The sequence below is a fragment of the Haematobia irritans genome, chromosome 5 (genome assembly GCF_050003625.1).
Source record: "Haematobia irritans isolate KBUSLIRL chromosome 5, ASM5000362v1, whole genome shotgun sequence".
Lineage (NCBI taxonomy): Eukaryota > Metazoa > Arthropoda > Insecta > Diptera > Muscidae > Haematobia > Haematobia irritans.
The window spans coordinates 1-109686 of NC_134401.1; the positions used below are offsets into that span (position 1 = coordinate 1).

At 34.6% G+C, this 109686-nt stretch overlaps 5 protein-coding genes and 2 long non-coding RNA genes across 17 annotated transcripts; 4 read left to right on the forward strand and 3 right to left on the reverse strand.

Annotated features, from left to right (window-relative positions):
- Positions 1-39514: 39514 nt before the first annotated feature.
- On the reverse strand, positions 39515-55117 carry Acsl (Acyl-CoA synthetase long-chain). 4 transcript variants are annotated; one of them, XM_075310991.1, is made up of 13 exons: positions 54988-55117; positions 45336-45488; positions 45228-45257; positions 43732-43867; positions 43001-43646; positions 42314-42473; positions 41120-41294; positions 40930-41069; positions 40704-40876; positions 40535-40644; positions 40321-40474; positions 39989-40264; positions 39515-39936 (listed from the first exon to the last, which is right to left on the reverse strand). In XM_075310991.1, the coding sequence occupies exons 3-13, from the start codon at positions 45248-45250 to the stop codon at positions 39782-39784; spliced, it is 2148 nt and encodes a 715-aa protein (XP_075167106.1). In that variant the 5' UTR covers positions 45251-45257; positions 45336-45488; positions 54988-55117; the 3' UTR covers positions 39515-39781. The 4 variants fall into 4 exon arrangements, with proteins under 4 accessions (XP_075167106.1, XP_075167104.1, XP_075167105.1 ...); XM_075310989.1 differs by having other exon boundaries at positions 45228-45488; positions 54898-55051; XM_075310990.1 differs by lacking the exon at positions 54988-55117 and adding an exon at positions 54784-54806 and having other exon boundaries at positions 45228-45488.
- Positions 49488-54606, forward strand: LOC142239218 (uncharacterized). Of its 2 annotated transcripts, XM_075310988.1 has the most exons (3): positions 49489-49616; positions 51326-51924; positions 52483-54606. In XM_075310988.1, exons 2-3 carry the CDS (start codon positions 51474-51476, stop codon positions 54330-54332), a joined length of 2301 nt encoding a protein of 766 aa, XP_075167103.1. In that variant the 5' UTR covers positions 49489-49616; positions 51326-51473; the 3' UTR covers positions 54333-54606. The 2 variants fall into 2 exon arrangements, with proteins under 2 accessions (XP_075167102.1, XP_075167103.1); XM_075310987.1 differs by having other exon boundaries at positions 49488-49616; positions 51326-54606.
- A 1876-nt stretch (positions 55118-56993) lies between the features above and the next one.
- Positions 56994-85472, reverse strand: LOC142241501 (uncharacterized). Of its 4 annotated transcripts, none has more exons than XM_075313277.1 (11): positions 85328-85472; positions 85118-85273; positions 82353-82436; positions 81947-82294; positions 69700-69846; positions 68754-68993; positions 65325-68699; positions 65115-65264; positions 62746-64146; positions 60818-62685; positions 56994-57836 (listed from the first exon to the last, which is right to left on the reverse strand). In XM_075313277.1, the coding sequence occupies exons 1-11, from the start codon at positions 85374-85376 to the stop codon at positions 57615-57617; spliced, it is 8040 nt and encodes a 2679-aa protein (XP_075169392.1). In that variant the 5' UTR covers positions 85377-85472; the 3' UTR covers positions 56994-57614. The 4 variants fall into 4 exon arrangements, with proteins under 4 accessions (XP_075169392.1, XP_075169391.1, XP_075169393.1 ...); XM_075313276.1 differs by having other exon boundaries at positions 69700-69894; XM_075313278.1 differs by lacking the exon at positions 69700-69846.
- A 133-nt stretch (positions 85473-85605) lies between these two features.
- Positions 85606-86248, forward strand: LOC142241574 (uncharacterized). Its single transcript, XR_012723701.1, has 2 exons — positions 85606-85824; positions 85962-86248. It is a non-coding gene; the product is annotated as an uncharacterized LOC142241574 (long non-coding RNA).
- A 1277-nt stretch (positions 86249-87525) lies between these two features.
- Positions 87526-96318, forward strand: LOC142241808 (SAM50-like protein CG7639). 3 transcript variants are annotated; one of them, XM_075313634.1, is made up of 8 exons: positions 87526-87547; positions 94491-94564; positions 94631-94752; positions 94808-95128; positions 95184-95295; positions 95353-95784; positions 95888-96014; positions 96094-96318. In XM_075313634.1, the coding sequence occupies exons 2-8, from the start codon at positions 94502-94504 to the stop codon at positions 96243-96245; spliced, it is 1329 nt and encodes a 442-aa protein (XP_075169749.1). In that variant the 5' UTR covers positions 87526-87547; positions 94491-94501; the 3' UTR covers positions 96246-96318. The 3 variants fall into 3 exon arrangements, with proteins under 3 accessions (XP_075169749.1, XP_075169747.1, XP_075169748.1); XM_075313632.1 differs by lacking the exon at positions 87526-87547 and adding an exon at positions 87555-87651; XM_075313633.1 differs by lacking the exon at positions 87526-87547 and adding an exon at positions 87569-87651 and having other exon boundaries at positions 94475-94564.
- On the reverse strand, positions 91891-98926 carry pcs (SH3 domain-binding protein parcas). 2 transcript variants are annotated; one of them, XM_075313631.1, is made up of 5 exons: positions 98300-98926; positions 94370-94432; positions 94129-94306; positions 92549-93426; positions 92265-92448 (listed from the first exon to the last, which is right to left on the reverse strand). In XM_075313631.1, exons 1-5 carry the CDS (start codon positions 98345-98347, stop codon positions 92398-92400), a joined length of 1218 nt encoding a protein of 405 aa, XP_075169746.1. In that variant the 5' UTR covers positions 98348-98926; the 3' UTR covers positions 92265-92397. The 2 variants fall into 2 exon arrangements, with proteins under 2 accessions (XP_075169745.1, XP_075169746.1); XM_075313630.1 differs by having other exon boundaries at positions 91891-93426; positions 98300-98925.
- Positions 98927-99104: 178 nt separating this feature from the next.
- Positions 99105-99556, forward strand: LOC142241551 (uncharacterized). Its single transcript, XR_012723685.1, has 2 exons — positions 99105-99285; positions 99343-99556. It is a non-coding gene; the product is annotated as an uncharacterized LOC142241551 (long non-coding RNA).
- The last annotated feature ends 10130 nt before the right edge of the window (positions 99557-109686 follow it).

Genomic DNA, 109686 nt, shown 5'->3' on the forward strand with positions numbered 1-109686 from the left:
ACAATATATATAAGAAAAAAACCCGACGGCGATCACAAAAAAACACCTGTAAAAAATTACATTTTTTTGTCATATGATTATGATTGATGGCAACACTTTTTGCATAAAACAACAAATAACACGAACAAAGAAGAAGAAATAAAGCAAGAATGTGTAATAAATATGCGGCAAATTACAATAAAATCGATTAATATATGCCGATAATAGTGTCTTTTTTGCATGCAAATTTGGCGACACAAAATGTCATCTGATTTTTTCCAAAATCTAATAGCGTTCATCTTTGTCCAACAAAGACTACTCTAAGCCAAATTTCATGAAAATCGGATAAAAATTGCGACCTCTGTCGTATGAACAAAAATGCAAATAGATAACAACGACATACGGACAGAGATATGATCAGACGGACGGACGGACAGCCAGGGCTAGATCGACTCAACGGATGATTCTGAATCGATCCATATATTAAACTTGGACTCGAGGACAACTAGTTGTGCTATTCACCATCTCACACAAATCAATTTTATTATACCCTGAACACGTATGAATTTATTACATTATTATCGGCATTGACGATGTACAAACTCGAAATTTTTTCTCACAAATGCCGCTAAAACCCTCAAAACACGTCAAATCGGGTCAACATTCCCCCCGATCTTGTCGCAATATACAATATATATAAGAAAAAACCCGACGGCGATCACAAAAAAACACCTGTAAAAAATTACATTTTTTTGTCATATGATTATGATTGATGGCAACACTTTTTGCATAAAACAACAAATAACACGAACAAAGAAGAAGAAATAAAGCAAGAATGTGTAATAAATATGCGGCAAATTACAATAAAATCGATTAATATATGCCGATAATAGTGTCTTTTTTGCATGCAAATTTGGCGACACAAAATGTCATCTGATTTTTTCCAAAATCTAATAGCGTTCATCTTTGTCCAACAAAGACTACTCTAAGCCAAATTTCATGAAAATCGGATAAAAATTGCGACCTCTGTCGTATGAACAAAAATGCAAATAGATAACAACGACATACGGACAGAGATATGATCAGACGGACGGACGGACAGCCAGGGCTAGATCGACTCAACGGATGATTCTGAATCGATCCATATATTAAACTTGGACTCGAGGACAACTAGTTGTGCTATTCACCATCTCACACAAATCAATTTTATTATACCCTGAACACGTATGAATTTATTACATTATTATCGGCATTGACGATGTACAAACTCGAAATTTTTTCTCACAAATGCCGCTAAAACCCTCAAAACACGTCAAATCGGGTCAACATTCCCCCCGATCTTGTCGCAATATACAATATATATAAGAAAAAACCCGACGGCGATCACAAAAAAACACCTGTAAAAAATTACATTTTTTGTCATATGATTATGATTGATGGCAACACTTTTTGCATAAAACAACAAATAACACGAACAAAGAAGAAGAAATAAAGCAAGAATGTGTAATAAATATGCGGCAAATTACAATAAAATCGATTAATATATGCCGATAATAGTGTCTTTTTTGCATGCAAATTTGGCGACACAAAATGTCATCTGATTTTTTCCAAAATCTAATAGCGTTCATCTTTGTCCAACAAAGACTACTCTAAGCCAAATTTCATGAAAATCGGATAAAAATTGCGACCTCTGTCGTATGAACAAAATGCAAATAGATAACAACGACATACGGACAGAGATATGATCAGACGGACGGACGGACAGCCAGGGCTAGATCGACTCAACGGATGATTCTGAATCGATCCATATATTAAACTTGGACTCGAGGACAACTAGTTGTGCTATTCACCATCTCACACAAATCAATTTTATTATACCCTGAACACGTATGAATTTATTACATTATTATCGGCATTGACGATGTACAAACTCGAAATTTTTTCTCACAAATGCCGCTAAAACCCTCAAAACACGTCAAATCGGGTCAACATTCCCCCCGATCTTGTCGCAATATACAATATATATAAGAAAAAACCCGACGGCGATCACAAAAAAACACCTGTAAAAAATTACATTTTTTTGTCATATGATTATGATTGATGGCAACACTTTTTGCATAAAACAACAAATAACACGAACAAAGAAGAAGAAATAAAGCAAGAATGTGTAATAAATATGCGGCAAATTACAATAAAATCGATTAATATATGCCGATAATAGTGTCTTTTTTGCATGCAAATTTGGCGACACAAAATGTCATCTGATTTTTTCCAAAATCTAATAGCGTTCATCTTTGTCCAACAAAGACTACTCTAAGCCAAATTTCATGAAAATCGGATAAAAATTGCGACCTCTGTCGTATGAACAAAAATGCAAATAGATAACAACGACATACGGACAGAGATATGATCAGACGGACGGACGGACAGCCAGGGCTAGATCGACTCAACGGATGATTCTGAATCGATCCATATATTAAACTTGGACTCGAGGACAACTAGTTGTGCTATTCACCATCTCACACAAATCAATTTTATTATACCCTGAACACGTATGAATTTATTACATTATTATCGGCATTGACGATGTACAAACTCGAAATTTTTTCTCACAAATGCCGCTAAAACCCTCAAAACACGTCAAATCGGGTCAACATTCCCCCCGATCTTGTCGCAATATACAATATATATAAGAAAAAACCCGACGGCGATCACAAAAAAACACCTGTAAAAAATTACATTTTTTTGTCATATGATTATGATTGATGGCAACACTTTTTGCATAAAACAACAAATAACACGAACAAAGAAGAAGAAATAAAGCAAGAATGTGTAATAAATATGCGGCAAATTACAATAAAATCGATTAATATATGCCGATAATAGTGTCTTTTTTGCATGCAAATTTGGCGACACAAAATGTCATCTGATTTTTTCCAAAATCTAATAGCGTTCATCTTTGTCCAACAAAGACTACTCTAAGCCAAATTTCATGAAAATCGGATAAAAATTGCGACCTCTGTCGTATGAACAAAAATGCAAATAGATAACAACGACATACGGACAGAGATATGATCAGACGGACGGACGGACAGCCAGGGCTAGATCGACTCAACGGATGATTCTGAATCGATCCATATATTAAACTTGGACTCGAGGACAACTAGTTGTGCTATTCACCATCTCACACAAATCAATTTTATTATACCCTGAACACGTATGAATTTATTACATTATTATCGGCATTGACGATGTACAAACTCGAAATTTTTTCTCACAAATGCCGCTAAAACCCTCAAAACACGTCAAATCGGGTCAACATTCCCCCCGATCTTGTCGCAATATACAATATATATAAGAAAAAACCCGACGGCGATCACAAAAAAACACCTGTAAAAAATTACATTTTTTTGTCATATGATTATGATTGATGGCAACACTTTTTGCATAAAACAACAAATAACACGAACAAAGAAGAAGAAATAAAGCAAGAATGTGTAATAAATATGCGGCAAATTACAATAAAATCGATTAATATATGCCGATAATAGTGTCTTTTTTGCATGCAAATTTGGCGACACAAAATGTCATCTGATTTTTCCAAAATCTAATAGCGTTCATCTTTGTCCAACAAAGACTACTCTAAGCCAAATTTCATGAAAATCGGATAAAAATTGCGACCTCTGTCGTATGAACAAAAATGCAAATAGATAACAACGACATACGGACAGAGATATGATCAGACGGACGGACGGACAGCCAGGGCTAGATCGACTCAACGGATGATTCTGAATCGATCCATATATTAAACTTGGACTCGAGGACAACTAGTTGTGCTATTCACCATCTCACACAAATCAATTTTATTATACCCTGAACACGTATGAATTTATTACATTATTATCGGCATTGACGATGTACAAACTCGAAATTTTTTCTCACAAATGCCGCTAAAACCCTCAAAACACGTCAAATCGGGTCAACATTCCCCCCGATCTTGTCGCAATATACAATATATATAAGAAAAAACCCGACGGCGATCACAAAAAAACACCTGTAAAAAATTACATTTTTTTGTCATATGATTATGATTGATGGCAACACTTTTTGCATAAAACAACAAATAACACGAACAAAGAAGAAGAAATAAAGCAAGAATGTGTAATAAATATGCGGCAAATTACAATAAAATCGATTAATATATGCCGATAATAGTGTCTTTTTGCATGCAAATTTGGCGACACAAAATGTCATCTGATTTTTTCCAAAATCTAATAGCGTTCATCTTTGTCCAACAAAGACTACTCTAAGCCAAATTTCATGAAAATCGGATAAAAATTGCGACCTCTGTCGTATGAACAAAAATGCAAATAGATAACAACGACATACGGACAGAGATATGATCAGACGGACGGACGGACAGCCAGGGCTAGATCGACTCAACGGATGATTCTGAATCGATCCATATATTAAACTTGGACTCGAGGACAACTAGTTGTGCTATTCACCATCTCACACAAATCAATTTTATTATACCCTGAACACGTATGAATTTATTACATTATTATCGGCATTGACGATGTACAAACTCGAAATTTTTTCTCACAAATGCCGCTAAAACCCTCAAAACACGTCAAATCGGGTCAACATTCCCCCCGATCTTGTCGCAATATACAATATATATAAGAAAAAACCCGACGGCGATCACAAAAAAACACCTGTAAAAAATTACATTTTTTTGTCATATGATTATGATTGATGGCAACACTTTTTGCATAAAACAACAAATAACACGAACAAAGAAGAAGAAATAAAGCAAGAATGTGTAATAAATATGCGGCAAATTACAATAAAATCGATTAATATATGCCGATAATAGTGTCTTTTTTGCATGCAAATTTGGCGACACAAAATGTCATCTGATTTTTTCCAAAATCTAATAGCGTTCATCTTTGTCCAACAAAGACTACTCTAAGCCAAATTTCATGAAAATCGGATAAAAATTGCGACCTCTGTCGTATGAACAAAAATGCAAATAGATAACAACGACATACGGACAGAGATATGATCAGACGGACGGACGGACAGCCAGGGCTAGATCGACTCAACGGATGATTCTGAATCGATCCATATATTAAACTTGGACTCGAGGACAACTAGTTGTGCTATTCACCATCTCACACAAATCAATTTTATTATACCCTGAACACGTATGAATTTATTACATTATTATCGGCATTGACGATGTACAAACTCGAAATTTTTTCTCACAAATGCCGCTAAAACCCTCAAAACACGTCAAATCGGGTCAACATTCCCCCCGATCTTGTCGCAATATACAATATATATAAGAAAAAACCCGACGGCGATCACAAAAAAACACCTGTAAAAAATTACATTTTTTTGTCATATGATTATGATTGATGGCAACACTTTTTGCATAAAACAACAAATAACACGAACAAAGAAGAAGAAATAAAGCAAGAATGTGTAATAAATATGCGGCAAATTACAATAAAATCGATTAATATATGCCGATAATAGTGTCTTTTTTGCATGCAAATTTGGCGACACAAAATGTCATCTGATTTTTTCCAAAATCTAATAGCGTTCATCTTTGTCCAACAAAGACTACTCTAAGCCAAATTTCATGAAAATCGGATAAAAATTGCGACCTCTGTCGTATGAACAAAATGCAAATAGATAACAACGACATACGGACAGAGATATGATCAGACGGACGGACGGACAGCCAGGGCTAGATCGACTCAACGGATGATTCTGAATCGATCCATATATTAAACTTGGACTCGAGGACAACTAGTTGTGCTATTCACCATCTCACACAAATCAATTTTATTATACCCTGAACACGTATGAATTTATTACATTATTATCGGCATTGACGATGTACAAACTCGAAATTTTTTCTCACAAATGCCGCTAAAACCCTCAAAACACGTCAAATCGGGTCAACATTCCCCCCGATCTTGTCGCAATATACAATATATATAAGAAAAAACCCGACGGCGATCACAAAAAAACACCTGTAAAAAATTACATTTTTTGTCATATGATTATGATTGATGGCAACACTTTTTGCATAAAACAACAAATAACACGAACAAAGAAGAAGAAATAAAGCAAGAATGTGTAATAAATATGCGGCAAATTACAATAAAATCGATTAATATATGCCGATAATAGTGTCTTTTTTGCATGCAAATTTGGCGACACAAAATGTCATCTGATTTTTTCCAAAATCTAATAGCGTTCATCTTTGTCCAACAAAGACTACTCTAAGCCAAATTTCATGAAAATCGGATAAAAATTGCGACCTCTGTCGTATGAACAAAAATGCAAATAGATAACAACGACATACGGACAGAGATATGATCAGACGGACGGACGGACAGCCAGGGCTAGATCGACTCAACGGATGATTCTGAATCGATCCATATATTAAACTTGGACTCGAGGACAACTAGTTGTGCTATTCACCATCTCACACAAATCAATTTTATTATACCCTGAACACGTATGAATTTATTACATTATTATCGGCATTGACGATGTACAAACTCGAAATTTTTTCTCACAAATGCCGCTAAAACCCTCAAAACACGTCAAATCGGGTCAACATTCCCCCCGATCTTGTCGCAATATACAATATATATAAGAAAAAACCCGACGGCGATCACAAAAAAACACCTGTAAAAAATTACATTTTTTTGTCATATGATTATGATTGATGGCAACACTTTTGCATAAAACAACAAATAACACGAACAAAGAAGAAGAAATAAAGCAAGAATGTGTAATAAATATGCGGCAAATTACAATAAAATCGATTAATATATGCCGATAATAGTGTCTTTTTTGCATGCAAATTTGGCGACACAAAATGTCATCTGATTTTTTCCAAAATCTAATAGCGTTCATCTTTGTCCAACAAAGACTACTCTAAGCCAAATTTCATGAAAATCGGATAAAAATTGCGACCTCTGTCGTATGAACAAAAATGCAAATAGATAACAACGACATACGGACAGAGATATGATCAGACGGACGGACGGACAGCCAGGGCTAGATCGACTCAACGGATGATTCTGAATCGATCCATATATTAAACTTGGACTCGAGGACAACTAGTTGTGCTATTCACCATCTCACACAAATCAATTTTATTATACCCTGAACACGTATGAATTTATTACATTATTATCGGCATTGACGATGTACAAACTCGAAATTTTTTCTCACAAATGCCGCTAAAACCCTCAAAACACGTCAAATCGGGTCAACATTCCCCCCGATCTTGTCGCAATATACAATATATATAAGAAAAAACCCGACGGCGATCACAAAAAAACACCTGTAAAAAATTACATTTTTTTGTCATATGATTATGATTGATGGCAACACTTTTTGCATAAAACAACAAATAACACGAACAAAGAAGAAGAAATAAAGCAAGAATGTGTAATAAATATGCGGCAAATTACAATAAAATCGATTAATATATGCCGATAATAGTGTCTTTTTTGCATGCAAATTTGGCGACACAAAATGTCATCTGATTTTTTCCAAAATCTAATAGCGTTCATCTTTGTCCAACAAAGACTACTCTAAGCCAAATTTCATGAAAATCGGATAAAAATTGCGACCTCTGTCGTATGAACAAAAATGCAAATAGATAACAACGACATACGGACAGAGATATGATCAGACGGACGGACGGACAGCCAGGGCTAGATCGACTCAACGGATGATTCTGAATCGATCCATATATTAAACTTGGACTCGAGGACAACTAGTTGTGCTATTCACCATCTCACACAAATCAATTTTATTATACCCTGAACACGTATGAATTTATTACATTATTATCGGCATTGACGATGTACAAACTCGAAATTTTTTCTCACAAATGCCGCTAAAACCCTCAAAACACGTCAAATCGGGTCAACATTCCCCCCGATCTTGTCGCAATATACAATATATATAAGAAAAAACCCGACGGCGATCACAAAAAAACACCTGTAAAAAATTACATTTTTTTGTCATATGATTATGATTGATGGCAACACTTTTTGCATAAAACAACAAATAACACGAACAAAGAAGAAGAAATAAAGCAAGAATGTGTAATAAATATGCGGCAAATTACAATAAAATCGATTAATATATGCCGATAATAGTGTCTTTTTTGCATGCAAATTTGGCGACACAAAATGTCATCTGATTTTTTCCAAAATCTAATAGCGTTCATCTTTGTCCAACAAAGACTACTCTAAGCCAAATTTCATGAAAATCGGATAAAAATTGCGACCTCTGTCGTATGAACAAAAATGCAAATAGATAACAACGACATACGGACAGAGATATGATCAGACGGACGGACGGACAGCCAGGGCTAGATCGACTCAACGGATGATTCTGAATCGATCCATATATTAAACTTGGACTCGAGGACAACTAGTTGTGCTATTCACCATCTCACACAAATCAATTTTATTATACCCTGAACACGTATGAATTTATTACATTATTATCGGCATTGACGATGTACAAACTCGAAATTTTTTCTCACAAATGCCGCTAAAACCCTCAAAACACGTCAAATCGGGTCAACATTCCCCCCGATCTTGTCGCAATATACAATATATATAAGAAAAAACCCGACGGCGATCACAAAAAAACACCTGTAAAAAATTACATTTTTTTGTCATATGATTATGATTGATGGCAACACTTTTTGCATAAAACAACAAATAACACGAACAAAGAAGAAGAAATAAAGCAAGAATGTGTAATAAATATGCGGCAAATTACAATAAAATCGATTAATATATGCCGATAATAGTGTCTTTTTTGCATGCAAATTTGGCGACACAAAATGTCATCTGATTTTTTCCAAAATCTAATAGCGTTCATCTTTGTCCAACAAAGACTACTCTAAGCCAAATTTCATGAAAATCGGATAAAAATTGCGACCTCTGTCGTATGAACAAAAATGCAAATAGATAACAACGACATACGGACAGAGATATGATCAGACGGACGGACGGACAGCCAGGGCTAGATCGACTCAACGGATGATTCTGAATCGATCCATATATTAAACTTGGACTCGAGGACAACTAGTTGTGCTATTCACCATCTCACACAAATCAATTTTATTATACCCTGAACACGTATGAATTTATTACATTATTATCGGCATTGACGATGTACAAACTCGAAATTTTTTCTCACAAATGCCGCTAAAACCCTCAAAACACGTCAAATCGGGTCAACATTCCCCCCGATCTTGTCGCAATATACAATATATATAAGAAAAAACCCGACGGCGATCACAAAAAAACACCTGTAAAAAATTACATTTTTTTGTCATATGATTATGATTGATGGCAACACTTTTTGCATAAAACAACAAATAACACGAACAAAGAAGAAGAAATAAAGCAAGAATGTGTAATAAATATGCGGCAAATTACAATAAAATCGATTAATATATGCCGATAATAGTGTCTTTTTTGCATGCAAATTTGGCGACACAAAATGTCATCTGATTTTTTCCAAAATCTAATAGCGTTCATCTTTGTCCAACAAAGACTACTCTAAGCCAAATTTCATGAAAATCGGATAAAAATTGCGACCTCTGTCGTATGAACAAAAATGCAAATAGATAACAACGACATACGGACAGAGATATGATCAGACGGACGGACGGACAGCCAGGGCTAGATCGACTCAACGGATGATTCTGAATCGATCCATATATTAAACTTGGACTCGAGGACAACTAGTTGTGCTATTCACCATCTCACACAAATCAATTTTATTATACCCTGAACACGTATGAATTTATTACATTATTATCGGCATTGACGATGTACAAACTCGAAATTTTTTCTCACAAATGCCGCTAAAACCCTCAAAACACGTCAAATCGGGTCAACATTCCCCCCGATCTTGTCGCAATATACAATATATATAAGAAAAAACCCGACGGCGATCACAAAAAAACACCTGTAAAAAATTACATTTTTTTGTCATATGATTATGATTGATGGCAACACTTTTTGCATAAAACAACAAATAACACGAACAAAGAAGAAGAAATAAAGCAAGAATGTGTAATAAATATGCGGCAAATTACAATAAAATCGATTAATATATGCCGATAATAGTGTCTTTTTTGCATGCAAATTTGGCGACACAAAATGTCATCTGATTTTTTCCAAAATCTAATAGCGTTCATCTTTGTCCAACAAAGACTACTCTAAGCCAAATTTCATGAAAATCGGATAAAAATTGCGACCTCTGTCGTATGAACAAAAATGCAAATAGATAACAACGACATACGGACAGAGATATGATCAGACGGACGGACGGACAGCCAGGGCTAGATCGACTCAACGGATGATTCTGAATCGATCCATATATTAAACTTGGACTCGAGGACAACTAGTTGTGCTATTCACCATCTCACACAAATCAATTTTATTATACCCTGAACACGTATGAATTTATTACATTATTATCGGCATTGACGATGTACAAACTCGAAATTTTTTCTCACAAATGCCGCTAAAACCCTCAAAACACGTCAAATCGGGTCAACATTCCCCCCGATCTTGTCGCAATATACAATATATATAAGAAAAAACCCGACGGCGATCACAAAAAAACACCTGTAAAAAATTACATTTTTTTGTCATATGATTATGATTGATGGCAACACTTTTTGCATAAAACAACAAATAACACGAACAAAGAAGAAGAAATAAAGCAAGAATGTGTAATAAATATGCGGCAAATTACAATAAAATCGATTAATATATGCCGATAATAGTGTCTTTTTTGCATGCAAATTTGGCGACACAAAATGTCATCTGATTTTTTCCAAAATCTAATAGCGTTCATCTTTGTCCAACAAAGACTACTCTAAGCCAAATTTCATGAAAATCGGATAAAAATTGCGACCTCTGTCGTATGAACAAAAATGCAAATAGATAACAACGACATACGGACAGAGATATGATCAGACGGACGGACGGACAGCCAGGGCTAGATCGACTCAACGGATGATTCTGAATCGATCCATATATTAAACTTGGACTCGAGGACAACTAGTTGTGCTATTCACCATCTCACACAAATCAATTTTATTATACCCTGAACACGTATGAATTTATTACATTATTATCGGCATTGACGATGTACAAACTCGAAATTTTTTCTCACAAATGCCGCTAAAACCCTCAAAACACGTCAAATCGGGTCAACATTCCCCCCGATCTTGTCGCAATATACAATATATATAAGAAAAAACCCGACGGCGATCACAAAAAAACACCTGTAAAAAATTACATTTTTTTGTCATATGATTATGATTGATGGCAACACTTTTTGCATAAAACAACAAATAACACGAACAAAGAAGAAGAAATAAAGCAAGAATGTGTAATAAATATGCGGCAAATTACAATAAAATCGATTAATATATGCCGATAATAGTGTCTTTTTTGCATGCAAATTTGGCGACACAAAATGTCATCTGATTTTTTCCAAAATCTAATAGCGTTCATCTTTGTCCAACAAAGACTACTCTAAGCCAAATTTCATGAAAATCGGATAAAAATTGCGACCTCTGTCGTATGAACAAAAATGCAAATAGATAACAACGACATACGGACAGAGATATGATCAGACGGACGGACGGACAGCCAGGGCTAGATCGACTCAACGGATGATTCTGAATCGATCCATATATTAAACTTGGACTCGAGGACAACTAGTTGTGCTATTCACCATCTCACACAAATCAATTTTATTATACCCTGAACACGTATGAATTTATTACATTATTATCGGCATTGACGATGTACAAACTCGAAATTTTTTCTCACAAATGCCGCTAAAACCCTCAAAACACGTCAAATCGGGTCAACATTCCCCCCGATCTTGTCGCAATATACAATATATATAAGAAAAAACCCGACGGCGATCACAAAAAAACACCTGTAAAAAATTACATTTTTTTGTCATATGATTATGATTGATGGCAACACTTTTTGCATAAAACAACAAATAACACGAACAAAGAAGAAGAAATAAAGCAAGAATGTGTAATAAATATGCGGCAAATTACAATAAAATCGATTAATATATGCCGATAATAGTGTCTTTTTTGCATGCAAATTTGGCGACACAAAATGTCATCTGATTTTTTCCAAAATCTAATAGCGTTCATCTTTGTCCAACAAAGACTACTCTAAGCCAAATTTCATGAAAATCGGATAAAAATTGCGACCTCTGTCGTATGAACAAAAATGCAAATAGATAACAACGACATACGGACAGAGATATGATCAGACGGACGGACGGACAGCCAGGGCTAGATCGACTCAACGGATGATTCTGAATCGATCCATATATTAAACTTGGACTCGAGGACAACTAGTTGTGCTATTCACCATCTCACACAAATCAATTTTATTATACCCTGAACACGTATGAATTTATTACATTATTATCGGCATTGACGATGTACAAACTCGAAATTTTTTCTCACAAATGCCGCTAAAACCCTCAAAACACGTCAAATCGGGTCAACATTCCCCCCGATCTTGTCGCAATATACAATATATATAAGAAAAAACCCGACGGCGATCACAAAAAAACACCTGTAAAAAATTACATTTTTTTGTCATATGATTATGATTGATGGCAACACTTTTTGCATAAAACAACAAATAACACGAACAAAGAAGAAGAAATAAAGCAAGAATGTGTAATAAATATGCGGCAAATTACAATAAAATCGATTAATATATGCCGATAATAGTGTCTTTTTTGCATGCAAATTTGGCGACACAAAATGTCATCTGATTTTTTCCAAAATCTAATAGCGTTCATCTTTGTCCAACAAAGACTACTCTAAGCCAAATTTCATGAAAATCGGATAAAAATTGCGACCTCTGTCGTATGAACAAAAATGCAAATAGATAACAACGACATACGGACAGAGATATGATCAGACGGACGGACGGACAGCCAGGGCTAGATCGACTCAACGGATGATTCTGAATCGATCCATATATTAAACTTGGACTCGAGGACAACTAGTTGTGCTATTCACCATCTCACACAAATCAATTTTATTATACCCTGAACACGTATGAATTTATTACATTATTATCGGCATTGACGATGTACAAACTCGAAATTTTTTCTCACAAATGCCGCTAAAACCCTCAAAACACGTCAAATCGGGTCAACATTCCCCCCGATCTTGTCGCAATATACAATATATATAAGAAAAAACCCGACGGCGATCACAAAAAAACACCTGTAAAAAATTACATTTTTTTGTCATATGATTATGATTGATGGCAACACTTTTTGCATAAAACAACAAATAACACGAACAAAGAAGAAGAAATAAAGCAAGAATGTGTAATAAATATGCGGCAAATTACAATAAAATCGATTAATATATGCCGATAATAGTGTCTTTTTTGCATGCAAATTTGGCGACACAAAATGTCATCTGATTTTTTCCAAAATCTAATAGCGTTCATCTTTGTCCAACAAAGACTACTCTAAGCCAAATTTCATGAAAATCGGATAAAAATTGCGACCTCTGTCGTATGAACAAAAATGCAAATAGATAACAACGACATACGGACAGAGATATGATCAGACGGACGGACGGACAGCCAGGGCTAGATCGACTCAACGGATGATTCTGAATCGATCCATATATTAAACTTGGACTCGAGGACAACTAGTTGTGCTATTCACCATCTCACACAAATCAATTTTATTATACCCTGAACACGTATGAATTTATTACATTATTATCGGCATTGACGATGTACAAACTCGAAATTTTTTCTCACAAATGCCGCTAAAACCCTCAAAACACGTCAAATCGGGTCAACATTCCCCCCGATCTTGTCGCAATATACAATATATATAAGAAAAAACCCGACGGCGATCACAAAAAAACACCTGTAAAAAATTACATTTTTTTGTCATATGATTATGATTGATGGCAACACTTTTTGCATAAAACAACAAATAACACGAACAAAGAAGAAGAAATAAAGCAAGAATGTGTAATAAATATGCGGCAAATTACAATAAAATCGATTAATATATGCCGATAATAGTGTCTTTTTTGCATGCAAATTTGGCGACACAAAATGTCATCTGATTTTTTCCAAAATCTAATAGCGTTCATCTTTGTCCAACAAAGACTACTCTAAGCCAAATTTCATGAAAATCGGATAAAAATTGCGACCTCTGTCGTATGAACAAAAATGCAAATAGATAACAACGACATACGGACAGAGATATGATCAGACGGACGGACGGACAGCCAGGGCTAGATCGACTCAACGGATGATTCTGAATCGATCCATATATTAAACTTGGACTCGAGGACAACTAGTTGTGCTATTCACCATCTCACACAAATCAATTTTATTATACCCTGAACACGTATGAATTTATTACATTATTATCGGCATTGACGATGTACAAACTCGAAATTTTTTCTCACAAATGCCGCTAAAACCCTCAAAACACGTCAAATCGGGTCAACATTCCCCCCGATCTTGTCGCAATATACAATATATATAAGAAAAAACCCGACGGCGATCACAAAAAAACACCTGTAAAAAATTACATTTTTTTGTCATATGATTATGATTGATGGCAACACTTTTTGCATAAAACAACAAATAACACGAACAAAGAAGAAGAAATAAAGCAAGAATGTGTAATAAATATGCGGCAAATTACAATAAAATCGATTAATATATGCCGATAATAGTGTCTTTTTTGCATGCAAATTTGGCGACACAAAATGTCATCTGATTTTTTCCAAAATCTAATAGCGTTCATCTTTGTCCAACAAAGACTACTCTAAGCCAAATTTCATGAAAATCGGATAAAAATTGCGACCTCTGTCGTATGAACAAAAATGCAAATAGATAACAACGACATACGGACAGAGATATGATCAGACGGACGGACGGACAGCCAGGGCTAGATCGACTCAACGGATGATTCTGAATCGATCCATATATTAAACTTGGACTCGAGGACAACTAGTTGTGCTATTCACCATCTCACACAAATCAATTTTATTATACCCTGAACACGTATGAATTTATTACATTATTATCGGCATTGACGATGTACAAACTCGAAATTTTTTCTCACAAATGCCGCTAAAACCCTCAAAACACGTCAAATCGGGTCAACATTCCCCCCGATCTTGTCGCAATATACAATATATATAAGAAAAAACCCGACGGCGATCACAAAAAAACACCTGTAAAAAATTACATTTTTTTGTCATATGATTATGATTGATGGCAACACTTTTTGCATAAAACAACAAATAACACGAACAAAGAAGAAGAAATAAAGCAAGAATGTGTAATAAATATGCGGCAAATTACAATAAAATCGATTAATATATGCCGATAATAGTGTCTTTTTTGCATGCAAATTTGGCGACACAAAATGTCATCTGATTTTTTCCAAAATCTAATAGCGTTCATCTTTGTCCAACAAAGACTACTCTAAGCCAAATTTCATGAAAATCGGATAAAAATTGCGACCTCTGTCGTATGAACAAAAATGCAAATAGATAACAACGACATACGGACAGAGATATGATCAGACGGACGGACGGACAGCCAGGGCTAGATCGACTCAACGGATGATTCTGAATCGATCCATATATTAAACTTGGACTCGAGGACAACTAGTTGTGCTATTCACCATCTCACACAAATCAATTTTATTATACCCTGAACACGTATGAATTTATTACATTATTATCGGCATTGACGATGTACAAACTCGAAATTTTTTCTCACAAATGCCGCTAAAACCCTCAAAACACGTCAAATCGGGTCAACATTCCCCCCGATCTTGTCGCAATATACAATATATATAAGAAAAAACCCGACGGCGATCACAAAAAAACACCTGTAAAAAATTACATTTTTTTGTCATATGATTATGATTGATGGCAACACTTTTTGCATAAAACAACAAATAACACGAACAAAGAAGAAGAAATAAAGCAAGAATGTGTAATAAATATGCGGCAAATTACAATAAAATCGATTAATATATGCCGATAATAGTGTCTTTTTTGCATGCAAATTTGGCGACACAAAATGTCATCTGATTTTTTCCAAAATCTAATAGCGTTCATCTTTGTCCAACAAAGACTACTCTAAGCCAAATTTCATGAAAATCGGATAAAAATTGCGACCTCTGTCGTATGAACAAAAATGCAAATAGATAACAACGACATACGGACAGAGATATGATCAGACGGACGGACGGACAGCCAGGGCTAGATCGACTCAACGGATGATTCTGAATCGATCCATATATTAAACTTGGACTCGAGGACAACTAGTTGTGCTATTCACCATCTCACACAAATCAATTTTATTATACCCTGAACACGTATGAATTTATTACATTATTATCGGCATTGACGATGTACAAACTCGAAATTTTTTCTCACAAATGCCGCTAAAACCCTCAAAACACGTCAAATCGGGTCAACATTCCCCCCGATCTTGTCGCAATATACAATATATATAAGAAAAAACCCGACGGCGATCACAAAAAAACACCTGTAAAAAATTACATTTTTTTGTCATATGATTATGATTGATGGCAACACTTTTTGCATAAAACAACAAATAACACGAACAAAGAAGAAGAAATAAAGCAAGAATGTGTAATAAATATGCGGCAAATTACAATAAAATCGATTAATATATGCCGATAATAGTGTCTTTTTTGCATGCAAATTTGGCGACACAAAATGTCATCTGATTTTTTCCAAAATCTAATAGCGTTCATCTTTGTCCAACAAAGACTACTCTAAGCCAAATTTCATGAAAATCGGATAAAAATTGCGACCTCTGTCGTATGAACAAAAATGCAAATAGATAACAACGACATACGGACAGAGATATGATCAGACGGACGGACGGACAGCCAGGGCTAGATCGACTCAACGGATGATTCTGAATCGATCCATATATTAAACTTGGACTCGAGGACAACTAGTTGTGCTATTCACCATCTCACACAAATCAATTTTATTATACCCTGAACACGTATGAATTTATTACATTATTATCGGCATTGACGATGTACAAACTCGAAATTTTTTCTCACAAATGCCGCTAAAACCCTCAAAACACGTCAAATCGGGTCAACATTCCCCCCGATCTTGTCGCAATATACAATATATATAAGAAAAAACCCGACGGCGATCACAAAAAAACACCTGTAAAAAATTACATTTTTTTGTCATATGATTATGATTGATGGCAACACTTTTTGCATAAAACAACAAATAACACGAACAAAGAAGAAGAAATAAAGCAAGAATGTGTAATAAATATGCGGCAAATTACAATAAAATCGATTAATATATGCCGATAATAGTGTCTTTTTTGCATGCAAATTTGGCGACACAAAATGTCATCTGATTTTTTCCAAAATCTAATAGCGTTCATCTTTGTCCAACAAAGACTACTCTAAGCCAAATTTCATGAAAATCGGATAAAAATTGCGACCTCTGTCGTATGAACAAAAATGCAAATAGATAACAACGACATACGGACAGAGATATGATCAGACGGACGGACGGACAGCCAGGGCTAGATCGACTCAACGGATGATTCTGAATCGATCCATATATTAAACTTGGACTCGAGGACAACTAGTTGTGCTATTCACCATCTCACACAAATCAATTTTATTATACCCTGAACACGTATGAATTTATTACATTATTATCGGCATTGACGATGTACAAACTCGAAATTTTTTCTCACAAATGCCGCTAAAACCCTCAAAACACGTCAAATCGGGTCAACATTCCCCCCGATCTTGTCGCAATATACAATATATATAAGAAAAAACCCGACGGCGATCACAAAAAAACACCTGTAAAAAATTACATTTTTTTGTCATATGATTATGATTGATGGCAACACTTTTTGCATAAAACAACAAATAACACGAACAAAGAAGAAGAAATAAAGCAAGAATGTGTAATAAATATGCGGCAAATTACAATAAAATCGATTAATATATGCCGATAATAGTGTCTTTTTTGCATGCAAATTTGGCGACACAAAATGTCATCTGATTTTTTCCAAAATCTAATAGCGTTCATCTTTGTCCAACAAAGACTACTCTAAGCCAAATTTCATGAAAATCGGATAAAAATTGCGACCTCTGTCGTATGAACAAAAATGCAAATAGATAACAACGACATACGGACAGAGATATGATCAGACGGACGGACGGACAGCCAGGGCTAGATCGACTCAACGGATGATTCTGAATCGATCCATATATTAAACTTGGACTCGAGGACAACTAGTTGTGCTATTCACCATCTCACACAAATCAATTTTATTATACCCTGAACACGTATGAATTTATTACATTATTATCGGCATTGACGATGTACAAACTCGAAATTTTTTCTCACAAATGCCGCTAAAACCCTCAAAACACGTCAAATCGGGTCAACATTCCCCCCGATCTTGTCGCAATATACAATATATATAAGAAAAAACCCGACGGCGATCACAAAAAAACACCTGTAAAAAATTACATTTTTTTGTCATATGATTATGATTGATGGCAACACTTTTTGCATAAAACAACAAATAACACGAACAAAGAAGAAGAAATAAAGCAAGAATGTGTAATAAATATGCGGCAAATTACAATAAAATCGATTAATATATGCCGATAATAGTGTCTTTTTTGCATGCAAATTTGGCGACACAAAATGTCATCTGATTTTTTCCAAAATCTAATAGCGTTCATCTTTGTCCAACAAAGACTACTCTAAGCCAAATTTCATGAAAATCGGATAAAAATTGCGACCTCTGTCGTATGAACAAAAATGCAAATAGATAACAACGACATACGGACAGAGATATGATCAGACGGACGGACGGACAGCCAGGGCTAGATCGACTCAACGGATGATTCTGAATCGATCCATATATTAAACTTGGACTCGAGGACAACTAGTTGTGCTATTCACCATCTCACACAAATCAATTTTATTATACCCTGAACACGTATGAATTTATTACATTATTATCGGCATTGACGATGTACAAACTCGAAATTTTTTCTCACAAATGCCGCTAAAACCCTCAAAACACGTCAAATCGGGTCAACATTCCCCCCGATCTTGTCGCAATATACAATATATATAAGAAAAAACCCGACGGCGATCACAAAAAAACACCTGTAAAAAATTACATTTTTTTGTCATATGATTATGATTGATGGCAACACTTTTTGCATAAAACAACAAATAACACGAACAAAGAAGAAGAAATAAAGCAAGAATGTGTAATAAATATGCGGCAAATTACAATAAAATCGATTAATATATGCCGATAATAGTGTCTTTTTTGCATGCAAATTTGGCGACACAAAATGTCATCTGATTTTTTCCAAAATCTAATAGCGTTCATCTTTGTCCAACAAAGACTACTCTAAGCCAAATTTCATGAAAATCGGATAAAAATTGCGACCTCTGTCGTATGAACAAAAATGCAAATAGATAACAACGACATACGGACAGAGATATGATCAGACGGACGGACGGACAGCCAGGGCTAGATCGACTCAACGGATGATTCTGAATCGATCCATATATTAAACTTGGACTCGAGGACAACTAGTTGTGCTATTCACCATCTCACACAAATCAATTTTATTATACCCTGAACACGTATGAATTTATTACATTATTATCGGCATTGACGATGTACAAACTCGAAATTTTTTCTCACAAATGCCGCTAAAACCCTCAAAACACGTCAAATCGGGTCAACATTCCCCCCGATCTTGTCGCAATATACAATATATATAAGAAAAAACCCGACGGCGATCACAAAAAAACACCTGTAAAAAATTACATTTTTTTGTCATATGATTATGATTGATGGCAACACTTTTTGCATAAAACAACAAATAACACGAACAAAGAAGAAGAAATAAAGCAAGAATGTGTAATAAATATGCGGCAAATTACAATAAAATCGATTAATATATGCCGATAATAGTGTCTTTTTTGCATGCAAATTTGGCGACACAAAATGTCATCTGATTTTTTCCAAAATCTAATAGCGTTCATCTTTGTCCAACAAAGACTACTCTAAGCCAAATTTCATGAAAATCGGATAAAAATTGCGACCTCTGTCGTATGAACAAAAATGCAAATAGATAACAACGACATACGGACAGAGATATGATCAGACGGACGGACGGACAGCCAGGGCTAGATCGACTCAACGGATGATTCTGAATCGATCCATATATTAAACTTGGACTCGAGGACAACTAGTTGTGCTATTCACCATCTCACACAAATCAATTTTATTATACCCTGAACACGTATGAATTTATTACATTATTATCGGCATTGACGATGTACAAACTCGAAATTTTTTCTCACAAATGCCGCTAAAACCCTCAAAACACGTCAAATCGGGTCAACATTCCCCCCGATCTTGTCGCAATATACAATATATATAAGAAAAAACCCGACGGCGATCACAAAAAAACACCTGTAAAAAATTACATTTTTTTGTCATATGATTATGATTGATGGCAACACTTTTTGCATAAAACAACAAATAACACGAACAAAGAAGAAGAAATAAAGCAAGAATGTGTAATAAATATGCGGCAAATTACAATAAAATCGATTAATATATGCCGATAATAGTGTCTTTTTTGCATGCAAATTTGGCGACACAAAATGTCATCTGATTTTTTCCAAAATCTAATAGCGTTCATCTTTGTCCAACAAAGACTACTCTAAGCCAAATTTCATGAAAATCGGATAAAAATTGCGACCTCTGTCGTATGAACAAAAATGCAAATAGATAACAACGACATACGGACAGAGATATGATCAGACGGACGGACGGACAGCCAGGGCTAGATCGACTCAACGGATGATTCTGAATCGATCCATATATTAAACTTGGACTCGAGGACAACTAGTTGTGCTATTCACCATCTCACACAAATCAATTTTATTATACCCTGAACACGTATGAATTTATTACATTATTATCGGCATTGACGATGTACAAACTCGAAATTTTTTCTCACAAATGCCGCTAAAACCCTCAAAACACGTCAAATCGAGTCAACATTCCCCCCGATCTTGTCGCAATATACAATATATATAAGAAAAAACCCGACGGCGATCACAAAAAAACACCTGTAAAAAATTACATTTTTTTGTCATATGATTATGATTGATGGCAACACTTTTTGCATAAAACAACAAATAACACGAACAAAGAAGAAGAAATAAAGCAAGAATGTGTAATAAATATGCGGCAAATTACAATAAAATCGATTAATATATGCCGATAATAGTGTCTTTTTTGCATGCAAATTTGGCGACACAAAATGTCATCTGATTTTTTCCAAAATCTAATAGCGTTCATCTTTGTCCAACAAAGACTACTCTAAGCCAAATTTCATGAAAATCGGATAAAAATTGCGACCTCTGTCGTATGAACAAAAATGCAAATAGATAACAACGACATACGGACAGAGATATGATCAGACGGACGGACGGACAGCCAGGGCTAGATCGACTCAACGGATGATTCTGAATCGATCCATATATTAAACTTGGACTCGAGGACAACTAGTTGTGCTATTCACCATCTCACACAAATCAATTTTATTATACCCTGAACACGTATGAATTTATTACATTATTATCGGCATTGACGATGTACAAACTCGAAATTTTTTCTCACAAATGCCGCTAAAACCCTCAAAACACGTCAAATCGGGTCAACATTCCCCCCGATCTTGTCGCAATATACAATATATATAAGAAAAAACCCGACGGCGATCACAAAAAAACACCTGTAAAAAATTACATTTTTTTGTCATATGATTATGATTGATGGCAACACTTTTTGCATAAAACAACAAATAACACGAACAAAGAAGAAGAAATAAAGCAAGAATGTGTAATAAATATGCGGCAAATTACAATAAAATCGATTAATATATGCCGATAATAGTGTCTTTTTTGCATGCAAATTTGGCGACACAAAATGTCATCTGATTTTTTCCAAAATCTAATAGCGTTCATCTTTGTCCAACAAAGACTACTCTAAGCCAAATTTCATGAAAATCGGATAAAAATTGCGACCTCTGTCGTATGAACAAAAATGCAAATAGATAACAACGACATACGGACAGAGATATGATCAGACGGACGGACGGACAGCCAGGGCTAGATCGACTCAACGGATGATTCTGAATCGATCCATATATTAAACTTGGACTCGAGGACAACTAGTTGTGCTATTCACCATCTCACACAAATCAATTTTATTATACCCTGAACACGTATGAATTTATTACATTATTATCGGCATTGACGATGTACAAACTCGAAATTTTTTCTCACAAATGCCGCTAAAACCCTCAAAACACGTCAAATCGGGTCAACATTCCCCCCGATCTTGTCGCAATATACAATATATATAAGAAAAAACCCGACGGCGATCACAAAAAAACACCTGTAAAAAATTACATTTTTTTGTCATATGATTATGATTGATGGCAACACTTTTTGCATAAAACAACAAATAACACGAACAAAGAAGAAGAAATAAAGCAAGAATGTGTAATAAATATGCGGCAAATTACAATAAAATCGATTAATATATGCCGATAATAGTGTCTTTTTTGCATGCAAATTTGGCGACACAAAATGTCATCTGATTTTTTCCAAAATCTAATAGCGTTCATCTTTGTCCAACAAAGACTACTCTAAGCCAAATTTCATGAAAATCGGATAAAAATTGCGACCTCTGTCGTATGAACAAAAATGCAAATAGATAACAACGACATACGGACAGAGATATGATCAGACGGACGGACGGACAGCCAGGGCTAGATCGACTCAACGGATGATTCTGAATCGATCCATATATTAAACTTGGACTCGAGGACAACTAGTTGTGCTATTCACCATCTCACACAAATCAATTTTATTATACCCTGAACACGTATGAATTTATTACATTATTATCGGCATTGACGATGTACAAACTCGAAATTTTTTCTCACAAATGCCGCTAAAACCCTCAAAACACGTCAAATCGGGTCAACATTCCCCCCGATCTTGTCGCAATATACAATATATATAAGAAAAAACCCGACGGCGATCACAAAAAAACACCTGTAAAAAATTACATTTTTTTGTCATATGATTATGATTGATGGCAACACTTTTTGCATAAAACAACAAATAACACGAACAAAGAAGAAGAAATAAAGCAAGAATGTGTAATAAATATGCGGCAAATTACAATAAAATCGATTAATATATGCCGATAATAGTGTCTTTTTTGCATGCAAATTTGGCGACACAAAATGTCATCTGATTTTTTCCAAAATCTAATAGCGTTCATCTTTGTCCAACAAAGACTACTCTAAGCCAAATTTCATGAAAATCGGATAAAAATTGCGACCTCTGTCGTATGAACAAAAATGCAAATAGATAACAACGACATACGGACAGAGATATGATCAGACGGACGGACGGACAGCCAGGGCTAGATCGACTCAACGGATGATTCTGAATCGATCCATATATTAAACTTGGACTCGAGGACAACTAGTTGTGCTATTCACCATCTCACACAAATCAATTTTATTATACCCTGAACACGTATGAATTTATTACATTATTATCGGCATTGACGATGTACAAACTCGAAATTTTTTCTCACAAATGCCGCTAAAACCCTCAAAACACGTCAAATCGGGTCAACATTCCCCCCGATCTTGTCGCAATATACAATATATATAAGAAAAAACCCGACGGCGATCACAAAAAAACACCTGTAAAAAATTACATTTTTTTGTCATATGATTATGATTGATGGCAACACTTTTTGCATAAAACAACAAATAACACGAACAAAGAAGAAGAAATAAAGCAAGAATGTGTAATAAATATGCGGCAAATTACAATAAAATCGATTAATATATGCCGATAATAGTGTCTTTTTTGCATGCAAATTTGGCGACACAAAATGTCATCTGATTTTTTCCAAAATCTAATAGCGTTCATCTTTGTCCAACAAAGACTACTCTAAGCCAAATTTCATGAAAATCGGATAAAAATTGCGACCTCTGTCGTATGAACAAAAATGCAAATAGATAACAACGACATACGGACAGAGATATGATCAGACGGACGGACGGACAGCCAGGGCTAGATCGACTCAACGGATGATTCTGAATCGATCCATATATTAAACTTGGACTCGAGGACAACTAGTTGTGCTATTCACCATCTCACACAAATCAATTTTATTATACCCTGAACACGTATGAATTTATTACATTATTATCGGCATTGACGATGTACAAACTCGAAATTTTTTCTCACAAATGCCGCTAAAACCCTCAAAACACGTCAAATCGGGTCAACATTCCCCCCGATCTTGTCGCAATATACAATATATATAAGAAAAAACCCGACGGCGATCACAAAAAAACACCTGTAAAAAATTACATTTTTTTGTCATATGATTATGATTGATGGCAACACTTTTTGCATAAAACAACAAATAACACGAACAAAGAAGAAGAAATAAAGCAAGAATGTGTAATAAATATGCGGCAAATTACAATAAAATCGATTAATATATGCCGATAATAGTGTCTTTTTTGCATGCAAATTTGGCGACACAAAATGTCATCTGATTTTTTCCAAAATCTAATAGCGTTCATCTTTGTCCAACAAAGACTACTCTAAGCCAAATTTCATGAAAATCGGATAAAAATTGCGACCTCTGTCGTATGAACAAAAATGCAAATAGATAACAACGACATACGGACAGAGATATGATCAGACGGACGGACGGACAGCCAGGGCTAGATCGACTCAACGGATGATTCTGAATCGATCCATATATTAAACTTGGACTCGAGGACAACTAGTTGTGCTATTCACCATCTCACACAAATCAATTTTATTATACCCTGAACACGTATGAATTTATTACATTATTATCGGCATTGACGATGTACAAACTCGAAATTTTTTCTCACAAATGCCGCTAAAACCCTCAAAACACGTCAAATCGGGTCAACATTCCCCCCGATCTTGTCGCAATATACAATATATATAAGAAAAAACCCGACGGCGATCACAAAAAAACACCTGTAAAAAATTACATTTTTTTGTCATATGATTATGATTGATGGCAACACTTTTTGCATAAAACAACAAATAACACGAACAAAGAAGAAGAAATAAAGCAAGAATGTGTAATAAATATGCGGCAAATTACAATAAAATCGATTAATATATGCCGATAATAGTGTCTTTTTTGCATGCAAATTTGGCGACACAAAATGTCATCTGATTTTTTCCAAAATCTAATAGCGTTCATCTTTGTCCAACAAAGACTACTCTAAGCCAAATTTCATGAAAATCGGATAAAAATTGCGACCTCTGTCGTATGAACAAAAATGCAAATAGATAACAACGACATACGGACAGAGATATGATCAGACGGACGGACGGACAGCCAGGGCTAGATCGACTCAACGGATGATTCTGAATCGATCCATATATTAAACTTGGACTCGAGGACAACTAGTTGTGCTATTCACCATCTCACACAAATCAATTTTATTATACCCTGAACACGTATGAATTTATTACATTATTATCGGCATTGACGATGTACAAACTCGAAATTTTTTCTCACAAATGCCGCTAAAACCCTCAAAACACGTCAAATCGGGTCAACATTCCCCCCGATCTTGTCGCAATATACAATATATATAAGAAAAAACCCGACGGCGATCACAAAAAAACACCTGTAAAAAATTACATTTTTTTGTCATATGATTATGATTGATGGCAACACTTTTTGCATAAAACAACAAATAACACGAACAAAGAAGAAGAAATAAAGCAAGAATGTGTAATAAATATGCGGCAAATTACAATAAAATCGATTAATATATGCCGATAATAGTGTCTTTTTTGCATGCAAATTTGGCGACACAAAATGTCATCTGATTTTTTCCAAAATCTAATAGCGTTCATCTTTGTCCAACAAAGACTACTCTAAGCCAAATTTCATGAAAATCGGATAAAAATTGCGACCTCTGTCGTATGAACAAAAATGCAAATAGATAACAACGACATACGGACAGAGATATGATCAGACGGACGGACGGACAGCCAGGGCTAGATCGACTCAACGGATGATTCTGAATCGATCCATATATTAAACTTGGACTCGAGGACAACTAGTTGTGCTATTCACCATCTCACACAAATCAATTTTATTATACCCTGAACACGTATGAATTTATTACATTATTATCGGCATTGACGATGTACAAACTCGAAATTTTTTCTCACAAATGCCGCTAAAACCCTCAAAACACGTCAAATCGGGTCAACATTCCCCCCGATCTTGTCGCAATATACAATATATATAAGAAAAAACCCGACGGCGATCACAAAAAAACACCTGTAAAAAATTACATTTTTTTGTCATATGATTATGATTGATGGCAACACTTTTTGCATAAAACAACAAATAACACGAACAAAGAAGAAGAAATAAAGCAAGAATGTGTAATAAATATGCGGCAAATTACAATAAAATCGATTAATATATGCCGATAATAGTGTCTTTTTTGCATGCAAATTTGGCGACACAAAATGTCATCTGATTTTTTCCAAAATCTAATAGCGTTCATCTTTGTCCAACAAAGACTACTCTAAGCCAAATTTCATGAAAATCGGATAAAAATTGCGACCTCTGTCGTATGAACAAAAATGCAAATAGATAACAACGACATACGGACAGAGATATGATCAGACGGACGGACGGACAGCCAGGGCTAGATCGACTCAACGGATGATTCTGAATCGATCCATATATTAAACTTGGACTCGAGGACAACTAGTTGTGCTATTCACCATCTCACACAAATCAATTTTATTATACCCTGAACACGTATGAATTTATTACATTATTATCGGCATTGACGATGTACAAACTCGAAATTTTTTCTCACAAATGCCGCTAAAACCCTCAAAACACGTCAAATCGGGTCAACATTCCCCCCGATCTTGTCGCAATATACAATATATATAAGAAAAAACCCGACGGCGATCACAAAAAAACACCTGTAAAAAATTACATTTTTTTGTCATATGATTATGATTGATGGCAACACTTTTTGCATAAAACAACAAATAACACGAACAAAGAAGAAGAAATAAAGCAAGAATGTGTAATAAATATGCGGCAAATTACAATAAAATCGATTAATATATGCCGATAATAGTGTCTTTTTTGCATGCAAATTTGGCGACACAAAATGTCATCTGATTTTTTCCAAAATCTAATAGCGTTCATCTTTGTCCAACAAAGACTACTCTAAGCCAAATTTCATGAAAATCGGATAAAAATTGCGACCTCTGTCGTATGAACAAAAATGCAAATAGATAACAACGACATACGGACAGAGATATGATCAGACGGACGGACGGACAGCCAGGGCTAGATCGACTCAACGGATGATTCTGAATCGATCCATATATTAAACTTGGACTCGAGGACAACTAGTTGTGCTATTCACCATCTCACACAAATCAATTTTATTATACCCTGAACACGTATGAATTTATTACATTATTATCGGCATTGACGATGTACAAACTCGAAATTTTTTCTCACAAATGCCGCTAAAACCCTCAAAACACGTCAAATCGGGTCAACATTCCCCCCGATCTTGTCGCAATATACAATATATATAAGAAAAAACCCGACGGCGATCACAAAAAAACACCTGTAAAAAATTACATTTTTTTGTCATATGATTATGATTGATGGCAACACTTTTTGCATAAAACAACAAATAACACGAACAAAGAAGAAGAAATAAAGCAAGAATGTGTAATAAATATGCGGCAAATTACAATAAAATCGATTAATATATGCCGATAATAGTGTCTTTTTTGCATGCAAATTTGGCGACACAAAATGTCATCTGATTTTTTCCAAAATCTAATAGCGTTCATCTTTGTCCAACAAAGACTACTCTAAGCCAAATTTCATGAAAATCGGATAAAAATTGCGACCTCTGTCGTATGAACAAAAATGCAAATAGATAACAACGACATACGGACAGAGATATGATCAGACGGACGGACGGACAGCCAGGGCTAGATCGACTCAACGGATGATTCTGAATCGATCCATATATTAAACTTGGACTCGAGGACAACTAGTTGTGCTATTCACCATCTCACACAAATCAATTTTATTATACCCTGAACACGTATGAATTTATTACATTATTATCGGCATTGACGATGTACAAACTCGAAATTTTTTCTCACAAATGCCGCTAAAACCCTCAAAACACGTCAAATCGGGTCAACATTCCCCCCGATCTTGTCGCAATATACAATATATATAAGAAAAAACCCGACGGCGATCACAAAAAAACACCTGTAAAAAATTACATTTTTTTGTCATATGATTATGATTGATGGCAACACTTTTTGCATAAAACAACAAATAACACGAACAAAGAAGAAGAAATAAAGCAAGAATGTGTAATAAATATGCGGCAAATTACAATAAAATCGATTAATATATGCCGATAATAGTGTCTTTTTTGCATGCAAATTTGGCGACACAAAATGTCATCTGATTTTTTCCAAAATCTAATAGCGTTCATCTTTGTCCAACAAAGACTACTCTAAGCCAAATTTCATGAAAATCGGATAAAAATTGCGACCTCTGTCGTATGAACAAAAATGCAAATAGATAACAACGACATACGGACAGAGATATGATCAGACGGACGGACGGACAGCCAGGGCTAGATCGACTCAACGGATGATTCTGAATCGATCCATATATTAAACTTGGACTCGAGGACAACTAGTTGTGCTATTCACCATCTCACACAAATCAATTTTATTATACCCTGAACACGTATGAATTTATTACATTATTATCGGCATTGACGATGTACAAACTCGAAATTTTTTCTCACAAATGCCGCTAAAACCCTCAAAACACGTCAAATCGGGTCAACATTCCCCCCGATCTTGTCGCAATATACAATATATATAAGAAAAAACCCGACGGCGATCACAAAAAAACACCTGTAAAAAATTACATTTTTTTGTCATATGATTATGATTGATGGCAACACTTTTTGCATAAAACAACAAATAACACGAACAAAGAAGAAGAAATAAAGCAAGAATGTGTAATAAATATGCGGCAAATTACAATAAAATCGATTAATATATGCCGATAATAGTGTCTTTTTTGCATGCAAATTTGGCGACACAAAATGTCATCTGATTTTTTCCAAAATCTAATAGCGTTCATCTTTGTCCAACAAAGACTACTCTAAGCCAAATTTCATGAAAATCGGATAAAAATTGCGACCTCTGTCGTATGAACAAAAATGCAAATAGATAACAACGACATACGGACAGAGATATGATCAGACGGACGGACGGACAGCCAGGGCTAGATCGACTCAACGGATGATTCTGAATCGATCCATATATTAAACTTGGACTCGAGGACAACTAGTTGTGCTATTCACCATCTCACACAAATCAATTTTATTATACCCTGAACACGTATGAATTTATTACATTATTATCGGCATTGACGATGTACAAACTCGAAATTTTTTCTCACAAATGCCGCTAAAACCCTCAAAACACGTCAAATCGGGTCAACATTCCCCCCGATCTTGTCGCAATATACAATATATATAAGAAAAAACCCGACGGCGATCACAAAAAAACACCTGTAAAAAATTACATTTTTTTGTCATATGATTATGATTGATGGCAACACTTTTTGCATAAAACAACAAATAACACGAACAAAGAAGAAGAAATAAAGCAAGAATGTGTAATAAATATGCGGCAAATTACAATAAAATCGATTAATATATGCCGATAATAGTGTCTTTTTTGCATGCAAATTTGGCGACACAAAATGTCATCTGATTTTTTCCAAAATCTAATAGCGTTCATCTTTGTCCAACAAAGACTACTCTAAGCCAAATTTCATGAAAATCGGATAAAAATTGCGACCTCTGTCGTATGAACAAAAATGCAAATAGATAACAACGACATACGGACAGAGATATGATCAGACGGACGGACGGACAGCCAGGGCTAGATCGACTCAACGGATGATTCTGAATCGATCCATATATTAAACTTGGACTCGAGGACAACTAGTTGTGCTATTCACCATCTCACACAAATCAATTTTATTATACCCTGAACACGTATGAATTTATTACATTATTATCGGCATTGACGATGTACAAACTCGAAATTTTTTCTCACAAATGCCGCTAAAACCCTCAAAACACGTCAAATCGGGTCAACATTCCCCCCGATCTTGTCGCAATATACAATATATATAAGAAAAAACCCGACGGCGATCACAAAAAAACACCTGTAAAAAATTACATTTTTTTGTCATATGATTATGATTGATGGCAACACTTTTTGCATAAAACAACAAATAACACGAACAAAGAAGAAGAAATAAAGCAAGAATGTGTAATAAATATGCGGCAAATTACAATAAAATCGATTAATATATGCCGATAATAGTGTCTTTTTTGCATGCAAATTTGGCGACACAAAATGTCATCTGATTTTTTCCAAAATCTAATAGCGTTCATCTTTGTCCAACAAAGACTACTCTAAGCCAAATTTCATGAAAATCGGATAAAAATTGCGACCTCTGTCGTATGAACAAAAATGCAAATAGATAACAACGACATACGGACAGAGATATGATCAGACGGACGGACGGACAGCCAGGGCTAGATCGACTCAACGGATGATTCTGAATCGATCCATATATTAAACTTGGACTCGAGGACAACTAGTTGTGCTATTCACCATCTCACACAAATCAATTTTATTATACCCTGAACACGTATGAATTTATTACATTATTATCGGCATTGACGATGTACAAACTCGAAATTTTTTCTCACAAATGCCGCTAAAACCCTCAAAACACGTCAAATCGAGTCAACATTCCCCCCGATCTTGTCGCAATATACAATATATATAAGAAAAAACCCGACGGCGATCACAAAAAAACACCTGTAAAAAATTACATTTTTTTGTCATATGATTATGATTGATGGCAACACTTTTTGCATAAAACAACAAATAACACGAACAAAGAAGAAGAAATAAAGCAAGAATGTGTAATAAATATGCGGCAAATTACAATAAAATCGATTAATATATGCCGATAATAGTGTCTTTTTTGCATGCAAATTTGGCGACACAAAATGTCATCTGATTTTTTCCAAAATCTAATAGCGTTCATCTTTGTCCAACAAAGACTACTCTAAGCCAAATTTCATGAAAATCGGATAAAAATTGCGACCTCTGTCGTATGAACAAAAATGCAAATAGATAACAACGACATACGGACAGAGATATGATCAGACGGACGGACGGACAGCCAGGGCTAGATCGACTCAACGGATGATTCTGAATCGATCCATATATTAAACTTGGACTCGAGGACAACTAGTTGTGCTATTCACCATCTCACACAAATCAATTTTATTATACCCTGAACACGTATGAATTTATTACATTATTATCGGCATTGACGATGTACAAACTCGAAATTTTTTCTCACAAATGCCGCTAAAACCCTCAAAACACGTCAAATCGGGTCAACATTCCCCCCGATCTTGTCGCAATATACAATATATATAAGAAAAAACCCGACGGCGATCACAAAAAAACACCTGTAAAAAATTACATTTTTTTGTCATATGATTATGATTGATGGCAACACTTTTTGCATAAAACAACAAATAACACGAACAAAGAAGAAGAAATAAAGCAAGAATGTGTAATAAATATGCGGCAAATTACAATAAAATCGATTAATATATGCCGATAATAGTGTCTTTTTTGCATGCAAATTTGGCGACACAAAATGTCATCTGATTTTTTCCAAAATCTAATAGCGTTCATCTTTGTCCAACAAAGACTACTCTAAGCCAAATTTCATGAAAATCGGATAAAAATTGCGACCTCTGTCGTATGAACAAAAATGCAAATAGATAACAACGACATACGGACAGAGATATGATCAGACGGACGGACGGACAGCCAGGGCTAGATCGACTCAACGGATGATTCTGAATCGATCCATATATTAAACTTGGACTCGAGGACAACTAGTTGTGCTATTCACCATCTCACACAAATCAATTTTATTATACCCTGAACACGTATGAATTTATTACATTATTATCGGCATTGACGATGTACAAACTCGAAATTTTTTCTCACAAATGCCGCTAAAACCCTCAAAACACGTCAAATCGGGTCAACATTCCCCCCGATCTTGTCGCAATATACAATATATATAAGAAAAAACCCGACGGCGATCACAAAAAAACACCTGTAAAAAATTACATTTTTTTGTCATATGATTATGATTGATGGCAACACTTTTTGCATAAAACAACAAATAACACGAACAAAGAAGAAGAAATAAAGCAAGAATGTGTAATAAATATGCGGCAAATTACAATAAAATCGATTAATATATGCCGATAATAGTGTCTTTTTTGCATGCAAATTTGGCGACACAAAATGTCATCTGATTTTTTCCAAAATCTAATAGCGTTCATCTTTGTCCAACAAAGACTACTCTAAGCCAAATTTCATGAAAATCGGATAAAAATTGCGACCTCTGTCGTATGAACAAAAATGCAAATAGATAACAACGACATACGGACAGAGATATGATCAGACGGACGGACGGACAGCCAGGGCTAGATCGACTCAACGGATGATTCTGAATCGATCCATATATTAAACTTGGACTCGAGGACAACTAGTTGTGCTATTCACCATCTCACACAAATCAATTTTATTATACCCTGAACACGTATGAATTTATTACATTATTATCGGCATTGACGATGTACAAACTCGAAATTTTTTCTCACAAATGCCGCTAAAACCCTCAAAACACGTCAAATCGGGTCAACATTCCCCCCGATCTTGTCGCAATATACAATATATATAAGAAAAAACCCGACGGCGATCACAAAAAAACACCTGTAAAAAATTACATTTTTTTGTCATATGATTATGATTGATGGCAACACTTTTTGCATAAAACAACAAATAACACGAACAAAGAAGAAGAAATAAAGCAAGAATGTGTAATAAATATGCGGCAAATTACAATAAAATCGATTAATATATGCCGATAATAGTGTCTTTTTTGCATGCAAATTTGGCGACACAAAATGTCATCTGATTTTTTCCAAAATCTAATAGCGTTCATCTTTGTCCAACAAAGACTACTCTAAGCCAAATTTCATGAAAATCGGATAAAAATTGCGACCTCTGTCGTATGAACAAAAATGCAAATAGATAACAACGACATACGGACAGAGATATGATCAGACGGACGGACGGACAGCCAGGGCTAGATCGACTCAACGGATGATTCTGAATCGATCCATATATTAAACTTGGACTCGAGGACAACTAGTTGTGCTATTCACCATCTCACACAAATCAATTTTATTATACCCTGAACACGTATGAATTTATTACATTATTATCGGCATTGACGATGTACAAACTCGAAATTTTTTCTCACAAATGCCGCTAAAACCCTCAAAACACGTCAAATCGGGTCAACATTCCCCCCGATCTTGTCGCAATATACAATATATATAAGAAAAAACCCGACGGCGATCACAAAAAAACACCTGTAAAAAATTACATTTTTTTGTCATATGATTATGATTGATGGCAACACTTTTTGCATAAAACAACAAATAACACGAACAAAGAAGAAGAAATAAAGCAAGAATGTGTAATAAATATGCGGCAAATTACAATAAAATCGATTAATATATGCCGATAATAGTGTCTTTTTTGCATGCAAATTTGGCGACACAAAATGTCATCTGATTTTTTCCAAAATCTAATAGCGTTCATCTTTGTCCAACAAAGACTACTCTAAGCCAAATTTCATGAAAATCGGATAAAAATTGCGACCTCTGTCGTATGAACAAAAATGCAAATAGATAACAACGACATACGGACAGAGATATGATCAGACGGACGGACGGACAGCCAGGGCTAGATCGACTCAACGGATGATTCTGAATCGATCCATATATTAAACTTGGACTCGAGGACAACTAGTTGTGCTATTCACCATCTCACACAAATCAATTTTATTATACCCTGAACACGTATGAATTTATTACATTATTATCGGCATTGACGATGTACAAACTCGAAATTTTTTCTCACAAATGCCGCTAAAACCCTCAAAACACGTCAAATCGGGTCAACATTCCCCCCGATCTTGTCGCAATATACAATATATATAAGAAAAAACCCGACGGCGATTGTTGAGATAGTGCTATGACGCTGCAACTTTTATCAAAAAGGGAATGAAATTGCCAAAATTGTCGTAGACCTTTTATTGTTTTCAATTGCAAAAATAGTGGAATGTGTTCAGGTCGTCGTAGGTATTTAGCTGTGTAAAAAGGCAAAGAAAAGGAGGTAAAAAAGAAGCATTTTGCAGTGACGGGCCGGACGGCCCGTCACTGCAAAATGCTTCTTTTTTACCTCCTTTTCTTTGTCGGGGATCCCCGGTCGGGGATCCCCGGCCCCAACCTCATCTCTCTCTACTTACTCCTCTCTCCTCCCACTCCTCTCTCTCCTCCCACTCCTCTCTCTCCTCCCACTCCTCTCTCTCCTCCTCTACTCTTCTATATTTGCCCTTTCTAACACTTTTTACTGTTTCCTTGCTACTTTTTTGTTGTTTGCTACTATTTTGCCTACATTCTGGTCTATTGTCTATTTTTCTTGGAATCCTATTTACCACTTTAACGACACCTCTCGCTTCGACCAACCAAGCACAACTTCAACAGAACTGTGCCAGCTAACACACCTAATATGCCATTCCTCACACTACACTATCACCCACTTTGGGACAGCAATTTCAACAGAATTTGCAATTTCCCACTCTAAAGCCTAACTACTAAACTCTAACCACTTGAAACAGCGATTTCGACAGAACTCGCTTATTCCCAAACCAGATTAAGCCCATAGAACTTACCGCATCACCAGAATCACCAATCGACAGAATGGCAGACTGCAAGCGAGTCAAACTCTATGCACTACTCCCTTTGGAATAGCACTTCAACAGAACACTATTACCAATGGGTGTATGTTGCAACGTTTTCAAATCGTATATATACAAAACTTTTAAGAAAAAAACATGCGAGAATTATTGTCGTCGAAAGTAACATCAGCAAGTTGCGCTTTTTATCCTTAACCAATTATCGCAAACACATTTAGGAAAGACTTGAAATCAACACATGGTTAAAATATTTTTCTGCACCTGCTTTTAATTCAAATGATTTTCTTATATTTAGTACTGTCTACATACTTTTAGGCTTTTCAAAATAAATGTGAAAGCTTTTTTTAGAGTATTGTGAAAGAAGCTTTGCCTAATATAGACAACTTTAACATGGCTTCACAAAGCTGTACGAGAGGCTAGTGGTTCAAAGCATTGTGAAAGCAGCTTTGCCGAATATATACAACTTTAACATAACTATACAGAGGTGTTCGGTAGGCTAGTGGTTAGAACATCAAACGCAGGAGACCGGGAACGCGGGTTCTAATCTTGGTTACTTTTTCGCATTTTCGCAATCCTAATTTTATACAAATTTTGGTTTTTTTAAAAGATTGGAAATTTAAGTTATGATATGAAGTCATCATTATATTTTAACAACTTAAATATGCGCTATTTTTTCATCGATCACAGTTCACCGGGAACGTGGGTTCGATTCTTGTTCACTCTTTTGCATTTGCAAACCCAATTTATTTAAATTTAGTTTTTTTTTAAGTATAGGATTATCTCAATGACAAGGGACCTACTTTTTATAGCCGTGTCCGAACGGCCTTGCACATTGCTGTGAAACCACTTAGAGAAGCTTTAAAACACTCAGAAATGTCACCAGAATTACCGAGAGGAGATAATCCACCGCTGAAAAACTTTTTGGCGCTCGGTCAAAACTGGGGTTGAACCCCCGACCCTATGTATGAAAGGCGAGCATGCTAACCATTGCACAACGGTACCACCCACCTTACCTCAATTTTTTATTGTCTTACACAGATTTCCGCAGTTCATTTTTTCGTCCATTCCCTCCTTCACCGCAAGTATATATTAAAAACACTCTTCCAACTCAAGTTATTGTTTTTCTCTTTGTTTAGCATTTAAAGGGAAAAAGTTTTTAACTAGCTGATCAAATTTAATAAGATATATTTCATTCGCAGGCAAACGACATATCTCCTTTGCAATATGCGATAATGGATTTGATATCACAATCCGATGTTGAACAAATCATTTTTGCAGTGTATTAATTTCAATAACGATCCCTGTATTAACTCTTTGCAATGTAGGTTATTCCACAATATGCCACCGGTTAGGTTCTGCCACAATTTCCCTTTAAGCTCAGTTATAAAAAGGAAAGGTTGGATTTTCAATATATTTGAAGACAAATTTCTTAACGTCAGTATTGTATTAGGTTGTCATAGCAAAATTGACATGCATTGTGAGATAAAAACTTTCAATAATCAATTCCAAAACAAGTACTTGTATTAAATAATATTATTTCAGTCAACATTAATAATATAGAAAAGTTAAAGAGTAGAACATAATTTTAGTTTTCATATGTAAGCAGTATGAATATCACTATTAAATGTAAACATAAGGGATAGTACTAAGTTTGCGTTTAGCCGCTGAACCCAAAAATAAAACTGCAAATGAAGAATTAAAGTATAACTTTTCCGTAAGAAAAACTTGTATAATATGAAAGGGAATGCGTTAATGGAACAAGTTAATATGTTTATGTCCTTCAAAATTAATTATAAAAGAAAAGGAAAAACACGGTTTTGACACTATAATGCGAATAAAATATATATGTAGTATATGTTAACTATCCTCGTGATCAATTTTAATAATTCCCGAAAGCTACTGCCCAATTATTGGGGTGTTATAATACATTCAATTCTTGTGTCCACCACACAACATCAATGCGTTTCACAAGCCAGCTCGAGTTAGTCGTCGTAATTACCACAGCAAACAACAGGCGTAGCTTAACCACAAAGTTGGCTTTAAACACTACAAACTGCCACAAGAACAAACACTTGTTTCTGATTTTTCACATCCTAATGAGCATTTAGTCGGTTTTTGGATCAACTACTCCTGTTTCCAATCATTAGACATATTAGTAACATCAGCCGTTTAATCTATGCTGTTCGTTTACATCAAAGTGGGAAGAAAAAACTATTTTTATAGATGGTAGATAAGAAATTGGGATTCTTTGCTAGAGATTTCTTCCCAATGAAAACTTGTAAGAGGTAGAATATCATACGAAATGTGACTTGAAACGAAAAAAAATACATATACAACATATTACGAGAGTTATTTTATTTTGTAGTAATTTACTGGTTTGGGCTCGCGTTTTTTTTTTTTTCTTCCTAATTGGGCTACTAGAGTAAAACAAAGGTATGTTGCTAGTGTCTTTCAGTGGGAATCCGTTTCAACATTTGCTGAACACGAACTTAATACCCACCTTAAAAATAAATTTCGTTTTTTTTTTAACAGTCTTAACAGTATGGGATGGTGTTGCGAATCATTCGTTTCAATGAACCCATAGTTTTTTTTTTTTTTGAAGATAAAAAAATCATATATTCCTTTTTATTATTATTGAACATACAACACTATTTGTTATTTAAAGCTTAAACTTTTATAGCGGTTCCATAATCTTCCGTTATGCTAAAACGCTTCTTTCAAACTAGTGATTTTAATTATAAAATTCACAGGGGAATTACCCATTTTTGTCCAAGATTTAGTCTTTCTGATGCAAGAAATAATTCCCTTTCCATGAGCTTGTTATGTTTTATAAATAAAATGCAATTGTGTTTTAAATATATATTTGCGTGTTTATTTTAATTCTGCTCTTCTATAAACAAAAATGGGAAAGTCATCGAATAGTTCAGCACTAACATTAAACTTAGATTTACTGATCTTTCGGTTTATAAATAAAATGCAATTGTTATTTGAATATATTTATAGACTTGCATATGTTTATTATTACTGGCTTTAAGTCTCCCTTTTATAAACAAAAAAGAGAAATCCATCAAATAGTTCAGCACTAACCTTAAACTTAGATTTACTATATTAAATACACTTAATGTAATAACAAATTATAACTACAAACTAGCATCCAAAGCATGTTCATGAATAAAAATTTACAAGGATTCCTTAAAATCAAAGTTTTAGCCGATACTAAATAAATTAGTAAATTTTTAAATAAGCTTTTGAAACTCCAAGATGTTGAATATATAACATCAAATAATAAATTATTTAACAAAAAATAAATACTAAAAATTTTCAGCAATTACGAAATTGGAAAGTTTTAAAATTTCCGAAAATAAATATAGTTCCGAGCTAAGATTCTGCAAAAGAACTCGCATAATTTGTTTAAATGTAATTTTCTCGACGAAAAAGTTACACGGTTAATAAATAGCTCCATACGGATGTTACACTTTCTTAATTAAATTAAAAAAGACATCGAAATAAACAATAACTATACCATTGGGTACATTGCAAATTTCAACTTAGTGCCAAGATCTATGTCAGTAAAGATAAATTTTGTGAAATAAGTGCTAATTTCACTGAAGGTAACACCATAAACTTGAAGTAACCAAATACCATGGAGAATAAAGACTATTTTTCTTTTAGGACACCAGGAATATTTGTGTTTAATGTTTACTATGTGCTATACAATAACCATAAATATTTTAATAGTTCATTACATTTTGGTCAGATACGAGTACTTATTATAAAAACATGAATTCAATAAGAATGGAATAACCCATATGTGTTTATAGTAATAAGTTCATGGTAAATTTGGATCGTAGCATGATCCCTTCTAACCATACATAGTAGTCTCTTGGCTATCTATACAGACACTCTCTGCACTGTTCCGTAAGAATTTAATTATCACTGTATAAGCTGTAGGTAAACTTGTCCTCAGAGCTTATATTTGTTTAAAAATTACCCAAGTTGTGGCTCACGCTGTCGCAAATTGAAAGATTTTATTCGCTTAAATTCAAGACTTATTCCATAATTATTAAATCAATAATAACTGTTAGCATACGATCTGCATATTGAAGATGAAATGTACAAATCGTATCAAATTATTTGATTTGCGAAATCGTAAACGAAAATGTGGGGGATTAACATGTATCCATTGCGTAAAAATGTATTTCAAACCTGTGATTTTTGTTTTTTATAGTAGGGTAGCTACAATTTTTAACAAAGGAGTTTATATATTTTTGGGTTTAATAATAAATAATTTGTGTTCCTTATAATTGTGTATTAAGTTTTCGGAGACATGAAGGACATGATATCAAGACTCTTGAAGTATTTTTTTTAATTTTGTATGTCATAGACTCTAGTATATATTTTCAGTGTGTGAGCTTCGTCTAGTTTTTTAGCCAGTTTCATGAGGCATACATACGATTAATATCATGCTGATATTTATCTTGAATGTCTTTGCGTTTGAGCTTGAAAGCGGCGGTCACCAGTCCCATATCAGGCGACCAAACTTCTTTGCATAAAGTTATAGCGGCGGGTACTTCATACTTTTGCAGTTTACCTGTAATTAAATTGTTAAAAGATATTAAAAACGCACGTACACTCACACTTACATTTTCTAGCATGTTCTGCAATTTCCTTAATAACTGCCTTTTCTATTACAGGGTTAGAACACAACTCTTCGAACGATTTTCCTTCTAATCCATGACGTATAGACAGTTCTTCCAAGTGTTTTTGATTTGGTACAACTAATGCGACTGTAAATTGCTTGGTTGGATCTCCATATACGCATATATTTTCTACCAATGGACACGTTTTCAACTCCGATTCCACTTTACCTAATGAAACATATTCTCCGGCTTGCAATTTAACTAAGTCTTTCTTACGATCTGAAAACGTTTGTTTAACACAATGTAAACAGGGTAAGAGCAAAAAAAAAACAAACCTATAATCTTAAGTACACCATCTGGATGTATTTCTCCGATGTCTCCTGTTTTGAACCAACGCTTTCCGTCCTCGTCAAAGAAGTCATCGGATGTTTTGTTGGGAAGTTTATAATATCCCATCGATACACATTCGCCACCAACGAGAACCTCACCCTATATAGGAAAAATGTAACTTGGTTCATATTATGCAACATTTAACAGGAATGCACTTACTTGAGGATACGGTTTATTCGTCACCCTGTAGCCTCCTTCTTCCCAATTGACTAAACGTATTTCGCATACTGTCAGGGGGGCACCAACACGTCCATATTGTATATCACGGTCTAATTGTAATAAATATATTTATTTTATATTGAATGACATTTTTATTCATTTGTCTTACAATCCATAACAGTTGCCCCAGACGTGGTCTCCGTTAGACCATAACCTTGAATTAAATCAACGCACAAGCATGTTTTTATTTGTTCATGTGTATCTGGCGAAAGAGGTGCGCCGCCGGACATCATAATACGAACCCGACCTCCCATTAATTTTGCAACTTTTTTAAACACCAATCTACAATAAATGTTTTATGTTAAATTAATTTTATTACTTAAAAAATAATTTACCTATCCACCAGTGGCGTTTGATACCCTTTTTTAGTCCATTTAACTTTGTATTGATACAGGAATTGGAACAATGCTTTTTTGAAAGCGGAGCCGGAATTTACTTTATCATTAATACCTTTTGAGATGCGATCTAGAATGAGCTAAACAATAATATTAATAAAGAAATAGCCATTTAAGACAATAAACTTACTGGCACAGTTGTCATGCATGTGGGTTTCAACACAGTTGCGTCTCCCTTAGAACCTCTCATGATTTTACTACTGGTATCTATTAATGTCAGTGGTGTGGAATAGCCGATTGGTACCCCAGTCATTAAGCAAACGCTCTCTGCAACCAATTCGAAAACGTGGGCCAGGGGAAGAAAACTAATAAAAAAGAATTAAATCACTATTTATGCCAAAAACGAATACTTCGATATGTACAACTACTGCGACATTGCTGCCGGCCTTTCAAATTCCATAAAAATTTGGAAAACAAAATTAAAATTTACATTTTGGATGACGGCCTTCGATATCCATCGAGATCTTACTTCTGAAGTGTAAATCTTGAACCAATATAAGTAACTAAGTCTTCGCCCATATTAACTTTATTTACAATCTTCATTTAAGAACAATAAGCAAATTCAATAATTATTTACTAAATAAAAGAGTTTGTTGAATACCAATGTAAACAACAACAAAATTACAGTATATGCATATATTAATTAATCAAATGTTACCCATATTAACTGATACTTGAAAACAATCCAATAAAAAGGAAGACAACCAGATTAAATAATGTCTCATTGAAATATTAAAATTGAAGAAATTTAACATATTAGCAATTGTTAAGAACTGAATCTAGCGCATTCCAAACATCACATATTGTGTGTTCTAGTTTTAGTAATAAGCATTAATTTTGTTTTTGAAGAGGCTCTAAAAGATCGAGTATTTATTTTAGAATATGAAGTGTACAAAGGAAATGTTGACTTCGGAAGAAGTAAGTCTCCATATCCATCGAAGTCGTTCTTCTGGGCGGACATTGAACCAGAATACATTGGAAGTAGCATTAGAGCTAAATAAATAGGAAGGCAATTATATTGAATTATGCATCATTGAAATAATAAAACTAAAGTAATGTAACATATTCGCTAGTTTTAAGAACCAAATCTAAAGCGTGAAAGTCTTAAATTATATAATCCTATCGATATTATCGAAAATTTCGAAGAATATCATAATAAACCAGAATAAATGCTATATGTTCGCATTTGCTAGGAACATATTCTAGTGTATACGAGCCAGCTACGTCTTCTTTTCTAAGATTTCTTCAAATATTTTCATTATTTTGTGAAGAAGTTATCGAAAACTTCTATATTTATCTAAAACGAGTTGTTTAAATTACATACCCAATCAAAACATCATCGGGATATATCGGTACAACATCACAAAATCCTTTCATTGTAGCAATACAGTTTTTGTGTGAAAGTAACACCCCTTTTGGCGTTCCGGTTGAGCCAGAAGTATACATTATAATCGCTATATCATTGCCGTTAGGAGCAACACCCTCTGAAATGGAAGTGGGAAAAACAAATGATTAATAAAACGATCTATTTGCTACAAAAATATTTTCTGCTCATATGAAATTATATTTTTTCGGCACAATCAGAGATAAAGTAGGAATATAATGGTTGATTAAATATCGTCGTTTTCAGGCAACAATATTTTCTTTAAAGTTATTAGTTCAAAATTTTTATTATATCGCTCCCTTTCTCTTTGTATAGATGACGAATTGAGTGATCATTAAACAATTTAGTAATTTAAATTGAAACAAAATAAAATATTAATAGAAGTGCCGAAAAATAGATATTTGGGCATATCTAAGTTACAATTTCTTTATGTATTTATAAACGGCTGGGAGTCAAATATACTACAGTTAAATAAATTTTGTTTGTATTTTTAAATTTTTAAATTTTTTTAATATAATAATTTTCCATAATTAAGGTATTTTGTTATGCTATATAATACGTTTTTCGGCCTTAGGGATTTTGAATTTGTGTATAAACAAATAAATAAAAACACTCCGGTAAACTTACCAAATTTGCTATCTTGACCCATTCGTGTAACATGTGAAAAGGGAATAATCTTGACACCTTCTTTAAAACCTGTGATGTCTGTTTTATGCAATTGGTCCTCCATATATATAATTGTGTTAACTTGAGGACATTTATCCAGTAGCAGTTTAAATTTTGGAAGCAAATCGTGCGATGTAATTACAGTTGTCACTTCAGTTTCACTTATGCAGTGGGCCACACCTTCATCTCCCAGTGTTGCGTAAACAGTAACAATCGACATAGACTGCTTGAAACAACCGTGGGCTGCTATCATCCATTCTGCGCGTGTCTCAGCAAATATAACAATATTCTTCCGAGGCTCTTGACCACATTCGCGCAATCCACGTCCAAACGCTGCTGCCATGCGCTCAGTTTCAATAAAATTTTTCCATTTATAATCCCCCATATTATATTTTTTAAAAATACGCCCATTAGGTTGCACCTCGTCCTCCTCGCTTAAAATTTGCCGTGTGCCCAGACAACGTTTTGACGAATGTGTTTTAGCAACGTAATTAAAAACCTTTTCGAGAGTATCTATGTTATCCTGCAACATTTTAATATGGACATCTCTAGGTGGTTCAATAGTCCTATAAGTTAAGGTTGATTCATCGTTGGATACTATTTTTGCCTTAAAAAAAAAACATTTATTTAAAAGTGAATAGAGAATAGTTCTTTCATATATTGAAGTAAATAATTTTAGTAGTTGTGCTTACCTTGACGCGTTTTGCTTCCTGCCTGCGTTTCCATGGTCTTTGTAACACCAAGTACACCGGTAATGTGATGATATCGCACACAAACGCAATAGCTTTTATTGCTCCAATCGCGCTCTGTATCCAGAAACTTTCCATTCTAAAAAAAATAGAAAAGTTAAAATTAATATAGTTCGAATTTTAAACTTTTTTGCAATTTAAAGTATTAAGGACAGTTAAGAAAGTTCAAGATGCAACAATCTTCTGAAGTGAATTTTCATATAAGTGGTGTCATTTTTTTATTCAAGAAAAATGTAATTTTTTTTTTTGATATAAATAATCTGATATTTCATTCATAATAATGTCATTCAAATGAACACCACAATAACGCGTAAGGAAGTATATCCTTTGCATGAAAAGTTTCGTAACCAAATTGCAAAATGGCTGTACTGTGCCCGTAAATATCACAATGAATTCTCTCTTCGTAAAATTAAGGTCCAATGACTCTGCTTGGGCGTAAAACCCATAGAACCGTCAAACGTTGAGGATTGAGAAGCCTCTTGCGGTTTTCGAGCAACAGATGCGGTAATTTTGCTTTTTTACGTGGGCATTGTCAGTCAATATGATTTACATGCTTCAACAAGAGTGCGTTGTTGAAGCATGTATTTTCCCATATTCAGTAAAGGCATACTTTCTACTAGCTAAATGTCAAAAAAAAAATAACATTTCTAAAACCCTTTAGGTTAGGTTAGGTGGAAGCCCGATGTATCATGCTCACTTAGAATATTCAGTCCATTGTGATACCACATTTGTGAACTTCTCTCTTATGACTGAGTGCTGCCCGATTCCATGCTAAGCTCGATGACAAAGGACCTCCTTTTTATAGCCGAATCCGAACGGCGTTCCACATTGCAGTGAAACCACTTAGAGAAGCTTTGAAACCCTCAGAAATGTCACCAGCATTACAGAGGTGGGATAATCCACCGCTGAAAAACATTTTGGCGTTCGGTCGAAGCAGGAATCGAACCCTCTACCCTGTGTATGCAAGGCGGGCATGTTAACCTAAAACCCTTTAGCATAAAAGAAATGTACCATGGTTTCTATACATAATTAGTCTGTAATAGTATTAAAGACTATATGAAAATGATTTTTTGTTGTTCTGAAGCTGTGTGAATTACAATGATCATTAATAGAACAATCAACATTAATAACGCAAGCACAAACGTTTGGAACCGTACAAGACATGTTCACGTATTGGGATTTATGTCCTTAACATTTCAAAATTTTTAACGGGCTTTTGGAACAGATGTAAAAATATAACTTAATAAATTGTTACACAATCTGGGGATTTTCCACATTAATAAATTTAACAATTAATACTGGATCAGATCGTGACAAAAAAACATGCTAAATATACAATTTATAAACATATAACGTTTTAACGGATAATATTTTATACAATTTATTGGCAAAGCATGCTTACAGTCTTGCTAAATAAATACGATGATATATATACTCACTGCGCATCGTCTTCGATAAACATGTTTTCGCTGTAACGTTTCCAAACAAATTTAATGTGTTTTATTACTAACTCGATTCACCGGTTTTGTAAAGTGTATTTTTAGTACTTTACTGTTACCCTTGCGCCAAGCCTAGATCCGTCAAAATTGAAAAACGCTGATTTCCTTAAAGATGGTTAATGAATTGTGGGATTTATTTGATGAGTGACATATGGCAGAATATCCTTTTACAGATGAATTGTGATCCAACTAATTTATTTTCTAGAAATGGAAATAAAAACAATTCATACATATGGTTAAAAATGATTTCCAAAAAGGGATATATTGACAACAGTGATAAAGTTGCAAATACAAATAAAAAAAAAAACAATTTCCTTAATATCCGCTTTAAAGATACCCTATCAGCAAAACAGCTAATCGCATACAAAAATTTCACCTCCGCTTATATGCGCTAATCGGATACTGAGAAAAACTTGAAAAGTGACATAATACATAATTCAGAAATGAGCCACATATTTTATTTTTACATTTACCCGAAACAAATAATGCATACATATAGTTATATTTATGGAAAAAGAGGCAATAACTGTAATGCTTTACCAATAAACAGAACATGCTAATGGAAAATACAACGCTAACCATTGCACCACGGTGGCACCAAATTAACCCAATCGTTGTTTTTTTTTTTTAATATAAACTCAGTGATATCTCTTAATATTTGCTGAAAAGTTTAAATTATCATTCAAAATTAAAAAAAAAAGAGTTGCAGCTCAAGATTGTATAATAAATAAATTTGACCGCCGGTACGTTATCGTAAAAAATTAACTTGATGTTCTATGTGTCTTTCATAATTGATATCCATTTTAACAACCCAGTTTATCGTAGCTATTCCTTTATTTATTTATTTATTAAACATATAGTAAATGTAAGAACAATAGAGAATAATCTAGCACTAGTTACTTAGACTATCAGCCAAAATTTTATTAACAATTGCAGACTGGAAGTTTATAGTATTATTTATATTTATATTACAATATCAAACTATCGAGTTCGCATGAACATTGTCTATTAAACTTTTGGTTTAAGTTTTTCGATTGAAGCTGCGTCATATAAATGCAAACGTACTTTGTACCTTGAACGAGTAAATCATTTGTTTTTAATCTTTGACCATTCATAAGATCAGATGTGAATGCATTTGCAGTATATGCATTATATATGTGTATAAAAGTACAAAGGTGATATAAAATAAATATAGTATATACTTTAAATGAACATTATTTATGTAACAAGTGTGTAAAACAAAATCAAAATACCGTTGTTTTGATATTGTGTTAATATATTACAAATGCATCCACAAATAGGATACTAAATAAAATCTTAATCGTAGCTAATTTTATTATGATATCAAAATCGTTTCGTCAAAAATAAAAAATGAGAATAATCAAATTTTCTTCGACACTTATTACCAGTTAATATAAGCGAGGTCGACGACGACAGGAAGAGTTCTTTTCTAGGACAAAGCAAAATGTAATATGGGGTTAATGCCATCTGGCAAGATAAGTCTCAATATGCACTTCGTATAAGTACATGGCTCAATATTCCTAAAAAAAACTTTAATCGACAACACTGGGACTGCTATTCTCATAACTTAATATAAACCAAATTAAAAAAAGAGTAGAAAGTATTCTAACTAAAAAGCTACGAAGCACGTATATGTAACATCTTTACAAAATATGTACCAACGCAGATACGGTTAGATGTTGTGCAACCATTGACATGTCCGCATGTGCACGTATCTATCGATTTAAATTCTGAATGGAACAAACAAAAAATAATGGGTGATTTGTAAGAGGTATAGGAAATTTTTCAAAGCGTATGCACATAATTCAGAAATGTTAATGAAATTATTTATTTGAATCCTTAGTACGGTCCAATTATTCAATGTTTGAGCAATATTTGTTCCAAAAGATGACCGCGACTGCGCCCGAAAGGGTACATCCGCTTAGTCCAATTTTGGTGTACTCTTTTCAACATTTCGGCCGGCATCTCACGAATAAATACGTCAATATTTTCATCCAATGCGTCAATTGAAGCGAGCTTGTCTACATAGATATGAGCTTTACCATAGCACATCAAAAATAGTCTAAAGGCGTTAACTCACGATGTAGGCCAATTGACCAGTCCAAACCATGAAATAAAATGTTCACCGAACTCGCCTCTCAATCACTCCATTGTTACGCGTGCTGTGTGTCAAATGACACCGTCTTTTTGAAACCACATGTCAACCAAGTCAAGCAGCATTGCATTTTGTAAAATATCTGTACAATCAACTGACTTCATTATATTGCTTAGGCCAATCGATTTGATTTTTAGCGAACTTTAATCCTTTTTAATATTCATTTTGGATAACAACTACGGACTCTAAAGCCATTTCCTACGTGTGTGTGTGTTTTTTTTTTTATTAGATACAAAATTTTCCGTAGGACAATTCCAAATATTTTCTACAATTTAGGGTTTTTGTTTGGCTTGAGTTCATGAACTAATTAAAATTAATATAATTAATATACCATCGGTGATCATATTCACGGAGATATTATATTTTGCAATGTTATAGACTTCCTCTTAATAAACTCTAACAGAAAAATAATTAATCAATAACGTTATACTATTTACTTATACTCTACAAATGGAATTTGTGTGGTTTACAATGATATACAGTATGTCAAGAAAGTCTTTTGACATTGCCAAATATTTCAAATTCTAGAAATAATTGAAATATTAAATATTTTATTAAATTTTTAATTCTGTGTACGTATGTATACTTTGCAAAATACATAATAAAATATTTTTTTAAAATTTCATTATATTTAATTTTGGAACAAAACATAATTTTTATCCCATTGTCAAAACACTTTCTTGACAAACTGTATTTATCAGAAACTTTTTGATTTGGTCCAAATGTTTCCGTAGGGCAATATCGAATAATATGTTCCTAAAGGGTGGTAATCTGATCGGTTTCTACACCGAAAAGCAGCTTACTTTCACAAATACTTTTTCGAATCAAATAATTTTAGGAGACCAAATGGAAATAAATCCTCTCATCCATGATTTGACGAAACTTCATGCCAGAAAGTTATGGAGTTCATCATTAAAATTTTGTTAATCAGTAATTGATAACGTTTAAGTTAAACACTATGAAAAAAACTAGACAAATGATTAGGAAAAAATGGGAATTGGGTCCATTATCATGGTATACGACCCATACATGTTCCTGTATAATGGTAGTAACAAAGTATTTGCAGCCGCATATAACTGTGTTACTGAACACGAAATTAAATATTTCGTCAAAAGCCAGAATACTAAAAAAACACTTTTCGTCACATTTCAAGCGACCTTCATTCTCAATGATATCAACCGTATTAGGAAATAAAAGAATACACTTGGAAAGTTTTTACAGCGAGTGACTTATACGAATTCAAATAAGGATTTGTGCAGATTAGACTGATATACGTCCCATATTGATTCCCGCATGATGTGAATAAAACCAGCATCCGGGTGCCACCACATATAAATTATATAAGTGAACCCAAATTAAATGTATACCTCAAAACACTTGAAGTATCCAAATCCATATTATGAAAAAAGTTATCATCGAATTTGACACGTTTTGCGTTTTGTTTCTGAAATGAAAAACTATACCAGAATTTCCAAAATACCTCGGGAATTTTTTAGAGCAATTAACTCCTATACTGTACGCACTTGTCACACGCAGCAAATTCCTGAACCTTCAAATATGCTGGCTATTGAAAATATGCCCAATATACAGCGCTAGGTGAAAAATTTACAAATATTGTATTTTATTAAATCTATGTCATTCTTCGTTGAGCCTTTGCTGTGTAGACATCGTTCCTTGCTTGTGAAGAGAAACCTTTTTGATTTTGTATTCAGTTCTAACTGTGTGCATTGATTTGAATACTGTTGGACAATTTCATTGTCTTGTTGGTGGTTGTTATTTTGTGTATCTGGTGTGAGTGGTTGTGCAAAATTAACCGCTGGCCTTAGTGGTGGCCATGGAAAGTGGTGTGGAGGAGAAGGCTGGGCCTTCTAAGTCCATGATTGTTTGTCATATTGATACTGACAAAAAATGTGACAATAAAAAGAAACTGACGAAACCTATAAAAGGCAGAAATGTTAGACCTGCGATTATTAATAATTGTGAAGTAGCTGAAACGGGGGTTGACGAGGCTATGAATGTTGATGTGATTGTTAATGATGGTGATGGTGGTATTGCGGCGAAAAATGCGAGACCGCGAGAAGAAATGGTGGTACATGAAAGCAAAAAAAGAAGAGTGAATGATTCGTTGGTGAGATATTCGAATAATCATAAAGGTGAGCCACACGTATTGGTAGACACCTCTGAGGTAGATAATGGTACTAACAAAAAAGTTAAAAATGGTCTCTATTTTGTACAGAAAATAAGAGACATTAAGTCTGACGAGTTTGACAAGATCAAGAAGATCGATGCAATTGGTGTTACGTTATATAAATTAACGTTTGAGGATGTTGAATCAGCCAATAAATTTTTAGACAATGAAGAGTTGAGGAAAAGAAAGTTGAGGGCCTTTGTCCCCAGAAACTTTGTTGAAACTTTCGGTGTCATTAGAAATGTGCCTTTATGCTATAGTGAACAAGAGATTTTAGAAAATGCAACTTCAAGTATCAATATTACTTCTGTTAAACGTTTTACCAGGCGCGATGAAAAAGAGGTGGGTGTTTTTCATCCAACTGAAACAGTCAAAATTGGCTTTGCGGGTGATGATCACCCTAGTTGGATAGTGTTTGAAAAGTCTGTTCTGGTTGTCAGCACATACTATCCTGCTATCAGACAGTGTTACAACTGTGGTCGCTTGGGCCATACTAAACTGGGTTGTCGGTCGAAGAAACGATGTATAAAATGTGGTGCTGATAGTGAAGTCTGCAATGGCCAATGTGGTGGTAAAAAATGCATTCTGTGTAAGGCTGAAGGCCATCTTGCTAGTGACAAGGAAATTTGTCCGAGCTGGATAAAAGAAATAGAAACCAACAAGATTATGACGCGTAAAAAGATGTCAAAACGTGAGGTACTTCAGAAATACAACAACCAAAATCGTTTTGATCTTTTAGCTGATGATGACAGTTTTCCGGAATTATCTAATGGAAGGAATAGAAAGAAGACTGCCCCAGTGAGGGAGGATATGAGAGACAGAGATGTTAATCAAATTTTAACCCCATACACTTATAGCTCTGTGGCTAAGAGGCAGAGAAAAGAATATGTTCATCGCACCGGTGTGCAAACTCATCCGAGGATGTTTCCGGAAACGCAGCCCTCATCGCCTGTTTATATGACAAGTGAGCTGAGAGTCAGTGAACTCGAGAAAGTCACCAGTGAGATGCTGGCTTTCATGATGGACTTTTTCAAGATGTCTGGTAACACTGTTGCTATAGATGCTGCTAATCATTTTAATTCGCGCCTGGTAAAATGTGGTTTGGTGCCTCAATCTTCTAATTCTAGTCTTTTATCTAATTCTTCATTTTATGGTAAAGATACTACAGTATAATGTGCAGTCGTTTACAAAAAACAAGAATTATCTAGAATTTTATGCGAATAACTACAACTTTGACATTTTAGTGCTGTCTGAAATTTTTTCTGAAAACAGAGATAATAGAAATAGAATGATTAATTTCAATCTTGTTCAGAAATTCAGACCTGATGGCTATGGGGGTGTAGCCATTGCTCTGAGGAAATATATAAAATTTTCCAGAATCGTATTTGAAACTGAATTTGACATAATAATTGTCAAAACCAGTAATCTTCATACAAATTTTACAATTGCGTCGGTTTACTTCCCTCCGTCTATGCCATTGTATATTCTGGCTGGTGAAGTAGGAAGACTATGCAATTTTTTAGATAGACATGAGAATGTTATTCTGATGGGAGACTTCAATGCTCGTAACACTGTTTGGGGAGATAATATCTCCAATAGAAAAGGGAAAGAACTGGAGACCATTTTTAGCTACTCTAGATTAAAATGCATCAATTCCAATAACATCACTTTCAGAAGGAATGACGAGTCTGATGGTTCGGTGCTCGATCTCACTTTCATTAGTACATGTTTGGAGGGAACATGGACTGTGAGCGACTGTTATCTTGGTGGCAGCAGACACTTTCCCATTACGGTTGTCATAGATTCAAGGAAAAAATCAAAGATGAAATTTCTATCCAAAAATAAACTTCTGATGTCGCTTTCGAAGTTGGAGCTTGAGCCGGATTTGGATAGTATACAAAAGTCTATGAAAGATGAAGTTGAGTATGCCTCATATGTTGTTCCAGATGGACGTAGCCCAAAGTTTTGGTGGAGTGAGGAACTCAAGGTTGGGTTTCGCAGGCAGTGGGCGGCTGCTAAGAAAGCCAGGCTTTTTCCCTCGTATAACAATCTTGAAGATGCTAGAAAAGCGACTGAGCACTGGAAGAATATGGTGGCTGAGGCCAAGAAAAAGTGTTATCTTGCCAAACTAGATGAAATCAACAAGTCTCCCAACACTAAAAATGCCTGGAAGTTTATTAATAACATCCGTGGAAGAAATAATCCTACTAGATCTATTTGGAATGATGAAAATAATGCTGTATACTTGGAGCACCTTAAAAATCAAGTTACTGGTGAGAATGTGATTATTGATTTTCCTTTGGTTAATCACTTCATTGAACCATTTGATTTTGAAGAGTTTATTTTGTGTCTATCTGGAAAAAGGTCTCAGTCGGCTGGAGGACATGATGGAATAACGTATAATATGATTAAATCTCTCTCGGGCATTTCCAAACGCGCTTTGTTAACAGCTATGAACAATGCTTTTTTGACTAACACCATTCGAGATGATTGGAGAATTATAAAAATTGTGCCTATACCAAAACCGAAAAAGAATCATAATGACCCTAAAAACTTTCGGCCAATATCATTGATATCGGTGTTTCTAAAATGTATTAATTTAATGGTGAAAGAAAGAATCTCAGTACACTTTGACAGTGTGGATATTATACCCAGAAGATCATTTGCATACAAAAAGAATTCTTCCACAAGTACATGTATTAATGAACTCTTGCATAGAGTTGCCTTGCTTAAGGCCAACAACTTCAAGGTTGTTATTCTGTCTCTTGATATATGTGATGCTTATAATTGTGTCAAGATTGATATGCTACAGAGAAAACTCATCCTTTCAGGTTTGGATACTGCGTACTGTAACTGGATCATTAATTTTCTCTCTCACAGAATACTGAAGTTGAGTAATTCGGAGGTGTCTGTGTACAATGGGTTGCCACAAGGTAGTTGTCTGTCGCCACTGCTGTTTAACTTATACACTGCCAGTCTTCATACCCTTGAGGATGGCAATACAACTATTTTTCAATATGCAGATGACTTCATCATAATGTCGTATCACCGTGATTTTGCTGAGGCTAGATCGAACCTTATTGACAAGGTAAGAGAATTCATGGACACCTGTAGAAATCTTAATTTATCCTTTAATCCATCCAAATCGAACACAATGTATTTTGCTAAAAATGGTTTTAAAAATATTGATATGGTTATCGATGGTACTAGAGTTGAGCAGACGAAAAAACTGCGATTTCTAGGCAGAATTGTCACGAATTCCTTGTCGATAAAGGACCATTATGATTCTATTTCAAAGGAGACGCAGAATCGTGTAAACATGCTTAAGTGCCTCACTTCTATTCGAGGGGGTTTGCATCCCAATGTTGCGTTGAATGTGTATAAAAGCATTGTTAGATCAAAGATAGAATATGTGAGAACCACAGCGGCAGATGCCCCGAAGAGTATTAATAAAAGAGTGGAAAGATTACAGACTGACATGTTAAGGAGAAGTCTAGGTGTTGCCAGATCTTCCCCCACACATATTGTTTATGCATTGGCTCATGAACTCCCCCCAGAGTTTAGAGCAGTGTACCTGACAGCGAAAGAACTCATTAAGGTGCAATCCAGAGATAAGGTGCTGTATGATCTAGTGTCTGATAATCCAAAAGTCAACTCCAGCTACAGTTACGTATATTATGAATTTCCTCAAATTTTTGATAGTATTGAGCACATTTCTAACTCCTTGACATCTAGAAAAGTTACTGTCAGACTCAACCTATTGCCTAATGGGAAGAATAACTATCCCATAGATATATTAAAGTCCATCTACCTCAGCGAAATTGATGGCTATAAAAATTTTAATTTTACTATTTTTGCTACTGATGCTTCTGTTTCTACTAACTCTATTGGCTGTGGTATTGTCAATGTATCCACAAATCAACGATTTCTTTTCAGAATTGGTTTTGCTGCCTCATCCACTTTTGGGGAACTATGGGCATTAGTCAAGGCTCTGGAGATTGCCATTGAACATGAAGATGACAAGTGTGTACTGTTCACGGATAGCCTTGCTGCATGCAAGATTATTGCCAGTGAAAACACCAACAACTACATTGCCGCTACATTTCATCAAAAACTTCAAGATTCTAACATCAATAAATGCCATATTGTCTGGATTCCTGGTCATAGAGGACTGAACATAAATGAGTTAGCAGATGAAACAGCCAAACTTGCTGCAGAGTGTGGGGCACCCCTTAACCCTAAACTCACTCCTGAAGAAGGCCTAAACAAAATCCGAACAGCTCTATGGAATAATTGGAATTTAGAATTCAAGAAAATTTCTCTCTGCAAAAGCATCAAAGCCAGCAAATTATTTGAAGATGTTAGAATAAAGCCGTGGTTTTCGAAGTATATGTTCAACCCCCAAGAAACCAAAATCATCAATCGATTGCACACAGCCCGTACGTATGACAAACCTTTTCTTTTAAAAATTGGAGCTATCAGCTCAGATGTCTGCAACGAATGTTTGGATGCGGAATCAACACATCATACAATTTTTGATTGTACAAAATTCGATGCTCTAAGACTGAAATACAATTTAACTAATCGTTTTACTGATGTTTATGACATCCTGGCTACAAAGGACATAGATTTATATAAATCTCTCGTTAATTTTATTATTGAAACTAACGTTTCAATTTAATTACTTGATTGAATCAACAAGACTGATATGGAATTCATCTGTGATATTTTATGGCTTACGCCTAATCGATTTAAACTAACAACAAACCTAACCTGTGATATTTATAAGCCTGATACATTTATGCCGTCGTCACATTTACAATAATAATTGACTAATTGACTATCATTTATATTTTGAATAACTGATCCTAAACTTTTGTCATGGCGAAACATATGCACTATTTATACCACTCACACCTGATAATTAGAGTCTACTCATATCGGGTTCGATAGCTTCTAATCGGGGCTTTTTTGGCTCAACGAAAGTGTTCATTTGTTTATTTCCGGTGTAGTTTGGGTCTACATCGATCGGTGTATATAACCTGGCCTTTTAATGTCGAAGAGACATTGCCATTAATTAATCAAAACCCAAAAAAAAAAAAAAAAAATAAATCTATGTCTAATAATGATACCGAATTCAGTGGGAGCTATCCAGCTATCTTGTCACACATTTTTTCGCCTAATTTATTTTCACACCGCGTCACACACACTACACCAATTTTGTAACACTAATTCAACTGATATACCTCAACGTTTTTCACGTAAATATTTGAATATATCAAATGGACTTTTCTTTATGTTTTGGCACTTTATTACACCGCGAATCCAGAAATTACCTTGAATTTAAGGAATTTTAAATAATGTGCAGACTTTTGCGACGAAAGTAATAACGAGAGGCTAGCAGTAAATAACCCTTTATTTAACTGTCAATGATATGGTGTGATTACAGCGTTACCATAGGCTACCAAAAACAATAAACGATGCCACCTGTATTAAAAATGTATATGGGGGTTGCCAGCTCTTCTTTCAGGCAGAATATGTTAGTTATATCTCTGTTCGCGTACTCATTATTTTATAATTTTGAAAAATATCGTTTTTGTACCAGTATTAGGTTTGATAGTTTATTTTGTGTTGTATTCCATAAAATGGATTACACAGGGGAAAAATGATTTTGTTGATTAAGAACTGAATATCATTTTTAAAGTTATTCGGGACGCTGAATCCAAATCTGCTCTCGAGTTTTTTCCTTCCGCCACATATATTGGAATAATTATAATAATAATTATTAAAGAAAAGTGATCGTGAAAAAATTACGATTTTAGCGGCTAAACTCGAACTTAGTACCCACCTTAAAGGTGGGTATTAAGTTCGCTAAAGTGAAAACTAAATCAGTAAGAAAAAGGCATAAAATTATACATATTTGTTGCAATTTTTTTTATAACTTGATGGGGAACACAAACAGCTTGAAAACTGAACATAGTACTCAGCTTTAAACTCGACCTTAATACCCACCTTTACGCTGAAAAGCATGAAATTTAACGTTAAAGGCAGATTCACAATGCAATTTCAAATCCACTTACAGAATTTTTCAGTGATATAGTTTGGCTTTTTCCGTGAATTTTTATTATTAATTTAAATTGTTTTATAATACCATATCCACTGATATTTTTCCGATTTTTTTTTTTATTTTTTCATGAAATTAAATAAATTATTTTTATTACTAACAACAAAAGTAAAAGACTATCACGCTAGAACGCGTAAAACTCCCGAATATGTTTTGTTCTGAAATTCGCTGAAGTTCGATAACGTGAACATTTTCGCTAATGTGAACTCTCTTGGTTTCAATGAGTCCACGTTACCGCGAGTGCACTGTAGCTCCCACGTATGTCGTTCGCCCCTTTAATACTCATATGACCACCGTAGTTCAAAATTTTACTCCGCCCCAAGGCATTAGCCGATTTAAATTTTAATTGTACAGTTTTTGTAGAAGTCTAACAAAATTTTGTCAAAATCGGGGCAGATTTAAATATAGGTATGTATATGGAAAATAAATCTTTATATATAGCACTCAACAAATTTGAAGAATTTAAGATGGTATCGAAATGAAAATCTACAAAGTGGTGCAGTGTGGTATGTTTATCTGGCCAAGCAAAGAGGTGACATGTGTCACGTGGCCCTTGATTGCAGATGGGACACACGTCAGTTGCCTGCTATCAATTGCCGATAGGGATACTGGACCCAAAAGCTATAACAGTGCCCTTCATATTTTGTAAACAATTTCCAGAATGTTGCACCATTTTTACCAATCGAAATCGCCATTAGTTGGGCCAAAATTACCCTGGTTTGCCGCGGGAGGTCTCTTTGCTCCGGCGCTATGTGCGGCGGTATCACAGTAAAAGCGCTTTATTCTCGCATAACGAAGGTACGGGGAATCAAGAGTCAAATACACGCAGAACCCCAAGTGGATTATACTGGCGAATTAATCAATTGATTAATAAGTCAGTTGGCTGCTTTCAATTACTGATAGGTTGGAATTGATACGGCTGCACTTTCCTGACCTTAGTTGGGCCAAAAATAACCTGCTTTGCCCCAAGAGGTCTCTTTCCTCCGGCGGTATTACAGTAAAGTTCGTTATTCTTGCTTGCATAACGAAGGTACGGGGAATCGAGTGTCAAATAGACGTAGAACTCCAAGTGGATAATAGTGGCGAAACTCCACCAATTAATACTAGCTATTAATTTAAAATGACTGCAGAAAAGTCAACACGAACCTAAATTTTATAACATCAGCTTCTCCAAGCTGTTAGAACTCCAACGACGGGAATAAGGAAGAATAATACACATTGTTCGATTCAAAGGTTTATAGTTTATTTAAAATCCAAGTAGATTTCTACATCATGTAGTGCTTATGATGTAACAAAAATGTTAAAATAATTATAATTATATTCAATGCTAACAAATATCTACGAGCTATTTACATTGGTAAAATTCATCGCAAAATAATTTACAAACTAATGCTATTTTATGGAACCCATAAAAGTGCTATTAAAGTTCGTAGGATGAACTTTCTGTGTGAAAAACAGATATTTTATTGTATTCTGAGTGAAGAACATATATTTTATTATCTAAGACCGATATTGTGCACGATTTTGCCCAATACAAATACGGATAAACTCTAGGAGCATGTAGAATGATATTATCCTAAAAAATCAACATCACTTTCATTTTTAATTTTCGTTTGTTGGCTGATATCTGGTAATATTGATTCTTCATTTGAGTTTGATACTATGATTATTTTCGACCCTGCAGCACGGCTACGAGTTACTCGTTTCACAGTAGCCGTAGTTGTAGTGGTTGTTATTGTTTCCGTTCCCGCTGAAATTGTTATTTGGCAAAATCGTGATATTGTGCACGATTTTGCCAAATACAACTACGGATAAACTCTAGGAGCATGTAGAATGATATTATCCTAAAAAGTCAATATCACTTTCATTTTTAATTTCCGTTTGTTGGCTGATATCTGGTAATATTGATTCTTCATTTGAGTTTGATACTATGATTATTTTCGACCCTGCAGCACGGCTACGAGTTACTCGTTTCACAGTCGCCATAGTTGTAGTGGTTGTTATTGTTTCCGTTCCCGCTGAAGGGTCAGCAGAACGTACTGTAGTTAAAATTGTCCCATTCTATAATGAAGAAAAAAGTTTAGTCTGTTATATAGATTATAATTTGTTTAATTATTTTATTTTAAATAAAATATTTTATGTTCCCAATGCAAAAAAGACAAATAAAAATTGCATTATTGTTTTCCAACAGTTCTTTTTTGGAGAAAATGTGCGTATTTTTTTGCGGTGTCTACAGAGATCAAACGAATTTAGAATCTTACATTTAAAGCTTTTTTACTATATGTATGTATAGTTCAGATCAAGTAAATTCTTTCTCAATAATATAACAATTCTAGATTTCCGAATAAGTCTACTGTTAAGCCTAAGTTATGTTAAAGTTTTCCTACGAACTATTATAAACAAGTATATACAGCAGTAAGTTCGGCTGGTCCGAAACTTAAATACCCACCACCATGAATCAAATGTAATAGTGCCCATGTAAAACTATTAGTCGTAGCGAATTAATTGATAATATATAGAATTTCAGGGGGGTTTGACGACAGATATGAGGACTAGATCAGATTCTGGATTTCTAACAACCATTTTTGTTTGAGTTTTAGATGAATCATAAACATCCAGTGTAAGTGTGCAAGAAAATGATGAAGTAAAGCCTTGTTTTGAAATCTAAAATCTGTAGATTTTTAACCCCTTATACAAATGATTAGAAGAAGTAAAATCTGGAATTTTTAATTTCAGTTTCAAGCTATGTTCATGATCAGTGCGCCTTATATACCCTCGAGAAGTGAAAATGGCCTATATGGAGGTCTTCCAAAAACTACGGTTTATATAAGCCCCAGGAGTTAAATAGGGAGATCAGTCTATATGGGTGCTATGCCAGAAATATGCTCCGGTACACACCAAATTCAGTACACCTAATTGTGGTTCTGAAAAACCTACAGAATCTAGACTATTTCTTTTGGAATATTCGACTAATTGTGCTGAACTTGGCTCTAGATCTTATCGTTATATTTTGTTACTCTTAGGTGTAATATTAAGCGTCTTTTAACCGGATACCATAAATTCTCAATGGGATAAAACTCGTGGCTTTGCGGTCGCCTTTTTAGCTTTTGAGAACTGTGTTCCGACAACCATTTCCTTACTATCTCAAAAAACTTGGACGTGATGTTGTGTTTTTGGTCTCTAGAAGACCAAGAAGTAAAATCGGGAGATCGTTCTATATTGAGGCTATACCTAAACATGAACCGATAGGTACAAATTCCGGCACACATATTTGTGGTCATAAAATACCTCTAGATTTCCAATTTCAGGGAAATCGGGCCGAAACTATGGTTTCTAGAAGCTCAAGAAGTAAAATCGGGAAAATGGTCTATATGGGGACTATACCAAAACATGGACCGATGCACCCCATTTTCGACACACCTATTTGTGGCCCTCAAATACGTCCAGATTTAAAATTTCATGTAAATCGAATTGAAAATACGGTTTCTAGAAAACCAAGAAGTAAAATCGGGAAATCAGTCTATATGGGGGCTAAAGCAAAACATGGACCGATACACTCCATTTTCGACACACCTAGTTTTGGTCATAAAATACCTCTAGATTTCCAATTTCAGGGAAATCGGGGAGAAACTATGATTTCTAGAAGCCATAGAAGTAAAATCGGGAGATCGGTCTATATGGGGGCTATACAAAAACATGGACCGAAATTCATCATTTTCACCACACCTAAGTATGGTCCTAACATACCTCTAGTTTTAAAATTTCAGGCAAATCGGATTGAAAATACGGTTTCTAGAGGCCTAGTAAGTAAAATCGGGAGATCAGTCTGTATGGGGGCCCATCCTCGAACTTAGCCTGCGTGCCCATCTTCGAACTTAGCCTGTAGCATGATTACAACAGACAGATAGACGGACATGCTTATATCGTCTTACAATTTCTCACTGATCAAGAATACATATATACTTTATAAGTCGGAAGTCGATATTTCGATGTGTTACAAACGGAATGACAAACTTATTATACCCACATCACCATTTTATGGTGGTGGGTATAAAAACATCAAGTATTAGCATTCAAACGTTGCGTGTCATGTTCGGAATACGAAGGGATCACCTACGCCCAGAAAGACGTTATTTAAAGGTGGAATATCGCTTTAATCGAATTATAAATTTTGTCTTAAATATGTGAATAAAATAAAATTTAATTTAGGCAATTGCAATGGGGAAACTTTTAAGAGTTCAGTGGATGATTAAATATTCATATGGGACATTTAGTTATTGTTTTTATATGACTGTTGACAGATTATAATGCTTACATACCCGCGATGTATCATGTAAGTTGTTATGAACCATGGGTGGTGAACAATATTCGAGTGATTTGTTGTTAGGTTTTGGTACGGAAGAGGGTAATGGGTGCGATGCATAAAAAATGCGCGGAGGATCTTGGGCGGGTCGTTTTAGACTTTTCTTCTGATTAGCACGACTGGTGTCTAAACCAATCGGATTGAAAATACGGTTTCTAAAGGCCTAGGAAGTAAAATCGGGAGATCAGTCTGTATGGGGGCCATCTTCGAACTTAGCCTGCGTGCCCATCTTCGAACATAGCCTGTAGCATGATTACAACAGACAGATAGACGGACATGCTTATATCGTCTTACAACTTCTCGCTGATCAAGAATATATATACTTTATAAGTCGCAAGTCGATATTTCGATGTGTTACAAACGGAATGACAAACTTATTATACCCACATCACCATTTTATGGTGGTGGGTATAAAAACATCAAGTATTAGCATTCAAACGTTGCGTGTCATGTTCGGAATACGAAGGGATCACCTACGCTCAGAAAGACGTTATTTAAAGGTGGAATATCGCTTTAATCTAAATATAAATTTTGTCTTAAATATGTGAATAAAATAAAATTTAATTTAGGTAATTGCATTGGGGAAGCTTTTAGGAGATCAGTGGATGATTAAATATTCATATAGGACATTTAGTTATTGTTTTTATATGACTATTGACAGATTATAATGCTTACATACCCGTGATGTTTCATGTAAGTTGTTATGAACCAGGGGTGGTGAACAATATTCGAGTGATTTGTTGTTAGGTTTTGGTACGGAAGAGGGTAATGGGTGCGATGCATAAAAAATGCGCGGAGGATCTTGGGCGGGTCGTTTTAGATTTTTCTTCTGATTAGCACGACTGGTGTCTAAAGAATTTGAAACTATTGAACCCCCAGAAGCTGCTGTGGATATCGCAGATTTTGAATATGATGGAGTCATATTGCTAGGTGTAATGACTTGTAATTGGTATCCAATAATATTTCTTTCAGTATCATAGATAGGTACTTGACGTTGGTTTCCTGGGGTTGTATTCACTATTGTATGAAGTGCAGACTGCGCTTTTCTCGATTTACCATCATCGCCCTGCTCAATTTGTTGTGGTGGAACAGATGCTTTAAACCGTGATTGATTTGATGAAATGCTAGGAGTTGGTTGCAAAGGCGGCATTTGGATATGATGAGATGAGTTGGTAGTCGTTGGGCCGTCGTATGTATTTTTCGGAACTACCCGGAGATCTTGTATTATACTGATTTGTTTTAAATATTCTTCCATTAGCATAATTGTTCGATCGAGATCTCTTGTTTGAAATTTGCCAGCCGAAACTAAATTATCTATAATTTTGTGACGATCGGTAAAATTTAATTTATCAAATGGTTGCACCATTTTCTTAAAAATTACGTCAATGCGTCTAAGATTGGATCGTAGTAAGTTTACTTGCATTTCATTCAATTCGCTTGATCCTTTTGGGACAACTGATATAGCAGATATTTTGTTATGGCTGGATACAGAAGGCAATGGCACAGTACGAGAGGATTGTGGAAGAGGTGGGCGTACTTTTGCCGTTATCGTTGTTGTAGAAGGCAAATATTTTGTCAAAGCATTGAGAGCGGGCGAAAAATTTGGTGATACATTTAAATCATTTGGTCCCATCGTTATTGGCGAGAGTGAATGTGGAGTTTGGTTTTGTTGTTTAGATGGTCTTTGTGTAAATGTTATTGGGATGGATGGACACACATTAGTAGGGATTCGCTGCGATACAGTCATATTTTGACGATTAGCAATGCTGTTTCTTAATTTGTCGGCTTTCTTCCTTATAGTTGCAGGAATCGTTGATGAATTGCTTTCCAATTCTGCTCGCGTTACTATTTTTGTTTCCAATACTATAAATGAAGGCAACTCTATTACTGGACTCTGAATCTGTGCATGAATTCGAGTTGGGTCGATTGCAGGCATTGGTCCATTTAAGTTCGGACAACAACAGTCCAACAAAACGTTACCATGATTATGATTATACTTCTCTGGGTGCAAAAATGTATACATGCGAGTGCCCCTTGAATCTACCAATGTAGGAACTAAACCAAATGGCGGTACACATGTGTTTACCGTTGGCAAAGTACTACTCAATGAACGAATCTCGTTTTGGAGAACAGCGTTCGATAGAGCACTCGCAGCTGCTTGAGTTACAGACTTTGCTCGAGCCAACAAAGTGGGAGTATCAGGAAGTATAGCATCATCTAACTCGCTGGCATGATCATCCAACAATTCGTTTTTAAGCTCTACGGGTAAAGTAGATTCTGGGACAGAGTTAACTGTTTTATTGTTGATAGTTTGTACAGGACTATTACATTTATGTGGTTCCGAATGTGCTGAAGGTAACTTTTGATTTCGTTGGTTTTTGTTTTTTTCGTTATCATTGCCTAAGTTAGTACATGGCATATTTGAAGAAAATCCTGTTAATAGGTTATCTGTTGCCAATTCGCCCCTACTCACACCTCCATGCAAATGTGGTGACTGGTTACTCTTTATTTGTTGTGTATGACATTGCAATGGTAAATAATTTCGACCTGAAACAAATAACTTCCATATAAATATAGTTTTTGTTACAATTATAAGAAATACCGTACCTTTCCCACAATTTTGAATCGATTTAGATTTTAAAGCTTTCGATAGGATTACATTTGCATCAGCGGTATCTTGCCAATATTTTCTTACAATACTTCGATTTATCATTACTTTTAGTTTTCGACATCTAAATGTGAAGAAATGTCGCACAGTTGACGTTGATTTCTCATTACCTCGGCCGTGTTTATTTGTAGAATTTACATATGGTGAACCAGTAAGAAGTGGTGGATTGGGAGCTTTAAATTCAGATACTTTGATGTTTTTGTTTTGTGGCACATTCCTGTTTTGTCCAATTTTAGAAGGTTCAGAAATTAATGCATTCAAATTTTTTATTTCTATATCGTCTATCAAGGCTTTTTCAGTTTCCATTTCGAAGTGCACCTTATCTAAAAATTCTTTTTTACTGTCCTTTGGGATGTTCAGTTTCTTATTTCTTATCTGGGATAAAGATTTTGTGGTAGTTATATTGGTACAATCTTCCGTGTTAATGGCATTGCTTACAAACGCAATTGGCGCGCCTACATTTTTACGCATTGTTTCCGTCTCATCTGGAAGCTTTGTTGTATTGACGGTACATATTCTTTTTGTATGTACTCGTTGTCGCTTCACATTTTTACTATTCTTCAGAAGATCTTCGATACCAGCATCCTTCATTTCTTTAGACATGGAATCGATTAGTATGTCAATTTCGCTCCTTTTACTCTTCGCTTTATCTCCTTTTATAGTAGTCGTTGATAAAGGCCGTCGTTTACTATCTATCCTTTTCTTTTGACGATTTTTTCTTCCAATCCCTATTATTCTCTTCTTCTTTATTTTCGAACGATTATGTGATTTTGTAATATCTGTTAGATGTGTCACTATTTCCGTTAAAGATTCTTGTGTGGGCTGGCACTTCTTCTTCATAACACATTTGTTTTCCGATATTTCACTGGCAGTCGCTACAGTTTCTTTAGAGGACACTACCTTTGATTTTTCAATTTGACTGGAAGCAGATGAAATGTCGTTTATTACACTATTTGTAACTAATATTTGTTCAATCTTGGGTTGTTTTTGTCTCTCAGCGATTTTATCTTTGCGCTGCTTATTTTTAACTTTCTTTTCACCTTGACTTTCATTATGCAGTTGTTTCGCTCTAGTATTATTTTTCTGTCCATTATTTTTTAACCATTCGGCAAACGATAGCACGGTCGAAGATGATGGGGATTTCTTTAAAAGATTTTTATTTTTACCAACAGATCCCGTTCTCTCGGTATCTTCGCCTAATTGTTGTTGTACTAAAACTTCAGAATTTTGGACGGTGGAAGATTTGGGTGACTGTTGAATTAATTCAAAACTTGATGATTCCGATGCAGCAGTTGAAACTGTCGATGTTGTCTTCAACGGCGCCAAATCTTTTAAGGCAGCTTTAAATAAAGAATATATTAATTCCAATTATGTGGTTTATTTATTTATATTTGATTAGTAACTTCATAGGTTATTACACACTTAGGCTATCTATATAAACTACGGCTGAAAAACTTATTTTTGGTTAAGATAGTGCCTACAGTAATTTATGAATATTAAAGGACTCTCTCAGTACTGGGGATTTGATAAACCATGATGATTTTAGGTCTAAATTTATAAGATTTAAATATGAAAACTATTATACATGCAGGGATACACTATCCCTTTATGGGATATTTCAGTCAGATATGTCGGCTCAATATTCCAAATCTAGGGATCGGCTTATATGCTGATTGTAAGAAAATATGGAATCGTACAACATAACGAAACTTTCAAAAATTTAAGCTGATAAAATGCCGCTACCACGATTGGACTGGCTTGGAAAACTGTAAGGCATGAAATATTAGGGAATAGTGGCGTACATTAAATCTCGTTGAAGAATATCTTTCCCTTATCGAGGATAACCCGAGATAACATAGTTTGCATGAATCGTTAAGTACCATTACTGAGACATTTTTCTTACCGTAACTAATGGTGTGACCATTATATGGTAGTACAGCAATCATAAATAGACTATTTAATATGACTTTGTACACAGCTTTTGAATTATGTGGTCACTAATAAATGCTAGGCTTTATAATAGAATAGGTCGGATATCGTTACTTCGATGTGTTACAAACATATTATAACACCCATTCTATGGTGGGGGTAATAAAAATATATAAATACCTCTTCACAAATATAATTTTAAAATGACCAAATGTACCTTTATGTGGTCACTAATAAATGATAGGCTTTATAATAGAATAGGTCGGATATCGTTACTTCGATGTGTTACAAACATATTACAACACCCATTCTATGGTGAGTGTAATAAAAATATATAAATACCTCTTCACAAATATAATTTTAAAATGACCAAACGTACCTTTTTCCACTTTTTGTCGTTTTGTCTGTGATCGGTCCTTAGCTGGGGAGCGTAGTTTTCTTTTTACATTGAATTCTAACATCTCTACGGCCGGTGATGACGACGATTTTGGTAGTTGGTTACATATGGAATTTTCATTTGAAACTGAAACTATATTTGAAACTAAAACTGTGGACAAAAAAAATATATATATATTATAAAAATATTCACCATTTGAGTGGGGAGAAGATTCTGCATATCTATTTCTTAAAGATCTTGTATTCGTTGTAGCTTTTGCTGATAAATCACCTTGGTCACATTTAATGCTGTTAACAACAAACTTTTTTGGTGGTGTTCTGATTTGTTGCGAGTCTTCGTCGCAATTTTTAGTTTTGCTAGCAAGATTATAAGATTTTTCTTTGTGTTTTTGCACACCTTCACTAACATTCCTTTTTATATGACCGTCTATTTCATCGATTATATTTGGCACGTTTTTACTTGGCTTCGGGAAGATGGCTTTCCGAGTTTGCTTCTTCGGCGACTTAAGAGAAATACGATCTTTCTCCTTATTAGAAAAACTTTTGATGCTAGACTGGCATGTTAACAAATTTTTATCACCTTGCTTTTTTATATGAGAGCCTACTTCAAAATTTTCAATTTTTGAAATTGGCTCATCGCCATCAGCATCTCTGGTTGTAGATAAAACTTGTTCTTCATCACCTTGTAAATTTTTGGTGGATGTAATGTTACGAACTTTTCCAGATGAAGGCGCAGTGTCAATATTGTCAGCGACTTCAGTAGACGAAGTCGCTGCTCTACTAAAAACGGGTTCTTCCGTAGGGTCGTGGCTTATGTGATTTAGCACAGAAATATTTTTAGTGTTGTATTCTATAGATTCAGATGTCATAATGTTCTTAAGTGTAGTTGGATTTTTTCCAGAGATTTTTGATTCTGTTTTGTGTTCATTGATTTTCGTCCGTTTCCCAAATATGTTGGTCATATTATCCGATTTTTTTGTTGGCGAAAATATTCTGTTATCTTGAGGCTGAACAAATTGTTTTGACAGTCGAGTTTTCCGTGGTTGGTTTTTCGCATGAACTTCTTCACTTTCATAGTTTGATACAATCGTACTATCCCCTACGTTACATTTCTGAGATACATTTTTAGGGTCCTCTGCTCCTTTGTTTGGTTCTATTACGCTTTTGAACATTTCCTGTGACTTATATCCTGTATGAGGGACCTGTACAGTTTCTTCTGGACTGTTGTTTTCGGTAGAACTCTCATTTTGAACTGACTTTATAATTCGTTTCTTTCTGAGCAATGTTTCATTGTGGCTGTTTTTATTTTGCTTCGGATATTTTTCTGATATATTGTCATCTGAAGCGATTATTGCAGAAATATTTCTTGCCATTTCTGTGACCATTAGCTTTGAATTATTTTTTCCGCCTGCGTGTTCATCATTTGTTATACCAGCTACATTTTCGCTTAGTTTTGATGATTGAATAACTTTTGTAGTGATATTACCGATCTTCTCCTTATTTTGTTTTGAATTTTCTTGATCCGCAACGACCATACCTTCGGAATGGGCAATTGTCCCATCTTCTGTTTCCATTACATGTTCATTGTTACCAAAGTTAAATTCGTTGCTTTCTGGTTTTGTCTTAGAACTAATATTTTTTATTTTTATTTCACAACGCTTTATCTTGGTCACCTCATTTCTGTTGTTAATATCGTTCTCACAATGGCCGTCACGTTCAAACTTTTCATTCTTTTTTTCACTTGTATCCCTTTCTCTTGAGGGTTTTGAATGTTCGAAGTCCCGCTTTGTTACAAGACTTAATTTTGTATTTGCTTCATTCAAGCTGTTATTTAAAGTCAAATTGTTATCTTTACTTTTAATATCTTTGAATATTACACCTTTGGTAGAGCCTGCTCCAATAGATGTATTTCCTGAACATCCATCCTTAATCGTAATTTTAGAATCGTTTGTATTTGCTGAATATCCATCCTTAATCGTAATTTTAGAATCGCTTATATTTGCTGAACATCTATCCTTAATCGTAATTTTAGAATCGCTTGTATTTCCTGAACATACATCCTTAATCGTAATTTTAGAATCGCTTGTTTTTTCTATTTTCTCCGATTTATTGATATTTGCAATTTTAGAATCACTTCTTATTTCGATTTTCCCGGATTTATTAGTATCAATTCCGATATTTCCTGCAACTTTTTCTTCTAATTCTCTTGAATTTAATGATTTATGTGTCTTAATGTCATCTTTCAATTCACATATTTTACTTTCGACTTCACTGCATTCCCCGACTTTTTCATTGTTCTTTTCGTCCCTATTTTGTCCGAGAGACTTTTCGTGTCCTCCTTGTTCCAATACATGTAAAACTTCTGAATTAGTTGATTTTTTCTTTCCTTCACTTTTTGTATTCGAAATTTGCCCAAACATTTCTTTGACATTTTCTTTTGCATTTTTCTTGTGGACACTGGTATTGACATTATCTGTAGGTCTGCCGACTTCTTTACTATTTTTAGGCCTTTCCGAAATTACTTTAGTATCGTCTTCTCTTTGTTGCTTTCTATTATACTTCGATTCATCTTTTGGCATACATTTATTTTCTACAACTAATTCTCTTTTAGTTGCATCTAAAACGCACAATGATGTAAATGACTTTACATCATCATTAAGGTTTGATTTACATTTTTCGATACTTGAGTTTGTAAGTAATGATTCATTAAAATTTGAGTGCGATACGTGACTTATCGGCTCTAATGCACTATACATTTGTATTTCCTTGTCGATTTCTTTTTTTTGTTGGTTTTCCGTTTCATATTTATCCTGTTCATTGTTTGTCATACAATTAGAAAGTTTTTGGCCTTCCTCATTAGCTTTAACGTTTTCCTCATTTTGGATTGCCTTTTTAAAATGGACAAATGTATTTGTTTTTTCTATGACATTCATTGTAGTTACCCCCTCGCTCGTGGTTAATTTCATTCCATCCTTTTTAGGAGCTATGGTATCACTAACATTCGACTTTGTTATAGAACTAGTAGCATCTTCCAAAAGTTCATTAGGAGATACATGGGATACTGAAGGTTTAGAACTTTGTTTCTTGGTTCGCTGTACAAAAGGGTTTCTAATTAGTCCTCTTTGACTTTCTGAAGTTTTTTTATTGGTCAATTCTTTATTCTGATTTGCTGCTTTATTTTCCCGTGATGTGTTGTCATTTGTGTCTTCCTTGACTTTCAAATGAGATGTGCAAGCATTTGAAGTTGTCGGCAATTGATCATCATCACAAAAAACTGTTTTTCGAGCTGTTTCATTATTTTGTCCTTTTTTGCAATTGTCTTCCTCCCTATCATCCTCAAATCCACGAAAGCCTATTTTTGAGTTTTCTTCAATACCTATCTCCATTTCAGCACCAACTTCTTGATTTGGTAGACCGACATGTCTGTTGTTTTTCATGGCTTCGGCATACGACTCTTCCAGCATCTCATTTACAACCGAAAAGTAGGAGTCATGTGATATAGTTCCTGGTGACTTGGTGTCTTGTGTGTTGTAATCTATGTCTGAGCAGGTTAAAATATTCGGTTCCCCTGAGAATATAAACAATTTATGTGAGTTATCTGTAATTGAACTTCAAAACATACCTTTTAAATCTTTTAGATTCTCAGTAGGTATGAACGCACTCGTTTCTTCTTTATAGCCAGCACCATCATGCTGTTTGATAAGTTGGAGCAACTTTGGCTTTTCTCCCTTAGTTAAAAGGTTTTTTATTATCTCATGATTAGCCATGAACTTCGGAGAATTTCTTCTCGATTCTCCAGGCGTACTGCTTTGTTTGCGATCTTCGGAAACCACTGGTGATGGTGTTGAAACTCGCAAATCGTCTACAAAAAAAATCAAATTGCAATTTCAATTACGTAATAAAAGAAGGCTAATGGGGAATTTACCTATTGTGAAACAATTTTTTGGTATAAAATATTTTCCTTTAACGACAAAATTAGGATTTATCGACAAGTTTAATAATACTTTGCAACGCTTTTATTAAACAAGCACGAAAAGCATGTTTTACACTTACTCTTGAATGTAAATGAAAATGTACTACATTTTTCTTGAAGATGTTTTTTCTTTTAGATTTTTTTCTATCACAGAAGAAAAAACCTATTTAGACTTTTACATGTACAATAAAATCGAAAGAAAGCGGTTATAGAAGGCTATTTGGGTATTTACCTATTGAAAAAATGTTTTTGGGATAATATCACAACTATATATCTAAAAAATCATATTTTTTAAAATTAAAATTGTATTATAACTAGTTAAAGTTTTCTCCTAAAAAATTAAAAGAAGCTTCCGGTAGTCGACTTAATCGATTCTTGCTTAAATTTTCATATATCTTTAAATATAAAATATATTTATTACATGGCTCTATAATGAACCAATTGGGCAATTTTACATGGAGAATCGCCTATAAGAGGAGAAATGCTACCAATCTAGGAAAACTAACAACATTAAACTGGCCCACTGACCGTAGCAAAACTAATCGCTGTGTAATGTTGACGAGATTGGATTGTACATCAAAGAATATATACCCACCAAATTGAGAGCGTGATCCACTGGAATCATTCGATATATCAATAACTTGAGAGCTGCTAGATTCTCCGTCAAAATTGTCAATATGATCGCTGATATAACCGTCCTCGTCAAATTCGCTGATACTGTTGTATGTTTCACCAGATATATCTGAAACAGAGTAACTTGCCGATTCAGAAGAAGAAATGTCGTCTATATCTGTAGAAAAAATAATATTTATGCAAAAATCATATTTTTTCTATTTAAATATTTATGTTTCGATTTCAAGGACTATATAGTAAATAAAAAACATTCATTGCAGCATTATTCTTCAGAATCTAATATATTAAATTCAATAAATTCGCTTTTTTGGCCCAAAAGAAGAATCGGGTTCAACACAAATGGATTGAGATGTATTGCGATTTGGATGTTTTCAACTATGAATTGTGATCAAGGTAACCGTTTGATTTTGAGCATAAAAGAATAAAAATTCTTGAAGTTTCATCTCTTTATAAAAATAATCGATTGGAGAAAAAACGTACAGTGCACTCGCGGTGCCGTGAACTAATTAAAACCATGAGAGTTCACGTTAGCGAACTTCAGCGAATTTCAGAACAAAAAATAGCCATATTCGGGAATTTTACACGTTCTAGTCTTTTATTTTTGTTATTAGTATTATTAAAAACTTAATTTAATTTCATAATTATGGAATTATAAAGCAATTTAATAATTAAAATTCACCAAAAAGGTTAAACTATATCACAAAAAAATTTCGTAAGTGTATTTGAAATTGTATTGGGCATTGTGAATCTGCCTTTAACGACAAATTTTATGTTTTTCAGCGTTACGGAGTAGTTAGTGTAAGAAAAAGCGTGTTCACGTTATGCGGTGTTCACGTTACCGCGAGTGCACTGTAATTGAATCCTTACTGTTTTTTGGAAAAAAATTTTGTGGGATATGGTGCACAATAGTAGGCTTTTGCAACACTTCAGTTCTTAGGACAATAGATCAGACAATGAAGCCAGCCTATTGTTGGGCTAGAACTCACATTTTGCCATCGGCGACGGCTTGACTGCTAACCCGTCGAAACAAATTTGTGTATTCTGCGTCAATCTAGTATACACTAAATATCAAATTGAAAGTATCGGAACCGCGATGCCATTATCAGTAAAATAAATCTTACAACCAAATTCACATTCTTTTCATCTCTTCTCTGCATGTTTATTGCTTTATTACACATTTAATATGGCGGCAACATTTTAGTGAAAACTACAATGTCCTACATTTTATAAAAACTATCATTATTTATTTATTTTCATTACCACTTCAAATTTTCCTGTGGAAAATTGCAAAAATAGTACCTATTAGGGAAAAGAAAGCGGAGAATCTCAAAGCTCACGGACCCATTTCCATTATGCCCATTATGTGTAAAAGGATGTAGCATATATTGAAATTGCAATTGCTTATTCATAATGGAAACTCGTTACTTCATGATAGTCAAATGGGGTTCAGAGTCATGGGTGGGCTCCAATGCCTTGTCTGTTGATAAGAAAAAGCAATGTTTTTTTGGAAGATATGAAAGCGTTAATATATCAGTAATGATACATGGCACAAGAATTTCTTTTGTAGATAACATAATATGTTTATGTCTTATCATTGATAATAAACTGACTTTTTCTTCTCAAATAAACACAGTTGTAAACTTTATAATATCGATTTGCTACTTCCGATGCATGTGAAAATTAAGGTGGTGCATGCAATTAATATAATGCCAACAATAATAATAGGTCTGATACATAGATGGTGTCGGTAGTATTAAATGCATATTATTTTTATATAGTACCAACCTTCAAATGATTCGTGTCAAAATTTGACGTCTGTAAGTCAATTAGTTTGTGAGATAGAGCGTCTTTTGTGAAGCAACTTTTGTTATTGTGAAAAAAAATGGAAAAAAATGAATTTCGTGTTTTGATAAAATACTGTTTCTGAAGGGGAAAAATACGGTGGAAGCAAAAACTTGGCTTGATAATGAGTTTCCGGACTCTGCCCCCTGGGAAATCAACAATAATTGATCGGTATGCAAAATTCAAGCGTGGTGAAATGAGTACGGAGGACAGTGAACGCAGTGGACGCCCGAAAGAGGTGGTTACCGACGAAAACATCAAAAAAATCCACAAAATGATTTTGAATGACCAAAAATTAAGTTGATCGAGAAAGCGAGGCCTTAAAGATATCAAAGGAATGTGTTGGATATGCGGAAGCTCTGTGCAAAATGTTTTCTGAAGGGAAAAAATACGGTGGAAGCAAAAACTTGGCTTGATAATGAGTTTCCGGACTCTGCCCCAGGGAAATCAAGAATAATTGATTGGTATGCAAAATTCAAGCGTGGTGAAATGAGCACGGAGGACGGTGAACGCAGTGGACGTCCGGAAGAGGTGGTTACCGAAGAAAACATCAAAAAAATCCACAAAATGATTTTGAATGACCTAAAATGAAGTTGATCGAGATAACGAGGCCTTAAAGATATCAAAGGAATGTGTTGGATATGCGGAAGCTCTGTGCAAAATGTTTTCTGAAGGGGAAAATACGGTGGAAGCAAAAACTTGGCTTGATAATGAGTTTCCGGACTCTGCCCCCAGGGAAATCAACAATAATTGATCGGTATGCAAAATTCAAGCGTGGTGAAATGAGCACGGAGGACGGTGAACGCAGTGGACGCCCGAAATAGGTGGTTACCGACGAAAACATCAAAAAAATCCACAAAATGATTTTGAATGACCTAAAATGAAGTTGATCGAGATAGCGAGGCCTTAAAGATATCAAAGGAATGTGTTGGATATGCGGAAGCTCTGTGCAAAATGTTTTCTGAAGGGGAAAAATACGGTGGAAGCAAAAACTTGGCTTGATAATGAGTTTCCGGACTCCGCCCCAGGGAAATCAACAATAATTGATTGGTATGCAAAATTCAAGCGTGGTGAAATGAGCAAGGAGGACGGTGAACGCAGTGGACGCCCGAAATAGGTGGTTACCGACGAAAACATCAAACAAATCCACAAAATGATTTTGAATGACCTAAAATGAAGTTGATCGAGATAGCGAGGCCTTAAAGATATCAAAGGAATGTGTTGGATAAGCGAAAGCTCTGTGCAAAATGGGTGCCGCGCGAGCTCACATTTTACCAAAAACAACAACGTGTTGATGATTCTGAGCGGCGTTTGCAGCTGTTAACTCGTAATACAAGCGAGTTTTTCCGTCGATATGTGACAATGGATAAAACATGGCTCCATCACTACACTCCTGAGTCCAATCGACAGTCGGCTATGTGGACAGCGACCGGTGAACCGTCTCCGAAGCGTGGAAAGACTCAAAAGTCCGCTGGCAAAGTAACGGCCTCTGTTTTTTGGTATGCGCATGGAATAATTTTTATCGATTATCTTGAGAAGGGAAAAACCTTCAACAGTGACTATTATATGGCGTTATTGGAGCGTTAGAAGGTCGAAATCGCGGCAAAACGGCCCCATATGAAGAAGAAAAAAGTGTTGTTCCACCAAGACAACGCACCGTGCCTGCAATGAAGAGGTGATCGCTGAAACTGAGGCCTATTTTGAGGCAAAACCGAAGGAGTACTACCAAAATGGTATCAAAAAATTGGAAGGTCGTTATAATCGTTGTATCGCTCTTGAAGGGAACTATGTTGAATAATAAAATCGAATTTTGACAAAAAAAATATGTTTTTCTTTGTTAGACCGGGGAATTTTTAGCCAACCTGTTACATCAAGTTGCCTGTTTCGTTAAAGAAATTCTCGTTTTCATAACAGAATTTTAGATAAAAAATTTAAATATTTTTAGCAACAAAAATCCATTTATTTATGCCTATTTTTACCCAATAGATGTTGAGTAACTTATGTAAAATATAACATAATTGTCATTTTTCCTATTCGCTCACTATTTTTTTTGGGTTTAAAAAAATCAATTAAAAAATTAATTGGTAAAGTAATTTTAAAATGTTAAAAAAAAAACAACAACAAAAACAAATATTATAAAATAATTCACGAATCCAGCTCCCTTAAACAACCCACGTTTATTCCTATTTTGAGTGTGAAATTAATTTGTGTTTAATCTTATTGAGATGAATATGCTACTTTTTCTGTTTATTTCTACAGTATTCGTTTCTATTCAAGTAGTGTTCAAACTACAGCATGATTCGCCATATTTTGATCCATCGTAATCAGCGAGAGAAGTCAAGCTTTGGTATATCTACGAATAAGTAATTACATTTTAGGTGATTATATGCCTTAATTCCACTACTTATTTCATGACCGAAGGTATGCCTGGGGTGAAGTATTTTCCTCCTAGGACATGCGTATTTAAATGTATCCGTAGCGATGCCAATTTATAAGTGGTTATTACTTTTTGAGTAGGCTTACCTACAATATTACCGGATAATGAGTTTTTGCTGGATAATTATGGAAAATGTATAGTTTACGCACAATAGTTAGTTTTACCAAAAATTTGTTGAGGTAATTGAACAATTTGCATTTCCGTTTTGAATAGAGAAATTTAAAATTGTTCATCATTGCAATGTTAAATAATCTGCGGTGATCTGCATTTATACCCAAAGCTATAAAGTTTTCGTATTATCATTATAATATGTATAGTTTAAATCGGATAAAGAAGGTTGGACTCATAGTTAGATAGTTTACAATATATTACTTAGATTGTGGTTGCACTAGGCAAATATTTGAAACTTTTTTCCAGGAGCATTTTAGAAATATCTGGATACCGTTTTTGGAAAACGGTAACCGCCCAGCAAAAACTAGATAACCACATCTCATTACAATTTACATTACCAGGAGTGAAGCTGTCATTACACATTGCATTACATTGCGGTGAGTTATAATGACTATCTTGTAATGACAATAATAAATACTTCTCGGCAATTTTCGAATTGATATTCTCAAAATGTAATGCATTTGGCTGTTAATGACTTCATAAATGACGGTGCCATTAGGTATAATTATTCACATAATTGAGCATTAAAAAAACTCAAAAAGAATATGTTATGTAACGGTAATTCTGAAGATTTTTCCGTTAAGGAATATTCTTCACGAATATTTCATAATAATTGTATTTTAAATTAATGACATTGCCATACTATGTTTTAAATAAATGCTTTATTATACCTCATTCACATTACACTTTCAAAATCAACTTCACTATATATTGATCCATTGTAATCGGCTAGAGAAGTCAATATTTTCGAGATTTGGTTGCCTGAGACAATAAGTGGCTATTTTGCAAACTTTGGCATATCTACAAATAAGTGATTACATATTAGGTGATTATATGCTTTAAAAGCACTAATTATTTCATGGCCAAAGGTATGCATGGGGAGAAGTAAAGAAACTTTTCTCCAGGAGCATTTTAGAAATATCTGGATACCGTTGTTGGAAAACGGTAACCGCCCAGCAAAAACTAGGTAACCACATCTCATTACAATTTACATTACCAGGAGTAACGCTGTCATTATACATTGCATTACATTGCGGTGAGTTATAATGACTATCTTGTAATGACAATAATAAATACTTCTCGGTAATTTTCGAATTGATATTCTCAAAATGTAATGCATTTGGCTGTTAATGACTTAATAAAATAGAATAAATGACGGTACCATTAGGTATAATTATTCACATAATTGAGCATTAAAAAAGAAAACTCAAAAAGAATATGTTATGTAACGGTAATTCTGAAGATTTTTCCGTTAAGGAATATTCTTCACGAATATTTCATAATAATTGTATTTTAAATTAATGACATTGCCATACTATGTTTTAAATAAATGCTTTACTATACCTCATTCACATTACACTTTCAAAATCAACTTCACTAGATTTAAACTGTCATTTGCCTTATAAAAAGGGATATGTAAAATCCACTTTTAGTAGATTTCGAACATAATGTCAATCTAACCCCCTTGCAATTTCAACCGTCGAACGGAACGGACGTGTTTTTTAATAGCGGATAAAATCATCGTAATAAGTACCTACTACGAATTTCAAGTGTGGTGGGATATTAAGCCACCATGCAGAGAAATTCAAAGACATCCACTGGGTTGCTAACTTCAGGGCCCAGTGGACGGGTATCGACTGGAGTTATAAATTTGGGCAATGACCAAGAGTTAGGCCCAATTAGTCGACCTGTAGACGGGTCGACAGGTGGCGACAATTTGACAAGTCGGACCTTTTCCAAGGTAACGGCATCAAAAGGAGGTAATCCCTCACGAAAGAGATTCAAAGAACGCAGAAATGCTTTGTTTATCGTAAAGAAATTAGGATCAGTCGACCCAAGCACGTTGTCGGCTAAACAAAGCGATTCCTTAAAATGGGCTCAAGGAATTCTTGAGGCTGGAAAAAGGGAACGATCACCGGATGAGCTGCCATCCTCCAAAAGGGATCAACGATCGTTTGCCTCAGTTGCTAAAGACAGCCTTGTGATGGCTATCATAAATAAAGGAGCATTGGACGGTATGGTTCCAAAGCAAAAATGGGGGAAATTGAGAATGCTTTGTCTGGCGTCTACTCACAGGTGCTGGAAAAGTTTCCCGGCCCAGATCCTCGACACCAAGAGGCTGGTTGGTATCAAGGACGATTTAAGCTAGTCGCATTTGAGGACCTGAGGTCTATAGAATGTTTTAAAGCTGCTCTGATACTAATTGGTGAAGTTTGGGAAGGAGCTGCTCTAGAGTTAGTCGAGAAGAAAGACATACCGGCTAGACCAAGAGCACATGCGTGGATACCTGCAAACCCTCCTGACCCTGAATCTATTTTAAATAGACTGAAACAATGCAATCCAGATCTTCCAACAGCTGATTGGAAGGTTGGCCGTTTGGATGAAGTGGATGGGCCAAGACGGCATGCAGTGTTTATATTGAACGCTCAGTCTTTGCCACATCTAGCAAAGTCCCAGGGCCGTGTATGTTATGGCTTTCATTATATCCAAATGAAGGTGTATAAAAACGATCAGCTAAAGGATTCAGAAATGGACAAGGCTCTGTCTGAATCAGAAGTAAGCGGATCCTCTTGCGAAGTCGAGGGGGATACCAAGACATTTGAAGACATGGATAGATACCGTATGCGTGAGGAGGCTTCTACTGCCTCAGAACTCACCAAAGTTGAACCTATGGTTATTGCGAGAGTCACCGATATCTTTGAAGAGGACATTCTTGATGACTCGATTGAAGCGGCTGATGTGACGGTTGTTGAAAATCTCGATGGTCCTACGGATCCTCCAGATAAATCTTCATCATTGTAAGGCTGCATGTGCTGCCTTAAAAGTTCTCCTGATGAAAGGGGACATAGATATAGTTCTTATTCAAGAACCATATGTTTATAAAAACAAAATATTTGAATTAAGTACTCCGGGGTTCAAACTATTGCAGTATACTGGTAATGATGTAAATCGAGCCTGTATAATTGCTAAAAACGAGCTCAACTTGTTTCTGCTTCCTTCAATGTGCAATACAGACACTGTCTTTGCAAGTTTAGAAATAGCCAAATGCAAATATTGGGTATCTTCAGTCTACATGGGACATGACAGGGAGATGCCTCCATATGCCGTTAAGACCTTAGTGGAGGAGTCACTGAAAACAAAGACGAAACTCATTATGGGATGCGATGCGAATGCACATCATAGTATATGGGGAAGTAGTGATACTAACGCAAGGGGAGAGTCGCTAATAGAGTTTATTTTGCGTACTAATCTGGTAGTTTGCAAGAAGGAAGATGTCCCAACCTTTGTCACTAAAAACAGGCAAGAGGTTTTGGACATCACCTTGGCCTCGCAAGAACTGAATGATATGATATCTGAGTGGCAGGTTTTAAGTGAACACAGCTTCTCAGATCATCGCTACATCAGTTTCAAATTTGATGTTCATATCACCAAGATCATATTTCCGCCAAATGTTAGGAAAGCTGACTGGAATAGGTATAGGGAATCGTTCAATATGATGATACCGGAAATAACAGACAAATATGAGAAATGTGCAAGATATCGAACACGCAGTGGAGCGGATTACTAAGGCCTTCAACATCTCACTGAAAGCTGCATGCCCTAGAGGAAAGCCAAGGGGGAAACATCGACCACCATGGTGGTCTACGGAATTAAGTAATATGAGGAAATCCTGCAGGAAGCTCTTTAACAAGGCAAAGTCCACCAGAGCCCCTGAGGACTGGGACGCTTACAAGAAGAATCTGAGAGGATACAAGCGAGAACTGAGAAAGGCTCAGCATAACTCTTGGAATGCTTACTGCAGCAGTATTGAGAATACGTCCGAGGCTTCCAGACTACGGAAGGTTCTAGCATCCACCAACTCCGCTCCAGGTTTCATTAAAACATCGGAGGGCAATTGGACAACGTCCAGTGAGGAGACGCTGGAGGTACTATTGGACACACATTTTCCTGGAAATCAGACGGTTGAACCATGTACTGGCGGTGCCACAGTTGCTCAGCGGTCGTTTCCTGTCGAGGAAATTGTATCGGAAACTAGAATAAGATGGGCGCTAAATAGCTTTGGACCATTCAAATCCCCTGGACCTGATGGAATTACTCCGGCGGAGTTACAAGCTGTAACTGACAAAATTATCCCCTGGTTGTCGGTGATATATAAAGGATGTATCAACTTATCATATATCCCAGGAAAGTGGAGGGAAACAAAAGTCGTTTTCATACCTAAAGCGGGAAAAGCCTCTCACTCGAGGGCGAAGGATTTCCGACCAATCAGCTTATCCTCATTCCTACTTAAGACTCTGGAGAGGATGATAGATATTTATCTTAGAACTAGCATCGATTCAAGTTTGTTCTCGAAACGACAGCATGCATACTCGAAGGGCAGGTCTACTGAGACCGCACTACATGAACTAGTCAGCTTTATTGAAAGCTCACTATCTGTCAAAAAATACACAATCGTGGCGTTTCTAGACATCGAAGGGGCGTTCAATAATGTCCATCCGAGCTCGATATTAAATGGACTGACAACTCTGAATGTTGATCCATGTATACTCAGGCTGTTAGACGAACTGCTAATGAAGAGACGTATTTCAGCCACACTAGGACAAGCAAACATACAAAAGTATGTGAACAGAGGCACTCCCCAAGGAGGAGTTCTATCACCTCTTCTTTGGAATGTTGCTATAAATAGCCTTCTGGTTACTCTAGAAAAAGAAAGGATAAAAGTGGTGGCATACGCAGATGATGTAGCTCTGGCAGTCAGGGGAAAATTCCCATCCACAATCAGAGATATTATTCAGAGGGCCCTCCGGATGACTGAACAATGGGCGAAAGACAATGGTCTTGGGGTAAATCCTGCAAAGACAGAATTAGTCATGTACTGCAAAGATCGCAAAACTCCCACGGTTAGGCCTATTTCCTTAGGGGTATTGAAATTCCCTTTGGTGATTGTGCAAAATATCTTGGCGTTATTTTGGACAGGAAGCTGAACTTTAAGCTATTGAAGAAAGGGCGAGGAAGGCAACTGTAGCTTTGTACTCGTGCAAAAAGGCAATAGGAAAAAAGTGGGGACTAAAACCAAAAATTGTGCATTGGCTATACACGGCAGTGGTTAGACCTATAATGCTATATGGTGTTGTAGTCTGGTGGCCGGCACTTCAGAAACCGACTGGTTTAGATAAAGTTCAGCGTATGGCGTGTTTGTGTATTTCAGGCGCATTCAGCAAGACAGGAACAAATTCCCTTAATGTCATGCTGCATCTATTGCCTTTAGACATTTTGGCCAAACAGTCAGCTGCAACAACGGCTATTGCTGTGGTCGGAAAATGGTTACGGTCACAGTTCTGTCCTCAAAATAATGTCAGATGTGCCTAACGTAGTGGATTACACTTTGGCGAGTCCACTTTTTGACAAAAAGTTTGAGACTCTAATCCCCAACAGTGAGGCGTGGTGCACACAGACCCCGGGTAATAAAGAATATATAGATTTCTACACTGATGGCTCCAAATTGGATGGACAAGTGGGTTTCGGATTATATTCTAATGATCTGGGACTTCAAATAGCGAAAAGATTACCTAATCACTGTAGTGTTTTTCAGGCTGAAATATTAGCAATAAGAGAGGTGGCGAATTGGCTGAGAAGTAATGTTCCAAAAAATGTGGGCATTAATATATACTCAGACAGTCAACCTGCAATAAAATCCTTGGACTCTGTGTTCCTCAACTCGAAAACGGCCATCGATTGCCGCAAATCTCTCAATAAGATGGCTGAGCAGTACAATATTCACCTAATATGGGTGCCTGGCCATAGGAACATACCGGGGAACTGCGAAGCGGATGAGTTGGCAAGGCTAGGGACTACCTTACATATTCCAGGGGAACTAGAATTTGTTGGTATGCCCCTAGCTACCTGCAAGCTCATGCTGCGTGAGAAGGCTGTTATGATGGCAAATGTTCGATGGGAGAATTGCAAGGGTTGTAACGACACCAAGCAAATATGGCCCCATTTCAACTTAAACCGCACACTAGATATGCTAATGTTCTCGAGACGTCAGATATCACTCCTGATATCTGCTATAACGGGTCGCTGCCTAATAGGAGATTTTGCAAAAACTATTGGCGCGAAGTATAATGACTATTGTATGAGCTGTCATGATGCGGAGGAAAAAGAATCAATTAAACACCTCTTGTGTGAGTGTCCTGCATTTTGTGTAAAGCGCAAGCAACTTTTAGGAGCATATAGCTTCAGATTACTGGCGGATCTGGAAAACGTTAACTTAAGCAGTCTGCTAATATTTTTGGAACAATCTGGTTGGTTCAACAAAGAAAAATAATCAAGAAGGTTCAGCGGTTAAAACTAGAAGTGCCCATATGTAATAGGTACTTTTAGTTAATGTGGTATCACAATGGACTGAATAGTCTAAGCGAGCCTGAATCTTAATCGGGCTGCCACTTTAACCTAACCTAACCTAACCTAACCCCCTTAAACGACAACATTTATTTCTATTTTAACTGTGAAATTAATTTGCCTGTAATCTTATTTAGATGATTTGTTACATTTTTGTTTATTTCTACAATATTCGTTTCTATTCAAGTAATGTTCATATTACAGAATTACTCGCCATATTTTGATCCATTGTAATCGGCTAGAGAAGTCAATATTTTCGAGATTTGGTTGCCTGAGACAATAAATGACGGTACCATTAGGTATAATTATTCACATAATTGAGCATTAAAAAAAAGAAACTCAAAAAGAATATGTTATGTAACGGTAATTCTGAAGATTTTTCCGTTAAGGAATATTCTTCACGAATATTTCATAATAATTGTATTTTAAATTAATGACATTGCCATACTATGTTTTAAATAAATGCTTTATTATACCTCATTCACATTACACTTTCAAAATCAACTTCACTAGATTTCAACTGTCATTTGCCTTATAAAAAGGGATATGTAAAATCCACTTTTAGTAGATTTCGAACATAATGTCAATCTAACCCCCTTAAACGCCAACATTTATTTCTATTTTAACTGTGAAATTAATTTGCCCGTAATCTTATTTAGATGATTTGTTACATTTTTGTTTATTTCTACAATATTCGTTTCTATTCAAGTAATGTTCACATTACAGCATTACTCGCCATATTTTGATCCATTGTAATCGGCTAGAGAAGTCAATATTTTCGAGATTTGGTTGCCTGAGACAATAAGTGGCTATTTTGCAAACTTTGGCATATCTACAAATAAGTGATTACATATTAGGTGATTATATGCTTTAAAAGCACTAATTATTTCATGGCCAAAGGTATGCATGGGGAGAAGTACTTTCCTCCTAGGACATGCGTATGTAAATGTAATCCGGAGCGATGCCAATTAATAAGTGGTTATTCATTTTTAAACAGGCTTACCTAAAAGATTACCGGGTAATGAGAGCTTTTGCTGGGCAAAGCTATAAAGTTTTCGCATTATCTTTATAACAAGTACAGTTTAAATCGGATAAAGAAGGCTGGGCTCATAGTTAGATAGTTACAATATATTACTTAGATTGTGGTTGCACTAGGCAAATATTTGATCAAAAATAGTGTCAAACTTTTTTCCAGGAGCATTGTAGAAATATCTGGACACCGTTTTTGGAAAACATTCCTTCCGTGAAGTTATATGTCCAATTTGATATAAAAATGTTTGTTGGTTGGGGTGTGGTGTCAAATTTTCTTTTGATTTCTATCAAATATTTGCCCAGTGTTACCGTACGGTAAACTTACTTAAACGATCTGTTGCAGCTCGATCTTTCCTTGTAACTTTATCTGGCTTTGTAATAGTGGCTGGGTGCCTCCTTGATGGATGGTTTGATAATGGCGTTCCGTCGATACCTTTTGGAGATTCAATTTCTTTACCTTTTGAAACTGCACAACGTTGTTCTAGAGGATTCGTTTTATCAGCGTTTATAATAGTATCTGAATTTGACTGACGATGAAATGCCTGTTGTTTAGTGTCACTCAACTTTGTTTGTCTATTCTTGTTATGCACGTTAATTTCCAGATTTTGAGATGTCGAATCGCAAACTCTTGTTGAATTAGTTAATTTAGTTTTCGATGTTGTATTGGAGACAGCTGTATAAATGAGAAATAGTTTAAAATATGTAAATTCATACCCAATTTTTTATATTACATTTGGCATCCGAAGAATTTTTTTTTTGCGACGATTTCGAAGTTATATAGCCCTTTTCGTCGAATTCTTTAGCAGCTTTTTCTCCTGTGCAAGAAACATACATATGATATCGATACATAAAAATGGTAATTATTTCATAATGTAATAATAATTATACTTTTTTCATTTATTTATTTATGAAAGGTACATGAAAAAAAATGTTGGTCACCCGAGATGAACCCGCCCGATACGACATACCTTCTAGAGACACAAAATAAATAAACGCTTCGAACGTCAATTATCATCAACACATTTTACCCAGAATTACTGAGGTGGGATAATCCACCGCTGAAAAACTTTTTGGTGTTCGGTCGAAGCAGGAATCGAACCCACGACTTTGTGTATGCAAGGCGGACATGCTAACCATTGCACCACGGTGGCTCCCTTTTTTAGACTAAGGAGACAATTACAAAGCGACGAATTTTAGAGGTGACTTCTAACCTAATTGTTGATTCTCAATTTGCTTTTCAGAAGGGGCTCAGATCCATTCAAATGCGTCTTAGCCCGACGGATTCGGCCCAAATCCGTGTATGTAGGACATTTATGTTTCCCCATCATATTGATGTAGTTTACTCAAGTTTGCGAGGAATATTTGCATCAAATCAGTATTCACCTTTGCGTGTGAAATGTGTGCTGGCACATACTCTTCTAATGTCCCAGGTTCTGTTTGGCATTGAGGTTTTTCTCGGAATGTCGATGCAAAATCTGTGGTCATTGTCAATATGATAACGCGATTTGTGTACAGCTTTCGCCGTAGGCAAACAGTATATCCATCTGTTAAATGTTTTCAAGGCTGTTTCTTCAAAGATTTTGTTGTATATCGGGACTTTTAACATTCTATAAGGTCATTGTTAGATCTAGACCTTTGTTTTGCGACTTTTATTTACTTTTTCACGTTCTACGAGAAATGTGCAAATATTCATATCTCGAGTTAGGAGATATGAATCATTTACGATAAGAATTGATAGAATGTTCTGCCTCATGAACTGAGGATTTTCTCTCATTGCAGCCATATTTTTCGAGTCAAGCTAATGTAGTATTGTAAAGGGTGATTTGTTAAGAGCTTGATAACTTTTTTTAAAAAAAAAACGCATAAAATTTGCAAAATCTCATCGGTTCTTTATTTGAAACGTTAGATTGGTCCATGACATTTACTTTTTGAAGATAATTTCATTTAAATGTTGACCGCGGCTGCGTCTTAGGTGGTCCATTCGGAAAGTCCAATTTTGGGCAACTTTTTCGAGCATTTCGGCCGGAATAGCCCGAATTTCTTCGGAAATGTTGTCTTCCAAAGCTGGAATAGTTGCTGGCTTATTTCTGTAGACTTTAGACTTGACGTAGCCCCACAAAAAATAGTCTAAAGGCGTCAAATCGCATGATCTTGGTGGCCAACTTACCGGTCCATTTCTTGAGATGAATTGTTCTCCGAAGTTTTCCCTCAAAATGGCCATTGAATCGCGAGCTGTGTGGCATGTAGCGCCATCTTGTTGAAACCACATGTCAACCAAGTTCAGTTCTTCCATTTTTGGCAACAAAAAGTTTGTTAGCATCGAACGATAGCGATCGCCATTCACCGTAACGTTGCGTCCAACAGCATCTTTGAAAAAATACGGTCCAATGATTCCACCAGCGTACAAACCACACCAAACAGTGCATTTTTCGGGATGCATGGGCAGTTCTTGAACGGCTTCTGGTTGCTCTTCACTCCAAATGCGGCAATTTTGCTTATTTACGTAGCCATTCAACCAGAAATGAGCCTCATCGCTGAACAAAATTTGTCGATAAAAAAGCGGATTTTCTGCCAACTTTTCTAGGGCCCATTCACTGAAAATTCGACGTTGTGGCAGATCGTAAGTCTATTCATGATGAAATGTCAAAGCATACTGAGCATCTTTCTCTTTGACACCATGTCTGAAATCCCACGTGATCTGTCAAATACTAATGCATGAAAATCCTAGCCTCAAAAGAATCACCCTTTACATCTTTGTTGTTATGGCTGGGGAGCCGCGTTATATTCTAAATCATTTACGGCAAGAATTGATAGAATGTTCTGCCTCATGAAGTGAGGATTTTCTCTCATTGCAACCATATTTTTCGAATCAAGCTAATGTCGTATTGTACATCTTTGTTGTTATGGCTGGGGAGCCGCGTTAGTGTTAGATTAATAGTATTTAGTTATTATTAGATTTATTACAGAATTATTTAACTCTAAGGTAATTTTTAGTCGTTTTGTTTGTTTGTTTGGGTTCAATACCCGTTACGGCCGAACACCAATTAGTTTTTCTACGACGGTTATCTCCTCTCAGAAATACTTTGACATCTTTGAGTATTCCTCGTGACATGTCTTGTCACTGAGCTAAACATAGGATCGGACAGCACAGGAACTCCTTATTATATCCGAGTCTGAACAACGTTTCATTACTGGGAGTAGCTTTAAAACGCGCAGAAATGTCACCAGTATTACTGAGAGGGGATAATGCACTGCTGAAAAACTTGTTGATGTTTGGTCGAAACTGGTATTGAACCCATGTAGGCAAGTCGATTCATTGCTATGGTGATCGGAATCGCATAAGATGAATTGGCCTCATTGTTTTTTTGTGTCTTATTAAATTGAAATAGAAAAAATAATTTATAGAGATGTATTCAACCTTATTATGGACATAGCCAATTGGTTAAAGCCCAATAATGCATTTCTCGTTAGACGAAAGTGCCCTACCCAAACTTACCATCTTTGTGCGGCTGTTGGTCTTCATTTTCATCATCGGAGTGATTATCAAATAATATGTTAAAAATGTCCTGGTCTAAAGACGAAGATGAGCCAGAATTTTCGTCTATGTTTATATTTGATGTTGATGTAGGATTGGTGGATACCAAGTTATTATCTATAATAATAATTAGCATTTATACTAATCGGAGAAAATGTTATGCCAATCTACCTGTTTGTATTAAATCTTTATACTCCTCCAAATATTCAATATCTTCCATTTTATTTTCAAACCCACAAAGAATACATCTTCGTGAATTACCTCAAAATGTATCAGGTTTGTTTTATTCTGCGAATTAATATTACTCTAAACTCTAAACGCTGAACTAGTGTTGGGAAAGTAACGAGTATTTGATTACAAGTACTCGTTACTGACTAATTTTTTGAGTACTCGTTATTAGTAAATGAATACTCAATATCATATTATTTCTACTTCTGGTGGTAGCAAGTTTGCGGATTGGAAGGAAAATTATTGGGTTTTGGGAAAGTATTAATTAAAGCTTTGGAAAATCGGGTTTCCCAAATAAAATGACGAGAAAAAACAAAATTTGGCTTCGCCTCAAAGAAAGTATTACAGAAAGTGAAAAATGTAAATTATTTCTTGTAAAGGATTGCATTTGCCATTTTGGAAAGCAATTGTAATAATGAAAACATTTTCATTAGTTTAAGGTGGGTATTAAGTTCGAGTTTAGCCGCATTTTATGGAATACAAACTTTGTGCAAATTTGCTTTGGGGTATTCACCATCAAGTTATAATAAAATTTGCAACAAAATGTATAATTTGATGCATTTCTTTACTGATTTAGATTTCACTTTCGCGGAAGCGTTTCGAATTTAAAGTATTAACTGTTGATTGGAAACAACGTCTCATGCGAATAGTATGATTAATAATGTCGTTGACATCAAAACTATTTTTTATAGAAGGTGCCAAGCTTATTCAAAATCCCTTAAAAGATTTCAACATTGGCTCTCATCGTAAAAATGAAATTGGTGGATATTTGTTTCTAACGAGGCCTGTATATCTAAAACTTTTTAAAACTTGAATAAAAGTGGAGCATGGAATACGCTTTTCTAAACTTTAAAAACGAGAAAATGTCTGTTTTTTTAATTTCTATTAAAGAGTAGTAGCGAGTAATCAATTCAAAAGTAACGAATAGTCAGAAGTAATCAAAATTTCCAACATTACGCTGAACCTATAATGAGATGCCAGATTGGTATTTAAACGAATTGGAAAGGGAACCCAACAAACACAAGGATGAGCATTTTTCATAGGTAACGCCATATCAATTTGATAGTGAATATCATCTTCAACATTAATTCAAATGACCTTGTAAATTGCTTGCCTTCCACAAATTTTCCAATAGGTTTGATGCATTAAAATGAAATGTAGTTAGAAAAGTTTTTGCTAATATGTTGAGAAATTATTGCTAACGTGTTGAATTCTACTTTTGAGGGTAATGTCTGTTTTTTGTTGAAAACGCGATTTTCTCAACCATTTTTCAAATTGAATTCTAAGCTAATTCTTTGAAAAAATGTTTGAAAGCGTATTCAATATAAACATTTCTCCAATGCTTGTGTTTATTGGGTTAAACCTACAGCCAGTGTAGCCATTTTGCCATTTTTGCAACTAAAATTAGCATTTAGCGTTTTTATTTAAAGGTAAGTACTATGTTCGCTTTTCGATTGGAAATTTTCGCGGTTACTTTATTAAAACAGTTCAAGATGAAGCAGATAAATTAATTCAATTGATGCGCAGTTTCTTGCTCCCCTGGATTTCGGCAAGAATTTACAGGAATATTTTGGTTTTAATTTATAATTTTGATTATTTCAGGAAAAGTAATCGTGAAAATAAAGTGATTTTCAACTCGAAAACCGAACATAGTACCCACCTTAAAGGTGGGTATTAAATTCGAGTTTAGCCGCTAAAATCGCTAAAGTGAAAACTAAATCAGTAAGAAAAAGGCATAAAATTATACATATTTGTTGCATGAAAGTGCGTGAGTGTGAGTGAAATTTCAGTGACCCGCACACCTCTACTTAATACTCACATTAAACTCGAACTTAAAGGTGCGTAATCGTGAAAAAGGACGATTTTAGCTGCTAAACTCAAACTTAATACCCACCTATAGGTTCAGGTTAAAAAAATGTAATGTTAGTTAGCGTTTGGGATGGCTCAAAAATACATGGAATGACATCTTTTAATACTAATGAAATATATTTCTAATGTATCCGGCATTTTTAGTGATAATTTCGCTAACAAAAAACATGTTTAGATTTAGCATTCTTTTTTGGCAATTAAAATTTTTTTTTTTAACATTAGCATTATTTCAATGCTGATTTACAAGCAAAATTCGTTGAGATCTGGTCACACTGCCTACAGCTGTTTACAACCGTAAGTATTTATTTTTAACATCCATTACCATTTAGCATTATTAGCAAACAAATAGATATAGTATATTCGGTAATAGTGAATCTAAATCCTGAAACTGTATACGGGTAAGGCGTATTTGAATTTTATTTGTGTGTTTTCTTGCCTTTTCTGTCAATCTGTTTCTTGGCTCGATAGTTTCCTCACAAAATGACGTGTGGAATCATTCGCGTTTTGTAGCTACCACTACTCTCTGCTGTTCGCTTTTGCTATAGGATACCACCGTATTTCTTTGCCCACACTAAAAGCTTAGTCGTATGTTAAAGTTATTATATAATTATACGTTACATACCCTGCTAGATGGAGCAATAAAAAGCTGTGTAGGTCTACCGCTATCCATCTTCATTCATATTCGTTATTCGCATGATACAGGCTACGCAGTTTATTGGTTAAAATTCGACGCTTCTAAGAATTTTCAAAATGTGTAGATTTTAGATCGGTTTTGACAAGATTTTTAAGACATAAACTCCTCTTTTGTTTCCTCTCGCTCTCGCCGCAATCAAGTAATTATTCAGACTGTTATATCGATATATCAATAAATCATTTCATGCGAGAATTGGCAGATTGTATAATATTCTACGGAATACATTGAAGAATTTTTATCTCTCCTACCAAAAAAAAATCATTTTTTATGTCATCTGGATGATTTAAGGATAATTTAATGTTTTAGTAAAATTTGCACCAAAGAGGTATAATTTTATATTGTTTTTATTTATTTGTCTTAGATTTTAGAGGCTAAAATCCAACTTAATACCAACCTTAATTGATAGTTTATATTTTCACACAGGTGTATTTTAAAAAGGTGTCCTCATATGGGGACAGAGAGTGGTATTATGTTTAAAATGGGCAAACAAAACGGCAATGTAAATAATATTAAAATAAAATACATTTTTTGGTTAAAAACAAAACAAAAGTATTTATATCATATTAAAATATAAAAGTAGAATCCATTTCAAACAAAAAAAAGCATAATGAAATCCGTTTTGTAGAAAAATAACATTAACCCACATTTTCATGAAGCTCCTTTAGTGCTACATTAGCTAAAGGGTTTTTAAACCATCCCAGCAAAAACTAGATAATCACAACTCATTACAATTTGAATTACCAGAAGTAAAACTCTCATTACACGTTGCATTACATTGGGATGACATAATATAACTGTAATTCTGAAGATTTTTCCATTAGAAATATATTTTCACAAATATTTCGTAATAATGGTATTTTAAATGAATGAATTTAACTCACTGGTTGTTACTGTGGGTTTTCTAGTTTAATCATGAAATTAATTTGCATTTAATCTTTTTTACATAAATTTATTCAATTTCTCTCTGATTTTCCCAGCATAATTTTTGCTAGGATATACTATGGACACAGCTGTCATCGTGCCTATATATTTCATACGTCAGTAAGGAAGTTAACTACTGAAAAATTTTCACTTAAAGTAAACCGAAGAAAACAGTTAACAGTTATGTCTACATTAAAATTGCGCTCAAATAATAAACATTTTTTTGATTAAAACAGAAAATAAATAAACCTAGCTATGCGTTTTAATCAATAAACACCTAAAATTATTAGCGTAGCTAGACCATTTTTCCCAAGGGGGGAATAGACTCAACTTATAGGTTCAATTAATGTTCCATTTCATAAAAATGAATGAAACATCAGACGTCAACATAACTACCCAACAAAAAAATTTGGAAGTTCTTCCAAAGGCACAACTTTAAAAGCATTTCCAGAAGATGCACTCCCAATGATGTTCTTTATTTTAACTACCCAGGAAGTTCTTTTAATTCAATTTTTTATAACTTGGGTTTTTCATACTTTTAATGGGTAATTTTAACTTTTTTTGTTTCAAATAAGTTAAGAATTCATAAAATGGTACAAACCATTAAAATTTTGTCGAAAAAAATGCTAAATCCAATCTGAAAAAATTGTGAATTTTTGAAAATATTTGAGGTCAAACGTTTCCGACAAGCGTTAGAATCCATTAAAAATTATAAAAAAGTATAAAAATTATTTATTTGAGAAAATATCACAGAATTTTTTAATTTACATCCAAAACATTGAATTCGGATCACACCTAAAGAAGTGATGCAACGGCTGTTGAAATGGAGGACTTCCGTCCTATGACAAGCCTATGTTAAATTTATCGCTTCAGCGTCAATTTTGCACCACTTCCGGATCCAAAAAGAACATTTTCATTACTTTTTTGTAACGCTTTTTTTGCTGGGTAGACAATTAATTTTTAATAAAGCAACTAAAAGTAGTTTCACACTTTTTCCCAGAAAAAAAAATTGGGAGCTGTTCTAAAGGCACAACTTTAAAAGCACTTCCAAAAATGTCATCACAAAGAAGTCTATTATTTTAACTACCCAGGAAGATTTTTAATTCAATCGGTTATGTTCTGGATTTCCCTTCAAATAGATTTCACCTTCCACTTTGATTTCCCACCAAACATTTTTGGTTGTTCTTGGTTTCCCATGAAACAAGATTTTTCGAAAATATATTTTTCAATTTAGTTTTTAATGGGATTTTATCACCCAATACCTATCAATCATATAGAAAACATATGAAAATTGAAAATAAAAGATTTATTCAAATCCTTTTTTTTTTTTGGAAATAAGAAAGATTCCACTTAAAAAAATTCCGTGAAAAGTTTCCCCGTCTGTGAGGGGAAAAGTAGCTTACAGAACAACCCCTACGGGAACAATTCCCCACAAGTCTTTCATGTGAAACCCAGAATATTTTATAACTCTTTCATATTTTAATGGGTAATTTTTGTTTCAAATAGGTTAAAAAGATTTAATAAAATGGTACATATTATTCAAATTTTGCCGGAAAAATGCTACAACCATTCTATAAAAATCGTTAATTTTTGAAAATATTCTAGGGCAAACGTTTCAGACAAGCATTGGAATGCATTAAAAATTATAAAAATTATTTAGGAAAATATCACAAAATTTTTTAATTCACATTCAAAACACTGAATTCGGATCACACCTAAAGAAGAGATGCAAATTCAGTGTAACGTTCTATAAAAATCGTTAATTTTTGAAAATATTCCAGGGCAAACGTTTCAGACAAGCATTGGAATGCATTAAAAATTATAAAAATTATTTAGGAAAATATCACAAATTTTTTTAATTCACATTCAAAACACTGAATTCGGATCACACCTAAAGAAGAGATGCAAATTCAGTGTAACGGCTGTTAAAATGGTGGACATCCGTCCTTATACAAGTCCAAGTTAAATTCATCGTTTCTGCGCCAATTTTGCACCACTCCCAGACCCAAAAAAACCTTTTCACTAATTTTTTGGCGACGCTTTTTTGCAGCATTATTAATATATGAATTTACGAAAGAATAGTTTTAATATCAATTTATATTTTTTAATTAAATTATGGAGCTATCTATTTGTCAAACCACGAACTTTTAAATTGGCTTGTTATAAGGTTCTATATTACAATCCCAGCAAAAACTTGGTAACCTCGTCTCGTTACAATTTGCATTACCAGTAGTAAAACTGTCATTGTACGTGGCATTTCATTGCGGTGAGTTGTATGACAAACTTATAATGCAATAATAAATACTTCTCAGTATTGTGTGATGATTATTCTCAATGTAATGCTGTTAATGACTTAATAAAATAAAAATATAGTTTTATTAAGGATAATTGTTAACGTAATTAAGCATCTAAATCTACAAATAAGTGATTACATATTAGATGATCATATGCTTTAAATGTACTATTTATTCATGGCCTGGGATGAAGTACTTTCCTTTGACTAGGAACAAGATTGCCGGGTAATGAAATTTTTTGCTGGGATTATTTATTCAAAGAGGCCATGGTGCAACTCTTTACACACCAAATATCTTGGGTCCATTTAATTGGTCTTCGGATTCACCTACAAGTGGAACGCGTCTTCTCCTTCACTTGTGACTCGTCAAAAGTATCTTGTCATAGAATCGCCATTGGAGCAAATATGAAATTTAAACTTACATTGCAAATCATAAATGACTATATTAAAATGATCACAAATTTGGCTTCGGTTTTTACATTTTCGATACCATTTATAATTTGCACATCAATTAGACATTTTTTCTGTTGATCTCCGGCTTTTCGATTTTTTTTTGTTCGTTCTAAACATGACATTTTTAATAAAAATACATTGAAGTGACCACAAATATAATTCGCTACAAACATAAATTTGTTATAGCCGTGTTTGTTATAAATGTAGTCATTTCTATGGATAATTCAAGGAATATCGTTGGGACCTGAAAATTCGAAACATTTAAATACAGAAATAAACTGTTTTAGAATTTAAATTTTATTAAAACATTTTTAACATTGCCGTTGTATTAAAGCTGCAATACTGGGGGTTTAATTGCTATATTTTATTATGTGTGGTTAGATCATTTGCAGTTACTAAAAATAGCTCTATCGATTTCGTTTTGTATTCATAGGTTATCCCATTATTATTATATAATAAATGAAATAGAAGAAAGTTGACTTATATACGTACATTTAAGATTGATCGAAAATGCTGAAAACTACACATAAATACAAATACTTATTTAAATTTAAGATTTGTATCGCAAATTTACAAATATATTACGTTACTCAAGCGAACGTCTACGTTGCTTATATAGTTTGTTACTTTGATAAAGTACTTCATTCGATAAACGTGACAATAAGGGCAATTCTCTCATTGATACATTAGCCATGGGCAATGGTTCTAATTTATTTAACATCTTCAAAGGTTTAATGGCGTGCTCAGGTGTGTTTGGCATACTGCTTACAGCACATGTCTCCGTTATTTGTATTGTAGGATTTTGTGGTTCGGACCTCTCTGTCGCCATTGAATCTACGCAAAGAAACTCATTTTTATTAAAGCTTGGTATATGTATATCATCTTGTTGCTTAGCACATTCTTTGAGCAACAGCAAATGATCAAGTTTATCTACCGTTGCATTGAGCTCATGTTCCCAAACATCTTGATGTTGCCCGTCACCGCCTTCAATAGGCCTAACCGCCAAAAACTTTACTTTTTGTCGTAATGTTTCCAAAACATTTTCGTCGACAAAGTTGGTTGTCTTATCTTCTGTGTGTTCACGCCCAGTTTCGAGTGCAGTGTGAGTTCTTATTATAACGTCCTCGTTTTCCAAATCGGAGTCTTCGGCCGAAGCTAGAGTCTTTAAAAACAATTCTTTATTACGTGCTTTCACACTCGGGCCAGGATTTTCAGATTTTTGTGATTGAACATCCAGAGATATTTGACTGTCGCTTATAGACGGGTAATCGCATTTTTCAAGTTCAATTTTAATGTCAGGCAATGGGGGCATTTGAGGTGTCACTGGAGAATTCAATTCAGCTCCAACACCTGGCTCTCTGGGGCCTGGCGGTGGCGTTCCCAGCAATGGTGGAAGATAGTCTCCTCGTTGACGGTGTATTTCCTCGCTAATATGTTCTAAATTACGCAAAGCCGTAGCATACGTGTTCTTGGCCGTTTGGATTTGTACTTGAAGTTCTTCGATGCGGTTTTTTTGCGTTTGAAGTTGATCTTGGCATATCTGTTTTTCTTCGAAGTACGGGCGAGCTTTAAGGATACTTCGACGAAAACGTTCTTCAAGCTGCTGAACTTTTTGTTCTATTTTATTAAATATTCTGGTATGTTTTTCATGTTCAGCGTGACATTCCGCCTTTTCCTTTTCCGCATCCATTACTTTCTGCGTTGCATGATTCAACATTTCTTGCCATGCATTATCAAACTGCCACTCATGAGAATTCGACATGAAGCGTTGTTCAGCTAATGCGACAGTTTCCTTCGCAGCGGCGTGTATTTCTTAAATAAAAAAAATACAGTAACGTTTTCGGTGAGCACTTTTTAAAATCAAAATGACTGCTAAGTAATAGCCAAGAGCCCTATGCCATATTGTTTAAAGGACAAAGACGGATCATACATACACTGCTAATAAATTTGCTAGCTATGTTTGTATTGTGTTATATATTCATTGGTGGTGGAACTATTTCTCGACGAGTAGGGTGATTGAAAATTTCTGTTAAAATTCAAGAATTAATTGAAATATCACACTATAATTCAAAATCTTTAGCAAATATTTTTACTTCTAAGTTCAAGTTCTGTTGAAATTGAAATAGGAAGTGTATTCATTACTTCAACATTTTAAAACGTTTCTATTTCGACTTTTATCAATTTATTTTTGAATATAAAAAAGGTTAATTTTTAATTCTGAAATTCATATTTCTCTATATTTAATTGATTAATTTTAGCCTGTTTTGTAAAGGCCATCGCACAGTGCTGTCTCTCAATACCATTGTATAGTTCAAGACAGGCATTCGTTTCTTTGCATATGCGCACAGAATTTTAGCCAACAAAAATAACTATATTTTTTTAGGCGCTCCCTAGAGGCGATCTTGACTTATAACTTCATGAATAGAAAAGCAGAAATGGCATATATTTACAGATCAAAAAACATTTAACAAATATAAAAGTCGATTTGTGATATACGATTTAATTTATATTCACCATTAGCTCGTTGGAATTTGACTGCAGCCTTTTGGCATTCTATTTGGGCTATTTTTGCCTTTTCCAATGCCTCATAGTATGGCCTTGCCTTATCAATGCAGCTTCCCAATTTTTTTGATGATAATTTTAGTCTTCGCGTAGATTCATTCAATAATATTCGAAATGTGGAATTTGCCTCCTGTAAATTTAGGAGACTAGCACAGTTAAATATATACATACATATTTATAATTAAAATATTACCTCTAATTCAATTTCTAACTTATTGATATCATCCGTTGCTGAATTGAGATTCTCCAATTCTATCTGAAAATAAAAAATTCAAAAAATAATATTCTATTTAATTAGTAATTGATATTTGAAGGAAATAGAAAAATGGTGCATCCAAACGAAAGGCGAAACAAGGAATCAACGAAGTTCGATCTTAAAAAAGTGTCGGTAAGAATTTATACATTAATCGCCCAAGCTCACACTTCTGACGCATAACTTATCCAAAATTTTAAGGCAAGAGTTGATCGCGTAAACGTCAGTGGTCTCCTACGTACTCACAATGACTATGTTATGAAAGCAGCTGAAAATCTCTTTAAAGCTAAAAATTTCCAAGAAGTTATGTTAGAGAGCATGAAGTAAGTATTGATATAGCCAAAGCTTTTAAAGTTTAATTTAACGTTAAATTTGTAGTGCCAAGTCTTATTTGCATGAATTGGGCATCTTCAAGGATGTCAGTGTCCACATAGATGTTAGTCGTTGTGAAAACGCATCCCCAGATGGCTACGAAGTAACATTTAAAGGGAAAGAACTGTCTCGTATCGTAGGATCTGTTGGCACTGAAATTGGTCAAAATGAGGGATCCTTGCGTACCGAATTGACAATTCCCAATTTATTTGGAAGAGGCGAAAGTATTTCTCTTCAGGGATCATACAGCAGTAAACGTGCTAATGACATTCAACTGAAATTTTGGAAATCCTTCTTCCATACAAAATATATGGAAAATCGACCAGAGTATGATTTGACATTAAATTTCTTAATTCATGTAAACAATTTTTTTTAATTGCAGAATATCCTTTTCCGTTTTTCGGCATTTAGACCGTTTTAATGTTAGCAAATTTCAAAATACAAATTTTGGGTGCATTGCTGAATTTGCTGTTAATACAATTACGCCGCTACAGGCAAGCGATTTAGTTTAATACCCGTTAGTTCATTAATATATTGTTCTTTTTACTTAGTTGACACACTCTTTGCAGTATGAAGCATCTATACGGGAACTCTCATTACTACAAAAGAATGTTCCAATGGCTATAAGAGAACATTGTGGACCAAAATTGGCTTCTTTGCTGCGTTACTCTGTTATTTTCGATCAGCGTGATAATCCGGTGTTCGCCACGCAAGGTCTAATGATAAAAACAATTAATGAGTACTGTGGATTAGGTGGAAATGTAGCATACATCAGCAATAGCACACATGCTGAGATAAGCGTTCCCATCTTCGGAGGGCTGGTTGCGCAATTCTGTGGTCGTCTTGGTGTGATAAAAGAAACAAAAAAGACAACAGTTCTACCACTGAGTAATCTCTTTTACTGCGGAGGACCCTTGACACTCAGAGGGTTCGAATATGGAGGAGCAGGGCCTGTCATTGATGGAACCCCCATTGGAGCTCAAGTAAGTTCATATTATTTGTTTTGACTAAAATTATAGTTATTACAATCTGTTTTATTTGCTCATTAAGTGCTATCACATATTTGTATTGACATTTATTTTTTAGACATATTGGTCGACAGGCTTGCACATATGGGCTCCGCTACCGTTTAACAAAGTGTTCAAAGGATTAGCGAACAATTTCCGAACTCATCTGTTTTATAATGTTGGCAATTTTAATACGTTTTCCACAGGTAAATAAATTCCTATTATTACTCTTTTCTAATTATCCAGCAATTAATTTGCAATTTTCATATTTGATATATTTTTCAGAAAATATCCGTACAGCTGCAGGAGTTGGATTGGCCTTTAAATTAGCGGAACGGGCACGAATTGAACTGAATTATTGCATTCCTATGCGAAAATGTATGGGCGACAAAGTCAACAATGGCTTTCAATTTGGCATTGGTTACGAGTTTGTTTAAATTATATGAGTATTTAATTTCATTCAATGTTCTACGTGCATTATAATATAGAAGTTTGTCATTGTTCGAAATACCCTGAGAAGTTTTATTCAGATTTGACAAAAGAAAATCAGAAAAATAAAAAGTGCATATGAAGTAATAAATTCAGTTAGTTGTCCACATTAACAGAATCTCCAAAGCAATGAAAAATAATGTAAAAAAATATTTTTTGTACTCCCGACAATATACTGATCTCCCTTTTTTATACATCTGGCTCTCGTTCAGCACCCAAAAATTAAAAAATACTAATTTCTAAACATCTTTGAATACGCACACAAACGAAACTTATTTTCAATAGAAAAAAAAAATCGAATTGATGTAAATAAATCAATTCTAATGATTTTGAATTCGAAAAATATTATTTTAACTTAAAATGAAATCCGGAAGAGTACAATGACCACAAATCAACTGCGTCTCAAGTTAGATACAGTGGATGTACCAAAACTGTACACTGAGGTAGAAGAAAACTTAAGACTACGCCAAAAGATCGTATAATCAAAAGAACTATGCAACAATTCACTCAAATATCACTTAAGAAATTAAATTAAACTGGATAAATCAACAATAACGATCAGATGTAGAGCTTAAGAAATCGGAGTGTGATTATACAAAAATGTCAAATGCTGTCGGAAGTCTACAAAAACGTTTTGCCCCATCTAATATTGTCATGAGCATTCTGAGAAATGTTATCTGCATGGATTATTCAGAGCGAAATGGAATGGATTCAGATGTAAAAAAAATTAATTTCCGATGAAAAATTGCATATGCTTCACTGGCCCTACTATAAACGTCATAAAATTACCTTTGGAAAATTGTAAAACGAAAAATTGGTATTAAATTTCTCCATTTGAATCTGAACCATAGTTAAAAGTTACAAAAACATTAGATATTTTTTTAAATAAATAGGACGCTCATATTTTTAAATAATTTTATAAATTATCAAAAAGTTTTTGTCGTTAGTTCCCTTATTCCCTTACATCACAACAACATAGCGTTAAAGTCTTAGTTTAAATATTTTTATTTTCATTATAATTTCGGGTTGTTTTCAACATGGCTATAGTATCAACTATTAACATTTATCATTAAAAGTACAAAAAACTTTAATTATTTTTAAATATATAAATAGGACGCTCTTATTTTTAAATAATTTTATAAATTATCAAAAAGTTTTTGTCGTTAGTTCCCTTATTCCCTTACATCACAACAACATAGCGTTAAAGTCTTAGTTTAAATATTTTTATTTTCATTATAATTTCGGGTTGTTTTCAACATGGCTATAGTATCAACTATTAACATTTATCATTAAAAGTACAAAAACTTTAATTATTTTTAAATATATAGGGTGCAAATGTTTTGAACAGCACTGTACATGTCTCGACTGATTTTTCCAAATTTCAAAATAAAACCTCTTATTAACCGATCTTACTCAAAGTTAGCAGAATCTTCTATGGTAGTAACTATACCTGCGAAAAATAGTCGAAATAGGTTCAGATTTCAGATAGACCCCATATATTTGTCACCATTTTATCAAGAAACTGTTTACAATATACTCATGTAGTAACCGATCTTATTCAAATTTAGCACAGGGTAATACAACTCTTAGATTTCAAAAATAGATAAAACTCCAATAAATATGTACCGCTCCATTGTCTTAAATACAGACATAGATTCAGTTTATAGGTTTATCTCCATAGCTTATTTTATTAATATCCCTTAAAGTCCTGGGTTCGCGTTAGCCAACTTTGGACTCTGTCCACAGAAGAAGCTCTCAAGCCCCGAGAAGCTCGTCCACCTATTAAAAACACCTATACGCCAATTTTCAAACTAGGCTTTTCTGACAAATTTTTTACTTTACATTTTCTCTTTAAAATGTCATCTCCTACAACTTTTTTAATCACCTTTGCTAAAGTTGATTTGTTCCCTGTATTGGTCTTTAATATATTCGGGAACTATTCTTTTCGGCTTGTTTACATAGGATTAAAAAAAAAACATAGTTTTAATATAAATTTATTTACCTTTATACGCGGGTCCAACTCACTGCCTTCCTCTGTAGGGATTGACATTTTGATGGTATATATGCACGTGATCGTATTTTAAGTTTCAGAATCTCTCATTCATCAAATGTTAGGAAATTAATGGTTTCAACATTAATAACATACATAGAGCTCCGCTTCCTGAATTTAGACGTCACTTCTTTAATTTGGAGGCTGACAACGTAAGTTGGATGGTGTTCGTTGAGTGTTGTCGTTGTTGTTGGAGTGTTGTCGTTCGAGATGAAATTATAATGCAGTTGGATGGTGTCAATAATAATGATGTGAGTTGGGCAATGACAACACTTATTTTGTCAATGGACGGACACTATATGGCAAAATTTGGTATCCGGGAGTTGGCAACATTGACAAAAAATACATCATTTTATGAAACAAAATGGAAACGAAAAAAAGCAAAGCGAATATAATGGTTAATTCCAGGTGGTCTGCACAAAAACTTCTGTAGATTTTCAAATAAGCACACTATTCGCCATAATTACACGATAAGATGTTTAAAATTACACAAATGAATAAATAATATGAACTATTTTTATTTTTTCGTGTGAGCTCTGTAGTGTACTGTTGTTTTCTATATTTTTAATCAGGGATGAAAAAAAGATGTATGGTACAATTCCCCAGACATTGTTGCCATGATATGAAATTATAAAAATCTTTTTTTTTCGGATTGTTCAAGTTCAAACTTTTTCTCCTTTTTGTTGACTGGGAGTAATCCCTGCCAGCATTTCAAAGTTCCATTTCAACCTCATCGTTACCACAGACTCTTAAATGTCACTTCAACCATCATGAAAAGGTACATCAAAAAGTACATGCAAGTAATTTGCCATCCCTACTGTTAAAAAAGCCATTTTTTTTTGTGAAACGCCAAGCGCAACCAGCTTGTTATATTTTAATTAAATAAAAATGAAAATAAAGTTCTGAAAACATAGATTATACGCTTAAAATTGTGAAAGGTATATTGGTGAACAATTTGGTGATTTTCCAAATGGAATAAAGTGATTGTTTTTCAGATATTTTACAGACATGCTGCCTCCATGGAATAAAAACACTGGTTGATAGACGCAGCAACATGTAACTCGCTACTTGTAACTCAACATCATCATTAATGCCAAAAATTATGTTAAATGTAATGTGATAGTGGTATAAATGTTATATTTTTAAGAATTTGTAAATGTTTAATCAAATTAATAAATATCTAAACAAACGTGTTTTACTCGACCACAATGATTCTTTTACAACTATCTTAAAATGCACTTTTTCTGATTGTTTGGAGGGTCTCCTTATTGGCGTCGTTCTAAATTGATCTATAAAGGCACCCAATAATTGCACTCATGCGAAACATTTTTGTAGTAACTTGGCGTGGTACAACTTCTCAATAGTGACGGCGCTTTTCCGACGAGTTTTTGATGTCGTATATGATTGTTTTCGACGTAGTGGGGATTCTCAAAAGAGTCCCCAAATTCAAAAAATGTTGGCAGGGATACTACGTTCACACTAAATGTGGGTATTAAGTTCGAGTTTAAGGTGGGTATTAAGTTCGAGTTTTGCCGCTAAAATCGTCATTTTTTCACGATTACTTTTCTTTAATAATCCATTTTAAGGAATACAAACTTTGTGAAAATTTGCTTTGGGCAATTCCCCATCAAGTTGTAATAAAATTTACAACAAATATGTATAATTTTTTGCCTTTATAACTGATTTAGTTTTCACTTTAGCGGCTAAACTCGAACTTAGTACTCACCTTTAAGGTGGGTATTAAGTTCGAGTTTAGCCGCAAATTTTCACTAAAGTGAAAACTAAAACTAGTAAAAAACGTCATAAAATTATACATATTTGTTTCAGATTTCATTATAACTTGATGGGGAATATCCCAAAGCAAGTTTTCACAAATTTTATATTCCTTAAAATGGATTATTAAAGAAAAGTAACCGGTAAAAAATGACGATTTTAGCGCCTAAACTCGAACTTAATACCCACCTTTAGCCGCTAAAATCGTCATTTTTTCACGATTACTTTTCTTTAATAATCCATTTTAATGAATACAAACTTTGTGCAAATTTACTTTGGGATATTCCCCATCAAGTTATAATGATTTCATTATAACTTGATGCAACAAATACCCTGCCAGCATTTCAATGTTCCATTTCATCCTCATCGCTACCACAGACTCGTAATGCGCTTTACAGACTATCAGTTATTCCGACGACAGTGCTCGTGTCGAACATATCCCATATATTGTGCACATTATAAGTTAAGTCCGAAGGCATAATCGATACTGCTGCTTGTTTATGGGATCGATAACACATTTGCCGATTATTTAGTCATCGCCGACAAGTCGTATCGATCCGACACACTGTAAGAATCCTTACAAACACCGACATTCCGTCCGGAATAACTGATAGTCTGTAAAGCGCATAAGTGACACTGCAACAATCGCCAACTGTGATAGTATTTTGCCATCACTATTCGCATGAAAGTATTTTGCCATCACTATTGTTACAAGAGCCATTTTATATTTTGTGAAACACCAAGCGCAACTGGCTTATTATAATTTATTTCAATGAAAACGAAAATAAAGTGCTGAAAACATAGTTATTACGCTTGAAATTGTGAAAAGTAAATTGGTGAACAATTTTTGACTTTCCAAATGGAATAAAGTGAAATATTTTTCCAGACACGCTGCCTCCATTGGGAATAAAAGTACTGGCTGATAGACGCTACAACATTGAACTTACAACTTGTAACTCAACATCAATCTCTTATTAATGCATAAAAATGTGTTAAATGTGATGTGATAGCCGTATAAATGTTATATTTATGAGAATTTATAACTGTTTCATAAAATTACTAAACATCTAAAAAATCGTGTTTTACTTGACCACAATGATTCTTTTACAACTATCTTAAAATGCACTTTGTCTGATTGTTTGAAGGGTCTCTTATTGGCGTCCTTCTAAATGTATCCAGAAGGGCTCCTAATAATTGCACTCATGCGATACTTTTTTGTAGTAACTTGGCGTGGTACAACTTCTCAATAGTGACGGCGCTTTTCCGAGGAGTTTTGGATATCGTATACGACTGTTTTCGACGTAGTGGGGATTCTCTGAAGCGCCCCCAAATTCAAAAAATGTTGGCAGGGTAAACACTAAAAAATAATATGCGTTGCTAGGCAATATACTTGAAAAACATAAATCAACTATAAACAAATAACCCTACCATTTCAAAGTACCATTTCATTCTCATCGCTAAAATTTTATTTTACTTGACCACATGACTATCTTACAACTATACACCCAAAAAATTTGTTATTCATAATAGCAAAAATGTTTGCTAAAACAGCAGTTTTTGTTTGCTGAAAAAGGGACAGCAGTAGCATGTAGTTGTTTCAGCAAACATTCGTTAGTTGAAACAGCAAACATTTTTTACAGCTACAATAGCAAACAAATGCTGCTGAATTAGCAAATGTGTTTGCTAAAAGTTTTTGACAAACATCGCTGCTAAAGTAGCAAACTGCGTTAATTGAAATAGCTAACATTTTACTGCTATAACAACTACAAATGTTTGTTGACCCAGCAACAAAATTTGTCGTTTTTTTAACGATATGTTGAAACGAAACCCGTAAATCATTTAATACTATAACTTCTACATTTATTAACCCTTTCACTACCGAAATAAAACTAATGTTAAAAACTTTAATTTTTCTTCTGTTTTTACTTGTACTAGCAGCATGTAGAACAAAAACTGCCATTTTGAAAACCTACCTCAACTACTTCAAGAGCTATATGAGCTTGTTTTGAAAACTTGATTCTTGAATTGTGACCAAATGGTCTTACGAAAATAAGCGCTATTTGGCCTATAATGTCCTTTAAAGTGTGAGCAAAAATACAAAAAAGAACCCGAAAAAGTGTCAGCTATAGTTTTCGTATGAATGTCCATTTACTAGAAACATACAGTAGAAAAATTGTCTCAAATTTTCGTATTTTTCGTTTAAGGTGGGTATTAAGTTCGAGTTTAGCCGCTAAAATCGTCATTTTTTCACTAAAGTGAAAACTAAATCAGTAAAAAAAGGCATAAAATTATACATATTTGTTGCAAATTTTATTGTAACTTGATGGGGAGTAGCCCAAAGCAAATTTTCACAAAGTTTGTATTTAGCGGCTAAACTCGAACTTAATACCACCCTTTATTTCTAAACAAGTTCACAAAAATGTATTTTAGACCTCACCAATATGGAAAATATTTATATATTATTTTAGATTAAAGCCTCTACTTTAAAATAACATCGAGAAATAAATCGAAACTAAGTGGAAAAATAGAATTTGGTGTCTTTTTCGAATGTCCTTCAAAGTGGACATCGGTAGTGAAAGGGTTAAATGTGTGAAATAAATTGAATTCCATCAAAGTATTGGAAGTTGAGTTGGATTGTTGTCCAGAATTTATTTACTTTGTTTTTCTTCTTTGGCCTTATACACGCGGATAAAACATAACAATATTAAGACAATCTGTAATGAAAAGTAAAAAACAAAAACAATTAGTAAATTACACGAGTTTACACTAACATTTACATTTGATGGGAGTTTGCTTTTTATGTATTTTCAGCATCTGAATTCGAAAATAGAGGTTAAAAATTTTTTTAATAAAGCAGTTTCTGAGATATCCTTATATTTTTATAAGGATATCTCAGAAACATGACATAACAAAAATTTTATTTTGTAAACTATTTTTATTTATAGGAATTATATTGAACGATGTTATCAAAGTTGACAATAGAATAGGTGCTTTTAGCAAAAAATCAAATTTATTCATACTAAAAGCATACATTATTCTCTTAAGGCCGTGGCATTATTTAGCTAAAATAGAAAAAAAAACTGCTAAAACAGCATCATTTTGTTTGCTGAAAAACAGCAGACAGCGTTTGATATTAACAACAGTCTTTTTTTCTATGAGTGTAGGTCCATATTTTGAAACTAAAAAAATTTCACACAAAGGTCCAATGTAATAAAACATCTTGCCAGAAAAAAACTCCATCCACATTAGCACACTGATATACTTGGTAAAAACTCTTGTTCTTAGTAAAATCGATTATGGGCTTTTCCTTTTCGGAAGTAGTTCAAAAACCAACATGAAACACATCAGTGCTATTTATAACGCTAGCGTTCGTGCCTGTGTCTACCCTTATCGCACAACTCCCACAAAAATGTTGTATATAGAAAGTGGTCATAAAATGTATACCGATCGACTCTGAATCACCTCATGAGCCGATCTAGCACTTGGTGTCCGTCCGTCCGTCTGTCCATGTATTTGTTGTCCACAATTTGGAAGAAATTTGTTACAGGGTGTTTTTTGGGCACAAGGACGAACGCTATTGAATTTGGAAGAAATCGGATCAAATTTAGATATAGCTCCCACATATATGTATCGCCCGATTTCGACAAACGGAGTCACGTTGCGCTTTTTTACAACCCGATCGTCATCAAATTTTGCACATAGTAAACTTTTTCATCACACTTTAAGTCTGCAAAATTTCATCTAAATCGGTTCAGATTGAGATATAGCTCCCATATAAAGGGTGGTTAAATTTCAAGGGCCGATGTTGATTTTAAATAAAACACAAACTATTTAGGAAATTATTGTAATGTTATTTTATTATGATATATTGGTATTACTCAATTATGTATGGAACAAAATATCGGCCAAATGGTCGCCGCGACCTCGGTGGCTCACCTTCATCCGATGGTCCAAATTTTCGATGACGCTGAGGCATAATGGAGGTTCTATGCCGTTAATGTGCCGAACTATCTCATCCTTTAGCTCTTGAATTGTTGCTGCCTTATCGACGTACACCTTTTCTTTCAAATAACCCCAAAGAAAAAAGTCCAACGGTGTCAAATCACATGATCTTGGCGGCCAATTGACATCGCCATTACGTAAGATAACACGGTCATTGAATTTGTTGCGCAAAAGAGTCATTGTTTCGTTAGCTGTGTGGCAAGTGGCACCGTCCTGCTGAAACCACATATCGTCCACATCCATATCTTCCAATTCGGGCCATAAAAAGTTCGTTATCATCTCACGATAGCGAACACCATTCACAGTAACTGCCTGACCGGCCTCATTTTGGAAAAAATACGGCCCGATGATGCTGCTAGCCCATAAACCACACCAAACAGTCACTCTTTGTGGGTGCATTGGTTTTTCGACAATCACTCTTGGATTCTCATTCGCCCAAATGCGGCAATTCTGTTTATTGACGAATCCTCTGAGGTGAAAATGTGCCTCATCAGTGAAGATGATTTTCTTCGAAAATTGATCATCCACTGTTGCCATTTCTTGGAACCATTTAACACGCTGTTAGATTGTGTATCTCTCCATGGTTCAAATTGAGTAAGTCTGAAATAGAGAAATGTCAAATAAAATTCGGAAAAAAAACTTGGCGTTTAGGTGTGGTTCACATTCAACATCGGCCCTTACAATTTAACCACCCTTTATATGTATTGCCCGATTTTCCCAAATTTGGTCATAAAAACCTTATTTATTAAGCGATCTTACTCTAATCTTTTATGGTACTGACAATATGTGCCAAAAATAATCGAAATCGGTTCAGATTTAGATATAGCTCCCATATATATGTATCGCCCGATTTTCCCAAATTTGGCCGCAAAACCCTTATTTATCAACCGGTAGTGCTCAAAGTTGGCTAAATATAATCTTCTATACCTCTAACTGTATGTGCGCAATTTCATCGAAATCGGTTCAGATTTAGATATAGCTCCCATATATATGTATCGCTCGATTTGGTCAAATTTGGCCGTAAAACCCTTATTTATCAACCGATTGTACTCCAAGTTGGCTAAATGTAATCTTCTATAGCTCTAACTGTATGTGCGAAATTTCATCGAAATCGGTTCAAATTTAGATATAGCTCCCATATATATGTATCGCCCGATTTTGAAAAATTTGCCCCTAATAACCTTATTTTTGACCATAGGGGCCTCATTTATTAACTGATTGTACTCAAATTATACACAAAGTCACCTGTGGTATCAATCATACCTGCAAAATATTATACAAATTGGTTCAGATTTAGATATAGGTCCCATATATACACGCAAAGAAAAAAAACGTTTGGAAAACGTGTACCGAAAACGTTTTTCTTTTGTTAAAGTTTTTTGAATTGCTTCGAAAATTTTAAACTTTTATCACCAAAAAAATTCGTTTGTTACAAAAATTTTATTTTTTCAATAAAAAAAGTTATTTTTGAAATAACAACACAGTCCATTTCGTTTATATCAAACACTGTTCTTTTCTGAATTTAGGTCTTTAATAAGACACATTTTACAATTCAAAATTTAATATAGTACAATGTAATGTTGAACATTTTTTCGGAACCTTCCGAATATATCTGGAATATATGTAAAAAAAAAAAGCAAAAAAAAAACTTTGGCCGGAGCAGGGATCGAACCCACGACCCTTGGCATGAGAGTCGGACGTAGCTACCACTGCTCCACGGTGCCAAACTAAATGTTTGTTTCTGTTAAATAAACTTTGTTTATTCGGTTCGTGGGCGCCGCAAGCTATGCTATATAAATATAACTTATATTGATATTTATCTATTGATGACCATAACAGGTACATAGCTCAGTGGTTAGTGTGTTGGCTTACAATGTGCATGGTCCGCGGTTCGATTCTCCGTCCAGGCGAAAGGTAAAAAAAAATTTTAAAAATTATAAAATCGTATAATTTCTTCTACATTGTTGATATTACAGGAAAAGGTGTTAAGAACTAAAAATCCTCGTGGATGTGAGAAAGATGTGAGGGACAATGCAATTAGCAAGAAAATAATGTTTTTTTTTTTTTTGAGCTAGTCTTTATGAAATTGTTTTTACATCCTGGAAAAGAATAAACGTTTATCACAAAAAGTATATACTTTTCTTCCAAATACACTTCCTTACAGCGACAAGCAAATGAGAAACGAACTTTGTTTGTCTAAAATTTCGTTTGGGAGGAAAGAATTATTTTTTTGCGTGTATGCATCGCTCGATTTTGTCATATTTGTCCATAATACTCTTATTTATTAACCTGTTATTCAAATTTCAAATTTTGATGTACTAGCTGATCGTATTTAGACTTACATGTAGCTCTTACATAAATCTACTGCCTATCTGCAAAATAAACTATAGCTCCTAATATTAGACATTTCTGCTCAGATTGTGACAAGGCACCCATAAACATGTAACCCCAATGATACCCTATACCAATGATACCCCACAAATGCGTATGTTTACTAATTCAGTAGGGGTGGTTTAGGGTATGATATAGTCGGCCCCGCCCGACTTTCTACTTTACTCACTTGTTTTTAGATGCAAATGAAAAATGAACGAAAGGAAAGAAATTGCCGTTGTAAAATTTCATGGTTGTATGAAAATATTTATATTTATTTATCGTAAAATAAAAACAATATACATAAAAAGTAAAAACTATATTTATAAATGTTAAAATACTTCTTTTTCTGTAAATAAAGGTAGAATTACATACCAGCCGTTCAATGCGTCCGATGATTGAAGAGTTGAAATTTCTCTTTGAAATCAAAAGCTCGAATAGTCTGCCGCAAACAGAAAAAATCAACCCTTCCATCAACGCACGGATTGACGCATGGTGTGTAATTAAACCTTAAGTCAAATATATCATCAAAAAGTCAAATATATCATTAGTGGCATACTAACACTTTCGGTGCAAAATAAACTATAGCTCCTAATATTAGACATTTCTGCTCAGATTGTGACAAGACACCCATAAACATGTACCCCCAATGATACCCCACAAATGCGTATGTTTACTAATTCAGTAGGGGTGGTTTAGGGTATGATATAGTCGGCCCCGCCCGACTTTCTACTTTACTCACTTGTTTTTAGATGCAAATGAAAAATGAACGAACGGAAAGAAATTGCCGTTGTAAAATTTCATGGTTGTATGAAAATATTTATATTTATTTATCGTAAAATAAAAACAATATACATAAAAAGTAAAAACTATATTTATAAATGTTAAAATACTTCTTTTTCTGTAAATAAAGGTAGAATTACATACCAGCCGTTCAATGCGTCCGATGATTGAAGAGTTGAAATTTCTCTTTGAAATCAAGAGCTCGAATAGTCTGCCGCAAACAGAAAAAATCAACCCTTCCATCAACGCACGGATTGACGCATGGTGTGTAATTAAACCTTAAGTCAAATATATCATCAAAAAGTCAAATATATCATTAGTGGCATACTAACACTTTCGGTGCAAAATAAACTATAGCTCCTAATATTAGACATTTCTGCTCAGATTGTGACAAGACACCCATAAACATGTACCCCCAATGATACCCCACAAATGCGTATGTTTACTAATTCAGTAGGGGTGGTTTAGGGTATGATATAGTCGGCCCCGCCCGACTTTCTACTTTACTCACTTGTTTTTAGATGCAAATGAAAAATGAACGAAAGGAAAGAAATTGCCGTTGTAAAATTTCATGGTTGTATGAAAATATTTATATTTATTTATCGTAAAATAAAAACAATATACATAAAAAGTAAAAACTATATTTATAAATGTTAAAATACTTCTTTTTCTGTAAATAAAGGTAGAATTACATACCAGCCGTTCAATGCGTCCGATGATTGAAGAGTTGAAATTTCTCTTTGAAATCAAAAGCTCGAATAGTCTGCCGCAAACAGAAAAAATCAACCCTTCCATCAACGCACGGATTGACGCATGGTGTGTAACTTGTTTTTAGATGCAAATGAAAAATGAACGAACGGAAAGAAATTGCCGTTGTAAAATTTCATGGTTGTATGAAAATATTTATATTTATTTATCGTAAAATAAAAACAATATACATAAAAAGTAAAAACTATATTTATAAATGTTAAAATACTTCTTTTTCTGTAAATAAAGGTAGAATTACATACCAGCCGTTCAATGCGTCCGATGATTGAAGAGTTGAAATTTCTCTTTGAAATCAAAAGCTCGAATAGTCTGCCGCAAACAGAAAAAATCAACCCTTCCATCAACGCACGGATTGACGCATGGTGTGTAATTAAACCTTAAGTCAAATATATCATCAAAAAGTCAAATATATCATTAGTGGCATACTAACACTTTCGGTGCAAAATAAACTATAGCTCCTAATATTAGACATTTCTGCTCAGATTGTGACAAGACACCCATAAACATGTACCCCCAATGATACCCCACAAATGCGTATGTTTACTAATTCAGTAGGGGTGGTTTAGGGTATGATATAGTCGGCCCCGCCCGACTTTCTACTTTACTCACTTGTTTTTAGATGCAAATGAAAAATGAACGAAAGGAAAGAAATTGCCGTTGTAAAATTTCATGGTTGTATGAAAATATTTATATTTATTTATCGTAAAATAAAAACAATATACATAAAAAGTAAAAACTATATTTATAAATGTTAAAATACTTCTTTTTCTGTAAATAAAGGTAGAATTACATACCAGCCGTTCAATGCGTCCGATGATTGAAGAGTTGAAATTTCTCTTTGAAATCAAAAGCTCGAATAGTCTGCCGCAAACAGAAAAAATCAACCCTTCCATCAACGCACGGATTGACGCATGGTGTGTAATTAAACCTTAAGTCAAATATATCATCAAAAAATATAGCGAAAAATTGCCTTATGTAGTCGTCAAGGACGAAATGCTAGAAATTGTCGTTAATATTATTATCGACGAGAACAGAAAAGATTCTGTCCCCTATTAAGTCATCAACCGTGGAAACCGTGGAAGACTGCGTCTCCCAGCTTATCATTAACGACAAAGTTGACGAAACTGTAAGCGATGTTGTCGTCATTGGCATGATCGTTCACATTGTCGCTTATAATTTCGTGCTGGAATTTTGCGACATTTGTATGAAAATGTCGTGAACGATTTGTGTGAAGTGTCTACAGTATGTCTTCAAGGATTTAAAACGGTCGTGCACGATTCGATGAGGTATACCTGGAAATGTTTATGCTGACTCAGCTGCAAAGGAGGCTTGCTTAGCACCGTTAACAACTAACCCATTATTGCAAAGATTAGATCTAAAGAATTGCCTGATATCAAAACTAAAAGATCAACATAGCATAACTAGAACAAACTACAAACACTATCATTATAACCTTATTAACCCCAATTATGTCACTCCTTTCTACCCAACGAATATAGAAAAGAACAAGGTAGGGATTTTCTCACGCCTTCGTATGGGTCACACAATCGCAACACACCAACATCTTCTAAATAAAATGCAAACCATTTGTGCCCAAAATGCGGTCAAATTTACTCCGTTAAACATATAATCGAAACCTGCAG

Excerpts from the sequence above, each read along its gene's own strand:
- Acsl (XM_075310991.1), bottom strand. The coding sequence starts at position 45,250 with ATGTTTATCGAAGACGATGCGCA. Across the intron at positions 41,070-41,119 it reads CATGCATGACAACTGTGCCA|CTCATTCTAGATCGCATCTC; the intron begins GTAAGTTTATTG and ends ATTATTGTTTAG. Across the intron at positions 40,265-40,320 it reads TGGTGTACTTAAGATTATAG|ATCGTAAGAAAGACTTAGTT; the intron begins GTTTGTTTTTTT and ends AAACGTTTTCAG.
- LOC142241501 (XM_075313276.1), bottom strand. The coding sequence starts at position 85,376 with ATGGAAGATATTGAATATTTGGAGGAGTATAAAGATTTAATACAAACA. Across the intron at positions 64,147-65,114 it reads ACGACAAAAAGTGGAAAAAG|CTGCCTTAAAAGATTTGGCG; the intron begins GTACGTTTGGTC and ends CTTTATTTAAAG. Across the intron at positions 57,837-60,817 it reads ACTTACATGAAACATCACGG|AATGGGACAATTTTAACTAC; the intron begins GTATGTAAGCAT and ends TCTTCATTATAG.
- LOC142239218 (XM_075310987.1), top strand. The coding sequence starts at position 51,474 with ATGAAATTTCTATCCAAAAATAAACTTCTGATGTCGCTTTCGAAGTTG.
- pcs (XM_075313630.1), bottom strand. The coding sequence starts at position 98,347 with ATGTCAATCCCTACAGAGGAAGGCAGTGAGTTGGACCCGCGTATAAAG. Across the intron at positions 94,433-98,299 it reads AGTTGGACCCGCGTATAAAG|ATAGAATTGGAGAATCTCAA; the intron begins GTAAATAAATTT and ends TTTTATTTTCAG. Across the intron at positions 94,307-94,369 it reads AGTTAGAAATTGAATTAGAG|GAGGCAAATTCCACATTTCG; the intron begins GTAATATTTTAA and ends CTAAATTTACAG.
- LOC142241808 (XM_075313634.1), top strand. The coding sequence starts at position 94,502 with ATGGTGCATCCAAACGAAAGGCGAAACAAGGAATCAACGAAGTTCGAT. Across the intron at positions 94,565-94,630 it reads TCGATCTTAAAAAAGTGTCG|GCAAGAGTTGATCGCGTAAA; the intron begins GTAAGAATTTAT and ends CAAAATTTTAAG. Across the intron at positions 96,015-96,093 it reads TTTTAATACGTTTTCCACAG|AAAATATCCGTACAGCTGCA; the intron begins GTAAATAAATTC and ends TATATTTTTCAG.